Source organism: Oncorhynchus nerka, linkage group LG1, assembly GCF_034236695.1.
Source record: "Oncorhynchus nerka isolate Pitt River linkage group LG1, Oner_Uvic_2.0, whole genome shotgun sequence".
Lineage (NCBI taxonomy): Eukaryota > Metazoa > Chordata > Actinopteri > Salmoniformes > Salmonidae > Oncorhynchus > Oncorhynchus nerka.
In genome coordinates, this window is record NC_088396.1 from 17,559,173 (window position 1) to 17,703,351 (window position 144,179).

Genomic DNA, 144,179 nt, shown 5'->3' on the forward strand with positions numbered 1-144,179 from the left:
CAGAGTACCTTCTTCCATATGTTTGGGGATTCTCCCACATGCCTTTTTTTTCTGGCCACTCTTCCGTAAAGCCCAGCTCTGTGGAGTGTATGGCTTAAAGTGGTCCTATGGACAGATACTCCAATCTCAGCTGTGGCGCTTTGCAGCTCCTTCAGGGTCATCTTTGGTCTCTTTGTTGCCTCTCTGATTAATGCACTCCTTGCCTGGTCTATGAGTTTTGGTGGGCGGCACTCTCTTGGCAGGTTTGTTGTGGTGCCATATTCTTTCCATTTTTTTTTATAATGGATTTAATGGTGCTCCGTGGGATGTTCAAAGTCTCTGATATTTTTTTAGAACCCAACCCTGATCTGTACTTCTCCACAACTTTGTCCCTGACCTGTTTGGAGTGCTCCTTTGTTCTTCATGGTGCCACTTGCTTGGTGGTGCCCCTTGCTTAGTGGTGTTGCAGACTCTGGGGCCTTTCAGAACAGGTGTATATATACTGAGATCATGTGACACTTAGATTTGACCTGTGTGCACTTTATTTAACTAATTATGTGACTTCTGAAGGTAATTGGTTGCACCAGATCTTATTTAGGGGCTTCATAGCAAAGGGGGTGAATACATATACACAAACCACTAGGATTATTTTGTGTATGTCCATTACATGAAATCCAAATAAAAATCCATTTAAATGACAGATTGTAAAGCAACAAAAAAGGAAAAACGCCAAGGGGGATGAATGAATTTTGCAAGGCACTGTACTTTACATTTGTATCTAGGGGTGACTCACTGAAAACAGCCACATCAGACAGACCCACCTCCATCATCTCCAGTTTCTCAGGATAGGCCAGGTCCCCAGGGGCTGGGTTGTATCCGATGATGTCAGTCTGGATGTAGATGTGTGTCCTGTAGACCAGCCTCTCCTGGACATCCTCCAGCATCTGTTTCACCACCGCATCAAAGGCCCCCAACTGACCAGCTACAAACATAGTCAGTGTATCATTTCAAATCCAAAGTGCTGGAGTAGAGAGTCAAAACAACTACATTTGTCACTGTTCCAATACTTTGGAGCTCACTGTATATTGCTATCTTGTATGGTAAGATGTTCTGGTAAATGTAACATACAAGTGCATATTTCCTACAAAGAGTTAACTGTACCGGATGGTTAGAGTAACCAGAGTAGGTCCTTTGTATTGTGAATAACAGTACCGTTGTTGTGGACGTGGTCCTCCAGCATCTCATTCTTGAGGATGCCACAGAGCTCCGACAGGGTCTCCAGGTGGATAACGTGGATGATGAGTGGCCGCAGGACGTCGTAAAGCGACAGACACAGCTTCTCCAGCAGCTCACTAGAGGGGGTAAAACCCGACGGCAAGCTCCATTATTCCCATTCACATGTCAGACTAGAGAGCACAAGGCTCTAGTGAGTTAACTCACTGCAACGTAAAGGTCATATTTGAGTCGTCCTCTTGAAATAATATTTTGAAAGCGTATTTGTTGCTCCAAGCGAGAAACACTAAGCTAGTATATGAGAAAGCTAGATAATGATTTGCGTCTCACTGTGTTGAATTGTAAAGCTGCCGTTTTTGTTAATGAATGGCTAAGTCAGCAATTACTACAGTAGAGCCATCACATGCTGTAGCAAATACTATTGAGAATAATGACCAGGAAATAGCCATTCATGTGAGCCTTGCCTTCAAGACAAACACCCTGCACATATACTGAAGTAGAACAGGCAGGGCTCTTTGCTTCTCAGTTACAGACACAGCTTCTTCTACAGCCCACTGGAAGGTTAGATACATTGACATGACACTGTGTTGAATTGTATGGCTGCCCTCAGCAAATTCAGTTAATGAAAACCTGAAGTCAGCAATACAACAATAGAGGTGTCATGAGCTTCAGCAGATACTATGGTGAATAGTAACCAACCAGGAAATAGCCCCACCTCCTTGACAAACATATGCAGAATGTGTTGTAGGACAAACTGTACATGCTTCTTACTCACTCCTATACTAGCACTAGGGGATGGTGCTACTTACTCTAGTCTGGGCGTGGGTTTGGAGAAGAACTCATTGTAGAGCTGGTGCTCATCCTGACAGACATGAACCATGAAGGCACAGCCACTACGCACCTGGGAGGAGAACACAGGACAGACAGAATCAGCACTGGCAAACCATGTTGAAAGCTTCTCAGATAATCTCAATAATCAAAAGTGAATGGATTCTAGTAAAATAACAAACATGTGGTCTTACTAATGCACAGTGGTCCTTATTGTTTTGACTGGTCAGGTCTGTGATGGTCGATGTGATGCTGGGACTGAGGAGCTGCTCTCTCTGGTCCAGGTAGCACTGGTGTATCTCCTCTAACAGCTGGTGGTACCTGGGGATGCCAGAACGTGGGAAATAATTATACGTAGATGACAGAAAACATTACATAGGTGAGGTGCTCCTGATAATGGCGTTTTAGCATACAAGAGCCCCATACTTACTCAGGAATTCTCTCTGACCTCTGCTCTATTTGTTCAATCAGTGTCTGAAAGAACAATCACACAATTATTCATCTCTAGAAAGACAACACATATTTGCACACCAAAAGAAGGGTGTCTCAGAATGTTGATGGTATTTCCAAAAGAAAAATGAAGTAGTTCTACTAACTCTGACTTTGGGTGCAGCTGCTCTGAACTTGACATAGTACAGTGTGAAGGCATTGTCTGCGTTAGCCAAACCCAATGGATCCTGGAAGAAAAGTACATTCTAATCAGACATACAACTCAAGAGCGAAGACAGTTGATTGTGTACCAGTACCAAGTCACTGTCGATAAAAAGGGAGTTCTTCCTACCCTTTTTGTTAACTGGTTGGTGAGATTCTGCATAGTGTTCACAGTGTAAGTCTTCATGAAGTGCATAGCTTTAGACAGACATTGTTTGAACTTGGCCAGATACACTGGGTAGTCCTTAAAGTTTGGCTGTAGGTGAAAAATAACAGAAATAAGTAAGTCATAACACAATATAGTGACACTGGTCTACAGTAGAATACGGACACTTTCCATTGTGAGCTGAAAATATACTTACATGGGACGAAACATACTCTATACAGTCATCCAATTTTGAAAGCATTGGTATAAATCCTTCACTGTTTACAGACAGTGTGGGTGAGTTTAGTTTCTGCAAAGACAGAGCGAGAGAGATTATGACCTTTTGCAATGCTCGGGTTAGGAACAAGACTCACCTTCGGAGACATTTGCTCGAGGACTTCAAGTGTCACAGCAAAGAAGGGTGGATAAAAGGTTTAATCAGAAAACCAGCATACCGTGTTGAGGTTCTCCAACTCATTGAAATAGGAAAGCTTCTGCTGTATGCTCTCAGCCAGATCCACTAGTTCGGACTGTTAAAGAGAAAAGTATATGTTGGCAGGGAACTATGATTTTGATAACAGGCTGACATTTCATGTCCGATGTTGTATTCCATTTCAAATGGAAACAGGTCCATACTACTATGATCTGTTGGTACCTTTTGTGCCGCTGACAGTCTCACAGCCTAAATGCAAAATGGTTCTCTACCTGTTCTTTAAGGAGCTGTTCACAGGCCTCGTGGAGGGTGCCTGTCTTGTTGGACACAAACAGGTACTGCTTCTGCAGAGAGTCCAGGTGCTCGAGGGCAGCATTCACGTCACTCAGAATAGCATCGCATTGTTCCTGATAACAATTGAGATGGTCTCTCGTTTTCCTGCAGGGGTAACACACAGGGAACATTCCAGTAAATTCCTCAGAGATAGAGATCTAATGCAGTTTAGGGTGCACTGTACATAAATCTACTTTCAATGTGAGAGATCAGCAAGTGGAAAGACATGAACATCGAGTTCACCTGTGCTTAGCTCCTTCATCTTGATCCATTTGCGTCTGTAGCTTTGAAAACCAGGAGAAAAACTGCAACGCAAAAAAACACTGAAATAGCTAACTACTACACAACAAACTAACACATGCAACAATCATAATATGAAAAATAGTAGACAGTAGAGGCATGTAATGACAGTGTGTGTATGTGCCTCAGAGGCTGCGTTTAGACAGGATGCCCAATTCGTATCTTTTCTCACTAATCGGATCAGCTCTAAAAAAGAGCTGAAGTGATCGGTCAAAAGACAATTTGTGGAGAAAATATCAGAATTATTAGGCTGCGTTTGTAGCCAGAGTAGTAGCATTGAAGTGTAATGAAAAGCAACACACCTGTTGTGCTGTCTCTATCCTCTCATTCTCCAGATCAAGCATCTGAAAGCCCTTGAGTAGGACATCTTCTGTGGAAGCTGGTACAGTTGTCGTAAATGGGGACCGTAAAGAGCGGGATGTCAGGCTGCACAAGTCTTCAATGGGCAACTGGATACAGAACGCAAATGGGGTTTAGACCAACACATGACACAATCAATACTGTCATAGATCTCAAAATGTTAGAGCTAGCTTTACCAGGTTTGATTGACAGGTTACTATGATATGGGGTTATGATTCGATGACTAATACTTGGCCTGGTGTGTTAGTGAGAGTTAGCTAAGCCTACTCACAGAAGTCATCAAACAAGTATATCAACTCTGGCAAGTTGTTAGCAAAGTAGCTCGTTAGCCTAGCTGGCTGGTGGCTACTAACTAAGACTCAACAAACGACGTGGCAGACGGTAGCTAGCTAGCTATATATTTGAGCTGGCAGCTAGCTAGGTTGAGTTGTGACACTAACTAATGTTATACTCCTTAGCAAGTCCCTCCTGACAATCCTGCAATGCAATCAACCAATTTTCCTTCTGGAATGCATCTTTGCACCTGTCAACTAGCTGCTAAATCGGTGGTAGCCTAGCTAGCGAGGTTATTAGCATTAGCAGCTAGCTTGTCAACTCACCTCTGCGGGAATAGGGAGGGTTTCAGCGGCAGCTCGGATATCCAGAATAGAGTCCGTTTGTTTTTCTGTCAGGGGAGCCATGGCATCTGCACGCCGGTCCCACTGTGACAGTTTTTCACGCGTTTCTTTATCTGTCAGGTCCAGAAAAGAATGGTCTGTAGACGCCATCATCATTCTCAGCAACATTAAACGTCAGCAACAGACTACTTCCTCTTCCGGAAAAATAGGGGGAGGACTCTGACTACAGCGTCCAATGGTATGACTATTATTTTTCAGAACAATTTCTTACTCATTGGTGGTTGAAACGATTAAAACGTTGCACACATCAATACAGGTGATAATGGAGTGGTGTTCTCAGGACACATTTAGTGAACAGTGTATTTCCAGTGCATTTGGCAAATCTGTCATCTGTCAAATTGAGTACACTGACATTGTTTCACTAAACAGAGAAATTACACAACCCAACGTGACAGCATGGAAGCACTCACTGCTGTTGCCCTTCAATCCTACCAGTTTTATTATGGTCTTGGTAGACTATCTCAAATCAAATGTTATTTGTCACATGCACAGGATACAGCAGGTGTTAACAATACTACCGCTGCACCATCAAGAGTGTCTTGACCGACTGCATCGCGGCCTGGGACGGGAATTTCTCCATCCACGACCGCAAGACCCTCCAGAGGGTGTTGAAGAAGGCCAAGTACAACACTGGGACCATGCTCTGATCCATTCAGGACACCCACTCGAAACTGTGCCTGTGGAAGGACCGCAGCATCATCAAGGACCCCATACACCCCAACCACGAGCTGTTTACTCCCTTACCGCCGGACAGATGGTATCGGAGCATGAGGTCTGATACCAACAGGCTCAGAGACTGTTTCTACACAGCAAATGTTCTAGTGTTAAATCAACACAGACTATAGTCTGTATTGGTCCACACTTTTGAGTGTTAAATTAACACTGTGCTTAGTGCTGACCCTGTTACCCTTTGTCAGTGTTAGAGAATTAACACTTTCATTGTCATGCAATAACACCTTGTGTAGTATTTTTAACACTATGAAGTGTATATAATTTACACCATTGGTGTTATGCAATAAAACCTCATATAGTTATTTTAACCATTACACAAGCATTTCGCTACACCCGCAATAACATTCACTTGCTAAACAAGTGAATGTGACCCCAAAAATATATTTTGATTTGAAGAGGTTGAAAAGGTGTTGGGTTAATGACATGACAATAATAGTCTTTATTGCCACATGCAAGTGCTTATAAAGACTTTACAACTGGCAGGAGACGTACTCACACTTTAAATAAACATAACAATAGCCTACTAAAACTGGTACAACACTTCCACTCATGGGTCGCCACTAAGCCATTCCTCAATATAATTACCCAGTGTGCCTTGACTTTTGGACACAATCACACTGATTATTAACACCAACACTGTTTTTTTTTTACACCACTAAGTATTAATTTCATTTTTTGTTGTTGTTAATGGAACTCCTGAATCAACACTAGAAGTGTTACACTGGAAAATCAACACTAGGTAACACTGGCATATTTGCTGTGTACAAATGACTAACAAAACTTGAGACTTCAAACAGTGAAATGCTTACTTGCAAGCTCTACCTCAACAATGCAGTAATACTAAGTCAGATAAAAATACACACGTGAATAAAGAAATATACAGTGTCTTCGGAAAGTATAACACCCCTTAACTGTATTCACATCTTGTTACGTTACAGCCTCATTCTAAAATTCATTAAATTCAATGTTTGTCCTCATCAATCTACACACAATACCCTATAATGACAAAATTAAAACAGATTTTTATAAATGTTAGCAAACAGAAATACCTTATTTATGTAAGTATTCAGACCTTTTGCTATGAGACTTGAAATTGAGCTCAGGCGTATCCTGTTTCCATTGATCATCCTTGAGATGTTTCTACAACTTGATTGGAGTCCACCTGTGGTAAATTAAATTGGTTGGACATGATTTGGAAAGGCACACACTTGTCTATATAAGGTCCCACAGCTGACAGTGCATGTCAGAGCAAAAGCCATGAGGTTGAAAGAATTGTCTGTATAGCGCCGAGACTGGATTGTGTCAAGGCACAGATCAGGGTAAGAGTACCAAAACATTTCTGCAGCACTGAAGGTCCCCAAGAACACAGTTGCCTCCATTATTCTTAAATGGAATAAGTTTGGAATCACCAACACTCTTCCTAGAGCTGGCCGCAGGACCAAACTTAGCAATTGGGGGAGAAGTGCCTTGGTCAGGGAGGTGACCAAGAACCCAATGGTCACCCTGGAAGAGCACAAGAGTTCCTCTGTGGAGATGGGAGAACCTTCCAGAAGGTCAACCATCTCTGCAGCACTCCAACAATCAGGCCTTTATGGTACAGTGGCCAGACAGAAGCCACTCCTCTGTAAAAAGCACATGATAACCCGCTTGGAGTTTGCCAAAAGGCACCTAAAGGACTCTCAGACCATGAGAAACAAGATTTGTTGGTTTGATGAAACCAAGATTGAACTCTTTGGCCTGACTGCAATGTCTGGAGGAAACCTGGCAACATCGAAGGTGAAGCATGGTGGTGACAGCATTATCCTGTGGGGATGTTTTTCAGCGGCAGGGACTGGGAGACTGGTCAGGATCAAGACAAAGATGAACGGAGCAAAGTACAGAGAGATCCTTGATGAAAACCTGCTCCAGAGTGCTCAGGGGCTAAGGTGTCTTGACTGGGGCTAAGGTTCACCTTCCTACGGGGTGACGACCCTAAGCACACAGCCAAGACAATGCAGGAGTGGCTTCGTGACAAGTCTCTGAATGTCTTGAGTGGCCCAGCCAGAGCCTGGCCTTGAACCCGTTTTATCATCTCTGGAGAGACCTGAAAATAGCTGTGCAGCGACTCTCCCCATCCAACCTGACAGAGTTTGAGAGCATCTGCAGAGAAGAATGGGAGAAACTCTCCAAATACAGGTGTGCCAAGCTTTTAGCGTCATACCCAAGAAGACTCAATTCTGTAATCGCTGCCAAAAGTGCTTCAACAAAGTACTGAGTAAAGGGTCTGAATACTTACATAAACGTGATAGTTCCTGTTTTTTTGTTGTGAAAAAAACATATGAAAACCTGCTTTTGTTTTGTCATTATGTGGTATTGTGTATAGATTGATGAGGATTTTTATTTATTCAATCATTTTAGAATGGGGCGGCAGGGTAGCCTAGTGGTTAGAGCGTTGGACTAGTAACTGGAAGGTTGCAAGTTCAAACCCCCGAGCTGACAAGGTCATTCTTCCCCTGAACAGGCAGTTAACCCACTGTTCCTAGGCTGTCATTGAAAATAAGAATTTGTTCTTAACTGACTTGCCTGGTTAAATAAAGGTAAAATAAAAAATTAAAATAGAGCTGTAACGTAACAAAATGTGGAAAAAGGGAAGGGTTTGAATACTTTCTGATTGCACTGTACAATCGTGGTGGCAGAAAACATGACATGCTGAATACACCGGCCACGAGCATGCGCCATCAAATCAAGCGTGTTGATTTTGTCCATCCACACCCAACTCGATCAGTACACGATATATTATAGTTGGAATTTGTTACTTTTTGAGCAACCCAACCAAAATCACATGTGAGTTACAGATATGTAATTTTCATTAAAAGCAAGTCTAAGAAGTGGTTGATCTGTTTTGTTTTGTCACGTAAACTGAAATTCTTATTAGAATTTATAACTATTAGGATTTGGAAATGGCGGAGCGATTTTTGCATTTGCACCTTTAATTTGGGGGCATGTCGAAACACACACGAAACATTCGTGGACATGAAGGAAGCTTGCTACTGCTAGCCCATTTGTCTTGTGTGGGAAATTATTTAATAACACATGAAGTATTTAAGGTCCTTTTTTTTGTTGTAGAATTTTGACCCTGAGAAATACAGAATCGAAACCTAGTAAGTTATAGTTAGATTTAAGTTATCTTTAATTAATCTCTCCTCTTTTTTCTTTCAAGGGTTTGGATCTTCCTGATTTCCAATAAGGAGGGGACTCGTCCATCTCAAATGCAGACGCTCATTCATTTGCGCAAGCGGTGTGGGAAATTATTGAATAACATGTATGTAACATGTATGTGTACATTTATTTTGCAGCGCTTGTGCACTCAAGGTGGCCGGTGAGGTTAGTAGTGCACAGGTCAGTGGTTTCTTCACTTGCACCCATCCATAATTGCCACCCAACTACACTACATGACCAAAAGTATGTGGACACCTGCTCATCGAACATCTCATTCCAAAATAACAGGCATGGAGTTCGTCATTGTCAAGCTAAAACAGTAAATGGCCTTCCCCAAACTGTTGGTCTGGGTAGGCCGTCATTGTAAATAAGAATTTGTTCTTAACTGACTTGCCTAGTTAAATAAAAGTTCAATAAAAATACATTTAAAAAATGCTTTGTTATTCCTCATCCACCAAACTTTACAGGTAGCACTATGCATTTTGGTTGGTAGCGTTCTCATGGCATCTGCCAAACCCAGATTCGTCCATTGGACTGGCAAATGGTGAAGCGTGATTCAACACTCCAGAGAACGCATTTCAACTGCTCCAAAGTCCAATGGTGGTGAGCTTTACACCACTGCTTGGCATTGCATAGGGTGATCTTAGGCTTGTGTGCAGCTGCTCGGCCATGGCATCCCATTTCATGAAGCTCCTGATGAACAGTCATTGTGCTGAAGTTGCTTCCAGAGGCAGTTTGGAACTTGGTAGTGAGTGTTGCAACCGAGGACAGATGATTTTCATGCGCCACGCGCTTCAACACCAGACGGTCCCGTTCTGTGAGTTTGTGTGGCCTACCACTTCTTGCCTGAGCCGTTGTTGCTCCTCGACTTTTCCACTTCACATTAACAGCAATACAGTTGACATACTATATAAGCTTTTATAAAGCTGAAAGATAGCACCTTAACAGACGGTCCCTAACCGCGCATTGATTCTCTCAAGATGCTGAAAGAATAAATCTTATGTCTCTGTCCCTTCCATTTCTTTATTTTACTGCAAGAAATGCCTTATTATGCCCAAGTTCATTATATTAGACTATGTGAAATGTTATAGATCACATAGTCAGGGTCCAGATTTTTGTTAGGCTGCTATTCCATTTAAATAATCTGAACAGTATAGTTCCCTTGACGTGCAATTTCCCGCCTTTTAGCCTCATGGAGAACCAAGCTGTGTAAATCAATGACACAAAATGTCAAACCCATCAAATGCCTTGCTTGTTAGTGCTCACTAGATTAGTGTCATAGCTGCAACAGTGCGTGAGGATTGCCAGGAAATCACATATTAAAACCCCATCAAAATATGTTGATGTATGTCGATTTTGTGTATAAAAGCACACTTCTGGCAAAAAATAATTGTGTTTTTCCTCCAGGTTTTCTTCCATTTTCTGCAGTTACAAACTAGGATGTGGAACAATGCCACATTCAAAACTACTGGGAACTGGGAACCTAGAAATCTCTGACTTCAGTGCGTATAAGACAACTAGGAACTCGGAAAAAAACAAGCTCCGGACTGGTAAAAAATCGTATTGAGCAGTCATTCAGCTCAAAATTCTGATTCAGGAACTTGGGCCTCTTTCTAGATCTCCGACTATCCGCACTGAAGATTACTGACATCATGATTTTACCTCGTTTTTTCCCGAGTTCCCAGTTGTCTTGATCCCACGACAACTCTCTGCAAAATGCGTCCTTCACGGTTTGAAAACAGTGACGAACATCACACGTAGCACCAACAGCTATGTGGGGGGAGGGTTCTTGAAATGTAACATCTCATCAAAAACTTGGAGCTGGGAGCTAGCGGACCGTTCAAACCGTTTTTGCAAAATTCTCCATATCTCCAAGGGAGGCGTGACAGCGACATGATTTCAGAGGAATGGTGACGCGAGACAACCCGTCTTGTGACTGTTGAATATGTACACCACCTCACAGTCATCTCACATACAGTATGTAACATAGCAGGCACTTCAATCATCCTCTTTTACTACTTCACCAAATCTTTCCCAAACATTAAAATACTGTTCTGGCCTTCCCTTCTATTTCTGTTCAACTCTCCATTTCGCGTATTTTCTCTTAATGAAACTCTGACATTGTCCTTTTTGCCTCAGTGGATTAAGTTAACTTTTTCTTCCTAAGTTCCCAAAATAATTTGGCAATTGGTGTGTAGGCCTATTTGGCGTGCTAGTTAGGCTATAAAATTTAGGCTTAGGCTACGCACTAACATGCTGACCACACCCTGAGCATTGAAAAAATAAATGTACAATCATTGCAAACACACTGCTCGAGAGCGTGTGCGTTGCCAGGCGCTAAAAGGGAAGTTGGTTATATTTGTGACGCTCAACGTGCTGCAAGTCCTGTCTCTAAAATCTCCTCATTGGATTTTAGGAGCATATACCCATGTGGGTGATTAAAAGATTACATGACGTCCACACTCCAGTTGGTTGTAGTAATTCACCGTAAAGTTGGTTGCCAACCGCCAAATAAAGTCCAAAGAAGAAAAAGAAGTCTGTAGGAAGGAGGAGAGAAGATGAGAAACTAATTTGGTTTACAGTTTTATCTGTGGATTAAATGTCAGAGTAGAGGACCTTGTGCATTTCAGATAAAATAACAACCTAACATTTATATCCCAGGACAAATTAGCTAGCAACAGCAAGCTAGCTAGCTAAATTGCCATAAAAGTTTAGTGCTTTTTGACCTGTCCCCAAATTGTTTTGATATTTCAACCTGCGTGTCCTGATTGCTTCTGGTGTGGGTGAACAAACCCTGTTCCTGCAGCTACCCAGTACTTATTAATTTGGAAACCAAATTAAATCTGTTCGATAGTAACATGTTTTCACAACGAAACATATTTCATTAAACTGTTGACAGCATCTCTATCTGGGCGCTGGAGAAAGAAATTAAGGAGAGAGGGGACGAGATGGAAACTCATGGTGGTGAGATAGTCTGTAGCTAAACGTAAAGTGTCAGTCTATTAATTACATTTAAAAAATTCCCTATTACTAGGCCATTCAAAATCTAAAACAAATTGACTGTAATTGTAGGCTAGATCTGAATGTGTTAAATGTAGACAAATTATGTACCAATGAAATATTAAATCACTATTTAAAATAAAAAATATTATGCCATGTGTAATATGCGGTAGGCTGTGTTTTTTATAATGGCACAATCATTACTGTAATTCAGGTTTTTTGGGGGGCTTGGGCTCATATATCGGCCTATGCTTATGCATAAGCTCTAATATGCATGTGAGTGTTTTGAAATAATCATCACCTTAGAAAGCGCTGTCCATTTTGTTGTTAGGCTTCGAAACAACATCACCAATGACCATATTTCCCACCCAGTTTCAACCTACTGTTGAACTTCTTTCTTCAAGTTGATCATTCACAGTGAGGTGAGTTTTAAAAGCACATACTGCTTTGATGATAAGTGTTTGTTGTGATTTTCGAATCGCATTTGCATTGATGTCAGAGTGGTTAAAGAGACAATTGAGCCATGAATACAAGGCCATTATTAGCCTGACGATCGTTGGCGAGTTGGGTAGGCTACTACTAATGCATGGATTCTTTGCTTGCTTAGAGGACAATACAGTGCCACTGACACGGCCCGCTACCAAAATCTGTGGGTTCTCCTTCACGTGGCCAACGTAAGTAAAACATTTAAACGTGTTAACCATCGCAAGGCTGCCGGCCCAGACGGCATCCCTAGCCGTGTCCTCAGAGCATGCGCAGACCAGCTGGCTGGTGTGTTTACGGACATATTCAATCAATTCCTATCCCAGTCTGCTGTTCCCACATGCTTCAAGAGGGCCACCATTGTTCCTTTTCCCAGGAAAGCTAACTGAGCTAAACAACTATCGCCCAGTAGCACTCACTTCCGTCATCATGCCATTAAGTGCTTTGAGAGACTAGTCAAGAATCATATCACCTCCACCCTACCTGACACCCTAGACCCACTCCAATTTGCTTACCGCCCCAATAGGTCCACAGACGACGCAATCACAATCACACTGCACACTGCCCTAACCCATCTGGAAAAGAGGAATAGCTACAGTATGTAAGAATGCTGTGTATTGCCGCTTTTCATGTTGTCTGTAGCTTGTGAGGTGTGGAAACCCTGTTGCTTTTATGAATTTTGTCTTGCTGCTTTTTGTTCTATGTTGCTCTGTCTGTATGCTATGTCTTGCTTGTCCTGTGTTGCTCTGCGTGTGCTCACTGCTCAATGATTGTCTATATTGTAATTGTTTTTAATAACCTGCCCAGGGTCTGCGGTTGAAAATTAGCCGGCTGGCTAAAACCGGCACTTTCACTGAAACGTTGATTAATGTGCACTGTCCCTGTAAAAAGTAAGATAAACTCAAGCTCAAACAAACTCAATAATATTTCACTCGTGTTTTTTTGTACACAAATATTTACAGAGGCCTCCAATCAAACTGCGAAGGTCTCTGTGACATCATTCTAGCCAGGCGATGTCCGTGCACTCGAGCTACGTCATGATCCATGTCTCAAGGGTGTCCGATAGTGAGGTCACGGTACATTTCTGATATGTTCTAGTCTACTTTAGTTGAAAGGATTGGGGTCCAGTGGTCTTAAAGCCATGTTAGTTGAGCATGAAAAGAGATGTCAGAAGGAATCTCATCGCAGCTTAATCATTGTTGTACAGTGCTGGGGAGTTCTTTAGAATAATAGTGACACACTTTTAAAAAGTGGGTTAATGAAGGATACAGTGCGACATTAATGAGACATTATAGTCAGTGAATTTAATCAAAGGTAAAACACATGAGGTGGCTCTCTTTGTTTCGCCTACAGGGGTATCTGAATTCAATTAAAATGACTGTTAAGATTAGGTATCAGACAATGAAAAAGCGTCATCATTACAATTGATGATGTTTTATTACAAATTCACGACTTGAAAAGTGTGTTGATGTCACTTTATTACATTTTTAACAAGGAATGTATACTAGTGTGAAAATAATGATGCAGGCATCAGAAAAAGTCAAATTGCTCAAATACCAAATGTATGTGAACATACAGAGCCAATATGTGAGAAGAAAACAGCAAGGTATTTACAGAGATTGCACATGGTGCATTTAATTACAAGTAACTCCCTGTAGGTCTAAGCCCTTTAGATCGCCATATCTACTCAGCTAACATGTGGAATTGGTCATAAAATGTATAATTTAGCCATTTGATTTAGAATTTTAGGACGCGTGTGAACAGGCACAATGATTTCAACTAGCTACCACATACACAAAGTCGAAATTACAGTATATATCATCAAATAAATCATTAAAAAACTTTGTGGCTGCGGTAACTAGTGACGACCAGGTACAACTCCAATATAAAATGTTTTTTCTCGAAGTGGCCTTCATGCACTTGTATCAGTACACACCTAACAACATAATCATTCTGAAAGTTATATTCAATCAAATAAGCCACAAGTAGCAAATAAGCGCATTTTTCAAAACCAAATTCGACACACTTTCTTTGACCAGACAAAAAACTCCTGTGCTTGATGAGCAAAAAAAAAAAAAAAACGCCCAGTTATCCCTCTCGCTTCACCTCTCTGGTCTTTAGCAGAAACACACAAGGAGCTATTCAATATTCAAAATTCCATCACCATGTGACGCGGTGGTGTTTCAATCGACTCTATAAGTTATTTCTGTGTCGAAATTTAACTTAAAATGGCTTCTATTTCAAATGTACATTTTCAGCAATAGTAAGCTTTTTAACATCATAGTGATTTTCAACAAAGAGAAGATGAAGAATTGTCTCGGTTAATTTGTCAATCATAGTCGAGTTGTCAGTGCACTAAATCACCCTAAGAAGAACTCTTAAAATAACTCTTAACATGCTTATTATAACTCTAATTGTAGAGAGGATCTTGGTACACCTGCATGAAACAGAACAGGTGTAGATGACTAATCCTGTTACGACTGCTTTATGAAGTAATCCGTGGCACTGCTGCTGTGATGCCGTGTCAAAATCAACAGGTTGCACACGGACCGTTCATCAACACGCTGCCGACGATGGACACACGGAAAGACGGAAACAACCTTCTACATTTGTAAGAAGGAAATCAACTATTCTCAGAGCTGCATGAAAATACGTTTGACTGAATTTCAAAACGTTATATCCATCTTCCTCTCTCAGCGCACCCCAAAACCCAACACGAATACATATAGTAGTGTACATTAATGTGCAAAGCAAGAAATAAAATCCAATAAATGGTTTCCATAAATAATTCAAGAAATGAATTGACTTCTAGTAAGAGCATGATTAGAGACATCTGTGACCATGGCTTTATTCTGTTTTATACAGCATTGGTGATGTGACAAAAAGGCAGCCAGGTGAGGCTGTAATCAGTTTGTTCTGCTCCCTCTGTGTCTCTGTGTTCTATTAGCTGGACTGTTAATCCCGGCAGTCTGTTCCCTCTAGGTGGTCTGGGATGGGCAGCCCTGTGAGGACGGTCAGACACTTGTTCCACACGTTGAACACGGGACAGACTGGCTGAGCGAAGGCGATGTCGAACGTGTACAGGTGCTGTGAGCCGGCGCCGTCGTAGAAGGCCAGGGAGCCAGCATCGTAGTCCAGCAACACCCCCACACGACGCAGGTGGGGGGACGGTTCGATGGGCATCTCCTTGCTGTTGTGACGTACTACCCAGGAGTTGTTGCAGCGAGACAGTACCCACGAGGCAGAGTTCTTGCCGATCCACTCATGTTTCGGTGCTGACTTGTAAGCAACGCCCACAGCAAACCTGATAAAGATAGAAAAATAGAATATTGAATGTTGATGGCTCATTTCCTGGTAGTGGTCAAATTGCACCGATGGGAAATGATAGGCCTAAAGTCCTAGAGATTTTTGATTTTAAGATTGCGTTTACTATAGTGTAACAGAGACCATGATTGGATTGCCCAATCTGATTCTCACACACATTTGTCTCTCCAAATGTTCTAGTCTGATGTACTTTAAACCCCACAGGTTCATATCCTTACCATGTGCTCCCTCCTATCAAGGCTTCCCAGTAGTGGCGCCCGCTGTCGATGTACACATTCCCTGTGATGCCGTAGCTGCCCTGGCTGGTGAAGCGGTCCTGAGTGTGGCTCTTCTTGGACAACGTCTCATCTCGTTCCACTGTCAGGTTGTCATGGGAGACCTTCAGCTTCTTGTGAGCAGACTTTGGGTCCAACTTGAATGGTTGACCTGTGAATTGACCAATAATAGATTAACAGTAAACAATGGTAAATATGCTATCTCCATATATCAAATCTCCAAAGATGCTTAATGATATCAGCATGGTGCAGCTATTCGAAACGCAAACATACTGTTGGTCTTGAGTTTCCAAGGCTCACTGCTGCGACTCCCTGCCTGATTGATGGCCTTGACGATGAACATGTACTTGGTGCCACACTGGAGTCCATGCACCGTGTAGTGGTTCTGCTTGATGTTGGGCACAATCATCCAGCTATCAGCCGAGTTACACAAACCTAGAGCACAGACAAAGACAATCAGTTAATGGCAGATGAGAGAGAAAAAACAACCACCGGATTGTAACTAACACACAATGTAAAATACATTTGTTGCGATAAGAACACCTCCAATGAATCCTTCTCCAATTGTTGTCATTAAATCAAACAATAACATGACCTATTCACTGTGGTATGAACAGGCACTGGGGCAGAAGAGGGCCAATTGCTTGATTCAGCATGCTGTAACCCTGTTAGGGTGATCTATTCCAACAGTCTGTCACTTACATGAGCCACAGGGAAAAATTCAGCCCATAATCTGCCTGTGTACTCTTGCCTAGAGTCTGGTGCCAGAGAGATACAGAGCAGAGATCACTGATATCTTATTATCCACACAATGAAATGGTTGTTGCCCCCTTGCTGAAATGACACATTATTTATTTGATCAGGATGGTGCAATGAAGGCCCTGAAGCCAAATACAATGAGAGGCTTTCTATGTATGATTGCTCTCAGATAGCCTACCTTTCATGATTTAAATGTTGTACCACAACAGACGTACTTTACAGACACACCCAACATACTGTGCTGAGGGCATCTAGACAAGAATTGTATACTTACTGACAACATTGGCTTGTCCGGTGAAGATGGCATACTGAAGCTCATAGGAGACGACACAGAACTCGTCATCAGACGTCCAGTGAACAGTGATGGTGTCGTTCGATGCCGTACACAATTCCGCCCGGATTATTGGGGGATTTGGTGCTGCAAATAGAAAAATATAGTTACTTTTATTCACGTCAGTTCCTGGTATGTGTCATTTAATGACAACAGTGATGGACAGTTGTCATAACACACAGAAGAATACAGTACTGCGGATTAACACAATCAGTGTATTTTCTTATGTCCAACGTGTTATGTGCAGGGGATTGGAGATTTTAGGTAAATACAACTCTTGCAAGTGACTTTTACTCCGCGTTTTTTTCCCTTCTTTTTCATTTAACTAGGCAAGTCAGTGAAGAATGAATTCTTATTTACAATGACGGCCTAGGAACAGTGGATTAACTGCCTTGTTCAGGGCAGAACGACAGACTTTGCCAGCTCGGGGATTCAATCCACCAACTTTTCGGTTACTGGCCCAATGCTCTAACCACTAGGCTACCTGCCGATTCAGGTGGTAAAGTTGCTGCTCCTTGAGCTACAACCCACTGCCTCAATACAGAACAGAGGACATGACACCCTGCTGAGAATGTCCTAAAAGCCAGAACAGTCAAAAGCTATTTCATTCAACTGTAAACAAACCTCAAACTGTATCTTCTAAACTTGTGAGCATTTCGTTGCCCTCAGGAAGCACTCAACAAAGCACCAGGAGGATTACAAAGTCAAAACCACTGTACACGCCACATAGCTTCTGACATGGAATGCTACACACACACACACACACACACACACACACACACACACACACACACACACACACACACACACACACACACACACACACACACACACACACACACACACACACACACACGGGTTGCTACACACACACATGAGATGAGAAATCTGTTCTGAAATGTATTGTAATGTTTTAAAAATGGTATAACTGCCTTAATTTTGCTGGACCCCAGGAAGAGTAGCTACTGCCTTGGAGTAGCTAATGGGGATCGATAATAATTACAAATACAAATACAGTGTAGCTGTTTTCACTTTGACTGTTAAAGAAATAGATAAACAGGGATTGCACTATACCATCATCTCCTATTTCAGATCTGAGTTATAGATATGTTCTTAATATCCTTAACATCAAGGATCATGTTCGGAATTGCGTTCACCTGTGAGGTAATCCAAGCTTTCCAGCATTTTCTTTTCCCTTGTGAAGTCCAACGCAAACGTATCAAAGGTGTCATTTAGGTTGATCTCTGGTATCAGGATCTGAGAGGATGCTGTTGCCATGGACACTCTGAAAGCCAAAGATACAGGATTCACGTGACATTTCTCTTATTACAACCTGTGTCTCTCAGTCAGTTGGGGTTTGGAACGTTATCACCACAATCGGTTGACTTGATAGCTCACCTTTCACAGATGCTTTTGGCTGTTTGCAGGAAGCGGGCATGGTCTGTCTCCTTGAGGGTGTGATCAGCCTGAGTGATGAGGGATGACGATCTCTCAATGATCTGCTTGCAGCTGGCGATCTGCTGGGCTAGCTTTCGCAGCCGTATAGCCTGAAAAGAAAAATGGATGATTGAATTCACTGGTGCAGAGGCAGGTACAGTAGACCTGCAGTATCAAGTCTACAAACCTACTTCTCAGGCTACTGCGGCTTCAGAAACTGAAGGACTAACCAACGCCTCAGGTTCAATTGAGTTGACAGTTCCTTCTTTAACGGTCACGGTCACGGTCACGGTCAAGAGGTCATTCATTTGTACATAAACAGATCACCATTTTCTCCAATTCAAAACATGCTTTTATTTCATCACATCTGCTTAAATCATTTATAAGAGACACACTTTGAGGATGGCATGAGGAGAATCTACATCCTCCATAACATCACCAAGGTAACAGAGCCATTACATCCTCCCCTCTGGGAGTATGGCTGCTTGCCCCCTCCGTCCATCGGCAGGGAGCAGAAAGCAGCCTCTGACTCCTGACTGTGACATGAGGCACAGGGCGAGGAAGGAAGCAGTGCTCCTCAGAGGAATCACAGGAAACAGGTGTGATGTGGCTCTGAACATGGCACAGCATGCCAGAGCCCCTCAATCCCTCTCTAATGACACTTATTTTTATTTTTTTATCTAACCTTTATTTAACTAGGCAAGTCAGTTAAGAACAAATCCATATTTACAATGACGGCCTACCCCGGCCAAACCCTAACGACGCTGGGCCAATTGTGCGCCACCCTATGGGACTCCCAATCACAGCCGGTTGTGATACATCCTGGAATCGAACCAGGGTCTGTAGTGACGCCACTGGCACTGAGATGCAGTTCCCCCAATATTGGGGGAAAGGGATGGAAACCACTAAAGGAGCAGAGTGGATTGGTTTAAGTTTCCTAAATGCTGTGCCAACAATACTCCCTTACTGTTAGTAAGCATACTACAGGATACATACTGTATTGCACGTACACAACCAAGCTATTACAGCTGGATCAGTCACACAGCACTGAACTGACAACACTTTTTCATCAAATCTGAATTCCAGCGGAAATTAAATCATGCATTCTAACAAAGAAGCCGACTCTGGTTGATGTTTGTCTCTTGAGGTAAGCTATATAGTCAGTGAAAGTTGTGCATCTCGAGCAGAGACTTATGGTATGGTAACAACGTACACTCTCAGAAATAAAGGGTTAGATTTGTACAAGGGGTAGAAATACTTGTCACTGTAGTGGTATCCTGTAAGTGTAAGGTATAGTATATCCTATGTACCTTTAGAATGGGGGCATAATTGGACCATTGTTATTTGTACCTTAATCGGCTGTCCCCCCCCCCCCCCCCCCCCCATAAGACACGTGTCAAACTCATTCCATGGAGGGCCGAGTGTCTGCGGCTTTTCACTCCCCCCTTGTACTTGATTGATAAATGAAGGTCATTAATTGGTAAGGATCTCCCTCACCTGGTTGTCTAGGTCTTACTTGAAAGGAAAAAAACAAAAACCAACAGACACTAGGCCCTCCATGGAATGAACTTGACACGACCTGCCATAGGAGAATCATATGAAAACCCCTTTTGGGTTCCAGGTAGAACCCTTTTCACAGAGGGTTTGACCTGGAACCCAAAAGGGTTATCCTATGGGGACAATTGAAGAACCCTTTTGAGGCAGGCGTATGTTGAATGTGTAGTTTTACCCAAACACAGTGGTCTGAATTTCCTGGTTTGCAGTTCCATTATGGTGGCTTGCAAAGTGATATGTAATTTCTATTGGAATCCAGCCAGAGTAAGGATATCCAAAAATGTGAACTTTTAATCATCTGCTACCTGCATTTAGAATGACTGCCAAGGTAGGAAACATTTAATAAATGTTACTACCTAAACTATCCCAACGGGAACAACAAGTAACCGGTGCAATAAATCAAACTACTAACAGATTGTATTCTTTCGTTATGTATGTTATGTATCTTTGTGTAGCATGAGATCAATCAATCAATTTGCATGCAAAGACACACATATTGAAACAAACAGTTCTAAAAACAACCTGCAATTAGCATGCTGGGAAATATGATAATGATGGCCGTTGTTTTTGAGATTGTGTGAGAGTGTACATCCTCAGCCTTAACAGAAAGTTCAACCTTGGGGGCACGAGGAGGATGAAGAGCAAGACTGAGCATCTCCCAAGGGATAGGCAGCCTGACCCATCTGCCCTCCTCAGTAACCATCAAAACATACTAACGCCTAAGAAATTACCTTGCCCTCCTTTATCTTGGTGGCTATCATCTGCCTTCTCTGCTGTATGATGTCGATCAGGAGGTCACATTCTTCAAGGAGCTTGTTCTCTTGTCTTGATGCGTTGCACTTTGGAAGAGATTAGAACAGGGATGGTCAAATATATTCATGTGGTAGTTGATGGTTTTTCATTGCGGTGGCTTTGGCCTGATACAGGATAAAATATAGTACAATCAAACATTTACAAATATTCATTGTTAAAATAAAATAATGCTCATATACAGTAACAAAGCCACTCTGGCTCGTATGAGATAACAGTCCACTTAGGCAGAAGATCTACCTAGGGTTTCCCAGATTAGATCTACACAATACAGTCATCACACACAGGATAGCACAGTGCCGCAGGTGAGAATCAGCGGAGCATAGTCATTGCAGCAGTAGTTCTGTGTCCTAAATACAGCCAGAGCTGCTACATGGCCCAGTCTCTCTTTCATCTCTCTGTGGGCACGTTGTGTCATCAGTGTCATTTTAGTCCCTCAATTGGTTCATGCACAAACGTTTTTTTGCTGTGTTCTATCATTCTATTCCACCAAATAACCCTTTACCATGCACATACACACAGACATTCACACACGCTACAGTAAGATTAGCCTATATCCTACTTTATACAGTTAGATTTACTGGCATATCCACTTTATTGTATACCCAGTGAACATATTCATCTCAGTAACTGTGTCCGTGAGATAACATTATATTACACCGAGAGCTTGGGACTATAAGGTTCTATCTGCATTTTTGTCAAACTTGAGTAATTGACATACCTTATTCTTTTCAATGTACTCTACCTATATAGTGCTCTAGATACCCCAATTCATGTTGTTAATTTGAAAAGAATACTAGATAAAAAAAGTGCTGACACCATTTAAACCAGTGAGGGTTCGGAACTTTAGAGCTTTTTGCAGATACAACCTTATAGTCCCAAGCTCTCAATATGTCACAGTTCTCTAACATGTTCGCCGAATTGCAAAGTTTTGCATTTCACAGAATCTGGTGAGCTTGAATGCTAAACGACAATATTGAGGTTTGAGGCAAGTTCTTTTCTTAAACCAATCAGAGATATTCCTTTTCCTTTTCTATGCACTTTATGTCAGCAACCACTGTATCTATTCTGGCACGTAATGGGTTAAATCTGGCAATACTCACAAGGAAGAAATCAACAAATCATATCATCAAATAATCAAACATTAGAAATGACACAGAAACTGGGAGATGTGCCACATAGCCTAATAGGGAAATAGATAAACATCCTTACCTCCACATGTTGGCAAGTCTGAATCAACTTGCCCATCAGAGTTTCCAACTCATTGTTCCTCTTGATTAGATTGCTGAGGTTAGAGTCCAAGGCTTGCTGTGGAAAAAAAGAACAGAACAAAACTATGAACAACAGAGTATGTAACTGAAAATAATGTTCCTCTAGCAAACTGTACACAGTTCACAACATTTAGAAAGAACGGGGGAAGTTAAAATCACAACCATGCCTGTTCACTGGTGGAAGATGATAAACTAACAGAGAATCCCTTCATAGGGTCTGGTTGTGTACCATTTGGTGTGTGATCAGTCAGTCAGTAACCTCTGAGTTAGCCCCAATGCCAGAGCTCCCATCTTTCTGCCTGCTCGATAAGCTCCCAAAGTCGAGAGGGACAAGAAGAGCATCTGCCAGAGATTTAGTCAACTAAACCACGCATGCATTAATCACCCACCGATGGCTCAGATCAAACTCTCTCACAGCTTGACGATCTACGGCAGAGCTGTACATCTACAGCTCTGCTCTATGGCTCAGGTGAATATTTGGGAAGTTCTCTTTGGCCGTTATGCATCCAGAAGGTTCTTTACATTGTATTATTGTCTGGCACAAGGATTTAGATTGCAATGTATTACTCTTCTCCATGAAGGATTACATTGTCTTGCCACAGGGTTTATGCAGTGAGGCGTAAGGAGGACACAAGAGCATTGGTTAGATGTCTGAGAGGGTTATTTGTTAACGGTATATGATCCTGGATGAGTTTAATACTGTGATTATGCTCCAGGAGAATTTTTACGTTTGTATGGGTCTATAGATAACATCATGAGCCTACTTCACTGAATAAACACAGTAAGCGAATACAAAAATGGAGTGCTGTACCATTATGTTGCCCTCTAGATAACAGTCAATTGAAATGAACAACTTGTTGAAATACTATTTTTTTTATCATATTAAGTACAAGCCCAGATGTATGATCTTAATTTGATCAGCCTGTTGCAGGAGAATTTTCCTGCAATGCAGGACATTTTTAACTTGTAGTATATTTGAGGTTTGTCATTTCCACTTTGAAATTTTTGATTTGATTTTCCCTTAGGAAATAATGTATCATCTCCTACAAAAATGTACATTAATTATAATCCACATAATAATTCACATTTCCTGTTGTAGTAAACTGGCTCAAATTAAGATCCTACATCTGTACTGTATGATGAAAAGTTTAAAGAATTGAGTGAACAGAGAGCATAGAACTTTGGAGAGCTGAAGGTGTCTGTGAAGTCACTGTTTAGCTAATGGTGGGGAAAGCTCTCTCAGGTCGGCCTTTTCGCATTGCGATTTTATGCGTCAGCCGTCAGTGTGTACAGAAATAGCATATTCTTTTTTTTTTACTGCTCTCACCAAGATTATTTATTTATATTCAAGCAGAGGTGATGAAACCATAAGAATAGCTCTGTGCTGTTATGGATGGAAGGTGAAGGGGACCGACCCGGAGAGCCCTGGCTAGATAACAGCTGAGCAAGCTGAAGTAGCCTCACCAGAACAACAACCCACACACTACAACGCAATGAAAAATGCTACAATGCAGTTCCTAAAGTATGAATGGATGTGTTATAATAATTGAATCTAAAGAAAAAGGCAATTACATACAGCAGTGTGTTAATTTGTATGTTTGCCTGTATAGTTGTATAATGCACTTGAAATAATTGCCTTGGTGAAGAAAGTTTACATAATGCGAAAACAAAAGACGTCATAGAGGGTATAGTAATGAATGATATGCCTCTTGGTGGGTTAACACTCTGTTGCCAGGCCAAAACAACATTGCTTTATGTAAATAGGGTATTTCCCTCGCTCTCCTGTCTCTCTTCCATAAACGTTTGACAGTTAGGGTGACATGCCAGTTGGCATTTCAACTCCCAACAGGAGATAAAGCATCCACTTCCTCTCAGAGATGATTTATCCTGTGCCATTAATCTGAGAGGATTTGGATCCCTGCAGAAGCTCCCAGAACAACTCTGAGAGGAGAGACAGCAGGCCCATGCTGGAGACTAGATAACCCACTCTGCCAACTCCATCTCTCTCTGTTACTCATTTTAGGTGGACGTGGCCTCCTTTAGCCTTTTGAGGGTTGATGCACAGTTTTTGATCGTGGCCACTGGCAAGTCATCTACATGGTGAATTTCATTGTTTTGCATGTGAACACACTCTTCCCAAGAAATGCACTATTTTATAATATATTAACAGAGTTTTAAATAATAAACCAGGCTGCTGCCTGCCTTTTTACAATCGACACAATCAAAGCATTCACCATCCTTAGATCAGGCGGTAAAATTATGGAAAAGTTGGCAGGACAGTTTCCAAACATCGACAGTGGTCTGACCTGTCCGGTTTTTGTCAGAAAGGAAGAGAGACTGAGCAAGCCAAAGAAAGGTGTGGGACCAAAAGCATTCCTCGTCCGGAGGAAGCAGCTATTCTTCTCTCATCACGTCTGGATTACTTTAGGAAAACAGAACTCCATTGCAGGGAACTGTATAAACATGTTCTATGGTTGAGGCAAAAAGTTGTACAATGAATCATTATAGTAGCGGAAATGAAGTTGAGAATCTTTCAATGAAAATATGAAAAATATGTCAGATGAAAGTGAGGGCAAAATGTAAAACTACTGGAAAATGTACAGTACCATAACCAATAACGATCAGTCTCATTATATAAAAAGGAAAATGTATTTTAAGCTCCTTACCCTCTCTTCCTCACCTCTCTGTCTGCAATCATTTTTTTTACATTTTATCTTTATTTAACCAGGCAAGTCAGTTAAGAACAAATTCTTATTTTCAATGACGGCCTAGGAACAGTGGGTTAACTGCCTGTTCAGGAGCAGAACGACAGATTTGTACCTTGTCAGCTCGGGGGTTTGAACTTGCAACCTTCCGGCTACTAGTCCAACGCTCTAACCACTAGGCTACCCTGCCGCCCCATTCATCCTAAGGTAACATAAGAGATTTCAGACATGTACAGGTATCTAAATACTACTGCTACGTCTTTGATTCGTGTTCTTCCTACGTTAGTCAGAGAGTGCTACAGTGCATGTGCCCTCTGGGATGTAACCAAATAGGGCAATGATGGGGGTTGGCAGAGGACCATCAGCATACTGTAGTCTAGCTCGTCAAGACTTGTGAAAATAAGAAATAGGGCCTGCTAAGTGTCATTAATTTTGCACATGTAGGTTTCTTTTTGCATTGAGGCCTATGGCTGCATCTCCATGTTCAAAAATATCTTATCCTTTAAAAAAAATACTCTCTGTTTAACATTATTTATTTAGATAGGATTATTTTTTACTTTGGCTGTTGTATATTTTATAGGTTTAACTTCAAAAGGTGAAGCGGGGTGACCACTTTTATGTTAAAGATGAAACTTTTCAAAATCAAGACAATAGCCCCATGTGACAGACACGGAGAACATAGGACGGTGCTGCAACAACATCAAATGAAGCCAAGACCAGGTCATCCTAGCCCCACTGTGTACGCTGACATGGGGAGATAGTATGACAATACCTTGGTACTCAGGTCAGGGGGAATAGAAACAGACAAAAAGTAATCATGCACAAGGGTATTAAGGTCTATGACGATAAGTAAGGACCAGTGTGGTTGTGACATTGCAATTGCCATGCTCAGGATAACTTCATCCATTTGTTTCTGCCTCAGACATTCTAATCAGATATATTGTAGGATTTGTGGTGAAAAATGAGACCACGCACACTGCTAGCCGTTTTTGTAATTTGATCAGCAACTTACTGTATTAATCAACAGTATAATACTGTATAAATTAAACAAAGTAGATTACTGTAGAATGCACAGTAAAGTACTGTATTTGTTTTACAGCACACTCAAAGACCTTTCTGTAATTTCAACAGTAAAACACTGTGGAACGCACAGTAAAATACCTTATTTTTTAAAAAGTATTAATTATGTTGCATTGTGGGAAAATGTGGGCGGGGAAAGAGTCTCTGGTTCATTACATATTTTAAAGCATACCTTGTAAGAGGCTATATTAGTTGGACCTGTGAGTGAGAATGCTGTACCCCCACAGAATACAGTAATATACTGTATTTTTGGATTTCTACAAATCTTGTCCTGAAACTCTACAGTAGCTTACTGAACAATTGCTGCCAGTAATTACTGTAATTCAGAATATAGTACCATATTGCATTTTTGGAGCACCAAAAGCCTTTTAAACATTAGTGAATGCATGGTATTGTTGTTTCTCACTCATTAACATATTTTGAGGCGTGTCTTGTAAGAGGCTATGTTTGTTGCACCCGCTAGTGAAAGTGCTGTACCAATTTATTTCATATGTGGTAGTAGTTACCTAATACTTAATTTGATATAGGAGACAGATCAGAGTGGCAGAAAGTCTAAAATTGTTGAAGGTTGAGTGCAGGGCAAAACAGATCAAAAGGACATGAAACACCTAGTATTCATTAATATGCTTTAATGTGCAAATACATACAACCAACTGCTTGCTCTAATTCCTTGTAATTACAGTAAAATACTGTAGAAATAATTGTCTTAGTTTATAGTCACTTTTACTTTATTGTACTGTGTTTCATTGCTCTGGCATGAATTTACTGTGAATATTTCAGTATTGTATTGGCACTATTCAGAGATGACCTAGATAATAAGATGTCTTGTTGTAATTACAATTATTCTGAAGAACAATGTATCCTTAACTACAACATTTTTAGTAACAGTTAGATACACATTTACTTGCTATGACTGTGATGTGTTTTTTTTAAATCAACCTTGGTTTAATGCCCTAGATGTAAGTTGCTATGGACAAGAGCACCCACTAAATGACCAAAATATATAAATGCTAAAAATTCAAACTTGCAAAGAACACTGGGTAATATGTCGCTGCATGGGCAATTTCAGTAATGTACTGTAAATTAGATTACAGTAACATTTTTGGTGAACATGTTTGGATTACCGTAAAATGGATTACAGTAGCGTACTGTAAAATAAATTACAGTAACTTACTCGCAAGTTGCGGCCAGTAAGTAACTGTACATTTTACAGTTTTACAGTGAGGTAGATAGAGAATCTTACATCTGGCAAGTAATATTGGACATACATGGGTTATAGTTGACCACAAGTCTGCCACTGCCCACTCTTAGTAATACCAGTAAAATACAGTACAACAGTGAAGTAGGGGATAGTTATTTTCCTAGTAATGTAAATCTTGTAAAACGTTTTTTTTTATAGTGTTCTCTCTTGTGTTTATGTAACAGTATGATGGCACAAAAAGTTAAACTATGTTCCATGGTGCATATCTATATACTGTATGTATAGATATGTCACTACTCATTACATAAACTATGCAGATCTCGCATAGAGGCCATGAAGCCATCCACAATCAAATGTGGACTATATTCTAAAGGTCAGGTTTACCGAGCATTTGCACATGTGCAAAATATGCTCCTGATATTTTCAGAGGGGAATAAGAGACCCCCGGAAATGATCTAGATTTGACCTTAATATAATTTCTACTGTATATTGCATCATATTTGATACTCTAGTCTGTAGGTTTTATTCCCCATTGAAAATAGCAGCTATAAAGTCTTAGTAGACCTGTCCCTGAATGTAGAGTCGAAGTAATACTTTAGATACCGTATATATCACCTGGTCTGTTTCCTCCTGTTCGCTCCTCTCACTGAGATAGCAGTCTGGAGTTCTCTGCACAATGACAGCATGATCAAACAAAGGAGAAACTGGTTAAGGCTGATGCTCTGACCTCAATCGCTATACTGCAATCTAAGATTACCGCATCTCAGTTTCACTGGGAGTCTGGGACCAAGCTTGACATTCGCCATTGGCATTCTCTTTGTTGTTGATGAAAGGACAAGCAAAAATAGTTTGTGTGTATCATGTAATGCAAAACCCCCTTTTTATGATTCATGCTCAAGTAGTGTTATATATTTATATGTGTGTGAAAAGCCCTGTGGTCTTTCAGAGCCGTGCAGTGGAAGCCATGTGATCCCTAGAATCCTTTTCGCTAGACTTGACACCTCAGTTGCTACACTGTTACACTGACTTCTTATTTACTAAAGGCAATAACTAAACACTGCTTTATGCAAATATATATTTTTTAAATGTATACGCCATCAATAGCCTGTGATAAAATGACAATAGATAGGCTATGTCTACTGTACTGTACAAACAAAAGACGGTAAAAAATGTTAACTACAAAAAAAGTTTTATCGTCCACTTGATGAATTGCAAATACTAAAATAACAACTTTACCGAGAAGACATTTCAACAGTTTACATGTTGATCAATATAGAATGTAAAAGGTGTAGGTCTGATAACATCACAGCCCTGCTTGCTGCATCACTTGATAGAACTTGTCAAATGTGAGGGTCAATTCACATATGAAAGGCTAACTATAACACACAGCTGCATGATTCTGCCTGGTAATAAAGCATTCATTGCTCCCATGAGGTTTCTGGAGCCATGATCGTGTCCCACGGCGTGTGTTGGCAAAATACTAACCCACAAAGCCCAAATCTCAGTGCTCTGACAGGGGCTCATTCAAGTCTAAAGTGGAAGGAATGCGTGGCCACCTTTTTTTTGTGTGTTCCAGCTAACAAAGTCTCTCTCATGACACCTTATTAATATGGCACCATGGAGGGAAAGTGGTTAGCTCCACTTAACCTGAAACCCTGGAAGCAATATTTTTTATTGGTTGGAATTACGTGGCAAATGTTACATTTAAGCCCGTCGAAGAAAGAGTGTCATGGTGTGTGATCACTCCTTGTTCCCAAAGCTCTTTGAAATATGAACAGAAATCACATTAGTTGAATGCTGTTGTACTATTGGGGAATCTGACTGAATGGGGATTTCCATTAGCCATTTCTGTAATACTTTCTTTTAAGGTTTCGTACATCAAGAGCCCAGACATCTGTAGATATATAATACATATCATATAATAGTGAGGTTGCCTGATTGTGTATTGTGCTCTTGTACTGCACTGTTACCACCAGCAATGACTCCTTATTCACCCATTAGACTTAGTCTGGGGAAACATATCTAGTATGATAAAAAAAAGAGGATATCATTGGGGGAAGGACTATTTATTGAAATATTGGATAATATGTATAATGTTAATGACTCAAGTTTAATGTGAATCTCCAATATAATTTTACAATTCCATCATCACGATGTCTCTATGACATGTTGAACAATGTGTTTTTTTTCTCAAACTGCAGTAGGTCACAGATTTGTATGATACGGCCACAAATAAAATATTACATTCTGGAAACAACACACTGTATAACAATCACATCGTTTTAGTGTTTTTGAAAAGCTGCTGATAGTAAGGTAGTAAGTCATGAAAAAATGAACTGATCTCTGAAAAATGTGTGGTGAATCTCCACAAAACAAAAAGTGAATGGTCAAATATTGAATTTGATCAATATTTGTGTCACTCAATTCAGGCACAATCTTGTTGATCTAGTATACTTACAAATTCAAACTTGATTTTCATCAAATATGATTGTTAATCTCACCATGTGTACACAATGAGCTCTTCACACTCAGTCATTAACTCCCCAGATGCTCCCCAGACATTCCTGAAGCTGTGCACAGTATTGTACAGTAGCATCTCTTACCTTCAGTTTCTCGTAGCGGTCGCTGAGTGCTGCTACTTGGTGGTCCCGATGCCGACCGACCAGTTTGCACAAGGCACAGATCAACTGTTCATCTGTGACACAGTACATGTTCACCTTCTCGTCCTCGTGCTCCAGACACATGAGTCCCCTGAGGTGGCAGTCCGGCATGGGCTCGATCAGACGGTGGCCAGTGAATGGCTTCTTATTGGGGTGGGTGGCCTTCAGGCATTCATCGCAGTAGGACACCTCACAGGTGACACAGGTCTTGACGGCGTCTTGGGGAGGGTCCTGCTCACAGAACTGACACTGCACCCTCTCGCTGGGGGAGGTCATGGCCGTGCTGTCTAGGGCGGCCCGCTCGCGGCGAGTCTCACTGGGGGAGTTGGGCCCGCTCACGGAAGCCTTCTGAAAGCGGTCAATGATGTTCTGCAGAGTGACGTTACGCTTCAGTCCTTCTAGGCCCCTCTGGCTGAGGGTGATGACATAGCGACAGGTTGGGCACTGGAAGGCGCTGATGGACTGCACAGGCTCGTTGGGGGTGCAGTGGGAGACTAGGATGCGGTGGGCACAGTTGAAACACAGGCTGTGAGCGCAGGGCAAGAGCAGTGGGTCCTCAAAGAGCTCCAGACAGATTGGGCAGGTCAGCTCCGACTCCAGTGTTTCCATCTTCACGCACAACAAAGCGGTGTCGTCAGCAAAATCCAAGGAAGCTGATCAGCTATCTGTAGGGATGACATGTAGTACATAATTAGAGAATGGGAGGGAGAGAGAGAGAGAGAGAGAGAGAGAGAGAGAGAGAGAGGAGAGAGGAAGAGGAGAAAGAGAGAGAAAGGAGAGAGGAAGAGGAGAAAGAGAGAGAGACAGAGAAGTGAAGGGTTCGAAAAGGGTTGAGCTATAGAGGGTTGTCAACCTTCCCAGAATATAAATTAATGAGTGGTCTTTCCACATTCCTAATTTAAGAAAACTGGAGATTACTTGATGTACTAGAGGAATAAATAGCAGGTACTGGATAACACATCTGTGGTATCTTTATCAGGGGTATTGAATGAAATGAGGAAATGAGAAATGAAGACTCTTCTAACTGAGTTTTGGCATGTTCTAAACCCTTCAGACAAATATAAATGATTCAAGCGCCATAGAAATGAAAGTGATGTTCGTAAAAAAGTTAAGCAATCCATGTTGATCTTAATTTCCCCTGAACTAATACATACATATTTTATAGGGAGGCACATATGTCCTTATTCCCTGTGATGCAACAACCAAACAACTGAAGACTGTAGTTGGGAAAAACAAACAAAACAAACAAACAAACAAACAGTGAATATTTTATGTAAGCGTTTTGAGCTGTTTTGATGATATAACTTCAGAAACACGAAAATGACTCAAGTAGACATACAGTGCATACAAGAATAGCCATGTATACTGAAAGGCTTGGTCTGGCTAGCTAGCCCAGGGCAGTGCAGGACAGTGAGGCCAGACAGCTCAGTGAAGCAGAAGTCCCTGGCCCTGCCTGTTCACAGCTGGAGCTCCACACTGTGACTGGACTGATGGACACAGAGCCTTTGTTACAGGCCAGTCAGACACCCCAGCTGCGAGTAGACACTCTGACCACCACGTCTCCCTGTGTAAACTCTCTACCTCCACTAATTACGTGTGAAAGAACGCAAAAGCTCATTATCAGGCCAGCCGGGCACAAGTTGTCTTTGAAGCTGTGAGGATGCAGCAATTACCCCAGGCCCCAGAGCTACAGGCCCGGGTTTGTTCCCCCTCCTATTCTAGTCAAATCCGCAGAGGCACTCAGCTAAGCTACTGTATGACACAAGAGACAATTGTCTGTTGCACTTGTCTCCCATGTCTGTGATGCAGACAATATGAATGCATCTGTGGGGCTTTGTTGTGCTACTATTGTTGGTTTGCGCAGACATGGAGTTTAATGCAGATTTCTGAATGTGATTTCTTTGGAGTAACAAAGTTCTCTCTGTTATCCAAGTTGACGAGACAAGCTTGCTGGCTAAATGAGTAGGGGGGGGGGGGGGGGGTGGAGTTTGTGTATCCAATGTTCAAAGTGATGCTCAGAGAGTAGAAATATAACAATAGTTTGTTAGCGGTAAGGAAACATACAGTATAGGCTACTGAATAGCATTCTTCAGAAACAGTTAGAAATATTATGATAGTTTATGGTTTCCTCCATTAAAAATGTAGTCTAATCTTAGCATCTTGACCTTGAACACCCAAGACACTTCAAATCATCTATTTTAAATGTAATTTTAAATAATCTATTTTTCATGCACAGTGCACATGACACCAAGTTTAGATATTTTGCACACTGGAGTAAATTCATCTGGTGAAAAGTGAATGACAAAATCTCAACAATACTTGCTGATAGAAAGTATATTGGTGCTCATGTCTACTGTAGTGTAAGAATAGTTGTTGTTGAAGTAGAGTGGCTACTAAATCCACAGATGATCATCGTCTTGACATGTTTGTCTCCTGTAATGTGTTTGACAAGTATACCACAAGTCAAACACAACTCATATGACACATCGGTCAGAATATATATATTTTTGTACAGTAACAGTACAAAAAAATCCTGAAATGTGTGACCGAACATGCCCTGTAAATGATTTAGTCTCCATGCAATGAAGCCAAATAATAGTTCATAAATATGCAAAAAGATCTAAGAGCTTTGCATGAACAATACATGAACAATACAAATACTGTACACAAATGAAAACGTCTCAGCCTTGATGTCATCATACAAACAGCCACTAAAAGCCCTAGAGTTACACAAAAACCCTGTAGAAGTATACTGTGGCAGAGAGCCAGAACAAAGTGCTTCACAGCAACTGCACCTTACGCACTCCCCTGAAAGCTTTCCCATTCATAAGCAGTTTACTTTACCCACCGATGGATTTTGCCCCGCTTTGCACTGCAGAGACATTTCAGTTGAGGGGGAACTTCTGACCCAAATCATGAAAGTATATTAAACAACAACAAAATAACCCCCCCGAAAGAGGCGGTGGCAGTGTGCAGTAACAGAAGAGAGGCCAGCATCCAGATGGAACAAGTCTTCATAAGGCAGTAATCCTGCGGTAGCGGAGCAGGGCTGTCATTAACCAGGAACCAGGAGACGGAGAGCAAGAGGTAGCAAGTAGCAAGCACAACAGGAAGAGCTGCCCCACAATTCCAGGAAAGCCAGCTCCACCTACAGTAGGAGAGCCGGCCAGCACTCAATTACTCACTGGAAGTATTGGCAGAGAGAGAACAAGAGAGAGAGAGAGAGAGAGAGAGAGAGAGAGAGAGAGAGAGACAGAGAGACAGAGAGAGAGAGAGAGAGAGAGAGAGAGAGAGAGAGAGAGAGAGAGAAAAAAGAGAAAGAGCGAGAGGCTGGATAGAAGCAGGGACAGAGCTCCATAGGACCCTGGTTGGTCTTGTCAGTATAGCTTTGGCCCTCACACAGGACAGACAGGTCAGTGTCCTCTGTGCTCTGAGCCCTGCCCACTGAGCTCTGATCCAGAGAGGAGAGAGAGGACAGCGTCAGGATCCGTTTTCCTCTGTGACCGTCACCTCTGCCTCTCCAGCGGCACAATGCTGCCCTGTGTGGCGGAACTTTTCTTGGCTCTGTCACCAGGGATTAAAAAAAGAGAAAGCCTGACAACACACAAGCACACATATACAGATGTAGGATTTTAATATGAGCCAGTTTGCTACAGAAGAAAAAAAATTCTGCAGCAACAGGAAATGTGAAGTATTATGTGAATTATAATGAATCTACATTTTTGTAGGCGTTGATATACTTTCGTTTGGGCAAATCAAGTCTAAGTGGAAATGACAAACTTTAGAAGCCATTTTAAAACTCAACATACATTACAAGTTAGCATTTCCTGCTGAGCAGGAACATTTTCAGCAATGAAAGACTGGTCAAATTAAGATCCTACATCTGTACACAGGCACGCAGGAATGTGCACACACACAGGGGATGGGTTGGGATGGGAGCCTTGCTGGCAGCAGGATTCATTCGAAACACAGGGAGGGCAGGCAGGGATCTCTGATTCCCTGTGCTCCCAAACAGCAAGTTGACCTAGACGGCACAGATTACATCTGTCTGCCTCTATACAGACCATCCCTGTCTCTCACTGAGTTGAGGCAGTAAGCCTACAAAGCTTCACAAAATCATTATTAGACCACAAAAGCTCCACATTCAGTTTCAAAATGAAACCATTCCATTTCTAGCCCTCTCCTCAAGAGCAGTGCAATCTGTAGACATGTGTCTCTTCATGATACGACCTGTGTTCACTTGTAGGTAACGGTTTGTAACCTTTAACCTTCTACCATTTGCTCTTCATGTCCCTCCCTCCCTCCGGTCCATTTTGAATTCTCCTATCATTCAAAATGACATTGAGATAGAATCCCCTCTCTGACAGACAGATCCATACTGTAGACATCATAGACATGCCTTGGTGAACACAAAGGGGTGGGTATGAAAGTGAGAGACACATGGTGTTGGAGATGGCATGGGAACGTGAATGGCATTCCCCTGACTGACTTCATGTGAAGCCTCCAGCTGGGCAGGAATGCCTGCTGTACTGCTGCAGTCTTCTGTACTGTAAAGTCAGTGACTCAGTGTGAGTGATTCTCAGTGGGGGGAGAGTGGGGTTCATCAAAACACACTCAGGACCCAGAGGTTCCTAATGAAAAACCCATGCCCACAGTTCATTTCCACACCCATAGTAGCCTTACACACGCCTGCTATTTGTATTTAAAACAATTCTACACAAAGTACTCAAAGAACATTGCCACTCATATGCAACACATTCATGCAGAATACAAGATTAATTAATGGCATTGTTAAAACACTGTCTATAGGAAATAAAACTTTACTATGCGTCAGTATTCTAGTCATACACAAAGATCATGTTGCATTAACCTTTTTCCCATTGACAAAACATTGATTGATAATGCGTGGGTGGAGATGAATGATCAATTGCCTTGAAGCCAGTCGCCTGTCTGTCCACTGCCAGCTTTGGAAAAAGGCCCATATGAAATGTGACCTTTACGATGGGGCTGGGACGGTCTCTACAGCCAACCGGGGTTGGCACCTACAGTCATTGGTTGGCACTGAACCCACCATCGATAGCCAGTAGGACTGTGCATCAGCGTGGCCTGAGAGAGGGAGAAACACCACACAAAAAGCCAACTAACACCGCCTAATGTGTAGCCACATCTAGACACCACCAGCCTAAAGAGCCCCACAAAGCTCTCGTCGTAAAGGTTGTAAATCCCCAACATGTAGAGCCAGCAGGGTCAGATTAAGTGCAGGAAAACTTGATAAATCGCTTACTCACAGAGTTAACTGTAAATAGTTTATTCCCAGGGCCCAGACATGCAGGGTGGTATCTCTGCAGAACTGAAAGAGCAGTGGAACAATAAACAGGGATAGGCGTCACTGCACGTGGTCACTGACAGTTTCCCAGTGTGGGATAGGTGCTTGCCTCTTGTATCAAGCATTAGTACTAAGCAATATGGCACTTCAGGGAAACTCTGAATTTGGATATTAGGCCTAATAACTCAATTGAAATGTTATTTAAACTAGAGTCATCCTTGGACAATTATTACCTTTTGGGCTCCCGCGTAGCGCCACTGTCTAAGGCATTGCATCTCAGTGCTTGAGGCATCAATACAGACACCCTAGTTCGATTCCAGGCTGTATCACATCCGGCCGTGATTGGGAGTCCCATAGGCCGGCGCACAATTGGCCCAGCGTCATCCGGGTTTGGCCGGGGTAGGCCGTCATTGTAAATAAGAATTTGTTCTTAACTGACTTGCCTAGTTAAATAAAGGTTACATTTAAAAAGAAACAAGATATGTGCTCTCATTTTTGTGCCGATTTTTTTTTCTCCGATTCAAGCCCCTTTTTAATTGGCTATGCCAGACTCTTTTATCATCTCTAATGATGGCCGCAATCCATATATTTATTATTAGAGAGAGAGAGAGAGAGAGAGAAACTTGCTCTTTTCCCTTTTTTTCCTGGGGCAGATACCTAACATCATTATCTGTAATCCTGTCTTCACAGCATATCTGTGACCAATGTGTGGCCTGGTGTTGCACTCAAAAGCAGCCGGCTCAATGGAGCGGCCCAACGGTCCACTCTGTCTGCCTAAAGTGATTTGCAGCTGTGGCGAGAGGCAGATGATTAGACAAAACCTCTAATCTCCCAAATCTGCACCCGTACACATCACTCTGATTATCAGCAGGGGCCTCATCCTGACCCACATTCACCAAAAACATGGGCATTTACTGCTTTCATATATTAGAAAACAAACCAGGAAGCACAGTGGTGTGCTGTGTTATCTAAGTGGACGATAGAAATCAACATTTGTTTTACTTCAAGGGCCCCTCCACCTGTCAAATATGATTATGTTGAAAAGGCAAACCAGCTTTATTCAGGGATTTGCATTATACTGCGTTTCTACTATTGAGGCGAAGCTAATGCACAACCAATTGACTATGGATTTGTACTGCATGTATGGAATTATAATGAGAGCATGTGACCTGTTGTACATTTCAACAATCATTTCAGTATATTTCATATTTTGATTTATTAGGATTCCCATTAGCCGACGCCAATGGCGACAGCTAGTCTTACTGGGATCCGACACATAACGGAAAATACATTATAGACAAAAGACTCGAATTGACATACATTTAAAAACATGAACATGTAGTGTGTGTGCATCTATCAGTTACATATACAGTACATGTCATTACATACACACAACAAGTAGGTCACATGGGGGAGAGGCGTTGTGCCGTGAGGTGTTGCTTTATTTGCTTTTTTTTAAACCAGGTTTGCTGTTCACTTGCACTATATAAGATGGGAGTTCCATGCATAATATTATCCCTTTGATTATAATAAAGTGCAAGATATGCCGCTCTGTTCTGGGCCAGCTGCAGCTTAACTAGGTCTTCCTTTGCAGCACTTGACCATATGACTGGACAATAATCAAGATTAGATACAACTAGAGCCTGCAGGACTTGCTATATTGATTTTGACAGTACAGTAGGTGTTTCATTTGTTAAGTTGATGTCCTGTTGAGGGATATTGATCACAGATGTGTGCCAACAAACAATAGCCTAGAGTAAGGGGTGTACATGTGAACAGACAATAATACAGTCATGAAATGCAACCATCTAAAAAAAATACACTACAAAGTAGTTTTTTTGCAGCTGAGAGTCCAATGCTGATTTGATCAACGATAAGAAACTGGAAACGGAGGCCACTAGTTGGATTGATACATTGCCAGTTAGCCTTTAGCCAGCGAAGCAGTCAAAGAGCTTTAGAACAGAGGGTCTTGATAACTAGGCCAGCTGTTGGCAGGGCCGGTCTTTCTGTAGGTCATCCTGGTCAGTAATCAGAACAGCCAAACTCTCCCATTTCCTCCCTGCTGCTTGGCAGGTGGCATCAGCAGGAAAATTTTGTTTTCTTTCCATAACCACATGAACTTTCACTGAATCCCCCTAAGACTGTTGCTTTCCCAGCAAAGCCCTAGACCAGCATAGATGTCATGATAACAGAATTGGTCGCAGTTGGATTACACTAATCTCAAATTCCAGTCGTTTTAATTAAAACATGATCAATCTAAACATCTTTCGTCCCTTGGTCCCCAAATACTGTACAAATAACTCAGTGGATTAAATTGAGGGTTTATGAATATCTTAAGAAGATTATGCGCCATTGAAATTACTCGAAAATGTATGGGTTAACTTCAAGAGATATATTTTCATTCTTATGAAATATACTGTTTTACATTGCTGCATTGTGATTTCAGATCACCACATGGAAATTGATGGACAACTCAACCCACTGAAAAACAGGTGAAAGGGGGACAACTTGTGGCTGACATAAAAACTGACGATCCCTGACATAATTGAATATTTGGTCATGCTGATGATAGGTTACGAACTTTGCATACACAGACTTCTGAAATACTTTCTGTAGTAGCGGCAAACAAAAAGTTACTGTTGTAGACTCCCAAACAAACACACTATCCCGACTGTACCGTTGCTTCTTTACCTATTTCAACACCTACATTCCAAAGACTGAATCTCAACAAATGATTCACTGACTGACACATTCCATGATACCTCTAGTGGCCAGCCCACAAGGTTTCCATGGTGATACATTATTCACCACACAAGTGATCAAAGAGCGACTACAGAGAAAGTCAGGCATTCTTCAGCTCTAGTGGGAAACAATGACTTACTAATTAATAAGGAAAACCCCAGGCTCCAACAGCAAAGTCTAAATTTTACACTTAGAAAATAAGACGTTCGTAAGGATGACTTGCCCAGAGATAAGCTCTGTTGTAAAACTACAGGCAAGCTCCTGACACAATATTACACATAATGCTTGAGAGTTAAAGAGGTAACCCAGATCGCGGAACACTGCTATCTTTCACTTGTGTTTATCTTATCTTATCTGAGGTGTATTACATTTGCTGGGGCATCAGGAGATGTGTTTTGTATTCATAAGGACGTATTTTCAATCCCCTGGTAGCACTAATATAACCCTCAGACTGTGTAACAAACGCAAGGTCTTTATTGGCAATACACTGTTGAAAATAGCAGCTTCACTCAACAAAAACAGCTTTAATTGACATTTGTGAGAAACCAACATTCTGAACTCGTCACATTCTACAAGCTGAATCAACAACAAAGGCTGGTATCTCAACTGCATTCTGCAAACAGCCTGCTCCATTCAAATAAAGATGGATTACTTCTTGCACCTGTCTCATAAATGACGTTTTCATGACGATCAATGTGTAAGCCTTGGCATGATGTCAGCACTGAAATTGGCATACCGGCTTTTCTAATCACAAAAATGAGGTGACATCCAAAGAAAGCTGATTACAGACGACCCATCGCACATAATCACACCATTGATGTGTTGTTGTATTGTTTCCTTTCACATGGCCTCTCCACCGCTGTGTTATCCTACACTCTGTAACGTCACTTTGATAACTCATCTGTCGTCAAACATAATGGCATTTCTGAGTGCAATGCAGCAGTGACATCAGCTTTTGAGCTGTACCCTGCCTCGAGACTCAGAAACTTGTTCTGTCGACACACTGATATCAAGCACTTACTGCAGAGGCACACGCACACGCACACGCACACACACACACACACACACACACACACACACACACACACACACACACACACAGAGAGAGAGAAACCACTCGCTTAAAGGAAAATAAGCAACCCCAAAGTAAGCAGTAACCTCTTTTTTACCTGCCACATGGCTAAAGTTCCATCATCCACAAACAGGGGGAAAAGAAAAGAGGTCTCACAGTTGACAAGTCTGGTAATACTGTACTAAGCCAATCCACTGTAGCAATCTGGACAAACTAGCTCACCCCTACGCTTAAGCGTTTACCTCCAGTACCAGTATATTGGCTCTGATTTAAGTTTCTGGTCCTATAACCCTGTCCTCTCAGCCTATTGAGAAGAGGCAGGAGGGTTGAAGCTGTCCTCCTTTTCTCTCTGTTCTACTGAGTACTGTATCTGGCCCCTGTGGGCTACAAACTGTTGCCCTAACCAATCACACAGAGGGGGAGGGACCTCTGAGAGGGGGGGTGTCTGTTCAGGGATTGTGAGCTGAGAAGCGTTGCCATCTAACGCTCTGTTAAGACAATCACAACAGGTATAACAATCCAGTTATTAATCCAGTATATCACAATGATTTTTTTAATGCGCCACAACATACCAATGTTGATCTAATTGATGAAAAACACATCTGTAACAATATGAGGTGGTGGTTCTCACACCAGTCCCCAGGAAACTCAACACAGACCAGAGTCATATAGCCAAGTAAAACAGTCAATGACGTCACCATGCATGCACTGTAAAATGATGCATTTCATACTACTGTACACCTACTGTAATGTAAATATGGTATCAAAGCAAGTACTGAGTAATGACACACAGTACAATACGTTAATATTGACTGTATTATACTGTAAAAAAAAAAAAAAAAAGTAAATTATACTGTAATCGGAATGAATGAATGAATGGATGAATGAACTACATTTATTGAGGGGAGAGGGGTTGTATTTCACAGTATTTTACTGTAATTACAGGGGATTGGTGCAAGCAGGTTGGCTGCTAGGTAAAGTGTTTACACATTACAGTATACTGTATTGATTAATATTTGTTGTTTTATATCACCTGCACTTCTAGAAGCTTTAAAATAGGCTTCCGAACTGGTAGCGACGATAGGGCAAAATGCTCAACAATTTAAGGTTTGAAGGTCATGAACAGTCAAAATCATGTTTTTTTATGACATTGGATCAAAGTAAGATGACCAAAGTATGGAAAATGACTGTTGCTTTTATATTGATATAGTTTGATCATAAAGTTACTGGCTCCCTCCCACATGTCAAACACTTGGATTCAGGAGGCGGGGTTTATTAAACCAATAGGGTGACCTCACCCTATCTCTCATTTTAGTACACCAATGGTAACATGGTATTCTCCTACCTAATTTCAATAAGTACCGCCTTGTCAGCAAATATATTTAAAAGTGTACATTATTCATATAATGACAAAGATACTTATATGTTTCCCCTTTCATCTGTGTCTGGTGTTAGCTAGTTACCTGCTAGCTAGGTCATCATACGCTCCAAAGAGTTTTTTACTGTTTATAATACCCCAAATTACCATATAAATTATATTGTTACGTTACAGATTGTATTATACTTCCACAAATTAGACCACTGACCTAACAGGTCAGCAACACTCACAGTGGAAAAAAATATTTCCATAGTCATATTGGCTATATTGTTACCCATTCGCTTCTTTATGAAAACTGTGTTCATTGTCACAACAGCATCTTTTCAGCATTCTCATTGGAAACATGATCATAATGCTGACCTGACAAAAAAGCAGAACACCGGGATGTATATCTTGACTTCTATCAAACTTGACAAGCGCCGTGTAAGTTTCTCGCACCGAGCACACGCTCCATCTTGCCCGGTAAACACTTTTCACTGGACATTAAAACATGGAAATAGAGGAATGTGTTTGTGGTTGAAACAGTCGACTGAGACAGTGTTGATAGTCTCAGTTTGTTGGCACCAGTTGCACCGCTCTGTGGTCATGTGGGGAGGAAAAAAAACTTCCTCTCCTAACGTCTGCAGCTACCAGGCAAGTTTGGCAGCCGCCTGTTGATGCCATCACATCGTATAACATCTGAGCAATGCAAAACCTTGGCTTCCATCACACCTCCATAGCTAAAGGTTATAGCTCAGCTCACATGTTCCACTACCTGGAATGACCTTTAATCAATGACCTCATGGGATCACTATGACTATTGATATCTCATAATAAACCCTGTGTTAGTTTACCGTGCTAAGGGTCCAGCACAGCATGCTGGCTAGAGAACTCAGGCAGTAATCGATTTAGATTGGTAATTACCCAGAGCCGGACGCCTGCCATGAGAACGCTCATGTTTCCTTTTTCACTTCATACCACCGAAAGAGACATCCAGTTCTTCTTTGGTTGAGCAAAGATTGAGCAATGAATAACAATAGCTCAGTAACCAATTACACTAGAGCAACTGGGCTTACCGCGATGAAATACTGTGGTTTAAAATGTGGTACAAAACCACAGTAGTGTGCACAGTTTATTTTGACAACTAATCAAAACAGAATCCTCTGAGATGAGAAGTGTGTATGAGTGGCCAGTGCACACTGCATAACGTCTGTCATGGAAATCTGCTCCAGTATGACGTTGATGGCCTACAGTAAATACAATTGCTGCCATTGTTCCTTCTTCATCCTAATCAACATTGGCATATCAGTCCCTCAGAGGGCTGCCACAAAACAATATTGTAGAGTTGCCTTAATTTGAGCCAGTTTGCTACAGCAGGAAAGTATTACTGCAGCAACAGAAAATGTGAATTGTTATGTGGATTTCTAATTATTGTTCTTGTTTTTTGTAGGGGTTGAGACATTTTTTGTTAGGTCAAATCAAGTCTGACATTTTTTTTTTGGGGGAAATGACAATGACTTTAGAAGCCTTTTTAAATCATGCATCTGGTAGGACACAATTCCAGCCCTGTCTATTCACTGTATTGTATTGGACACTGGCCAATAGCTGTGTATAAATACTGCCACTATCAATCAATAGTGACCTCTACTTTCCAGATGGATTTAAGGCCAGGCACCACACCCTAATCGGGTACCCCTCCCCCCCCCTTAGCTGGCAAAAGTGTATTGTGATGTGAGTAAGAGGTCACTAAATATAATCCATTTTTGTATTAAAATGTTTCTTAAATATTTGTTTCTAATATGCAAATGAAGAGCTATCAATTAACTATACAAATGTAAATATGTATGTTTAATGCATTTTTGGCACATTATTCAGAAGAAAATGTTATCTAGAATAAAAATTGTACAACACATCAACAATTCATTTTGTAACAGTCTGGAGAACATACTATATCTAAGAATAACCACACACACATTATTCCACACAGATGCTTCTGGAGCTGAGAAAAATGTGTTGGTGTGTCGGAAGAGTCTAACTTTTGGGACATGGCAGTTAAAGACAAGTACACTACATTTAGACTACTAAACGCCAAACGCCTATTTAGACCCAATCACCATCTCTTCAAAGAAAGTTACTACATATATTCCAGTTTGTAATGTTCCCTATGAAATTGGCTTTTAAATTGTGTTGGATTCAATGTTTAAATTGTGTGGGATTTAATGCAGTGAGCTTTGATATTATGGATATTTAAATATATATAAAGTGCATTCGGAATGTATTCAGACCCCTTGACTTTTTCCACATTTTGTTACACTACAGCCTTATTCTAAAATGGATTAAATGTGACCTGTTTCAGGAAACTAGGCTTATGTCGGGACTCATTACTTCACAAGAGACCTGTTAGAACGTAAACTTATTTTCTTTATCAAAATGTGTTTTTTGGCAGAAATGCCTTCTCGAACATGTGAATTTGCCATCTGTAAACATGAATCAAATTGTTAAATTACGAGCCTAATTGGTTTAGCCAAAGAAAAGGCAGCAACCTTCCCTCTAGCCATGATTGGCTGAGATAATGAGTGGGCTGGACATGCTGAGAGATGAGTTTGGATTGGTCTGCCATGTGGCACACTTCTGTCTATTTGAGCTGGTCAGTATGTCTAGGTAATCCTGTCTAATGCATCTTTAAAAAATATAAAAAATGATGTATCGCTTATTAAAACTGCTTATGTGTTGCTCCCCACTTTCTGGAGGACCGAGTTTTGAAACCAGTGGATGATAGCTAAGGAGATGGGAGAAAATACATTTCTTAGCTAGCTAACATTGAACCTGGTTGGTTAGCTACCTTTAGATTTATGCAGGGTAGTAATGTCATGAGTTGGGATTATGGTTAATTGTTTGCCTAGCTAGTTAATGTATGTTGGCTGGCTCACTAGCTAACGTTACATGTATGACCTTATTATTCGTATATCAGAGCCATTTGCTTAGCTAGCTATAGCCTAATGTTAGATAGCTAACATTGAACCTGGTTGGTTTATTTACCTGTAGATTCATGCAGGGTAGTAACGTCATGAGTTGGGATTATGGTACATTGTTTACCTAGCTAGCTACATGTTTTACCAAAAGACTCCATTATCCAAGTAACCATTTTGGTGCGTTCGTCAATTCTGGCCACATACTCCGATATCATAGTACTCTCATCTGTTTGTGACAGAGCGCAGAATAACTGCTGAATTTACGAACACTCAACACCCATTGAACATGGTCGGTGTCAGTAAACGTCGGCAAGACAGAGTAAATCAATTGTTGCCAGCAGCACAGTTAGTCACCAACGCTCTGGATAACATGAACACAGCCTAACTAGCTCTGCTAGGGTGAGAAAGATGGTCAGAGTGGGATGTTCTCTCATTATGTGTATGGAAGTAGCTAGCAAGCTAGCCAATGTCAGCCAGTTAGCTTGGGTGCTTGACTGCCGTTGTGAGGTTCAGAGCAATGGGTGTGCGCTCTGAACTCTCAATCTGACAGCACAGTTGCAGTCACTAACGCTCTGGATTACATAACAGCCTAACCAGCTCTGCTAGGGCGAGTAATGTTCAGTGAAGTAGCTATAAAGTTAGTTTGGGTGTTTGATTTTTGTTGTTAGTACAGAACGCTTGGATCAACCCTTAAAGAAATGGGTGGGGCTAAAGCTTAAGAGAGTGTGAAAGATGCTGAATGGGTGTAGACAAAGAGGGGCTCTCCATTAGTAGCACCAAAATATTTAAAGGCCATTTTCTCAAAAGTTTATCAACTTTCAAAGCAAAATTACTTTCCCATTGTTTCTCAACTATATTGTATGATATACCATTTGTAGCTCTGAGTCTCTACTTTTATCCAATGTAAAAAACACAATTTCAAATTTTGCTACATAAGAACGATTTGAGCCGGTCAGTCACAAATTGTTTTTTCCCCCTCATCAATCTGCACACAATACCCTGTAAAAACAAAGGTTTTGCTAATTTCTTAAAAATAAAAACTGAAATATCACATTTACAAAAGTATTCAGACCCTTTACTGAGTACTTGTTGAGTGTTGAAGCACCTTTGGCAGCGATTACAGCCTTGAGTCTTCTTGGGTATGATGCTACAAACTTTGCACATCTGTATTTGGGGAGTTTCTCTCATTCTTCTCTGCAGATGCTCTCAAGCTCTGTCAGGTTGGATGGGGAGTGTCGTTGCACAGGTAGTTTCAGGTGTCTCCAGAGATGTTTGATTAGGTTCAAGTGCGGGCTCTGGCTGGGCCACTCAAGGACATTCAGAGACTTGTCCCGAAGCCACTCCTACGTTGTCTTGGCTGTGTGCTTATGGTCATTGTCCAGTTGGAAGGTGAACCGTCGCCCAAATCTGCGGTCCTGAGTGCTCTGGAGCAGGTTTTCATCAATGATCTCTCTGTACTTTTTTACATTAATCTTTCCCTCGATCCTGACTGGTCTCCCATTCCCTGAAGCTGAAAAACATCCCCACAGCATAATGCTGCCACCACCATGCACCAGTTTCCTCCAGATGTGAAGCTTGGCATTCAGGCCAAAGAATTCAATCTTGGTTTCATCAGACCAGAGAATCTTGTTTCTCATGGTCTGAGAGTCCTTTAGGTGCCTTTTGGCAAACTCCAAGTGGGCTGTCAAGTGCCTTTTACTGAGTAGTGGCTTCCGTCTGGCAACTCTAATACATTTCCCAAAATAAAAAATGTTTTCGCTATGTCATTGTGGGGTATTAAGTGTAGATTGAGGACATTTTTGTATTTAATACATTTTTGAATAAGGCTGTAACATAACAAAATGTGGAACAAGTCAAGGGGTCTGAATACTTTTCAAAAATATATACACAACATACAACAATTTCAAAGCTATTACTGAGTTGCAGATCATATAAGGAAATCTACATAAATTCATTCTGCCCCATTTCTATGGATTGCACAGCCACTGGGGAGCCAGGCCCAGCCAATCAGAATATATTTTTTTTCAGGCTCCAGTGATGGGATCAGCCAATGTGGACATACATATTGCAGACCGAACGTTCCACCACCCCGTCTGGGTTGCAGAGGTCAGAGAAAAGTGGCTGTTGATTTTGGACTTCCTACACAGGGCATGCTGACAGCTGGATCTTCGTGCTGAGATGATAATCTTTTATGGCAGTCCTGCCATACATCTTCGGTGTTCCCGAAGACTGAGACCCTCCAGACCCCAGTACTATCGAAGCCTTGCCCTTTGGAAGAAGACATCTCAACCCCACTAGCAGGCACGTGACCTCTGCAACCTCCCAGTGTACCGCACCCTGTGGACGTGATTACACCAACCATGCCCAGCCTGACTCAACCTCTATTCCCCACACTCATCCAAGCAGTGACCCCCAGGTGTGGACTACAACCAGGTAAGTGACATAACTGTCAAGGACTACTTTCAGCTGTCTCGGGTGGATGAGTCCCTTGACTTGGTGATGGTGTTCACATGGTTCTCTTCTTTGGATTTTCGAAGCGGCTACTGGCAGGTGGCCATGGCTCCAGAGGACAAAGCAAAGACTGCTTTCACCACAGGAAAGGGGCTGTGGCTGTTCAAGACCATGCTGTTCGGACTATGTAACTCCCCAGCAATGTTTGAACGACTGATGGAGAAAGTACAGGCTGGCATGCCTCCTGAATGTTGTCTAGTGTACTTAGAGGATGTGCTGGCACTTTGATGCTGCCTTAGAGGTGCTGAGAGAGGTCTTAGAGAGGATCCAGGCCGCAGCCTCAAGCTGCACCCTGAAAAGTGTTGCTAAGGGAGGTCACGTTCCTCGGCCACAAATTGAGCAGTGAGGGCCTCAAAACAATGGAGTACAAAATGCTGCAGTTCAGGACTGGCCTACCCCCAGAGACATTCACTAAGTACCGGCATTCTTGGGCCTAGCCCAATACTACAGGGGATGTGTTGAAGTCTTTTCAATAGTGGCTGCTTCTCTGAACTGGCTCCTGAAGAAAGGGAATGACTTCCAGTGGAACCAAGAGCAGCAGGTTGCCTTTTAAGCCCTGAAAAAGGCCCTTTGTGAAGCCCCCATCTTCGTTGCCCCAGACTGACAGAGACACTTCACCCTGGCCACCGATACCAGGGCAGTGGCCTGCCCTTCATAATATGAACAGACCATGCAGCTTTGAAGTGGCTTCTCTCCTTTGAAGAACCTGAGAGCCAAGTCGCCCGCTGGATAGAGCAGCTGCAGGCTTTCCAGTACACCATTGTTCACTGTGCTGGGGAGAACCACTAAAATGCTGATGCACTGTCCAGGCGGCCATGTGGTCCTGAGTGCAAGCATTGTGAGCGCACAGATGCTTGTGAAGTGCTGGCACTGTTGCCAGCAGACACTGGTATCTGGATAGAACCACAGCAGGCTGATCCCGACCAACAGATGGTGTTTGGCTGGGTGGAGGAAAGATCTTGCCCCCCTGCGATGAGGTGGTGGAGCAGTCACCCATAGTGAGGGAACTGTGGTCATAGTGGCCTAGGTTAGAAATAAGACATGGATCACTAAAAAGAAGCAGGTTGGAACCAGCCACAGGTGAGGCTCATTTGCAGTTGGTATTCCCCGAGGTCCTGAGAGAAGAAGTGCTCGAGCTACACCATGGATGCCCTGGTATAGGACATGTTGGTGTTACCAAGAGACTGAAGCGAACCCACCAATCCTTCTACTGGGGACAATGTAGACAGGATGTGGAGGATAGTGCCCTCACCATAGTGCCCTCAAAGCTCATCACTAAGCTAAGGACCCTGGCACTAAACATCTCCCTCTGCAATTGGATCTTGGACTTCCCGACGGGCCGTCCCCAGGTGGAAAGGGTAGGAAACAACATATCCGACATGCTGATCCTCAACACGGGACCTATCGGGGGTGCGTGCTCAGTCCCCTCCTATACTCCCTGTTCACTCATGACTGCATGGCCAGGCACAACTCCAACACCATCATAAGTTTTCCGATGACACAACCGTGGTAGGCCTGATCACTGACAACGATGAGACAGCCTGGGAGGAAGTCAGAGACCTAGTCGTGTGGTGCCAGGACAACAACCTCTCCTTCAATGTGATCAAGACAAAGGAGATGATTGTGGACTACAGGAAAAGGAGGACCGAGCCCGCCCCCATTCTCATCGACGTGGCTGTAGTGGAACAGGTTGAGTGCCTCAGGTTCCTTGGTGTCCACATCACTAACAAATCATTGTCCAAACACACTAGACAGTCGTAAAGAGAGCACGACAAAGCCTATTCCCCCTCAGGAGACTGAAAAGATTTGGTATGGGTCCTCAGATCCTCAAAAGGTTCTACAGCTGCACCATCGAGAGCATCCTGGCTGGTTGCATCACTGCCTGGTATGGCAACTGCTCGGCCTCTGACCGCAAGGCACTACAGAGTGTGGTGCGTACGGCCCAGTACATCACTAGGGCCAAGTTTCCTGCCATCCAGCGCCTCTATATCAGGAAGGCCCTAAAAATGGTCAAAGACTCCAGCCACCCTAGTCATAGACTGTTCTCTCTGTTTACCGCACAGGAAAGCGATACCAGAGGGCCATGTCGATGTCCAAAAGGTTTCTTTGCAGCTTCTACCCCAAGCCATAAGACTCCTGAACAGCTATTCAAAGGGCTACTCAGACCGCTCTTTTACACTGCTGCTACTCTCTGTTTATAATCTATGCATAGCCACTTTAACTCTGCCTACATGTACATATTAGCTCAATTACCTCAACTAACCGGTGCCCCCGCACATAGACTCTGTACCGGTACCCCCTGTATATAGCCTCGCTATTGTTATTTTACTGCTGCTGTTCAATTATTATTTATTTTTTTAAACATTTTTCAAATTTCAATTTTTTACTTAACACTTTTTTTTCTTATAGCATTGTTGGTTAAGGGATTGCAAGTAAGCATTTCACTGTAAGGTCTACAGCTGTTGTACTCGGCGCATGTGACAAATACAATTTGATTTGATTTTGATTACACAAGACCGCATGGATGTTGCCCACAGATTTGCCCGAGAGCAAAGCCAAGGCAGCTGGTGTGCTGCAAAAGAGAGGGTACGATGTGCATGTGTTGGGGCAACATTTTACATCAGGAGACCTGGTGTGGGTGTATGGCCCTAAGAGCGTGAAAGGCAGGAGCCCCAAGCTGGACAGCAACTGGGTGGGTCCTTGCTACATGGTTGGCCGGGTTGGAGAGGTCATATGCCGAATGAGGCTAGCATGGCCACGCAGTTGTCACCCACCGAGACAGAATAACGGCTTATCAGAGCGAGAACCAGCCCTACTTCGCCTGTAGCTCACCACATCCCAGAGACCGCAACTCACCATCCCACAGAGACTGCGGCTCACGCTCCAGAGTCACCCATTCAACCCCCCGGTCACCAGAGGGCCGGACGGCCTCACCTGTGGTTACCCGGCAACATCAGAGCCACTTCCGAGGTGAAGTGGTGACCCCGATGGGGGCACTGGTGCCTCCATCAAGGCCAAACACTACATTCCCTGCTTCCATTCTCACACCCAGAGCTGGACACCCTTCTCCGCCTACCCCCATTGCTCCAACCCGGAGGCTACAGCGTTCAGATACTTTATCTTTGGGGACGAGGACTTGAGGGCAGGAGCAATGTAGCGACCCTCAAGGGGTAGGGTGGGCAGACCCTGCCCCAACCTGTCAGCACCAGTCACATTCAATGTTTATGGGTTTGTCATGGTAATAGAAAAGGGCTGCTCATAGGTTTTGTGGGGAGATAACTAGTGTCTCTCTTGTGTTTATCTCTCTGGGGAGATACCTCCTGCTGGACTGTGATGTATCTAGTTCAGGCTAGGTTGGTTGTTTTGTGCAACTCCCCGTTACCCTTTGCATTGAAACATTAAAATGCCTTTTGGCGTTAACTGTATTTCCCTATCAGTCCATTTGTTATTTAAGCTATCGAAATTATAAGATCGGGAAATTCGCAAACGCCACAGTATTTTGATATTTTCACTACATAAAAAAACAAAATGCTAGTGTTGCCTTTTTCACTGGTGTTGCCTATATTTTAATGACAATTCAACCTTTCCAGAATGTAATTTGATTATTTAATTTGCATATATATTCAAAGACCAGAAAAGGTTCATGATGAAATTAAGAAATGTTTTTGATTAGTAATAATTTACTTTAAACAAAACACATTTTTCTATAATAACACAAATGACTGTAACACCAGTGACCAGAAACACCAGTAACGAATCTTCAGACTATTCTATTAAAACCATCAGGAACAGTAACACCAGTGATGGTAACACCAGTGACAAATCTGCAGAAAATATAGAATATCTAAGATAGTGGCCACAGTATCCAAAACACATTTCTTAAATTCTAAATAAATCACTTAATCATTTGATTTCATCAACTATTTTAATTAAATGTCCCTTTACCCTTACTTTAAACTGTGTAACACCAGTGACACATCTTAAGGCTTCACCTGAAATTGCTAACATATGAAGAGAGAGTGCAGACTCACCATGTGCTTTTGAAAACAGCCCTACATCCAATGAACCTTTGACCAGGTAAGAAGTTTTTTATTTTTTTATTGTGGTTTTTATAATGGGGTGACACCAGTGACATTAAATTGAGGGACAGCTATTCTCTGTAAATTATTTATAAAATGTAGTTGATATTTAAGTATTTTAAGTAATACACAAAACAAATATAATACTTCCCTTGGTATTCTTAGATTTAAAGTGGGAGAAAAAAAATCATTGTACTAACTATGTTTTATGATATATACAGTACCAGTCAAAAGTTTGGCAAGCGTGTACAAAGCTGTCATAAAGGCAAAGGGCGACTACTTTGAAAAATCTCAAATATAAAATGTATTTTGATTTGTTTAACACTTTTTTTTGGTTACTACATGATTCCATATGTGTTATTTCATAGTTTTGATGTCTTCACTATTATTCTACAATCTAGAAAATATTAAAATAAAGAAAAACCCTTGAATAAGTAGGTGTGTCCAAATTTTGACTGGTACTGTACGTATATAAAAGTTTGCAATATAACTGTCTTACATATGTTTTATTAACAATGACCCATGTATGTTCATTTAAAAGTGGTTCAAATGTATAACATTTTGATAATTCGTAATAGTATGATAAACTAAATAAATTATACTTTCAATTTTATTTAGCATAATAAAGGAACCAAACACACAAACGAACCTATTCTCTTCATATTAACACAGAGAGAGATGTCACCCTACAAAGGATAAACCGTCCTCATCACCACACCTACTGTGATGCTTAAATTTGATGTCTTTGTTAATAAAAACACAAAACCGGCTCTCTTGTATGTACACACTATCGATAAGATCAGCTGAGGCTTGCCGCCAGCTGACCACGAATCAGAGGGCAGGTCAGAAGCTCCCATCATGGAAACAAACAGATAATCTTGTGATTATCTCTTACCAGTCACTTCTCCACACACAGCCTGGGTGACAGATGAACATAGCACTGGCTTAGACGCCTTGAAGAGCGGGAAAGAGCTGAGAACACCACTTTCCTTCCTTCAGGAGCCTCTCTCTCTGACATGGTTGGTCTCTCCTGGTCTCGCCTTTGCCACTATCTGTGAAATTCTCATCTCTCTCTCACACAAACACACACACACACACTGTCACGCCTTGGTCTTAGTATTTTGTGTTTTCTTTAGTTATTTGGTCAGGCCAGGGTGTGACAAGGGTTTATTGTGTTGTCGTATTGGGGTTTTAGTAGGCATTGGGATTGTGGCTGAGTAGGGGTGTCTAGCATAGGCTATGGCTGCCTGAGGCGGTTCTCAATCAGAGTCAGGTGATTCTCGTTGTCTCTGATTGGGAACCATATTTAGGTAGCCTGGGTTTCACTGTGTGTTTGTGGGTGATTGTTCCTGTCTCAGTGTGTTTGTATTTCACCAGATAGGCTGTATAGGTTTTCACGATCCGTTTCTTGTTTTTGTATTGTTCGTGTTTTTTCTATATTAAAGATGTATCGAACTAACCACGCTGCATTTTGGTCCGACTCTCCTTCGACGGAAGAAAGCCGTTACACACACACACACAGCCCCTCTCTCTTCTCTAATCCTCCTCATAAAGAGTACGATCCAAATACCTCCAGCAGACTGCAGAGACTTCTCAGGCTTTTCCTCTTTGTGTTGTGTTGTTGGCCGGGATCATTAACTTGTCCCTGGAGACTTTGGGATGTAAATAATCCCCCTCCTCCATAGGGAGGATGTCAATCAAACCTGGTGGTGGAGACTGAGGGGGCTGGCTGCCAAGGAGACATCCCTGATTTAAGCAATAAGGCCCGACGAGGTGTGGTATATGGCCAATGTACCACGACCAAGGGCTGTTCTTATGCACAACGCAACATGGAATGCCTGGATACAGCCCTTAGTTGTGGTATATTGGCCATATACCACAAACCAGAAAGTGCCTTATTGCTATTATAAACTAGTTACCAACCTATTTAGAACAGTAAACAAGTCATTTTATGCCATACCCATGGTATATTTTCTGATATACCACGGCTTTCAGCCAATCAGTATCCAGAAGCCAAACTACCTGTTTTATAATGGTAATTAGGAAATTGCAATGTATGGGATAAGAGGAATATTGGGGAGTGGGGATATGGGGACACGGGGATGGGGGTATGGAAATGGGGGTGTGGGGATTTGGGGATTTGGGGATGGGGGAGGTGGAGGTGGAGGTGGCACAGCTGGGCTGGCCTGTACATTGATATTGGAGCGGTCTAATGCACTGCATCTCAGTGCGCCACCCTGGTTTGAATCCAGGCTGTATCACATCCGGCCGTGATTAGGAGTCCCATAGGGCGGCGCACAATTGGCCCAGTGTCAGCCGGGGTAGGTCGTCATTGTAAATCGTAATTTGTTGGCGAGCCTAGTTCAATAAAGGTGGCGAGCCTAGTTCAATAAAGGTGGCGAGCCTAGTTCAATAAAGTTCAATAAAATAAAAAATAAATATTGATTTGCAATAAGATTCTTGATACATATAATATATGTGTACTTAGCTATTTAGATGCATTATTGTTCACCGTACAATTTCATTGTTCATATGCTACAGTTACATATCTACAGGCATTTAGCTTGCGAGTATAGTGTGAGCATTTTCTTCAAGACATAAGACCATTTTTAAATGCATGAGTAGGGATGGCATTGAGGAGAGTTGGAGGGGAGGTGTAAGGCTTTGGTTGCCATGGTGGTGTGCAACAGCTCGACAGCGCATCTTGGCTCTTGTGCCAAACAGCACTCTAATCCTTTCATGGCAAGTCCTCCAGCTCAGCTCTCTCTCTCTCTCCCAGATCAAAGCCTGCTTGTCTCCTACTGAGGCCCATGGCTGCCTGTCACTCTCCTCCTGCTCTCCTCTCCTCACCCGCAAGCTTTCCTCTTCTTACTGTGATGACTGGTCAAATGTTTTGAAAAGGCAAAGCAATTTGTTTACAAAGACTCTCTTCGCACAAGGCAACTGGACTTGTGAAGGGTCTTTCTGTTCTTAAGCTGACGACTTGACATGGAGGGGCTTGAGGAGTGTTACTGATGGAAGGTTTGCACAAAGGATTCATAACAGAGGTGTTCAAGTTGGCGTTTAGAAAAACCTGGGTTGCCTGCCCCTCTCTTCACATTTGAGCTTGACAGGAACTTCCAATTAAAGTGTGTGAATTGTAGTGTGTTAAATATTAAATCAAAACAGCATTATAACACGTATACATTGCCCTCGTTTAAAAAGATCGGACAAAGGATATGCAAACAACTCATGACTGTAACACATATGCTGTACACATGCAAAGCCGTGTTTGATTATTCTCACTTCGCTTGACAGAAGTATGTCCCACCCACTCATTACAGTACCACATGTGCCAACTCTAAAAGACACCAACCCTGTACCCATCTGACACACAATTGACAATATATTTCTACACTGTAGAAATACTGCATTGAAATAACTTTTATGCTATAGCTTCTGTATAGTTGCTTCTGTATAGCTTCCAGGTAAAGCACCAGAGTATACAGGATTGGTCCATAATAGCATTTTCCACTCAACTTTTTGAGAAATTCCATTCTGATTGATGCAGCAGTGTTGTTTCCTCAGCAGTTAGGTTATTTGGGGACAAAACATTTCTACTGGTAACAACTGGTTTAGCAGCAGAAGATCAAGTCCAATATCACACCCATTTGGAGCTGAAATAAGGATTGAGTGGAAACGGTTTTATTTGGTTACATTTTGAACCACTCCAGGAGGGACATGTCTGGACTGTGGTTAAGCAACTGTCTCCACCTCACCCACATGAAATCCAAACTGATCCTAAATCCAGGCTGACGCACAAAGCTACATTTATGATTTGTCTGAGAGAAAAACAAAAGAAACAAAAGCATGATCGTTTTTTAACTATTAAAACGTTTTAATAAACTTCCCTCAACAACATAATAATACCATAAACAATCAACTTTTGTTACGTCAATTTGTAGTCTACATCTGACAGTGTTGTACTTGACTGAAGTATATAGTATCCAAACTGAGACCGGGATGAATTAGGTTAAACATTAGGGTACACTCTTAGAAATAAAGCTGCAAGTTGGAACCAAATAAGATTATTATTTTTTATTAATTGTACCCCTTTTTCTCCCCAATTTCGTGGTATCCAATTGTTTTAGTAGCTACTATCTTGTCTCATCGCTACAACTCCCGTACGGGCTCGGGAGAGAAGAAGGTTGAAAGTCTTGCGTCCTCCGATACACAACCCAACCAAGCCGCACTGCCAACCCGGAAGCCAGCCGCACCAATGTGTCGGGGGAAACACCGTGCACCTGGCAACCTTGGTTAGCACGCACTGCGCCCGGCCCACCACAGGAGTCGCTGGTGCGCGATGAGACAAGGACATCCCTACCGGCCAAGCCCTCCCTAACCCGGACGACGCTAGGCCAATTGTGCGTCGCCCCACGGACCTCCCGGTCGCGGCCGGTTACGACAGAGCCTGGGCGCGAACCCAGAGTCTCTGATGGCACAGCTGGCGCTGCAGTACAGCACCCTTAACCACTGCGCCACCCGGGAAGCCCAAATAAGGTTCTTGAGATCAATACCACAGGGAAATTTTGGAGTCTCGGAAGAATCATAAATGGGATGGTTCTTAAAAGAACCATACAAAGATTCCAAAACCAGAAATGTTTCAGCCCTCCAGGACAGGAATTGAATAGCCCTGCTTTAGGGTTTTAAGCCTTATTTACATATTTCCCAGGGTGCCTTTAGAGTGAATTGTAGAGTTACCAGTGCCACCCATGGCTGTGTTTGCTAGTGACAGAGAGATGATTGATGCATTTATTAATTAACATAACTATGGCCTTCATGTATAACTTTGTCATAAAAATGTATTTATTTAAGACAAGGCTTTCAGTTGAGGGCCTTCTTTTACTCTATACAGTGGCCTGTAACTCATATATTACTGCCCACATCAGGCCTGCAAATCACATTATGCTGGTTTGCAAAGTGAAGTGTAATTCCTTTTGGAATCCAGCCTGATTGGGGATATTAAATATTTTCAGAAGAAAAATCACTCCCAACCTGCATTCAGAATGACTGCCAGGGTTGGGAAGATTAAGATATTAGACTACTGTGCCTTAATACCAACACTGGGGTTATTCTACACCACTGAGTGTTAATTTAACTCATTACAGTGCTAATTGAACTCTTGAATCAACACTAGAAATGTTACACTGACAAACAAACACTAGTTAACACCGGCCAATTTGCTGTGTGCTATGAAAGGGACACATCTGCATGCTTCCATTCATTTGAAGAACCTTTTTAGAATTCTGAAGAACCAGATGCCATGTCAAGAACCCCACACTCAAAGGTGGTTATTCGGGCAAGAGTTCTTGAAGGAACCTTAAGAACTGAGGAAGAACCATTTTAAGAACCTTAATTTTTTCAATGTAGCAACAAATACAGCTTCATCAAATCCTGAATTCTTTGAATATTCATCAGTGAATTAAAAGTTTATAAACCTCTTCCGTAATTTACGTATGTATGAGCATTTACCATTTGCTCTGATGACTACCATAATATAGAACAATTATTCCAAACAGATTAATATTCATCCATGCTAAATAAGTCCATTAGTAGCCCACGGCTATTTCCTTGGTGGTGCTTTGCACGTCAAACATAAGAAATTGTGGCTTAGAAAAACCTTCTTGAAGTAGAAGATAAGGGATGGAACAGAGAAAGCACTGAGGCCTGATGGATCCAAGAGTCTAAAGCACATGGGTGTGTCAGAAATGTGTCATATGGACTGGATTAACACAGATTCATCCAACAGTTCATAATTGACTTGCTGGGATCTGGTTGTTGAACAATTTAACTAGTCCACATGATTCCAACTAAACAGATAGATTCATATTGAAGATTTCAGGTACAGGCCATATTCTCAAAACGAGCCATATTATTTCCTATTTTCAAAATATGGCTTAACAAGGTCCGCAAAAATACTTCATTAATCAATATGCTGTTGTGTCCTTCAAATCTTATCTCCTTCAAAAACCTCAAACTAGAAATACAAATCTTAAGGATTCATACAACACAATTACAAATGAACTTCTACTGCACATGTCCAGATCATGGATCACCATGTCAAGAAGCTCAAGAAGCTATGACACGTTCAAGCTCAGGATAAATAGCTAGAATCATTAATTACAACAACTTTCCACAACATTCAGCCCTTGCAGTACAAGCACTACTCACATGCTATGGTCCAGGGTGGTCCTGTCCAACGGAGAGGAGAGATGCAACACCCACTGAACGGTTAAACACTATACTGCATGTCACTGAAACATGGATGAAACTCTGCCTCCAAACAAAACACAGCCACCTAGTTAGTGTGGTGCCTCTCCCTCCCTCTGCCCCTGACCCAGCCGCAGCCGTATGCTCACGGAAGCGTGTAACGGGCTGGAGTAGCGTCACTTGTACTGGGTTATTTCATGGACGCGGCATCCATTAAGGGCTGGGACTGTGCTCTTGGCCCTGACACTCCCCTGTCGCTCCCCTCTCTCCCCTCCGTAAGACAAAAGAGCAAGCAAACAAAGACGGGGGAGTAGGGGGGAACCTTGAGGATCAGGCTGCACACAGATGGGGTCAGTCTCCAAGGCTCTGCTGCATCGCTGCATCACAACCATACATCATTACAAAAGATACATGAAGAATACACGGCTCAATAAAAGCTCCTCATGAAATCATGGTGAAATAAATGTGCAATTGCAAGGCCATACAATGGGAGAAGATCTAGGGGAAAGGAGGACTTCTTCATTGATGTGTCCATGTGTTGATGTGTCCATGTGTTAGCAAATCAGATGTGAGAAAACGCAGATGTAATCGAAGTGAAAGCATGCTTTAGGCAACATTTTTCAGACTTATTATAAGGTCGTATAGAATATTTATCTACACACTAAAACATCGAATAATAATAGAATCAGATAGGGGTTGTGTGGCTTGTTTTAAATTTTATAGATTTAGCGGGACCCTTATTTGAAGGTTCTATAATGAACCATGCTCATAAAGTTCTAAATGGAACTTGCACTGTTCTGTAAAGAACCCTTTCCCAAGGTTCTATAAAGACCTATTAAAAAAAGGTTTTATATAGCACCAAAAAACTTTCCGCCATGGTTTCAACCATTTTTGTGGCTTTTACAAGCCTTTTTTATGGTTCTTTATAGAACCTTTCTCAACCTTTCTCAAAGGTTCTTTGTAGATCCTTTTGAAGAACCATAGATACTTTTTTTATTCTGGTCTGTCATTATATTCCAGAGGTGTTATTACTGTGTTCATTGAAATCAGGTGAGCTACCTTTGAAACAGCTGGGTGTCCTTATGGAGAGAATTGAGAACCACTGACCAAATTGGTCATCTTTCACAAGACACTGGCCAACGTCATCTATAATATGTGGTGGCATAACACAACACATTAGATAAACTGGAATGACACTCTCACTCATGGTTGCACAAAACGCCGCCGCTACTTACAATTGAATTATCACCAAAAGAGCAAATAATCATTTTGTGAACTATAAATAAGAGCTTAAATGGTCCTTTGTGTCATTATGGTTGCACATAGAACCATCACCCTTTCCAAAGTCCTAGATTTTTGTTGTTGTGTATATTCATTTAAGTAATTTAGAAGATACTCATATACAGAGCAACTTACAGTAAGTAGTGAGTGCATACATTTTTCATACTGGTCCCCCATGGGAATCGATCCCACAACCCTAGTGGTGTAAGCTCTACCAACTGAGCCACATGGGACTGTGTACTCAACCACCCAAGATACACAATGTTGACTTGAGGGATGAATCCAGCATGAACTGCACTGCACTGAACACAATCTGCACCATTCTGAGAGAACCTTATCACTCCTGTTTAATTCTACCTTACTCTACTGTCCCCAGGGACAGTTCTATGTGCACACGGTAACCATGGCAAAGGTTCAAGATTTTAATTACTCTGCTGGCCTATCAGTAAGATGATCTCCCCCAAGGGCTCACTACTGAAACACACATGGTTGATGGATCAAAGAAATAAACATAGAAATGCATTTACCTCTGCAGCAGTGTCCTACTACAATAAATGATGAACCCTCCTCTAATCTATCAACAATACAAACAAAAGAATAGCAACGAAGATAACATCTAGCATCCTCTTTACCTTTGCTTCGGGTTTTTCATTTGAGTAGCTGTGGTTGAGTTTCAAGCGAGTGGAACTGGAAAGCCATGTGTGTGCCACAGCACAAGATGCCCTTAATGTAAACAACCTTTGGACTGCATTCTGATTAGCTTGGATAACATATAGTTGGCTGTGAGGGGCTATAAGAGGCATTGACCTGGAAGTTATGCTTTTCCTTTGAGTACAGGGCGGCTATACTACAGCTTGATTTGTCTCCATGGCTACGGCCCTGCCTGCCAGCACTGTGGCATCAGATTCCATGCAGCTTTTCCTCTGCTCTCTCTCTCTCACACAAGCTCTAGCCATTCAACGGCAGCCATGATCTGAATTGACACAGTGAGGTATGTTTTTAAGAACTTAGATGGGGAAAATACTTGGAGGTGTGCTGTTTATTAACAGTGAAAAGCAAATTCTCCAGTGTAAAAAAAACAACAAGCATGTGTCTGAGTCTGAGTGTGCACAGGAAATTCTCCAAATTCTCCAAATGACTGCATTTGTTAGTTACAGAGACATGGTTGTTGTATTCATCCATTTAAAATGAAAGTACATTTGTTTAAAGGTCATGAACAGTCAAAATCATGTTTTTCATGGAGTAGGGTGATATTTGGATGAAACCAGATCAACGTAAGATCATAAAGTTGGGGTGTCAGCAAATATGTTTAAAAGTTTACATTATTCATCTATGGCAAAGATACGTATATGTTTCCCCTTTCATCTGTGTCTGGTGTTAGCTAGTTACTTGCTAGCTAGGTCTTCATTTGTGTCTGGTGTCAGCTAGTTACTTGCTAGCTAGGTCTTCATCTGTGTCTGGTGTCAGCTAGTTACTTGCTAGCTAGGTCTTCATTTGTGTCTGGTGTCAGCTAGTTACTTGCTAGCTCGGTCTTCATCTGTGTCTGGTGTTAGCTAGTTACTTGCTAGCTCGGTCTTCAGCCAACACGGAACAAAAGGGGTGAAGGGTCATTCAAAACACTATCAGTGCTGCTGTGAACTGCATCACATAAGACATGACAAATGGGAGATGTATACAGTATATAAAATGAAAATACAAAATTCATGCAATTTAAATGTTTGAGTAGCTTTGTGTATTACCAAATTAGCTTTAGGTGACTTTACTGCAATACTGCTGTCTGAGACCACGCTGCTTGACCTTTATTTAACAAGGCAAGTCAGTTGAGAACAAGTTCTTATTTACAATGACGACCTACCAAAAGGCAAAATGCCTCCTGCGGGGATGGGATTAATGATACAAAATGTTATAAAAATATAGAACAAAAACACACATCATGACAAGAGAGACACAACCACACTACATAAAGAGAGACCTAAGACAACAAAATAGCTTGGCAGCAACACATGAAAACACAGAATGGTAGCAACACAACATGACAACAACATGGTAGCAACACAACATGGCAGCCGCACAAAATGGTAGCAGCACAAAACATGGTACAAACATTATTGGACACAGACAACAGCACAAAGGGCAAGAAGGTAGAGACAACAATACATCATGCGAATCAGCCACAACTGTCAGGAAGTGTCCATGATTGAGTCTTTGAATGAAGAGATGGAGATGAAACGGTCCAGTTTGAGTGTTTTTTGCAGCTCGTTCCAGTTGCAAGCTGCAGCGAACTGAAAAGAGGAGCGACCCAGGGATGGGTGTGCTTTGGGGACCTTTAAAATAATGTGACTGGCAGCGCAGGTGTTGTATGTGGAGGATGAGGGCTGCAGTAGATATCTCAGATAGGGGGGAGTGAGGCCTAGGAGGGTTTTACAAATAAGCATAAACCAGTGGGTCTAGCGATGGGTATACAGAGATGACCAGTTTACAGAGGAGTATAGAATGCCGTGATGTGTCCTATAAGGAGCATTGGTGGCAAATCTGATGGCCGAATGGTAAAGAACATCTAGCCGCTCGATAGCACCCTCACCTGCCGATCTATAAATTACGTCTCCGTAGTCTAGCATGGGTAGGATGGTCATCTGAATCAGGGTTCGTTTGGCAGCTGCGGTGTAAGAGGAATGATTATGATAAAGGGAACCAAGTGTAGATTTAACCTTAGCCTGCAGCTTTGATATGTGCTGAGAGAAGGACAGTGTACCATCTTGCCATACTCCCAAGTACTTGTATGAGGTGACTACCTCAAGCTCTAAGCTCTCAGAGGTAGTAATCACACCTGTGGGGAGAGGGGCATTCCTCTTACCAAACCACATGCCCTTTGTTTTGAAGGTGTTCAGAACAAGGTTAAGGTAAGAGAAGGCTTGTGTGTAGAACGTTTAACACAACATCTGGGGAGGGGCCAGCTGAGTATAAGATGGTATCATCAGCATATAAATGGATGAGAGAGCTTCCTACTGCTTGAGCTATGTTGTTCTCAATTTAAATTGAGAAGAGCATGGGACCTAGGATCAAGCCTTGGGATATTCCCTTGTTGATTAGCAGTGTCTGAGACAGCAGATGTTCTGACTTTATACACTGCACTCTTTGAGAGAGGTAGTTAGCAAACCAGGCCAAATACCCCCCAGAGACACCAATACTCCTTAGCAGGCCCACAAGAATGGAATGGTCTACCGTTTCAAAAGCTTTGGCAAAGTCAATAAAAGCATCAGGACAACATTGCTTAGAATCAAGGGCAATGGTGACATCATTGAGGACCATTAAGGTTGCAGTGACACATCCATAACCTGAGCGGAACCCCGATTGCGTACCCGAGATAATACTATAGACATCAAGAAGACCAGTCAGTTGATTATTGACACGTTTTTTTAACACTTTTGATAAACAGGTCATTCAGAAATTGGCCTACAACAGTTAGGATCAGCTTGATCTCTCCCTTTTAACAAAGGATGCACCGTGGCTGCCTTCCAAGCAATGGAAACCTCCCCAGAGAGGAGAGACAGGTTAAAAAGGTCAGAGATAGGCTTGGCGATCATAGAGGCAGCAACCTTAAAGAAGAAAGGATCTAAACCATCTGACCCAGATGTTTTTGGGGGGTCAAGTTTAAGGAGCTACTTTAGCACCTCGGACTCAGTGACCACCTGCAGGGAGAAACTTTGTAGCAGGCAGGGGAAAAAGAGGGAGGAGCATTGAGGATAGTCGCACAAGAAGGGGTGGGAGATGAGGAAATGTTGGACGGGCATGGAGGCATGGCAGTGTCAAATAGTAATCCTGACTTAATGGACTGGTGATTAAAGATCTCAGCCATGTTCTCCTTGTCAGTAACAGTAACAACCACATCGTCAACATTAAGGGACATGAGGAGGAGGGTTTATGCTCCAGGTTTTTAACCGTTCTTCAGAACTTCTTGGGGTTAGACCCACAGAGAGAAAACTGCTCCTACTTCTTATGGCTGGGGGGCAGTATTGAGTAGCTTGGATGAATAAGGTGCCCAGAGTAAATTGCCTGCTACTCAGGCCCAGAAGCTATGATATGCATAGTATTAGTATATTTGGATATAAAACACTCTGAAGTTTCTAAAACTGTCTGAATGATGTCTGTGAGTATAAGATCACTCATATGGCAGGCAAAAACCTGAGATAAAAATCTAACCAGGAATTGGGAAATCTGAGGTTTGTAGGTTTTCAAGTCTTTGCGTATCCAATATACAGTGTAAAATTTGGTCCGATTGCACTTCCTAAGGCTTCCACTAGATGTCAACAGTCTTTAGAACCTGGTTTTAGACTTCTACTGTGAATGGGGAGCGAATAAGAGCTGTTTCAACCAGGTGTCTGTCAGAATGCCATGAGCTGTCTCGCTGCGGCCGTGAGCACGAGTTCTGTTCCTTTTCATTTCTAAAGACAAAGGAATTGTCCGTTTGGAATATTATTAAAGATTTATGATAAAAACATCCTAAAGATTGATTCTAAACATTGTTTGACATGTTTCAACGAACTGTAATGGAACTGTCGTCTGAACTAAGTGCCTGCGCCTTGTGAATTTGGATTTGTGAACTAATAAATGATGGACTGTATCGAACAAAACAAACATTTATTGTGGAACTGGGATTCCTGGAAGTGCATTCCGATGAAGATCATCAAAGGTAAGTGAATATTTACAATGCTATTTCTGACTTCTGCTGACTCCCCAACATGGCCCGGTATCTGTATGGCTTGTTTTGGTCTCTGAGCGCTGTACTCAGATTATTCCATGTTGTGCTTTCGCTGTAAACCTTTTTTGAAATCTGACACAGCGGTTGCATTAAGGAGAAGCATATCTTTAATTCCATGCATAACACTTGTATTGTCATCAACATTTATGATGAGTATTTCTGTAAATTGATGTGGCTCTCTGAAAAATCACTGGATGTTTTGGAAGCAAAACATGACTGAACATAACGCGCCAATGTGAACTGAGATTTTTAAAACTTTTTAAAAACTTTATCGAACAAAACATACATGTATTGTCTAACATGAAGTCCTATGAGTGCCATCTGATGAAGATCATCAAAGGTTAGTGATTCATTTTATCTCTATTTCTGCTTTTTGTGACTCCTCTCTTTGGCTGGAAAAATGGCTGTGTTTTTTATGTGACTAAGCACTGACCTAACATAATCACATGGTATGCTTTTATCGTAAAGCCTTTTTGAAATTGGACACTGTGGTGGGATTAACAACACGTGTATCTTTAAAATGGTGTATAATGGCGCCCTGCACTTTCACTGGCTGTTGTCAAATCGATCCCGTTAACGGGATTTCAGCCGTAAAAAGTTTTAAAGTAACTAACTTTGGCCTTCCGGATAGCCTGAGTGCACTTATTTCTAATTTGTCTGAACAAGAGCCAGTCAGCCTGAATATGCGTGTGCCGAGCAATTTTCCAAATGTAATTCTTGAGGTGGAGTAATTCTGCCAGATCACGGTCGAACCAGGAGCTGAACCTGTTTTTAATTCTAATTTTCTTTATGGGCGCATATTTGTTAACGATACCACTGAAAATATCAAAAAAGAAGCGTCTTTGAGGGGGTCAAGCTGATTATACACCAATTTACAGAGGCCAGGTCAAATCAGGCCATGACAAATCAGGACAGGTTGTTTCACTGAGCAGCCATTACAAACACAGGCTGTAAAACAGTGATCACTAAGGTCATTACAGAAAACACCAGAATGATATCTAGCAGGATTATTTGTAAAGATAACATCAAGGAGAGTAGCCTTTTCTGAGAAAGATTTAGGGAGTCCCGTTGCTTTAGGACTTGGTCAGGTGGTTTAAGCATGTCACTGTTTAGGTCGCCTAGCAGGACATATTCAGACTTAGTGTAAAGGGCCAGGAGAGAGCTTAGGGTGTTTAGTGTACAGGCCAGTGCTGATGGTGGCCTATAACATCCAGCAACAGTCAACAAAGAGTTATTTGAAAGTTGAATGCGTAAAACCAGAAAATCGAATTGTTTGGCGAAAGACTTGGTGGAGACAACCGAGCACTGAAGGTAAAGATTGCCACTCTACCACCTTTGGAAGCTCTGTCTTGACGAAAAAGGTTGTAACCAGAAAGGTTAACATGAGTATTCAAAACACTCTTTCTTAACCACGTCTCAGTAACGACCAACACATCTGGATTGGAGCTGTGAACCTACACTTTCAATTTATCAAATTTAGGTAATAAGTTTCTAGTGTTAATATGCAGAAAACCAAGGCTTTGAAGGGATCATACATCAGTGAAGCAGATAACAGAGCACAAATAAGAATTGGGGCTTGTAGATGGGCCAGGGTGTACATTCACAATCCCAGATATAAGCAGCAGTAATACAATCAGGGCAAGGCAGAGGACAGGGAGAGCACTGCAGTGTTGATTTAGAACATTTGATGGCAACACGATCATAATGTACAGCAATTCATCAGGTAACATGATTAAAAAGCTGGTGAAATGTGGTTAGAATAGGATGGGAGGCCAAGAGTCTGTATAACCAATAGAGAGTCAGAGTCCCGAGTGTGAGAGTCCCTCTCACCCCCCCCCCCTTAAAAGATTTAGATGCACTACTGTTCCACTGGATGTCATAAGGTGAATGCACCAATTTGTAAGTCGCTCTGGATAAGAGCGTCTGCTAAATGACTTAAATGTAAATGTAAATGAGAACAAACATAGTCAGTACCACGGTTGAGATAACAAGCAAGTTCATAGTCAACAAAGCACGCAAGAGTCATGAGGTAAATAGCATAAAGCACAAGAGAAAAATATAACGACTTGGGGCTACTCATTGTAAGTTCAGAGTCACTTACCCCAACAGTGTGTGTGTGCTGGAGGAGAGCGAAAGCTCGGGAGAGAGGAGGGAGTGTGGTGGGGTTACCTGTACCAGACAGGGGGAGACAGGCCAGGGCAGACGGTGAACAGATCACCAGGTGGAATCCAAGCAGCAGTGCAGCAGGCAACGGGAGTAGGTGTTACACCCACTTGGGAGCAACTTTTTTCGGGAGGCAGATTACTTGTAGAAAATCCCAGCTAGCTAGCTAACGTAGCTAACAAATCTCTGTCCACCGTCTTTTCCATGTGGAAAAGGAGGTTGTTAGCTAGCTATATCTTTTCAGTTTTGGCAAATGGTCCTTTACGACATCCAAACAAGATTGAGATTCTGAGGAGGATATCTCTGCACAGATGGAGGGGGCTGTGAAAACATCTTGCCATTGTCATGCTCAAGAGTTTTCACGCCTCTCACTTCACACTTCAGTGCTAATTTCAGTGTGTTCCAATGTGTTTCTTCTGCAGGTTTTGGTTTGTTCTAAGTTTTATTTCTTGATGATCCTTGGTGGTAATAGTCCAGTCAGATAATGTTGCCCAAAATCAAGGTTTTAGGTATGGAATTGTGATTCAGAATTAAGGTTTTGATGTTGATGGTAGTATCCTGTATAAGTCCTTGCGAAAGATTCAAGTTTATCTACATTTATCCAACTCTAAATTCTATCAAAGTAAGGCGAGCTCATTAAGATATTTCCCCACCCACTCAGTCTGTCTTTTCAAACTTCCTGGTAGTTAGCCATGAGAGACAAAGTACTCAAATGTTTAGCAATTCTATCCGAAACAAATATTATGTGTGATATTTTAGTCACTCAAAAGCTATTTTACATGGGAATCAGAATGACTGTTCGGGAAATACGTATTTCATAAGGCCTGAGTTTGAGGTCCTACACTCTAAACATAAGAACTCTGTAAGTGCTGAATTAACACTCATTGGTGTAAAATAACCCCAGTGTTGATAAAATAACCAGATTTGAACCAAAACCACTCCCATCATTATCATATTTCCCAGCATGCTCTATTGCATGATGAATTTTAGAATTGTTGTTTCAATATCTATATTCTTGCATGTACATTGATTGATTAACTAATCTTGTGTTTCTCAAATATAAATGACATACATTTTCTAAACTAATCCAATATGTTACTGGTTACTGAAATGGTTGTTCCAATTTAGACGCTTTAGGTAGTCTAATATTGCAGTCTTCCCAACCCTGGCAGTCATTCTGAATGCAGTTCGTGGGTGTTTAAAAATGCTCAAGGTTGGATATTGGCACTCTGGCTGAATTTTAATAGGAATTACACATCACTTTGCAAGCCAGCATAATGTGGCAGGTTGTGTTAAAAACCGAACAAGCATAGGTTAATTTAGTTTTCAATCTGGGTTGCCCAAGCAGATGGAATAATGCAATCTATAGGTTATATTCAAGGGCATGGCTTATTAGGGGTGGGGCTTTAACATAGTTAATGTCATTCCTGGTGATCATGTTAACTTTGTTCACAACAAAGTCATATTTTAATTGAACACAATTGCACATTACATTTTTATACACAAATATGAATGCCTTTATTTTCATATTAGTGCTACATAGTGGTTACTCTCACATTGGGCTTTGCATATGCTTTCAAATGTCATTCAGTGTCAAAATCATTTTTTTTGTGAAATTGGATGATATTTGAAGGAAAGCAGATTAAAGTATGATGACCAAAATATGAAAAGTTATTGTTGCTTCTACATAGATACAGTCTGATCATATGGTTCCCTCCCCCACGTCAAAAACGTGGATTAATTATTAAGGGGACAACGTGACGTCACTGTTACTCTAATTTTAATATGCCAAAGGTAACATGATATTCTCTAACCTAATTTCTATAAGTACCACCTTGTAGCCAACATCAGAGAAGGCATGTTTGCCGAGGGGTGTGGTTTATATAGCTAGATAGCTACTCTACTGGTGCCAAAATGTAACTGTAGGCTGGCAGCAAATACAGTGCATTCGGAAAATATTCAGACCCCTTGACTTTTTCCACATTTAGTTTTTTCCCCCACATTGATCTACACACAAAAGCCCATAATGACGAAGCAAAAACAGGTTTTTAGAAATGTTTGCACATTTGTAAAAAAACAACTGAGTTTACATAAGTATTCAGACCGTTTAACTTCTTGCGTCGAGCCATCCCGGATCCGGTATCGTGACTACAGCCTCAAGCTCATTACCATAACGCAACGTTACCTATTCATGAAAATCGCAAATGAAATGAAATTAATCTATTTGCTCTCAAGCTTAGCCTTTTGTTAACAACACTGTCATCTCAGATTTTCAAAATATGCTTCTCAACCATTGCAAAACAAGCATTTATGTAACAGTATTGATAGCTAACGTAGCATTTAGCATAGCATTTAGCGTTAGCATTCAGCAGGCAACATTTTCACAAAAAACAGAAAAGCATTCAAATAAAATCATTTACCTTTGAAGAACTTCGGATGTTTTCAATGAGGAGACTCTCAGATAGCAAATGTTCAGTTTTTCCTGAAAGATTATTTGTTTAGGACAAATCGCTCCGTTTTCTGCGTCACGTTTATCTACGAAAAAAAACCTGTATCCAGGATTGTGTAAATCTATCCGCAAGCTCATTAGCATAACACAACATTAACTATTCATGAAAATCGCAAATTAAATTTAATTAATCTATTTGCAATCAAGCTTAGCCTTTTGTTAACAACACTGTCATCTCAGATTTTCAAAATATGCTTTTGAACCATAGCTAAACAAGCATTTGTGTAACAGTATTGATAGCCTAGCATAGGATTATGCCTCTCTTTCAGCATGCAACATTTTCACAAAAAACAGAAAAGAATTCAAATAAAATCATTTACCTTTGAAGAACTTCAGATGTTTTCAATGAGGAGACTCTCAGTTAGATAGCAAATGTTCCGTTTTTACAAAAAATATTATTTGTGTCGACTAATCGCTCCGTTTTGTTCATCACATTTGGGTAAGGAAAAAAAAAATATATATATATATTAAGTCATTAAAACGCGAACTTTTTTCCAAATTAACTCCATAATATCGACAGAAACATGGCAAACCGATGTTTAGAATCAATCCTCAAGGTGTTTTGGATACTTATTATTTCTTTCCTTGGGTCCAGCTCTGCCCCCCCCCTTCCCCCCCATTACCGTGTGTTTAACCAATAAACCCTGAGTGTTTGACGGTAGATTTACGCTGTCTGTGGTTTTTGTTCTCACTGTTCCTTTTCACTGTTATAATTTGCATGAGATATGTCACGGGTCTCGTTTCCATCCCCCTAGACTGCAGGGCCAAAGGGATTTGTAAAACTTAGTCATTATGGGGTATTGTGTGGAAAAATTCAAAGGGTCTGGCTACAATCCGAATGCACTCTATAATTAAAGGTTTACCCTCTTCATCCATATGGCAAAGGTACTTACATGTTTCCCCTTTCGTCTGTCACTGGATCTGGTCTTCAGCCAGCATGGAACTAAAGTGGGGCAAGGGTCATTAACAACTTCGACACAGTTGTCAAGTCAACACATCCTTCAGTGCTGTGATTTTCTTGGTAAGTTTTGATTAGGATCCAAGATGGCGTAGCAGTAGGACGTGTGTGTTTGTCTTTGTCTTATCCTGTGTAAATAGCCTGTCTTTTTCGTATACATCTTAATCTTATCTATCTACTAACTAAGTATACTTTCCTGCAACTCGCCTCACCCAATGCGGTACGGATCTGCTATTTGTATTCCTTATAACTGGAACTTCCATCAGGAGCTAGCCAGCTAACTAGCTACTAGTCTTTGTTAGCCACGGCTAGAGGTCTTCACCTTTTTCTTGGTCACCAGCCAGCCTTAGCTCGGACAACACCTGCCAGTCTGCACGGCGCGATATCAACCCAGAGCATATCGGACTGCTTCTCTTTACCACATCACTGGATTCCTGCCGCTCTGGCATCGTAGCTAGCTGCAAACGAGTGGCTACTGTTAGCTAACGCCTCTGTCCTGAAGCAAGCACCAGCTAGCCTTGAGCTAGGCCCATATACCTGCTAATTCTAGTGCCACAATACCTCCTTTGCCAATTGGCCTGGACCCTTTATTATCGACACGGAGCCCCGCCCGATCCATCACGACTGGACTGCCGACGTGATCGCCCGATGTGGTCTCAACAGGCTATTCTGTTATGATGTCGCTGAAGAACCATCTACAAGTCCCGGCCCGCTAGCTTTTCTGAATGCTGTGTCCCCTAATCGCCTAACGTAGTCGTGACTACCAAACGGCACCCTGACTCGCCTATTGCTGCTCTTTTCACCCTATTATCACTCGGCTACACAGCTGATTCCTCCTGGACTGTTTTAATAACACTGTACCTCATTTTGTTTACCTGTCGGCCCCAGCCTCAAACTCAGGTCCTGTATGTACCTAACTGACCCGCTCTGCACATTCATCGCCATTTACCCGTTGTTGTCTTAGCTTTCCTGATCAACAACTGTGATTGCTTTATGCCTCTCTCTAATGTCAATATTCCTTGTCTACTGCTGTCTTGGCTAGTTCTTATTGTTTTATTTCACTGTAGAGCCCTCAGTCCCACTCAAAATGCCTTAGATAGCTTTTTTTTGTCCCACCACACACACATGCGGAGACCTCATCTGGCTTAACGGTGCCCTAGAGACGAAACCTCTCATCATTACTCAACGCCTAGGTTTACCTCCACTGTACTCACATCCTACCATGCCATTGTCAGTACATTATGCCCTGAATCTATTCCCCATGCCAAGAAACATGCTCCTTTTATTCTCTGTCCCCAACGCACTAGACTACCAGTTCTTATAGCCTTTAGTCGTACACTTATCCTAGTCCTCCTCTGATGTAAAGGTTAACCCAGGCCCTGTAGCCTTCAGTTCCACTCCTATTTCCCAGGTGCTATCATTTGTTGACCTCTGTAACCGTAAAAGCCTTGGTTTCCATGCATGTTGACATCAGAAGCCTCCTCCCGAAGTGTGTTTTATTCACCCATTTGTACTTTTAAGTGACCTAAACTGGCATATGCTTACACCCCGTCCTACACTCTAAACTAGATGCCCTCAATCTCACACAAAATATCAAGGAACCTACTAGGCAAAACCCTAATCTGTAAACACAGGCACCCTCATAGATATCATCCTGACCAACCTGCCCTCTAAATACACCTCTGCTGTCTTCAGCCGACCACCCTTCATCACTGGTCAAACGACCACCCCTCATCACTGTCAAACGCTCCCTAAAACACTTAAGCGAGCAGGCCTTTCTAATCGACTTGGCCCGGGTATCCTGGTAGGATATTGACCTCATTCAGTCAGTAGAGGATGCCTGGTTATTCTTTAAAAGTGCTTTCCTCACCATCTTAAATAAGCATGCCCCATTCAAAAAATGTAAAACTAAGAACAGATATAACCCTTGGTTCACTGCAGACTTGACTACCCCTTAGACAGCGCAAAAACATCCTGTGGCGTACTGCATTAGCATCGAATAGCCCCCGCATGACGCAACTTTTCAGGGAAGTCAGGAACCAATATACACAGGCAGTTAGGAAAGCAAAGGCTTGCTTTTTCAAACATAAATTTGCATCCTGTAGCACAAAGTCCAAAAAGTTCTAAAACACTTTAACCTGTTGAGTGTAGGGGGCAGTATTTTGATGTTTGGATGGAAAACGTACCCAAATTAAACTGCCTATTTCTCAGGCCCAGAATCTAGAATATGCATATAATTGTCAGATTAGGATAGAAAACACTCTAAAGTTTCCAAAACTGTCAAAATATTTCTCTGTATACATCAATGTCGCTCTTGTTGCTGGTGATTCTCTGATTCACCTCAAAGCAGACAACACCATTCTGTATACTTCTGGCCCTTCTTTTGACACTGTTAACAAACCTCCAGACAAGCTTCAATGCCATACAACACTCCATATGTGGCCTCCAACTGCTCTTAAATGTAAGTGAAACTAAATGCATGCTCTTCCACCGATCGCTGCCTGCACCCACCCGCCCGTCTAGCATCACTACTGGACGGTTCTGACTTAGAATATGTGGATCACTACAAATACCTAGGTATCTGGTTAGACTGTAAACTCTCCTTCCAGACTCACATTAAGCATCTCCAATCCAAAATTAAATCTAGAATCGGCTTCCTATTTTGCAACAAAGCTTCCTTCACTCATGCTGCCACACACACCCTTGTAAAACTGACTATCCTACCGATCCTTGACTTTGGCGCTGTCATTTACTAAATATCTTCAACACTCTACTCAGACTACATCCAATTTGCTATCACAGTGCCATCCGTTTTGTCACCAAAGCCCCATATACGTACTACCCACCACTGCGACATGTATGCTCTCGTTGGTTGGCCCTCACTTCATATTAGTCGCCAAATCCACTGGCTCCAGGTCATCTATAAGTCTATGCTAGGTAAAGCCCCGCCTTATCTCAGCTCACTGGTCACCATAGCAGCACCCACTGCTATGAGGTAACACGCTCTCCAGAAGGGAAATTTCACTGGTCACCCCCAAAGCCAACTTCTCTTTTGGCCGCCTTTCCTTCCAGTTCTCTGCTGCCAATGACTGGAACGAATTGCAAAAATCACTGAAGCTGGAGTCTTATATCTCTCCCACTAACTTTAAGCATCAGCTGTCAGAGCAGCTTACTGATCATTGTACCTGTACACAGCCCATCTGTAAATAGCCCACCCAACTACCTCATCCCCATATTGTTATATATTTTTTGCTCCTTTGCACACCAGTATCTCTACTTGCACATTCATCTTCTGCACATCTCTCACTCCAGTGTTTGATTGCTAAATTGTAATTATTTCGCCACTATGGCCTATTTATTGCCTTACCTCCCTAATCTTACTACATTTGCACACACTGTATATAGATTTTTCTATTGTGTTATTGACTGTACGTTTGTTTATCCCATGTGTAACTCGTTTGTCTCACTGCTTTGCTTTATCTTGGCCAGGTTGCAGTTGTAAATGAGAACTTATTCTCAACTGGCCTACCTGGTTAAATAGAGGTGAAATTATATATTTATTTACTTTAATTGCAAAACTGCTCACTGCATCCAAGTTGCTTGACATAGGCGTTTCAATGAGCTGTCAGTCAAGGTGAGGTCATCAATATAAGCTCCCCGCCCACTCAGCCTGTATTTTCCTACTTACTGGTAGCTAACCATGAGACAAAGTACTTTTCAGTATGACTGTCCAGGACCTTTAACACTTTCAAAAGTGTTATTTTAACACCAGTTGAGTGGTGTTAGTGTACATTTCACACTTTCTGAGTTAAATGTACAACATAGATTTTACTTTGCACGCTATGACTAGCTACCATGGCTCACTCTAAAACTTGGACATCCTAAGCACAAAGAAGTCTGCAGATAAAGTGACTCAAATGTTCAGCACAAAAATCATTTGCAGAGAAACTCCGGGAAGAGTTGCAATATTTTTTTTTTGCCGGAGAAACACTACAATACTGAATGTCTGTTGGTTTCCCAGTTAAATAGGGAGAGGCAGTAACTTACGGGAAAATAAGGTTATGTTTAGTTCCACAGCACAGTCTAATAGCCAAAGCCTGTTGGCTTTTCTTGTTTCCTGAAAAATGTATCATTCTTTTGTAAGTCTGTGGTGAAAGCCTGACACATTCTTTTCTGCTTGGAGAGCCCTGTAATTGCTTCCAGCAGCTTCTGATGGATTTTCTTACACTGTTAGACTATTAGATGTATGTCTTTATTAAGCAAAATATTAACTTAAAGCTGTTTTATCGCAACTCAGATGAAAAGGTGGGAAATGTCTAGGTAATTCTCAGATGTCTCAGACAGTTACACAGCTAAAAACTGGCTGACTAAACTTAGTCATTAGCACATTCATGATGCCTGCTTAAATCATCAGTTACCTTTAATACAGACTCTATTGTACTGTGCCTTGTATCTCTCCCAGAAACATAGAGTTTTACTAAGACACCGAACAAAGTGGAGACTGGCTAGGAGCGGGGGGTGAACATCTGCTGTTCTATGCTCCAGTGTCCTATCCTGGGAGAGCCTTGGATAGGATGAGTGCTGTAGGAGCCCTCAGAAGGAGAACCAGCTCTTAGAATCTGGGTCTGAGTTTTGGGTCTTTGTCTGGCTGGGTGCATTCCATCCTCACTACACTACAGGCTCTATCAAAACACCATCAGCTCTGGTTTGGTCTGGTCCCTCAGTGGGAATAATTACATGATGCATTGTTAGAGGAGGAAACGGGTTATCATAGACAAGCAATAAAGTGGATAGATGTTATCTATCACTTCTTGGGATATCATTTTTTACACTATAGGTTACAGTTTATGTAGGGCCCTGGCTAGATGGGGCTGAGTAGTCCTCAACAAGAGTTAACTGAGAACTTGAAAGCTTCATATCTTTGGCTGGCTAGAAGCATGCAGAATATCCTCCTTTCATTCCTTCTCCATATATATCTCACTTGCTCTAAAGTCTTTGCAGGACACATTCCCCAAACTTGGCTCCAACAATAGATTTTTCTCCCATTTCAAAATGGTTTAAACAGTCGCCTTTTCCACTGAGCTCAGATTGTCTTCTCTGGGAACTGGAGCTTGTGCTCCAGACTCCAACAAGCAGAGGAGTATCCAACCACACATTGTGGTGACTGACTCACAGACTCAGCATCACTCTTTCCACAGTCAATGCTACAGTATAGTACAACCCTTGGGCTCACATCAACACAGATGTGTGCTCTGTCACAACCATTGGCTGGGAATAATATAGGAATGGACAAAGCCGTTGATCACATGAAACCATTGATTCCTATGTGAAGACTCGATAGCGCATTTGAAGCCAGGGAAGTCGGGTTAAGATGCGCATGCACTTTGAGTTACTACTCCAGGTAGGGATGTTGCAGGCTAGCTCAGTGTTGCCCCCCCCTCCCCCATTGAGTATCTCAAGTTGAAGGCCGCCTGGGTACTACAGGCTGCCACTAGCTACTAAATTATCCTCATAACTTCTTCTGTTTGCAATTTTAAAATAATCGGTTAAATGAGGACACACATCTGGTGTAATAGAATACATTATTGGTACCATGATTCTCTTACAAAAAAATGCTTTATTTACACAAAGATTGACCATGAAGTTTGACATTTTCTCATTCCCTAATGGGGATACTGTTTTTTTGCAAATGCCTGCAGTACCGCGCTCTGCCTTGAACTTTGTGGCTCCAATTAGAGTGGGCAGTCATTCTCCCTGGTCACAACACCCAGGCCTAGCGAATTCACACTCACTAATGGCCCTGGCTCTCTTGACCTGGGATGGATACATTGGGTTCATTTATCATTAAGAAGGATAGTAGTGAGGCAAAAGTGGGGTTTAAGAGGTGATAAACCAACAAACTACAATTCACATTGCTAAACGTGAATAAAAAAATCACAAGAAATCCATTGCACTCAGGATTATTCTCTTTTTTTTTTTTTTAAAGAGCTGGTTACAGAATTCAGTCCTCAAGGCAAAGAAAGCACAAAATATTAATGTTGAGAGAAAGTACAACTGTTTCAATCTATTTAAGACAAAGTTTACAAAGAAAGTGTTTGAAGTGTTAGATCACTACCAGATGCATCTAGGCTGCACATGAGGGAAACTAGAGAAAACCAAAATGAATATACCAGATTCCCACTTTTACCATTTTTTGGCTCAATTAAATGTACTGTATCCTTTCCTAAAATAACATGGCACTGCTGTCGTTTCCACCAAAAAGCTTTAGGTTAAGCTATATGACATAACGTTTATTTGAAATTATTATACGATTCATGGTGTAAAATTACAAGGAACGGAACCCTCTGACCTCCTAATGTACAGTAGCCACATGACAGTTGACTGGATCCCTGAAATGAAGTATACGTACATTTTTCTGTTTAATAAGCCAAAGTCAGAACAGTTTCCTCTTTGTGGTACCTGGTAACTCACTGGACCTGTCAGCAGGTATGATTCATGTCCACACCAGTCTCAACCTGTTCTTTTACAGCAATTCCTGCTCCTCCTTACTTGGAACACACACTCTCTCTCACACACACACACACAAACACACACCCTGGGACTTCAACACCTGACCAGTAGCTCAGTAACAGGAATTCACTAACAGCACATTCCTATTCTGTTCTCTCAGACTGGCAGAAAGTGTCAAGCAATATTAGGCTCATCAATATCCATTTAAGAGAGATTGATCAAATCTTTATATAGGCCTTTTTTATAGTCCTTCTGATGCAATACTGAGGATGTATTATCCTAATGACTTCGTAATCCCTAATCACATTCTCTGCCTTTGCGCAAGAAATTGTACACCGTGTGCAGGGGAGACAACAATGAGGAGTCAGCAATGGTTAGCTTAACAATTTGGTTGTTGAGGGACGCAAGTGAAAGTCATGGAGAAAGTTACACTGTACAAAAACTCAATCCTGAATACAATTCATAGTCTCATCACTATTCCAATGTTTCCATTTGTCCTTAGATCTCTACAGTATGTATCTTACCTGGCTCCCCATGGCTGCCATGTGAGTCTCTCCCAGGTGAATAATGTCAGAACAGCAGAACGTGGCCAGGCAGAATGTCTCCGTCAGGCAGCAGTCAGCCAGGATTCCTCTGGTAAAAACATACAGGAGGTTGGAAGGTGTTCTGTCTCGCTGCTGTACACTCCCCTTCATCAGGGTGTGTACACACGCATACCATGTTGGCACACACTCTGCTTCTCATCTGCCTCACAGGTTTACACAGGAGCAGAAAGCTGGGCTGGGGTGAGTCCTTCCACCCCAGGGGAGCTGACATTACAGTAATGCCTTTACAGTTCTATCCACACACAATGTACAAATATTTCCACTTGAATTCACCCTAATTATACTCACTGTAAGTCATCATCCGACCTACCCATATGGTGGGGGAACTTATCTGTTCTGCACCAAATATGCACAAACTTAGTAACTTATTGATTATCTTTTGGTAGTTGGCTGCAAAATACAACAACAAATGAATTAGACTTAGGAGGAAAGTCAGGGAGACTTGTGTTTACTAGGGCTAGGTCTGTTAGCCGTGGGTGGAAAATCAGTTCCTGATAATGGGGATTAATGCTCTTTCATCTTAACAGTGTATCCCACATGGCCCTGGGCATTCTCCACTGAGATACCACAGCAGAGAGGACACACAGAGATAAAGAAGTCTGGAACAGAATGAACCTCCCTAGGCATCATCCTACGCTAACAGGCAACACACCCGTTGTAATTAGAAAAAGGCCGAATTGAATTTCTCAGCTAAAGACCCTAAAACCTGCGGGATTGATTGCAAATGTTTGAAATAAATGACCCATTTCATCATCACAGTGGTGTGATCTTATGGGTCTGAAGTAAACATACCTCCCTGAGGACAAGTCATATTTGATGCTAACTGGACTTTTTTGGTAACATGGCAGAAGGCTCAATGAGGACCTTAGAAAACCTTGAGGAAATTCCCTCCGTTTCAGTGACTCCAATAAAATGAAATGACTACTTATTATCAAGGCCTATCTTCTGCTTAATTGCTGCTTGCTTTCACTTGACATTTCTTTGATACATAAAACGCATAATTATATGGTTGGAAACTAGATTTATCGCTCAGGGTCTCCTGCTTTGTGTGAGCACCAATGTTTTACCCCAATCAATTTAGCAAGCATTAATATTGAAATTAAGACATGCCTTGGAATGTTAACTAACAGCCTTCAGCATTTTCTCCAGTGAGTTGTACTCTCTTCAGACAAAAGGGTTTCAAAAGGGTTCTTCGGCTGTCCCCATAAGATAACCTTTTTTAGTTCCAGGCACACTCTACTGAATGTTGGGTTAAAAACAACCAACCAACTGGTTACCAAGCGTTGATTGGTATCAGCTGTGTAGTGCTAGGGCAAAACAACTAAATGTGAAACCAGGTGGGGCCCAAGAACCGAGTTTAGGAAACCCTGATTTTCTGTAGCTATGATGCACCGGGTCAGATCAGAAGACTGTAGTTGGGGCTTAGTAGGAGCTTGGCTTTCAGATAGTTATTTTTGCTCACTCGTGAGAGTAAATAGAATTCCAATGAATCTGTTCTGTTGTAAAGTCAACACATATTACGTTTAAGCACGGACACTTTTGGGGTTTTATTGAGGTTTATACAAGTATGAGTCCTTTAAGTGCCTCTGCATATCTGAATGTTGGGTTAGTTACTGCTTAGTTATGATATCTAAAAATAATGCCATTTAATTTTATATTACAATGTGTAAGGTGCAAAATAATTGGAATGTGCAGTGTACAAATTAAACATGATGAACAGGAATGATATTTCCTCTCACAGGAGGCCAAAATAATGATATTGAAAGCCATGCCCGTAAAAGGCCATGCATTATTAATTTATCCATCAGTTGTTGTTTTTTTTTTCACTTTCATGCTGGGTTGACCCAACATGTATGTATTTATATATATGTTTTATTTTCCAGTCCATAGGTTATTTTTAGGAGGCATTGCCTATGTGTGGGGTGGCATTTAGATTGTTATTGTTGGCCACCCACGAGAGTAAATGTCATTCCTCTTCATCATGTTGCTTACATTTCCTGAAATATTATTGCCTGTTACATATTTTAATATAAAATAAATAACATTTAAATATCATAAAGTGTTAACTAAGAAATATACTTTTGTTGGTAAACAAAAGGTGTGGACTAACAGTGCAATGGTTACAGGCCCTTCCCAACAATGCAGAGAGAAAGAAAATAGAGAAATAATGGAAAAGTGAAGAGCCAGTGTAGTAGGATTCAATCTTAGTCCCGTAATGATGCTTTGCTTGTTTGTTGCTTCATCGGCAGGGCGTAGCAGGAGTTCTTATAAACGTCTGAGTTAGTGTCCCACTCCTTGAAAGCAGCAGCTTAGTACTGACGTTGCCGGTAATCCATGGCTAATGGTGGGGACAACATCATCGATGCACTTGGCATACACATAGGCACTTGTGTTAAGACTCACTACACAACAAAAGTGTCAGTGCTCATCCTTAACATATTCTGAAAAACACAACAGAACAGATTAACCGGAATTACATTTACTCTCACAGGTGGTAGAAAATAGCTATCTGAAAGCCAAGCACCTACTGAGCCACACCTCCAGTCTTCTGATCTCACCGGTGGATCATAGCTCAATAACCCAGCTAAGTGACAAAACTGGCTGAGTTAAAAATAACCCAAAATGTGTTCTGTCCACTCTTTACCCAGCGTTGGGTTGTTTTTAACACATCATTTTTTAGAGTGTAGAACCCTTTATCATTCCAGGTAGAACCCCTTCCAGAGAAGGTTCTACATGGAACCCAAAAGGGTTCTACCTAGTACCAAAATGGTACTACAAATGGTTCTCCTAAGGGGAAAGCCAGAGAACCCTTTTAGGTTTAGATAGAATAAAAGGCGCAAGAGTGTAGCAATTACCTTTGGTGAATGTGTACTGAACAAAAATATGAACTGAACATGTAAAGTGTTGGTCCCATGTTTCATGAGCTGAAATTAAAGGTCCCAGAAATGTTCTACACGCACAAAAATATTATTTCTTCCAGAGTTTGTGCAGAAATTAGTTTGCATCCCTGTTTGCATTTCTCCTTTGCCAAGATAATCTATCCACCTGACAGGTGTGGCATATCAAGAAGCTGATTAAACAGCATGCTTATTACACAGGTGCACCTTGTACTGGGGACAATGTAAGGCCACTCTAAAATGTGCAGTTTTGTCACATAACACAATGTCACAGATGTCTCAAGATTTGAGGGAACATGCAATTGGCATGCTGACTGCAGGAATGTCAACCAGAGCTGTTGTCAAAGAATTGAATGTTCATTTTTCTACCATAAGCCGCCTCCAATGTTGTTTTAGAGAGTTTGGCACTGCGTCCAACCAGCCTCACAACTGCAGACCAGGTGTAACCACGCCAGCCCAGGACCTCCACATCCCGCTTCTTCACCTGCAGGATCATCTGAGACCAGCCACCCAGACAGCTGATGAAACTGAGGACTATTTCTGTCTGTAATAAAGCCCTTTTGTGGGGAAAAACTCATTCTGATTGGCTGGGCCTGGCTCCCCAGTGGGTGGGCTCCCCAGCTCTAGAAAGAGTCTTGGTGGTTGCAAACTTCTTCAATTTAAGAATGATGGGGCCACTGTGTTCTTGGGGACCTTCAATGCTGCAGAAATGTTTTGGTACTCTTCCCCATATCTGTGCCTCGACACAATCCTGTCTCGGAGCTCTACGAACAATTCCTTTGACTTCATGGCTTTGTTTTTGCTCTAACATGCACAGTCAACTGCGGGACCTTATATAGACAGGTGTGTGTCTTTCCAAATGATGTAAAATCAATTGAATTTACCACAGGTGGACTTCAGTCAAGTTATAGAAACATCTCAAGGCTGATCAATAGGAACAGGATGCGCCTGAGCTAAACTTCGAGTCTCATAGCAAAGGGTCTGAATGCTTAGGTAAATAAGGTGTTTCTGTTGTACATTGTTGATACATTTGCAAACATTTTGAAAAACCTGTTTTTGCTTTTATTCAGCTTTGATGAAATATATTCTTCATACTATAAAATAACATAAAATAACGCCACGGAATTCTAAGCAAAAGCATGTCGAAAATAAATAATGGATTTACGTATGTAGGCTATATTACGTGGATTTATTAGACTTTATAAAATGTAGATGTTCCAAAGGTCTGCATCAGTGGCTTGTGTGGAAGCCAGTAGATGCAATATGTGTTTATGTTAATTAACGGTCAATTACTGTGAGACCGACAATCTCCGGCTGGCGTAATTCCGTGTCCGCCAAAGCCCTAACCGTAACTCAGTAAAATAATTGAAATTGTTGCATGTTGCATTGTGATATTTTTGTTTGGTGTACATCTCAGAAACAATGCAATGTTTCTAGTTATTTACTTTGAGATATTTGTTTTATTTTCCCCTGGAATTAGTTTGTCTTAAAATCCCAAGAAAGTTACCGAAGGGGGAACAAGCTAACTGTATTCACTCGACTACTGTGATGATGCTTTCACTATGTGGTCTCACCTGTAACAACACAGATGTGTGGTCTGTAATATAAGTTGCACAACATTCAATACAATAACTATTTCCCAACCCGACATTCATATTTTGTTGATGTCTCAAGAAACATTGCAAAGCAAGTGTAGTTATGAAGAACAAACAAGCACTGCTAAGCAATATTTCAGCTTCATTCTATTTTACAGTCACTTTTGAGAAGCCACATATTAATAAAAAATCTGTTTACAAGATCCGTCTTTTCAAATAGTTTGTCAACGAGACTGCTCTGGACTGCTCTAAAATGGATTATATATTTTTTTCTCCCTCATCAATCTATAGACAATACCCCATAATGACAAAGCAAAAACAGTTTTTTAGAAGGGTCTGAATACTTATGTTAACGCCATATTTCCGGGTATTTTTTGTAATACAAATCGCAAATGTGTTACAAAAACATAGCCTGAAATATCACATTTACATAAGTATTCAGATCCTTTACTCAGTACTTTGTTGACGTGCCTTTGGCAGTGATCACAGCCTCAAGTCTTTTGGGTATGGCTCTACAAGCTTGGCACACCTGTATTTGGGGAGTTTCTCCCAAACTTCTCTGCCGATCCTCACAAGCTCTGTCAGGTTGGAAGGGGAGCGTAGCTGCAAAGCTATTTTCAGCTCTCTCCAGAGATGTTTGATCGGGTTCAAGTCCGGGCTCTGGCTGGGCCACTCAAGGACATTCAGAGACTTGTCCCGAAGCCACTGCAGTGTTGTCTTGGCTTTGTGCTTAAGGACATTGTCCTGTTGGAAGGTAAACCTTTGCCCCAGTCTGAGGACCTGAGAGCTCAGGAGCAGGTTTTCATCACGGATCTCTGTACTTTTCTCCATTCATCTTTCCCTTGATCCCGACTAGTCTACCAGTCCCTGCAGTTGAAAAACATCCCCACAGCATGATGCTGCCACCACCATGCTTCACCGTAGGGATGGTGCCATGTTTCCTCCAGATGTGACTCTTGGCATTCAGGCAACAGAGTGCAATTGGTTTCATCAGACCAGAGAATCTTGTTGCACATGGTCTGAGAGTCCTTTTGGTGCCTTTTGGCAAACTTCAACCGAGCTGTCATGTGCCTTTTACTGAGAAGTGGCTTCCATCTGGCCACTCTACCATAAAGGCGTGATCGGTTTCCGAATGCACTGTGTCTGTAGCTCTGAGAATTACTGCTCCTTGTTGAAGTTGCACAATTCTCTGGTAGGAGTTGGATACTCTGTGTCTTTATTGGAAGTGGCTTTTGGTTACTATGATGAAGTAGAGTGCTAACACATTTAAAAAAAATGTTTTGTTAAGAATCAGTTGGCCAGAATAAGGACATATTGAGGTTAACCCAAACTGATCTCCTGTCCCACCATGTCCAAAGCATCTGTATCCCCATTGTGCTAAAGTACACTATGTCGACCCAAGGACAGATCATCTAAATAGGAGAATCGAAAAATGACCTCTCTCCTAGAGGATACCAATATTTAAAATGTTTTTCAAAGTTCACACACATACGCTACATGCAGTGGTGTAAAGTACTTAAGTAAAACATACTTGAAAGTACTACTTAAGTCATTTTTGGGGGTATCTGTACTTTACTTCGCTATTTATATTTTTGGCAACTTTTACTTCTACTTCACTACATTCCTAAAGAAAATATTGTACTTTTTACTCCATTCACTCCTGACAACCCAAAGTACTGGATGCTTAGCAGGACAGGAAAAGGGTCCAAATCACATACTTATCAAGAGAACATCCCTGGTCATCTCTACTGCTTCTGATCTGGTGGACTCACCAAACACATGCATCTTTTGTAAATAATGTCTGAGTGTTGGAGTGTGCCCCTGGCTATCCATACATTTTAAAAACAAGAAAATGGTGCTGTCTGCTTTGCTAAATATAAGGAATTTGAAATGATTTATTATTTTACATCTACTTTTGATGCTTAACCCTATTTTATCAATCACAGTTACTTTTGATACTTAAGTATATTTAAAACCAAATACTTTTAGACTTTTACTCAAGTTCTATTTTGTGACTTTCACTTTTACTTGAGTAACTTTATATTAAGGTATCTATATTTTTACTCAAGTATGACAATCAGTACTTTTTCACCACAAAAATATGTGAACATTTCATATGAGTGGATTCGGCTATTTCAGCCACACCCTTTGCTGACAGGTGTGTACAATCGAGCACACAGCCGTGCAATCTCCATTGACAAACATTGGCAGTAGAATGACTCAGTGACATTCAACGTTTCACAGTTATAGGATGCCACCTTTCCAAGGTGGATGCCACCTTTTCACAGTTCATCAATTTGCTGCCCTGCTAGAGCTGCCCCCGTCAACTGTAAGGGCTGTTATTGTGAAGTGGAATCGTTAAGGAGCAACAACGTCTCTGCCGTGAAGTGGCAGGCCACACAAGCTCACAGAATGGGAGCGCTGAAACGTGTAACGTGTAAAAATCATCTGTCCTCGGTTGCAACACTCACTACCGAGTTCCAAACTGCCTCTGGAAGCAACATCAGCACAATTACTGTTCGTCGTGAGCTTCATGAAATGGATTTACAAGCAGCCGCAAGCAGCCGGGGCGGCAGGGTAGCCTAGTGGTTAGAGCGTGTGACTAGTAACCGGAAGGTTGCGAGTTCAAACCCCCGAGCTGAGAAGGTACAAATCTGTCGTTCTGCCCCTGAACAGGCAGTTAACCCACTGTTCCTAGGCCGTCATTGAAAATAAGAATCTGTTCTTAACTGACTTGCCTGGTTAAATAAAGGTAAAATAAAAAATATATAAAAAAATAAACACAAGCCTAAGATCACCATGCGCAATGCCAAGCATCGGCTGGACAAACCAATGGACAGTGGAAGCTGGCAGTCCGATGGCAAATCTTGTTTTGGCGGATGGCATGAGAACGCTACCTGCTACCTGGTGGAGGAGGAATAATGGTCTGGGGCTGTTTTTCATGGTTCGGTCTAGCCCGTTAGTTCCAGTGAAGGCATTGTCTTATCGCTAAAGCATACAATTACATTCTAGATGATTCTGTGCTTCCAACTTTATGGCAATAGTTCAGGGAAGGCCCTTTGCTGTTTCAGCATGGCAATTCCCACTTGCACAAAGCAAGGTGTATACATATTTTTTATTTTACCTTTATTTTACTAGGCAAGTCAGTTACGAACAAAATCTTATTTTCAATGACGGCCTAGGAACAGTGGGTTAACTGCCTGTTCAGGGGCAGAACGACAGATTTGTACCTTGTCAGCTCGGGGATTCGAACTTGCAACCTTTCGGTTACTAGTCCAACGCTCTAACCACTAGGCTACCCTGCCGCCCCTGGTTTGTCAAGATCCGCGTGGAAGAACTTGACTGGCTTGCACAGAGCACTGAGCTCAACCTCACCAAACACCATTGGGATGAATTAGAACACCGACTGCGAGCTAGGCATAATCGCCCAACACCATTGCCCGACCTCACTAATGGTCTTGTGGCTGAATGAAAGCAAGTCCCCGCAGCAATGTTCCAACATCTAGTGGAAAGTCTTCCCAGAAGAGTGGAGGCTGATATAACAGCAAAGGTGGGACCTACTCATGATTTTGGAATGAGATGTTCGACGAGCACGTGTTCACATACTGTTGGCCATGTAGTGTATCTACAGTGCCTTCAGAAGGTATTCATACCTTATTATTCCACATTTTGTTGTGTTACAGCCTGCATTTAAAATGGAAAAAAATTATCTCACCCATCTACACACAATACCCCATAATTACAAAGTGAAATCATATTTTTAGACATTTTTGTGAAATGTATTGGAAAAGAAACTCAGAAATATCTCAATTACATAAGTATTCCCACCCCTGAATCAATTACTTCGTAAGATGCACCTTAGGCGGCGATTACAACTGTGAGTATTTTTGGGTAAGTCTCTAAGAGATTTCCACATCTGGATTGTACAATATTATTCGTATTCTTTTTTCAATTATTCGAACAACAAGCTGATTGTTGATGGTTTCTAGACAGCCATTTTCAAGTTTTGGCATAAACTCTCGAGATGATGACTAAGTAAAAACTGTAACTAGGCCACTCAGGCGCATTCAATGTCATCTTGGTAAGCAACTCCAGTGTAGATTTGGCCTTGTGTTTTAGGCTATTGTCTTGCTGAAAGGTGAATTTGTCTCCCAGTGAAACAGACTGAACCAGGTTTCCCTCTAGGATTTTGTGTGTGCTTATGGATTTATTGTGATAATTTTTTCCTTCAAATCTCCCTAGTCCTTGCCTATGACAAGCATAGCCATAACATAAATACACAAAGCATGGTACTCAGTGATGTGTTGTGTTGGACTTGCCCCAAATATAACGTTTTGTATTCAGAACATGAATTTCTTTGCTACATTTTTGGCAGTATTACTTAAGTGCCTTGTTATAAACAGGATGCATGTTTTGGAATATTTTAATTCGGTACAGGCTTCTTTCTTGACACTGTCATTTAGGTTAGTAATGTGGAGTAACTACAATGTTGTTGATCCATCCTCAGATTTCACATATCACAACCATTAAACTCTAACTGTTTTAAAATCACCATTGCTCTCATGGTAAAATCCTTAAACAGTTTCCTTCCTCTTCGGCAACTGAGTTAAGAAAGACACCTGTATCTTTGTACTGACTGGGTGTATTGATACACCATCTAAAGTGAAATTAATAACTTCACCATGTTCAAATGGACATTCAGCGTCTGATTATTTGTTTAATTTAAATTCTTCATATCTACCAATCGGTGCCCTTCTTGGGAAGGCATTGACAAACCTCCTTGGTCTTTGAATCTGTGCTCACTACTCGGTTGAGGGACCTTACAGATAATTGTATGTGTGGGCTACAGAGATTGGGTAGTCCAATTAAATCAAATCAATTTTATTGGTCACACACAATGTTAGCAGATGTTATTGCGAGTGTAGCGAAATCATGTTAACCACTGTTATTGAACACTGAATGAGTCCACGCAAATTATTATATGACTTGTTCGGCACATTTTTACTCCTGAACTTATTAAGGCTTGCCATAACAAAGGAGTTTAATACTTACTGATTTAAGATATTTCAGCATAACATTTTTTGTTACTTTCTCAAATGTTCTAAAAAACTAAATTCCACTTTGACATTATGAGTCATTGGGTGTAAATCACTGACACAAAATCTCAATTGAATCCATTTTAAATGCAGGTGATTACACTACAAAACATTGAAAAGGTAAAGGTATGTGAATACTTTTTTAAAGCACTGTCTTTTCATTTCTTATTACACTGAAACAATATAATGGGAATGAAATAAAGCGTGTTAGCTCAAATACCTCAGCCACGCTCAAGGTCCTAAACGATATCTTAACCGCCATCGATAAGAAACATTACTGTGCAGCCGTATTCATTGATCTGGCCAAGGCTTTCGACTCTGTCAACCACCACATCCTCATCGGCAGACTCGACAGCCTTGGTTTCTCAAATGATTGCCTCGCCTGGTTCACCAACTACTTCTCTGATAGAGTTCAGTGTGTCAAATCGGAGGGTCTGCTGTCCGGACCTCTGGCAGTCTCTATGGGGGTGCCACAGGGTTCAATTCTTGGACCGACTCTCTTATCTGTATACATCAATGAGGTCGCTCTTGCTGCTGGTGAGTCTCTGATCCACCTCTACGCAGACGACACCATTCTGTATACTTCCGGCCCTTCTTTGGACACTGTGTTAACAACCCTCCAGGCAAGCTTCAATGCCATACAACTCTCCTTCCGTGGCCTCCAATTGCTCTTAAATACAAGTAAAACTAAATGCATGCTCTTCAACCGATCACTACCTGCACCTACCCGCCTGTCCAACATCACTACTCTGGACGGCTCTGACTTAGAATACGTGGACAACTACAAATACTTAGGTGTCTGGTTAGACTGTAAACTCTCCTTCCAGACCCATATCAAACATCTCCAATCCAAAGTTAAATCTAGAATTGGCTTCCTATTTCGCAACAAAGCATCCTTCACTCATGCTGCCAAACATACCCTTGTAAAATTGACCATCCTACCAATCCTCGACTTTGGCGATGTCATTTACAAAATAGCCTCCAATACCCTACTCAACAAATTGGATGCAGTCTATCACAGTGCAATCCGTTTTGTCACCAAAGCCCCATATACTACCCACCATTGCGACCTGTACGCTCTCGTTGGCTGGCCCTCGCTTCATACTCGTCGCCAAACCCACTGGCTCCATGTCATCTACAAGACCCTGCTAGGTAAAGTCCCCCTTATCTCAGCTCGCTGGTCACCATAGCATCTCCCACCTGTAGCACACGCTCCAGCAGGTATATCTCTCTAGTCACCCCCAAAACCAATTCTTTCTTTGGCCGCCTCTCCTTCCAGTTCTCTGCTGCCAATGACTGGAACGAACTACAAAAATCTCTTAAATTGGAAACACTTATCTCCCTCACTAGCTTTAAGCACCAACTGTCAGAGCATCTTACAGATTACTGCACCTGTACATAGCCCACCTATAATTTAGCCCAAACAACTACCTCTTTCCCAACTGTATTTAATTTATTTATTTATTTTGCTCCTTTGCACCCCATTATTTTTATTTCTACTTTGCACATTCTTCCATTGCAAAACTACCATTCCAGTGTTTTACTTGCTATATTGTATTTACTTTGCCACCATGGCCTTTTTTTGCCTTTACCTCCCTTCTCACCTAATTTGCTCACATTGTATATAGACTTGTTTTTTTACTGTATTATTGACTGTATGTTTGTTTTACTCCATGTGTAACTCTGTGTCGTTGTATGTGTCGAACTGCTTTGCTTTATCTTGGCCAGGTCGCAATTGTAAATGAGAACTTGTTCTCAACTTGCTTACCTGGTTAAATAAAGGTGAAATAAAAAAATAAAATAAATAAAAAATACAAAAATACGCTCAATATACTTCCTTTTGGATCATCTCCTCACAGGTGTGATTACTACCTCTGAGGGTTTAGAGCTTGAGGTAGTCACCTCATTCAAGTACTTGGGAGTATGGCTAGACGGTACACTGTCTTTCTCTCAGCACATATCAAAGCTGCAGGCTAAAACTAAGTCTAGACTTGGTTTCCTCTATTGTAATTGCTCCTCTTTCACCTCAGCTGCCAAACTAACCCCGATTCAGATGACCATCCTACCCCTGCTAGATTACGGAGACATAATTTATAGATGGGCAGGTAAGGGTGCTCTCAAGCGGCTAGACATTCTTTACCATTCGGCCATCAGATTTGCCACCAATGCTCCTTATAGGACACATCACTGCACTCTATACTCCTCTGTAAACTGGTCATCTCTGTATACCCGTCGCAAGACCCACTGGTTGATGCTTATTTATAAAACACTCCTAGGCCTCACTCCCCCCTTTCTGAGATACCTACTGCAGCCCTCATCCTCCACATACAACACCCGTTCTGCCAGTCACATTCTGTTGAAGGTCCCCAAAGCACACACATCCCAGGGTCGCTCCTCTTTTCAGTTCGCTGCAGCTAGCGACTGGAACGAGCTGCAACAAACACTCAAAGTGGACAGTTTTATCTCAATCTCTTCATTCAAAGACTCAATCATGGACACTCTTACTGACAGTTGTGGCTGCTTCGTGTGATGTATTGTTGTCTCTACCTTCTTGCCCTTTGTGCTATTGTCTGTGCCCAATAATTTTGTACCCATGTTTTGTGCTGCTACCATGTTGTGTTGCTACCATGTTGTTGTCATGTTGTGTTGCTACCATGCTGTGTTGATGTCTTAGGTCTCTCTATATGCAGTGTTGTGTTGTCTCTCTTGATGTGTTTTGTCCTATATTATTATTATTATTTTTATTTTTTATCCCCTGTCCCTGCAGGAGGTATTTTGCCTTTTGGTAGGCCATCACTGCAAATAAGAATTCGTTCTTAAATGATTTGCCTAGTTAAATAAAGGTTAAATAAAATAAACAATGAATATGTTCTTTTGAATAGCAGACATTCCTTCTGTTTTACATGGAGAGGTAGCTGAACAGAGGTCTAGAAGACTGAACATGTTATTTTGAATAGCAGACATTCCTTCTGTTTTACATGGAGAGGTAGCTGAACAGAGGTCTAGAAGACTGAATATGTTCTTTTGAATAGCAGACATTCCTTCTGTTTTACATGGAGAGGTAGCTGAACAGAGGTCTAGAAGACTGAATATGTTCTTTTGAATAGCAGACATTCCTTCTGTTTTTACATGGAGAGGTAGCTGAACAGAGGTCTAGAAGACTTGAATTCCTTCTGTTTTAGAACAGAGGTCTAGAAGACTGAATATGTTATTTTCTGTTTTAATGGAGTTCCTTCTGTTTTACATGGAGAGGTAGCTGAATAGAGGTCTAGAAGACTGAATATGTTATTTTGAATAGCAGACATTCCTTCTGTTTTACATGGAGAGGTAGCTGAACAGAGGTCTAGAAGACTGAACATGTTCTTTTGAATAGCAGACATTCCTTCTGTTTTACATGGACATCTAGAAGACTGAATATGTTCTTTTGAATAGCAGACATTCCTTCTGTTTTACATGGAGAGGTAGCTGAACAGAGGTCTAGACTGAACATGTTCTTTGAATAGCAGACATTCCTTCTGTTTTTTTCTTTTGAATAGCAGACATTCCTTCTGTTTTACATGGAGAGGTAGCTGAACAGAGGTCTAGAAGACTGAATATGTTCTTTTGAATAGCAGACATTCCTTCTGTTTTACATGGAGAGGAACAGAGGTAGCTGAACAGAGACATTCCTTCTGTTTTACTGGAGAAGACAGAGGTCTAGAAGACTGAACATGTTCTTTTGAATAGCAGACATTCCTTCTGTTTTACATGGAGAAGTAGCTGAACAGAGGTCTAGAAGACTGAATATGTTATTTTGAATAGCAGACATTCCTTCTGTTTTACATGGAGAGGTAGCTGAACAGAGGTCTAGAAGACTGAACATGTTCTTTTGAATAGCAGACATTCATTCTGTTTTACATGGAGAGGTAGCTGAACAGAGGTCTAGAAGACTGAACATGTTCTTTTGAATAGCAGACATTCCTTCTGTTTTACATGGAGAGGTAGCTGAACAGAGGTCTAGAAGACTGAATATGTTCTTTTGAATAGCAGACATTCCTTCTGTTTTACATGGAGAGGTAGCTGAACAGAGGTCTAGAAGACTGTATGTTCTTTTGAATAGCAGACATTCCTTCTGTTTTACATGGAGAGTCTGAACTAGAGACTGTCTAGAAGACTGAATATGTTCTTTTGAATAGCAGACATTCCTTCTGTTTTACATGGAGAGGTAGCTGAACAGAGGTCTAGAAGACTGAATATGTTCTTTTGAATAGCAGACATTCCTTCTGTTTTACATGGAGAGGTAGCTGAACAGAGGTCTAGAAGACTGAATATGTTCTTTTGAATAGCAGACATTCCTTCTGTTTTACATGGAGAGGTAGCTGAACAGAGGTCTAGAAGACTGAACATGTTCTTTTGATGTTCCTTCTGTTTTATTTTGAATAGCTGAGAATAGCATTCCTTCTGTTTTACATGGAGAGGTAGCTGAACAGAGGTCTAGAAGACTGAACATGTTCTTTTGAATAGCAGACATTCCTTCTGTTTTACATGGAGAGGTAGCTGAACAGAGGTCTAGAAGACTGAATATGTTATTTTGAATAGCAGACATTCCTTCTGTTTTACATGGAGAGGTAGCTGAACAGAGGTCTAGAAGACTGAATATGTTCTTTTGAATAGCAGACATTCCTTCTGTTTTACATGGAGAGGTAGCTGAACAGAGGTCTAGAAGACTGAATATGTTCTTTTGAATAGCAGACATTCCTTCTGTTTTACATGGAGAGGTAGCTGAACAGAGGTCTAGAAGACTGAATATGTTCTTTTGAATAGCAGACATTCCTTCTGTTTTACATGGAGAGGTAGCTGAACAGAGGTCTAGAAGACTGAATATGTTATTTTGAATAGCAGACATTCCTTCTGTTTTACATGGAGAGGTAGCTGAACAGAGGTCTAGAAGACTGAACAGAGGTCTAGAAGACTGAACATGTTCTTTTGAATAGCAGACATTCCTTCTGTTTTACATGGAGAGGTAGCTGAACAGAGGTCTAGAAGACTGAATATGAGGTTAAAACAAGCACCTCAAATGAAATGAAACATTTATTTTTGTCACATGAGCCGAATACAACAGGTGTAGTAGACCTTACCGTGAAAGCTTACTTACAAGCCCTTAACCAACAAATAAGAAATAAAACTAAAGTAAAAAATTAAACAAAAATTAACACAGTAAAATAACAATAATGAGGCTATATACAGGGGGTGCCGGTAACAAGTCAATGTGCGGGGGTACAGGTTAGTCGAGGTCATTTGTACATGTAGGTAGGGGTGAAGTGACTATGCGTAGATAATAAACAGTGAGTAGCAGCAGTGTACAAACAAAGGGGGATGGGGTGTCAATGTAAATAGTCCGGGTGGCCATTTGATGAATTGTTCAGCAGTCTTATGGCTTGGTGGTAGAAGCTGTTAAGGAGCCTTTTGGATCTAGAGTTGGCGCTCAAGGTACCGCCAATTGAGAATGAAACAAAGCAGATCTGTCCAGTGGTCTGTCAGTCTTAGTGAGAGCAAGAATGTTTCACATTAAATGACTAACCAAAGGAAGGCTGAGAAGGAAGGCTGTAATTATATGTCCTGGCTGAATACAGGATCAAGGAATACACTGAGCTTAATGTGGCAATGTATAAGTAGAAACTTTACTAGACCAATGTCACTGTAGCATTTTCATTTTATTTGTATGGGGACAAACACCTTGGCCAGGAAGAGCATGAGGAGGAGCAGATGGGTTGGTGCACCCACAGTGCTGGTGTCTCCGTTCTCACCAGGACCCTGGCAAAAGAAAAGGAGAAAACGTCTGTCAGGTTTGGCCAAGGTACTTTATGCAGATGACTTGATATGTGTCCTACTAATCTGAAGGATGACTTCAAATTAGTAATGTATGTTTTTTTTTTTTTGGGGGGGGGGGTGCATTTGATTTAGGGCATTGCCTGTATATGCTATTTAAATAAGTTAACTTATCTCAGTGCTTATACCTGAATAGAATATCAAGGAAACCAGTTTCCTAGAATATATATGTTGTCCTGCGCCTTTCAAATATAAAGGTATTGCTCAGAATCAAAAGACTGACAACAAAGTGCACCCAATTCCTTAAGCATGTCTTATCTTTAAAAGTCATGGTGATAATCTGAAGTCAAGTGAAAAAATGTGCGTCCTCTAAGAATTTGAATTGGTGTAGGCTAAGAGGCTTAATGCAATCAGTGTTAATCCTTTAATCGGAAATAACATTTTCTCGAACATAAAGTGGTGTTCACTTCCTCAAATGGGTGTTTCTAATGACTCTTTAATTGGTAATGAGTGTTTTAGTAGAATACTAGTAGAAATAGCGAGTGATCGGCTCGATGCGTCAGAAGTTCTTCTAGTAGGGATAGCAGCTAATAATAGCAGTACTAAAGTAAAGCAGCATAAGACATTATGTTCGGGCTGTTCAATGTTTCCATTGATCACATTGTTAACAAAGCATGTGACAGATCTACTGAGACTGGTTGTGGAGTGGAGACATATTCTCCTGCTCTTGAATAAGTTGTAATGGATGTTCTGTTGTTCCTGCATCTCCACCCACAGTCTCAGCTACAACCTTCCTTTGTCCTCTCTGCAGCTGCTGCTGCCAGTAAAAAGGTAGGATGGACCCCCTGTGAATGACTCCGACTCCTCTCCTCCCAGCCAGCGGATCAGCATGCATTTGTCAGTACAACCCTGATAAGAGGTGAAATCAAATATTTCAGATTTGTCAATTGGCTCTACAGTACATTGCACCAATCTCTTCAGAGCAATGTTGTTTTCCTATGACGCTTTTCTATCCCAGACCTGGTCTATTTCTTCTTAGAGAGGATGGATTTGCATGTGTGGTGGTGGTGGAGGAAGGCCTGTTTCACTCTGTAGTGCAGATGGAAAGTGGAAGTGGAAGTAAACAGCAGTGTGGTTGGTTGGATTGGTTGGATTCCCTATAAAAATGCATCCTGCTCTGTCTCTCTGGCCTGGTCAGAGAGTGTGACGAGCTCTTTGGTGGCCAGAGTGGAATAGCAAAGCCTTTACACAGCTGTGGAGGCAGATAGGGCCCACGTAGTTTAACCTCGATGCATTTCTCAGTGCTGAGTAAATCCCCTGGCTTTGCCTAACAAGGAGTAGACTGCTTTTATTATGACAACAGAAGCCAGATGTCCTATTTTGGCAATTGTTCCAACGAAGAGCAGGGTGACGACTGGACATTATATTCAGCAGCACATCTTTAACACACCCACTTGGAGATCTTGTTGAATAATGCACAAAGGCCTAGTGATCTTTTACTTAAACCAAGCTTCAGAAATGTATTACTCGCAACACTGTCTGCATTGAGAGACTGAGCAGAGACTAGGGTTGCAAAGGTAGGTTATATTACTGGAAACTAAGTTTACCAGTAAACTACCAGAATTTTGTTATCTTTCAAGGACTTTATGTAATCTGGCTCCTTTGGGTACTTTAGATTATCACAGGTGTCTGTGATAGTCTCTGGACCTCTGTGACACTTTATAAGATTATTTTAAAAGAATAGAATAACAAAGCTGTAAACTAAATATACACCATCAATTTAGTGAATACCATTGGTGTTTAAACCACCTAAGGTCGATGTCCGCGTCCCAGTGGGAATCTAATTAGCATAATAAACCCCCCCCCAAAAAAATCTGTCAGTTAAATCTAGAGATATCTGGGGTTTTTTTATATTGGATGCCGCATCCGCCTATGTCGCACTTCCGAATCTGCTGTGAAAGGTTGACAGAGCTAAAGCGGTGTTTGTCAGACAATGAGACAAACCCTGAAAATCGGTCTTCTCACAAAATCATCTGTAGCGTTCCGAACGGCTTCCAAAATATTATGTTCCATGTAGTGAATCTGTTATTCTATGTGTTTGTATGGGCTAATAGCAGTAAGATCACTTTATTTTTTTATTTATTTTTTACATCAAATCATTTTTGAGGATTTTTTGGGGGATACTTCAACGGGTCTTAAAATTAAAAATCAAATAGCTAAATGATCCTTGTTATGCCCTTCTTAAAACAATTCCAAATAGCTTAGCAGAACACTCACTTCCCCAGCTTAGACAGGGCTTAGACTGTTTAGTGCCAAAAATAAGTGGATGAATACATGTAAAAGAAAAAATAACAAATGTTTCCTGATCTTTCTTATATCGCTCAGATATATGAGAGATATTTCAGAACAAACTTACTTTTGATAATGTTTGGGGACTATATGCTGTTCCATGTAGTGAATATGGTAATCAATGCATTTGTAAGGGCTAATTGCAGTAAGATCAAAATGTCATGCCCTGACCTTAGAGACTTTTGTGTGATTTGGGTGGGCATTCTATGTTCTTTTTTCTATGTTTTTGTATTTCTTTTTCTTTTTTGGCTCTCAATCAGGGACTGCTGTCTATCGTTGTCTCTGATTGGGAACCATACATAGGTAGCTTTTCCCCACATGGTTTTTGTGGGTAGTCAATTTCTGTTTAGTGTTTTGCACCTTTACAGGACTGTTTCGGTTTCAGTTATCCTCTGTTATTTTTGTTATAGTGTTCAGTGTCAATAAAAAGCATGAACACTTACCACGCTGCGCTTTGGTCCGATGATTCCTCTTCCTCTTCTTCAGACGACGAATACCGTTACACAAAAAAAAACATTTTGATCAAATAATTTTTGTATATACAGTACCTGTCAAAAGTTTGGACACACCTACTTATTCCAGGGTTTTACTTTATTTTTTTTTAAACAATTTTTGACATTGTAGAATAATAGTTAAGACATCAAAACAAAATAACACATATGGAATCATGTAGTAACCAAAGACGTGCTAACCAAATAAAAATAGATTTTATATTGGAGATTCTTCAAAGTAGCCATCCTTTGCCTTGATGACAGCTTTGCACACTCTTGGCATTCTCTCAACCAGCTTCATGAGTTAGTCACCTGGAATGCATTTCAATTAACAGGCGTGCCTTGTTAAAAGTTCATATGTGGAATTTATTTCCTTCTTAATGCATTTGAGCCAATCAGTTGTGTTGTGACAAGGTAGGGGTGGTATACAGAAGATAGCCCTATTTGGTAAAAGACCAAGTCCATATTATGGCAAGAACAGCTCAAATAAGCAAACAAAATGACAGTCCATCATTACTTTTAAGACTTGAAATTCAGTCAATCCGGAAAATTTCAAGAACTTTGAAAGTTTCTTCAAGTGCAGTCGCAAAGACCATCAAGCGCATGATGAAACTGTCTCTCATGAGGACTGCCTGTAAGGGGGTGTGTGCTGGTTGCAGGGAAGTCAGGCGCAGGAGATCGAACTTGGTATAAATGGAGCAGTTTAAATTTGTGCTCAAAAACTCAGAAAACCAAAATATACAAAATAATACAAGGGGGTACAAAACCCGTCGCACACCAGAACATAACTTGCACATAGCTTACAAACAAACAATCACCGACAAGACACGAGGGGGAACAGAGGGTTAAATACACAACATGTAATTGATGGGATTGGAACCAAGTGTGATACAAGACAAAACCAAAAGGAAAATGAAAAGAGGATCAGCGATGGCTAGAAAATCGGTGACTTCGACCGCCGAACGCCGCCCGATCAAGGAGAGGGACCAACTTTGGCGGAAGTCGTGACACTGCCACAGGAAAGGAAGACCCAGAGTTACCTCTGCTGCAGAGGATAAGTTCATTAGAGCTACCAGCCTCAGAATGTGCAGCCCAAATAAATGCTTCAATGAGTTCAAGTAACAGACACATCTCAACATCAACTGTTCAGATAAGACTGCATGAATCAGGCCTTCATGGTTGAATTGCTGCAAAGAAGCCACTACTAAAGGACACCAATAAGACTTGCTTGAGCCAAGAAACACGAGTAATGGACATTAGAATTGTGGAAATCTGTCCATTGGTCTGATGAGACCAAATGTGCGATTTTTGGTTCCAACCGCCGTGTCTTTGTGAGATGCAGAGACGGTGAACAGATGATCTCTGCATGTGTGGTTCCCACTGTGAAGCATGGAAGGGGAGGTGTGATGGTGTTGGAGTGATTTTCCCGTGAAACTGTCTGTGATTTATTTAGAATTCAAGGCACACTTAACCAGCATGGCTACCACAACATTCTGCAGCAATATGCCATCCCATCTGGTTTGCCCTTAGTGGGACTAAAATGTGTTTTTCAACAGAACAATGAACAAACACAACACCAGGCTGTGTAAGGGCTATTTGACCAAGAATGAGTGTGGTGAAGTGCTGCATCAGATGACCTGGCCCCCACAATCACCCGACCTCAACCAGATTGAGACGGTTTGGGATGAGTTTGACCGCAGAGTGAAGGAAAAGCAGCCAACAAGTGCCCAGCATATGTGGGAACTCCTTAAAAACAGTTGGAAAAGCATTCCAGGTGAAGCTAGTTGAGAGAATGCCAAGTGTGTGCAAAGCTGTCAGCAAGGTAAAGGGTGACTACTTTGAAGATTCTAAAATTACTCCATGATTCCATGTGTTATTTCATAGTTTTGATGTCCTCACTATTATTCTACAGTTTTGAAAATAGTACAAATAAAGAAAAACCCTTCAATGAATTGGTGTTTCTAAACTTTTGACTAGCACTGTATATTTTGTTGATACCTCAAGTGCTCTTAAAATTCTAAATCAAATAGCTGAAGGGTCCTTGGTATGAACTTCTTAAAACAATTCCATTTAGCCTAGTAGAACCCCCTCCCCCGGCTTAGACTCTGCCCAGGCTCTGATGGGTTAATATGAGAGTGTCAGCATAAAATATGTTTTACAAACTTTTATTTATTTACTATGTCAATATGTATTTGTTGTCAATGTTTTGGTGGCAGTTGTGGAAAAAATGTCAATAGTTGGAAGATTTGCGGCGTGAAATGAAAATAATGTTAAATAATGAAAATGGATGCCTTTTCATTAATTAGGCTATTTTCTCTTGCTCCATATGGTTTAACTACTAGAAAGTCAATGACATTATAGACACAGATATAATAAATTAATCATATATATTAATATGTGTACATTGTAGTCATTTTACAGTATAAATTACCAAAGTTACAATTGATTGCCATATTTACTGTTCATGACTAAAATTACTGGAAGCTTTGGTAAATTATAGATAATTTTGCAATCCAACAGTAGCTGAGAAACACGCTGTAAATAACCAAAACCTACAAAAAGGAAGATACACAACCATTTATGGATATTCAGCAGAATAACATAGGTATTGCAACCATGGTGAAGATAGAATGTTATAATTTAGAAAAAAGTTGAAATACAGAAAATATTCCTAAATGTCACTATTGTAATAACAAATTCAAAGATATGCAATGCAGGAAAACACGATCATCGAGAACAGGACATTCCGTTTGGTCATGGTTCCCTCTTGTGGCCGTTCAATTAAATTATTTGAATCTAGGTCACAATAACATCAACACTGTATTTTAATTTACAACATCTATATGCTCAAATATTTAGTATAATCTCACAAAAATCATACTCCACCCTTAAGCAAACAGAGTTAAGTGGCGAAAGGACCATATAGGATTGGGCATGATAACTCACCCCACCCATAAAAAGATAAGCCAGTAATCAGGAAGCGAGTTTGCCTGTGTTCCAGTCTGGGGAGAGGAGAGGTGAACTCCCTGTGGTTATGTCTGGTCCACTTCCTGGTTTGTGAGAGGGGTCTCTCAGAGACCAGACAGCTCCGGCTCCGGCACTTCATTACAGTGTTGAAATGTGCCAGAATTAAATCTTTATGGAGTCTGCGGAGAAGCTGCAAAAAGAGACACCTTCCGCTCCAGTTCATTAGAGTGTGAACCACTCACATTGTTCCTGACTTCCCTTTACACAGAATGGGCACATAAGAAGTAAGAGCGAGAATAAATCATTGTAGTACTTGTAGTAGTTGGAGCATACTGACAGAACTCTGTGAAGTAGAAATTAAAAGGCATTTTAAAGACAGTAAGAGGTTATTGCCACATAACCTTCTGCGCCATTTTTTGTTTCTATGTATAGTTTTACAGAGGATGATAACAAGATGATAAAATTACTAATATCACATCATGGAAGTCATAGGAAAATGAACATACAGTGAAACAATCAGGCGGAAGAAGGGTTCGAGTTAAAGCAGCTTGATTAGATTAAAAACATGTCAATACTGATGTTGCTAAAGCACGACTATTAGCATTAGCAACGTAATGTTAAGTCAAGGTGAACATGAACAAGTCTTACTAGCATGACTAGCCATCTCAGAGACAATACTGTGGTTGTTACTAAGGCATAATGTTTGGTCAGGACAAACAAACAATATTTCCCAGCAAATATTCAAACAACTAACGGAAAAAAACTCAGTGAAAGTCATGACCATATTTATATCTTAGTACAGTGCCTTCATTCCCCCTCAAAAGCTATAAAACAATTATAGGGGAGAGAAAAAAAACTAGCTTGGTACATTTCATGACAGTGGCATTCGAGCACAAACTGAGTGATGCTTTTCTCTTTTTCTATACTCCGTATTGTGGAATTACATTCATAATGTTCTGTATCTTCCAGTTTAATTTTTCCCTTTAAATAATCTAAACAGTTACATAGATGACAGTTACTGTTTTATTTGGATGCGTGAACGAATCAATGACTATTACAATCACTTACAGAAGGCCACAAACATTAAAATTAGTTATAAAAAGCAAGTGACCAAAACAGTTAAGTTCAATACCACTATCAAAAAAACACAAACACTCCATTTTCATTTGTTTGGCAATAGCTCCACCAAGATACAAATAACACAGACACTTGCAGCATCAAACATAATTGGATTTCATGTTTCACTAAGAAAGTTGTATTTTATTTTGGTTATAGCATATCTGCATTATATCTCACAGGGTGATATTACAATATAAATATAAGCATTACATGTAGGCTATTAGTACCAATACGTTTAGGATACATTCAGATTCATTCTCACACCATTGTTCTGAGTTGAAATAAAAAATTAAAAAACATAAAGGAAAGAAAATGAAGTATACTATGGGTAAACAATATTCAGATAGTCACGTCAGTGATGCTAATTTGCGTCTCTGTTGGGGTACTGTCTTAGTGGCAAAGTGTTGGAGTCTGAAATATAAAAACTGTAAGACACACATCAAGAGCGAAATGACAACATTCACTCACAGACAATTGGCACAACTCAGTAAGTTTAACCTACAATTTAGAGAAGGACGAAGTAGTTAGAGCGAGTGCGTATAAACATCACATCTACTCTCTGGTAGAGTGCATTGTCTGCTGATAGGAGCTTCCCTATCTGCCACCTTTCCTTCCAGAGGACCAGAGGAGGGGGTCGTAGGGGCCACAGTCTGGGGCCCAGGGCTGCTGCTGCCCTGGGGGGGCAGTTATGGATTCTGTTTGGGTCACACACCCAGGTTGGTGCGTGGAAAGTTAGAGGGAAGGTGTGGAGAAGTTCCTCTGAGCAGTCCAGAGTAGGAAGGGGGATGCCTTCTATTCACCTTGCCGCCAGGCCTGCCTCTGAGGGAGGGACTGGCAGGCTGTCCCATTCCAATGGGTGCATTAGCGCAATGTCCTCTGGGCTGCAGCCCCCTGGTTGGCCCGGTGGTCAGTGAAGTAATAACATGTCTGTATCCTCCAATCTCTGCCCTCTCTTCGTCAGAGGGCTACTGCTGCAGCAAGTCACTGGGGGATGTGGCCTGCACTCAGGCATACCAATTGAGGTGTAAGTTCATCTGACACGCTGTTTGCTGTTGTTACCTTGGTGACCGTCGAGTCCCTCCAATGAGCCACAAGAGCTGCATTCTGAAACGTCGCCATGGGAAACTGGGGGAAACCATTTACACATAATCAAAGTCTTATCTCCACCTAGTGAACATGTCATTTATTCTAGGTTGCAGAGTTTCAAAGAACAAAGAATGAGACATGCTATTCAAAGACAATGAACGTACCAGTGATATGATGATCCATAAATAAACCTTTTCCTTAGAGAGGAATGCCAGAAACCCCAGAAATGTTCATCAGGTGTGTCTAATAGAAAAATCCGAAATATTCTTCATATTAAGCAGCAATATACAATACAGTGTATTAGTGCTATTTTCAGAGATGAAATGGCCAACTTGATCATTGGGCAGCTCCGCACCTCTCTGATTCAGAGGGGTTGGGTTAAATGTCGGAAGACACATTTCAGCTGAATGCATTCAGTTGTACAACTGACTAGGTATATTCCCCTTTCTCTTTCCCCTTTGCCTGTGGATGGTGAGTGGTAATGTAGCTGTCGCTGGGACAACCTTTGACGTGGCCCACCAGTGTCTACTGCTCAGGGACCTTGAAGAGCTTGTCAGAGAGGGGGCTGCTGTCCCCCTGGTCTTGGGAGAGCAAGAGCTCCGACAGCACTGGAGAGTTCATTTCATAGGGGGACACATCCGCACTGGAGGCCTTGTTGGAGTCACTGGAGCAGCGCCTCTCACTCAGAGAGAAGGGATCCTCAATCATTAGCAGGCCTGGACCACTATTGGAAAGAGGAGAGAGACATCATGAAGAACAATCTGCGCCCTAGTTACAAAGTATGCCATAATGCACAGATAAGGGAGGGGGGATTTGTAGTTCCACATAAAGCAATTATAATTGATTAGCAAATAATGTATTAATCATTACTCACACATTTGTACATGTTAACCTATTTAGTCAGACATTTATTAACAACTTTCAAAGTATTTAATAATGATTTATAAGATCATTCATAACATGTTTGAAAAAGGCCTTTATAAACCAAATATCTTTGCCCACGGTCTCATCTAAAGTGGGCTATTTATACTTTAAAAATACTTCATAAATCTTTGGAGTGACCAGTGTAATTTCTCCCAAAAAGGAGCACATGCCATTGGTAGACATTCCAGCAGTACCTGATGCTCCTTAAGGTCTCAACATGGCACCTAGAACATACAGTATCAATGGTTAAACAATAAGCACACAATACAGAGGATGTTTAAAACCATTTTATTCCAAAACAGTTACACTGTTGTAATAGTTTGATGTATAACTTCACATACACTCTATGCTGAATAAAAATGTTTGTTTTTTTGTCTGAAATGTTAACATAAGCTTTCTCTGCAGTGACTTTTCTACCAAAATCAAAGTGTGGATTCCATTCACTCCTTAGAGCAGTATAATCTCAGTTAACCCAAAACTAAAATCTTAATTTGGCATCATCTGGTCAGCTGCGTGATTAGGTTCTGGGTCCATACGTGTTAGAAATTGGGAGCTCCGAATTGCAAAGTCTCCAGCCTTGCAAAAGGAACAATACACACAAATCCCAAAAAATGAAAATTAAGAAATTAAGAAATATCAGAACAAGCAATGTCAGAATCTGGAATATAAATACACACTATCGTTCAAAAGTTTGGGGTCACTTAGAAATGTCCTTGTTTTTGAAAGAAAAGCACATTTTTGATACATTAAAATAACATCAAATTATAGTGTACACATTGTTAATGTTGTAAATGACTATTGTAGCTGGAAACGGCAGATTTTTCAAAGGAATATCTACATAGGCGTACAGAGGCCCATTATCAGCAATCATCACTCCTGTGTTCCAATGGCATATTGTGTTAGCTAATCCAAGTTTAGCATTTTGAAAGGCTAATTGATCATTAGAAAACCCAGCATCCCGGAGTTGCCTTTTCACTGTTGACGTTGAGTACCCGCAAAACACAAGTCTCAACGTCAACAGTGAAAAGGCAACTCCGGGATGCTGGGTTTTCTAATGATCAATTAGCCTTTCAAAATGGTAAACTTTGATTAGCTAACACAACGTGCCATTGGAACACAGGAGTGATGGTTGATGATAATGGGGGACACATCCTCCAGTGCGGATGTGTCCCCAACTAGACTGCGAGGGTGAGGGTAGGATTGTCCCTCAACCTTGTCTTCAGCCTCAGCAGCATGATGTCCAGTCTCTCTCCAGCCACTGTTTGCCATTGATACCATGGGGACAGCCTCCATAGACTGCCTGGTGCACAGGTGACATGTCTACAGTGTCTGAGAATCGACAGTCCACCAGTGTCCTACAGACAGAGAGAGAGAGCGAGAGAGAGAGAGAGAGAGATTATTATAAAACAAATCAAATTCAATTTGATTTGTCACATGCCTCATAAACAACAGCTGTAAACTGCTAAATGCTTACTTATGGGTCCTTTTCCAACAATGCAGAGTTAAAGATAAAAGGTCCTGAGCTTGGTGATGAGCTTGGAGGGGACTATGGTGTTGAATGTTGAGCTGTAGTCAATGAACAGCATTCTTACATAGGTATTCCTTTTGTCCAGGTAGGTGAGGGCAGTGTGGAGTGCAATAGAGATTGTGTCATCTGTGGATCTGTTGAGGCGGTATGCATATTGGAGTGGGTCCAATTGATCTGTGTTTCTAATTATTTTGGGGCAAAAGTCACCTATTACTGGTTCCCGGAAACCCTGGTACGTTTGTATGGTCACTGTGGGGATGACATTGTCGACGCACTTATTAATGAAGCTGGTGACTAATGTGGTAAACTCCTTAATGTTATCTGACGAATCCCAGAACATATTCCAGTCTGTGCTAGCAAAACAGTCCTATAGTTTAGCATCTGCTTCATGGGACCACTTCCGTACTGAGCGCGTCACTGGTAATTCCTCATCCTGAGGATGAGTACAGTCTTAGTGTCAGCATCGGTTTGTGGTGGTAAATAGACAGCTGCAAACACTATAGATAAAAACTTGACCGGTAAATAGTATGTTCTGCATCTTATCATCCAGTAGTCGAACACAGGTGAGCAAAAACTAGAGATTTCCTTAATATTAGAGATCGGTTTTGACGATGAATAGAAGCACCAGCAGTATTTATATCTGCAGTTGAAGTCGGAAGTTTACATACACCTTAGCCAACTACATTTAAGCTCAGTTTTTCACAATTCCTGACATTTAATCTCAGTAAAAATTCCCTGTCTTAGGTCAGTTAGGATCACCACTATTTTAAGAATGTGAAATGTCAGAATAATAGTAGAGAGAATTATACTTCAGCTTTATTTTTTTTCATCACATTCCCTGTGGGTCAGAAGTTTACATACACTCAATTATTATTTGATAGCATTGCCTTTAAATTGTTTAACTTGGGTCAAACATTTCGGGTAGCCTTCCACAAGATTCCAACAATAATTTGGGTGAATTTTGGCCCATTCCTCTTAATAAGAGCTGGTGTAACTGAGTCAGGTTTGTAGGCCTCGCTTTTTCAGTTCTGACCACAAATATTCTATAGGATTGAGGTCAGGGCTTTGTGATGGCCACTCCAATACCTTGACATTGTTGTCCTTAAGCCATTTTGCCACAACTTTGGAAGTATGCTTGGGGTCATCAGACCAGAGGACATTTATCCAAAAATATGATCTTTGTCCCCATGTGCAGTCTGGCTTTTTTATGGCGGTTTTGGAACAGTGGCTTCTTCCTTGCTAAGCGGCCTTTCAGGTTATGTCGATATAGGACTCATTTTACTGTGGATATAGATCCTTTTGTACCCGTTTCCTCCAGCATCTTCACAAGGTCCTTTGCTGTTATTCTGGGATTGATTTGCACTTTTCGCACCAAAGTACATTCATCTCTAGGAGACAGAACTCGTCTCCTTCCTGAGCGGTATGACGGCTGAGTGGTCCCATGGTGTTTATATTTGCGTACTATCGTTTGTACAGATGAACGTGGTACCTTCAGGCATTTGGAAATTGCTCCCAAGGATGAACCAGACTTGTGAAGATCTACAATTGTTTTCTGAGGTCTTGGCTGATTTCCCCATGATGTCAAGAAAAGAGGCACTGAGTTCAAAGGTAGGCCTTGAAATACATCCACAAGAAATTTGTGGAGTGGTGGAGTTTTAATGACTCCAACCTAAGTGTATGTAAACTTCCGACTTCAACTGTATGTCCGCATTCAATCACGACTCTGAGAAACAATGAATATTATAGTTTTTAGGTCCCGTTAATTCTTTTGAGTCCAGGAGATTATAGGGCCTGGTCCCGAGTAAGCAGAATGTCCAGAGCTTGTTAAAGTAGACATTTTCGTCCAAATCAATGTTAGTTCTGATGTCCTGAAGATGTTTTCGGTCATAGGAAATTATGGCACTACGTAAATCATTAAAAAAGTTACCAGCTAGACCAGAATGAATACCAGTCATAGATATTAGCTAACTGTCATCATAAGGCTTAGGTTCCATTAATTCTTGCTTACTATTTTTAGGAATCATATCACATATAAAACAGACACCTACTGAGATAACTGATTACATAGCTAGCTATCTAGCTAATAATTATATGGGTATCATACATTTTACTAGTAAAATAACAATCCTGCAGCAGCCCTCTCTTAGTTGTGGTTGACACAAATTGAATCAGACACTAGGTTGTTCACTTGAGCTCTTAGCTAATACCAATGACAAATGCTCTTTAAGCATTTTATTTTGTACAGTTACTGTGTCAAAGCAAATTTAAATAAAAAAGACAAAGGCAAGAGATGAGCTAAATCATGTAGGCTAACTAGCTAGCTACGTCGTCTCGTTTTTGGCTGACTGACTATTCGGCTTGTATCAGAAGTTCATTTCACAGACTAATTTCATCAATCGGAAAAATTACTTGAAAATTGACAGATTATAAGTACCCACATAAAAACGAATTGTATACAGTTTCTTACCTTACTATTATCCTGATCTCAATGTCAAAGTTGTGAGAAAACTTTTAGGTCCAGTAGAGGCGAAGCACCTCCCGGTGTCAGCATTCATTGCCTTTCAGTTCCGCACTAAAACTCACAATTTTCTCAATTCTGACAATGGCGTCAGTCATTAATAGGGGCAATTCAAGAGCTCTACACATACTAATAATAAACGTTTTTTTAAATATAAAAATCCCCAAAATAGAGATGTTTCTATGTTAAATGCACATGTTTAGTATTAGAGGATGAAATACATTTCTTTGCTTAGCTTTACTTCCTGAAGTGTTTCCATTCCTCTGTAAGGGTTGCCCTATTGCCTGGAGCAAGTGAACTGAGGCAGTCGGCCAAGTTGAGCCTGCTCTAAAGTTGCTCCAAGTGTTCGTTTTTTTTTACTGGAAACAACAAAGCTGTAAGGAATTCCAATGCCTAAAATGGATCTTTCTGGTTCATTCCCATTGTTCAAGTGTAATACGGATAATTTATGGCAGTTATGGAGTTGGGCAAGTTGAGCATGCTCTGTGGCTGTCCCATTAGGCAGGGTATTTTTAAACTGAAAATAATTTGAGACAGGGTGTCTCAAAACAAGTTAATATTTTTACCTGCTACACTGGAAGTGTAACTTTTGGTTTGGGCGAGCTGAGCGCGAGCCACTTTATCCACGCTAGCTTTACCCTCACGTGGGTGCTAACAAGCTAGTAGGCATGCTAGGTAGTGCTACATATTAACAGCCAATGTAAACCAATCCAGTAGGGATTGGAAACTACAGTATGTTGAGCTTCGATTAGTTCCTCGCACCACAATATAGCAGAAGATTTGCATTAAATTAAGCTTTGCCCAACTTCAGTGCCGCCCTGTTCAGCGCACGTACGCACGCACGCGCACACACACGAACCGCACTGCACTGCGTTCAGAAGGCCATAGTGCAAGGCCATCTAAGCACACAGAAGGCCACACACTCACGAGTGCTGAGAAGCCTTCCTCCGCAGTAGGTAATCCACCACATCAGGATCCGTCTCCAGCAGACTCATTAGAACCTCATTCTGCAGGTCAGGAGGCACCTGGGAGGGCCAGAAATACAACATCTTTAACTGGACATCTGAATTTAACTGAGTTGGTACATCTATCTCATTCTGTGTTAGCTTAAACTGGATATGTACAGTAACTCCCTCAAGAAACAATCAGCTGCTCAGATGTAGGCCAACTTTTGAGCCAGATATTGACACAATAATGTACAGTGCATTCGGAAAGTACTCAGACCCCTTGACTTTTTCCACAATTGTTACGTTACAGCCTTGTTCTAAAATTGATTTAAAAAATAAATAATCTTCATTAGTCTACAGACAATACCCCATAATGACAAAGTGAAAACAGGTCTGTAGAAATGTTTGCATATGTATAAAGAATCTAAAAAACAGAAATACCTCATTTACATATGTATTCAGACCCTTTGCTATGAGACTCGAAACTGAGCTCAGATGCATCATGTTTCCATTGATCATCCTTGAGATGTTTCTACAACTTGATTGTAGAAAATTTCAATTGGTTGGACATGATTTGGAAAGGCACACACCTGGTCCCACAGTTGACAGTGCATGTCAGAGCAAAACCAAGTCATCAGGTCGAAGGAATTGCCCGTAGAGCTCAGAAACAGGATTGTGTCGAGACACAGATCTAGGGAAAAGTACCAAAACATTTCTGCATCATTGAAGGTCCCCAAAAACACAGTGGCCTCCATCATTCTTAAATGGAAGAAGTTTGGAAGCACCAAGACTCTTCCTAGAGCTGGCCACCCGGCTAAACTGAGCAATCGGGGGAGAAATGCCTTGGTCATGGATGTGACCAAGAACCCGATGGTCACTCTGACAGAGCTCTAGAGTTCCTTTGTGGAGATGGGAGAAACTTCCAGAAGGACAACCATCTCTGCAGCACTCCACCAATCAGGCCGTTATGGTAGACTGGCCAGACGGAAGCCACTCCTCAGTAAAAGGCACATGAAATCCCACTTTGAGTTGGCCAAAAGGCATTTAAAGACTCCTAGACCACGAGAAACATGATTCTCTGGTCTGATGAAACCAAGATTGAACACTTTGGCCTGAATGCCAAGCGTCACATCAATATCAATAGGAAACCTGGCACCATCCCTACGGTGAAGCATGGTGGTGGCAGCATGCTTGATGAAAATCTGCTCCCGGGTGCTCAGGACCTCAGACTGGGGTGAAGATGCACCTTTCAACAGGACAACGTCTTTAAGCATACAGGCAAGACAATGCAGAAGTGGCTTCAGGACAAGTCTCTGAATGTCTTTGAGTGGCCCAATCAGTGGCCGGACTTGAACCCGATCAAACATATCTGGAGACTTGAAAATGGCTACGCAGCGATGCTCCCCATCCAACGTGACAGAGCTTGAGAGGATCTGCAGAGAACATTGGGAGAAACTCCCCAAATACAGGTGTGCCAAGCTTGTAGCATCATACCAAGGCTGTAATCGCTGCCAAAGGTGCTTCAACAAAGTACTGAGTAAAGGGTCTGAATACTTAAGTAAATGTGATATTTCAGTTTTGTATTTTGTATTAATTAGCAAACATTTCTAAAAACCGGTTTTTGTTTTGTCATCATGGGGTATTGTGTGTAGATTGACGAGGGGGAAAAAAAACAATTTCATCCATTTTAGAATAAGGCTGTAACGTAACAAAATGTGGATAAGTCAAGGGGTCTGAAATCTTTCCGAATGCACTGTAAATATGTACTCTGCAACACTAAATTACAAGAACTGACGCAAGGATGTGTCAAGAGATTGATAATATCGCTCAAGATTTACAGCAGTTCATGTACAGTTTGAAACTACAGTACCATATGTTAACGCATGCTCATATTAGATTATTGCTTAGATTAAACAATGGCCAAGAGAATGTTGTGTACAGGCTAATATGTTTTTGTGTTGGAAGGTCCTACAGACTAAGGTTAAGAAAAATAGAGCTAGGTTAAACAGATCATCCACAGTTGCTACACCCATACTCACTGGTTCTTGACGAATATAACTTATAAATGCCTCATGAGCTAAATTCAACTGTTGTACCCTATCAGAAACTAAAATATAAACTTATTTTACTCCAATGTTTTTAAACCTTGTAAATGTAAACAAATACTATTTATTGCCTCAAAATATACAAAAACTATAATTTGTATATCTTGGATGGTCAATCCTTGCTCTGTTTATAAATTTAAGAGTGTTTACATTTCTCCAGGTCCATCCCTCAGAATTTTGCGGATTGCCTCTTTAAGAAAAAAAACGCTTAGTCCGAAAGGAGACTGTAATAATATTCCTTAAGAGTCTACGCCTGTGCGTCTATCTAAGTAACATAATAAAAAAATTCTCCATCAAAATCTGTCAGTTTAAACTAGAGATATCAGTTTTTTGCATGGGACGCGTCTCAATCCACCACATCCACCTATGTCGGCCTTCTGCATCTGCGGTGGAAGCTGGCTGAGCTACAACGGTGTTTGTCAGACCATGAGACAGCCCTGAAATTGGTCTTCTCACGAAAATGTCTATAGCTTCCGAACGGTTTGGCCTACAAAACTAATATGACCACTCTATGGAATGATGAGACTCTCACGAACATGATGGTGTTCTTGCTCTATGACCCCCACAAGTGTCATGGGACCCGTCTGAAGGTAACCTATACAAATGAATGGTAGTATGGAGGTCGTTTTGAGAAACAAACAAAAACATTTCCCTAGCTTTCTTATATCTTCTAGATAGGACAGACACGTCAAAACTTTGATTTATTTTTTGACTGTCTTTTTTTGCCATTTATGTATGTGTTATTCAATGCGTTTCTATAGGTAGGAAAGGCTAAATTCAATGTTGTTTTAATTTAAAAAATAATCCATGTTCCAAAAAGTGTTTGGTTATCCTTTTCTTAGACATTACAAGGACACGCACAGGAGTGAAAAACAACGGCACGAGTTCATTAAGCCTCTCTGTACTGGGGCTTGGTTTAACGAGGCTTAAGCCTTCTCGAAAATGTATAAATGTCATGTTTACATTTCATTAGATGGAGCCACTCTATTAAGCTTGAGAATTCCTCTAAACACAACTCTTCCTGGAATGGGGAGCAGTGACTAAGAGAGTGAAATTCTTTGTCAGCTGTGCCACTTTTTTACCCTGTCGTCTATCTACTGTGATAAAAGCTTATCTATCCGTCCATTGGAGCCATGTTCTAGCGTTTTCCATAAGAGGTAGCTTACCATGAAGAGGGTCTCGTATGTGTTGATCATCCTCTGTACCACGCCTATGATGGCTGTACTCTCCTCGGCACGGGCAAAACTCTGCACAGCAAACTCCTTGTCCAAGCTCTTTTGCTTGTGTAGAAGGTTCGGCCCAAAGACGGTGGCCAGGTTGAGCGATGTCATCTTGTTCCCTGTGATCTAAAGTGGACAATGCTGGATTTGACACTAAAACGATGAGCACGCACACACACACACACACACCTTTCTGGGAAGCTCTCCTAACTGCGCTGGCATACCTGAGCTCCTTCTGCTCTGCAGGATTAAAGCTGTTATGCATCGTCACGAAATACCCAGTGATAACAGGATGAAGAAGTTTGAATTTATTTCATTCTGGCGGTCTGACCAGCAGCCCCTCAGCCTCAAAACTCACAGGCCTTGGTGCGTGATTGCAAGGAATTTTCCTCTGACCGTTTGCGATTACAGGAAACATTTCAGGATTATACCGAAAGCTACAATGACGGACGTTAAATTTGAAAGATTATTCAAGGTGACGATGAATAAAAACTTCAGATGACTTTATAAGTCTTTCTTTAAGTTGAATGAAGAATAACCACAGTCTTATAAGTGATTGTTGTGGTAGCAAAGGAAAATAATTCATGCACACGGCTGACTTGAAGACTTCTCCTGTCTTACCCAAATGTGTAGACATATTCACAAACCGAGAGGAGTGTGGGAATGAATTTGCACTTAACCTGCCCTGTCAACATGAATAAAGCCTTATCTGTCAATCAGAATCAGAATGTCAATGGATCCTCAACATGTACTCCACTCTGCTCTAGTTTCGGTTTGGCAGAAGTACAACTACTGCATGTTATTAACCATGTATTCCGTGCTGGAATGTAAAATGCTGCCAGTATTTCAAAAGATGACTATGACCTTGTCATGGATATCAAACACCCAACATTGGGTGTACTACTACAACATTCATGAAATTTGATTCCAGACGAAGGGAGAAAAGGACAGTAAAACTTCAGCCATTTTATTAGACTACTGATATCCCAACCAGCGTTCCTGTCCTGTCCTGCCCTGTCTTGCCCTGTTCTGTCCTCCTGTCCTGCTCTGTCCTATCCTGCCCATACCTGCCCTTACCTCCAGTCCGTCCCTGTCCTGGCCGTCCTGGGCATGGGCGGCCACCGTGGCCAGGAACTCCAGGAGGCGTTGCAGGGTGTCACTGTTGCAGGGTGGGAGCAGGCACATCAGCAGCTGCATGGTGATCTCCTGGTCTGAATGGTCCAGTACTGCAGAGGAGGACACGATAAACCTCATCACAACTCACTCTCATTTCTTACAGCTACAGAACAAGTTGACCTCGCTTAACGATAGAGATTGTGTAGGAATTAGCTGTATGAATTATGAGCGAATTGTGAGCTGTCTTATTAACAGGCTTAAGCAGTGTAGGAGTGACTCAACATCCTTTACACATGGAGTTGATGAATGCTATATGAAGTGTTGTGCTGAGAGTGTGGCAAAGCATTTGAGTTATACACTGTAGCGGATGTAGTGTACATGAATGTGGGATATAGGGCCAGCGTGGGCTGTTCAAGTTGTAATGTCATGTGCACAAGTACAGTGAAATGCCTTTCTTATTAGCTCCAAACCCAACAATGCAGTAATCAATATCAATGTAACACTAAAAATAACATAAGGTAGAACAAAAACACAATAAATAAAATAAAAAAATAGGATGAACACGAGAAAATAAGAAGCTATATACATGGTCAGTTCCAATACCACATTTAAAATATGCAGGGACACTGGAGTGATAGAGGGAGATATATATATATATAGGGGTAAGGTGATTAGGCATCAGGATATGATAAATAGAGTAGCAGCAGTGTAAATGATGATTGTATGTGATTGTGTGTGCGTGCGTGTAGTCAGTATAAATGTGTGTGCATGTTATGTGCGTGTTAGAGTGTCAGTGTGCTTGAGTGTGTAGGTTCCTGTGAGTGTGCATAGAGACCATGCAAAAATATAAATAAAATACAAGGTTCACACGTGGTGTTGATGAAGGCTATTTGATGTGTGGCGGTGAGATTGTGTGTTATTGCGGTATGAGGTTTGAAGTATGGGCTTAGCAACATGTGAGTATGTGATGTGTAGCCAGGCAAGGGAGTGTGTGGTTCCTCACACATGGTGTTGATGAAGGCGGTGTAGAGCTCCCTGGTCAGTAGGGGATCAGGCATGTCCCTCAGGAACTCCTTGAGCAGCGCAGCCACATCATGGACACAGTGCTCCTCATCCAGTTGGACCTCCACACCCTGGTCATATTCCTCTCTCAGCTGAAGACGACAACACGACACGAGACAACATCCACCACAGTTTAACACTAGAAACATACTACGAAAATCATAGTGTGTTTAATGCGCACTCATCTACTTGTCAACCAGCATTTTCCAGTGAAACCTTACCTGCCGTACCCTCTTCTTTGAGCTCCCTACACGGAAAATGCCAACAGTCTGTAGACCTAAATTAAATGGCGAAATAGAGGACAGGTTTGCTGTAACAACAGGGAAAGGGTGTAGATTAATCCAGTCACGATTAAATCCTCTGCAAATTATATCGCCTTCAGTGAATGATTTACATGAACGTCTGAGTTGCCTGGCTTCTCAACTCTGAATTGGGGCACAATATGCTTAAGAACGACTGCAGTATATGTACCATGTTTCTCCAGGTACAGGCAGCAGCTCTCCACTACCCTGGGCACCTGTCGAAAGATATGGTTGAGGCTGAGATTCTTGTCCCTCTGCTTCTTCTTGTTGCTGGGTGTCTCGGCTGGTAGGGACAGCTGCAGGACCTCCAGCAGACGAGACTGGTTGTCATCCAGGTCAGTGATGTAATCCACAGACACTCCTCCCTTGCCAGATACACACAGACACAGGGTTGAGTGAGTCAGGGGTTGGAACCGGTTCAGGGAACAGAGACAAAAAACAGAAAATAACTAACATTTTCGAGGAACAGAACCAGAACAGAGAACGAAAGGGATCTATACTGTTCCAGAACTGAACCATTATTTTTATAGCATAGGAACCGGTTAATAACGTTCTTTAACGTTCTGGGCATTGTTTTCCAGTCCAACAAAAAACGCTGCAAAGTGCCTATGTAAAGCCCTCACTGTCACTCAGAAACTTATTCTAGTGTCTGGCTGCCTGCCAGCTGAAAATCTTTGCCAGTCAATTTTGGTGTTCCTCAAGGTTCCGTTTTAGGACCACTATTGTTTTCACTATATATTTTACCTCTTGAGGATGTCATTCGAAAACATAATGTTAACTTTCACTGCTATGCGGATGACACACAACTGTACATTTCAATGAAACATGGTGAAGCCCCAAAATTGCCCTCGCTGTAAGCCTGTGTTTCAGACATAAGGAAGTGGATGGCTGCAAACTTTATACTTTTAAACTCGTACAAAACAGAGATGCCTGTTCTAGGTCCCAAGAAACAAAGAGATATTCTGTTGAATCTGAGAATTAATCTTGATGGTTGTACAGTCGTCTCAAATAAAACTGTGAAGGACCTCGGCGTTACTCTGGACCCTGATCTCTCTTTTGATGAGCATATCAAGATTGTTTCAAGGACAGCTTTTTTCCATATGTGTAACACTGTAAAGATCAGACATTTTCTGTCTAAAAATGATACATAAATATTAATCCATGCTTTTGTTACTTCTACGTTAGACTACTGCAATGCTCTACTGTCCGGCTACCCGGATAAAGCACTAAATAAACTTCAGTTAGTGCTAAATATGGCTGCTAGAATCCTGACTAGAACCAAAAAATTTGATCATATTACTCCAGTGCTAGCCTCCCTACACTGGCTTCCTGTTAAGGCAAGGGCTGATTTCAAGGTTTTACTGCTAACCTACAAAGCATCACATGGGCTTGCTCCAACTATCTCCTACCTATCTTACCTACACGTACGCTACGGTCACAATAAGCAGGCCTCCTAATTGTCCCTAGAATTTCTAAGCAAACAGCTGGAGGCAGGGCTTTCTCTATTTCAAGTTGACATTTTAAATGCTTCAGCTACATTTCAGGATGACATTTAGAACTTTTTAAATGTCACCCTGAAAATATAACTGAAGCATGTCAATCAAAGACAAAATGGCAGATGCTGTGTGTAGGCTACCTGCCCCTCCCCCTCCCTCTGAAGCATGCATAGTCTTCTGAAGTTACAGGCCTGATTCAGAAATTGGGAGAGATTTTCTATTAGAGAACAATTCTGAACTTTTTCAAAGCGAGTTAAGGATATTATAGTTATCAGTTTCACATTGGATTTATTAACTCCCAAAAGATAAGATGTGATTTTATTTTAATTTTGGTGCTGCTCTGCACACACAAGCTTGTTAGTTAGGTAGCTTGTCAGCTAGCTTTGGTCTAGCTCTCGAAAACTCTGCATTAGGCGGTATTATGTGTAATGTAATGGAACTGAGAGTCATGATCAAGGGCTAGCTTTGGTCCAACGTTAGTTAACCCATCTCTCTGAAGTTCAACAACATTCAAAGTTACTTCAGAAAAGCTGCTCCTTTGTTGGTATAATTCTGTGGGTCTAAAAGATTTTAACCGGTCCAGAACTTTATTTTGCTGGTCGGAACAGTGGAATGGAACAAAACATTTTTGGGGGTTCTGTTCATAACAAAACGATTGGAAAATAATTTTGGTTACAACCCTTGGTGTAAGAACAGTACCAACATATGGAGAGGTGATGGATAGCATACGGCGGCTAGCATAGCATCAAGTGCATGGCATAGAACGATGGATTATATACAGTGGAAAGCATAGTGAAGTGAAGTGGGAGGATGGCCAACAGTATTTCTACCTTTGCCCCTCAAGTTGTAAGCCTCATAAATTCCAATTAAATTCTTGAATTGAAGTAGTAAACTGGATACAGAATTGCTTTTCAAATTTTATTAAAGTAAATAGAATTGAATTCAAATTTCTCTTCTATTCTGTATTAGGTGTATTATACACTCAGTGTGCAAAACATTAGGACTACCTGCTCTTTCCATGACATAGACTGACCAGGTGAATCCAGGTTAAAGCTATGATCCCTTATCCATGTCACTTGTTAAATCCCACTTCAATCAGTGTAGATGAAGGGGGGAGACAGGATAAAGAAGGATTTTTAAGCCTTGAGACAATTGAGACATGGATTGTGTATGTGTGCCATTCAGAGGGTGAATGCAAGTCGAAATATTTATGTTCCTTTGAACAGGGAATGGTAGTAGGTGCCGGGTGCACCGGTTTGAGTGAGTAAAAAACTATAACGTTGCTGGGTTTTTCACTCTCAACAATTTCCCTTGTGCATAAAGAATGGTCCATCACCCAAATACATCAAGCCAACTTGACACAACTGTGGAAAGGATTGGAGTCATCATGGGCCAGCATCCCTGTGGAACACAATTAATTGAGGTTGTTCTGAGGGCAAAAGGGGTTCAACTCAATATTAGGAAGGTGTTCCTAATGTTTTGTAAATAAAAACATCAAACATTTCGTTAAATACATGCATAAAAAAATATTGTTGATTTTTGTTTTTACATGAAACAAAAAGTTATTATTTTACAAGTTGTGGTTATTATATTTCATTAATCACATACATTTAGTTCAATATGGGGAAAACACTAAAATTCCCAGAATGTATTAGTTTAAATCTGAAGTTGACCCTGAGGCCTTAAAAAAGAAGCCAAACAAATTCAATGGTTGGTGGAAATATAATACGCCATTCTAAGCACTAAGATTAAAAGAGTATATGAACATTGTTTTCAGAGAAAAGTGATACATTCTTTGGTATCTGGGAGTGTGACCTGTCAAGTTCAAGGAAACTCCCATGTTCTATGACTGAGTGGAATTTCTTTGAATTGCACTGCATTAAATTGTACTTCCTGTCAATCAAACAAAAATTCAGATTGTACATCATGTCGGGTGTGGGCGAATCAATTCAAATTTAATCTCATGGGTTGAATGAGACTGAATTCCAAAATTCTGAATTGAGCCCAACCCTGCTAGCCAGCTATCTAAACTTGTACTAATCCTGGTCAAATTACTAACCAGGGACGCAGGGACCCTGACCTCCAGGGGTTTACATAAATGTTGTTTGTCACTCTCATAGATCTTACTATGGCATAAGTCATGGAAAATGTGTAGAATTTCAGGAAATTAGCTGTAAAACTGCACATTTTATTATCAGCCCTATGGCAAAATGAGTAGAATTGCAGAAAATGTGCTTTGAAACTGCAACATTTTCTCTATGCCCCATGTAGAATCGCAGAAAATGTACTTTACAAATATACACATTTTTCTGTCCGCCATCAACAGTGGGCATCTAAAATGTTTTGCCAGAGAGGTAGGTGGGCCCCTCAACCAGAATACTTTCAGGCTCCTGATGTGGGTTTGTGAGAACAGCCCACACATGTAAAAACCTACCCTCCTGCATGTGCGTGGTGGTGCCTCGGGTGTGTTGGGCAAAGGGGACTCATTGGGCGTTTCGGAGTTGGAACTGAGGGAGGAGTTGCTGCTGGACAGCTCCTTGTCCTTAGTGCTCCTCCAGGAGGTGAGGCGCAAGAGGGAGCACACCAGGTCACTGGCGTCCCGGTGCTCCTCTCGCTGGGTCTGGAGCTCCTGACGCTGCTTCTGGGCACGGTCGTTAGAGATCACCTGCGACAGCGTTATACCGAATGCCTGGGGCATAGACTCTGTGGTGGGCGGGAGGGACAGAAAAAGGAAAGTTAATCTTCATCATTAGCTTCAATTCAATCATAAATCCATACACTTGCTTCAAAGTATTTCATTTGATTTAACCCTTACTTTACCAGGTAAGTTGACTGAGAACACATTGTCATTTACAGCAACGACCTGGGGAATAGTTACAGGGGAGAAGAGGGGGTTGAATGAGCCATTTGGAAGGGGAAATCAAAGCAACATCTACCTTATGGGAGTATGAAGTAAAAATCTATTGTAACTGTACTTGCCAAAAAGCCTGCATGGCTATTAACCATACCTCCTTTTTTGCCTTCTTTAAATTTCCCGTAGGAACTCTAATTGAAAAAACAACAACCAGACACTATAGATTCTTGGGGAAATGTAGTGTTTAACCTAAACAATATCCCCACTATGTATCCACTATCCTGTCAGGGGACCCATAGTTGGGGATTTTTCTCTTTATACACAGGGAGAGAAAAGAGAGGGAGAGTGGGATATGGCTGTCCATGCCCGAGGATAGGCTGTGATGACTGAGCCACCTCTCAAGATTGTTTTTTGTTGTTTCCTTGACCGCCCAGCCGACAGAGAGAACTCACATTCCTGTGAACGAACATTGTTGCAGGGGGCAGGGCAGCAGTCGGCAGTGCAATTATTGAAGCAGCCCCTTCTACTGTATGTTTTCTCTGAGAGCTCGGCAGGTAGAAACAGCTGAGAATGCCTGCTCCAGTGAACTCCAGTGAAATGGATCAAATAGTCAGTTCTCCACTGTCAACGGCTGGCCGGGCCAGTGTGTGAGAAAACAGAGCCCAGCTGGACAACAACAACCCACTGGGAACAGAAGTCAGTTGAATATCTAGTTTAGATTTACATTTGTGAATTCACATAATGTGCACATTGCATTTACATAAAGTGAATTTCATGTGAAATCAACAAACAAATGTCACTCTGTCATTGGATTTAGGTTAAGAGTTGGGTGGAAAAGAGATACAATTATTTTACGTTGATGACGTGGAAACAACGTTGATTCAACCATTTCTTCTTTTTTTTTTACCAGTGGGAAAGGTATAAAGGACTCAGTGACTATCCCACAGCCTTGAACTGAAAGGAGCCGTGTTAATCTTCACTGGGTTGGAAAGTACCTTTTTCTTTACTCTTCTCTTTGGCCAATGAATCCAACTTCCTCCTGAGTGACTTCTTATGCTTTTGACCATCTAAGAAAAGAAAGAACACAGATGTTATGCAAGACTTCCTAACTTTCTACCAGATATTACCATACTTGTTACATGTCACTTCGGGACTCAATATTACATTTCCACATACCAATGTTCTCGTCACAATCTGAAAGAGGCTTCAAAATCTCCTTAAACAGACAACCCAAGCTTAAATCATGTCATATTTAAAACGTGGTATGTGAATCCTAGTTAATAGTCTTCTTTCAATAGCACTATGGAGGTCATATGTGACTTTCCACACAAACATGTCTGCCTTTACTGTCCTGTCTTACCTAACTCAATACATATGTAGACAGGGTGAATTTAAAGTCTGCTACTTTTCAAATGACATTTAATGTGTTTTTCCAACAGTTAATTTTTCTTGCTAGGGTTGCAAAGCTACTGGTAATTTGCCAAAGTTACCAGCATCTTCATCTTCAGTAATTCTGGTAATTAACAGAAAATCTATTGTAACTTTGGTCATTTATACTTGAATGACTGTAAAAATGTAAAAAATATAGTGTTCATTTATTATATCTGTGTCCATATTGTTCATGCGTTTCTAGTAGATAGATCACAGGTTCAAGAGAAAATAGCCAAATGAATGAAAAAATAATCTTATCAACTATAGTGTTATTTTCAATGAACTCTTCAAACTATTGTATTCTTTCACAACTGCCATCAGTTTGACACCAAAACATTGACAACAAATACATACTGACATAGTAAAATAGATTTAAGCTTGTAAAAACATAGAAGGAAATCAAGTTTATTTCATGCTGAAACTTTTATTAAACGCCAATGGTTTACATTTTTCATTCTATTTTTTATTTATTTCATAATCATGTGATATGACCACATGCGATAAGGCCACACAGAGGACTATTACAGACCCCTGGGATCTTCTCAAGTACTCAATTGAGCCACTAGATGTATTGTGATATTACATACAGTGTTAGGATCTTAATTTGAGCCAGTTTGCTACAGAAGGAAAATAATCCTGCAGCAACACCTCACGGCACAACGCCGCTCCCCCACGTGACCTACTTGTTGTGTGTATGTACTGACTGATAGATGCACACACACTACATGTTCTTTTTTTTTTTTTTTATGTAAATTGTAAATGATTTTGTCTGTTACGTTATGTGTCGGACCCCAGTAAGACTAGCCGTCACCATTGGCGTCAGCTAATGGGGAGCCTAATAAATCAAATCAAATTATAAGTAATGGACATTTTTTTGTAGGGTTGATATATTTTTCTTTAGGGCAAATCAAGTCTGGCATTTTATAGTGGAAAGGACAAACTATAGAAGCCTTTTTAACCCTTGGCCTACAATTTCCATAATACAAACATCCCCATAAAAATCTGTCTGTTTAAACTAGAGATATCTGGTTCTTTGCATGGGCTATGTCTCAATCCACCACATCCTCTGACATCGCCCTGCCAGGTGGCAGAGCCAGAGCGGTGTTTGTCAGACCATGAGACATCCTGAAAATCGGTCTTCTCACGAAAACATCTGTAGCGTCCAAATGGTTTGGCCTACACACTAATATGACCCCTCTGTGGAAAGCTGAGACTCTCACGAACACCAGTTTAAACGTTGAATACACTACAGGTTTGCATTTCCTGCTCAGCGACAAAAGAGAGATCAAATTGAGATTGTATATCTTAAAAAATCCTTGAAAGATACCAAAATTGGGGTAGATTACTGGTAAACTTTGAACGTTTCCAGTAATCTACCCTCCCTTTGCAACCCTATCTGTGAGAGGGCCCGGCTGACAAGAAACAGACCAAAGGTTGAACACATACAACCTCACACCACGGCAAAAATATATACTTCTAGCTACATACAGTACTTTCAAATGACTTTCTTCTATACAAAACGTAATTGAATACACTTGAATGAATAAATTAGGTAAAAAATGGTTTTACAAATTGCTGTCTTATACCAACACTAAACATGCAGGATTAACTAGAAATGATACATTACATTCTGTTTTGGAGTTAGTGTCTGTTGAGTAATATTTAGACATGTTGTAACAAGAACTTCTCGCCAAGGGCCTGGGAACAAATAGCTTTGCTCACTGTATGGGAATCTGAAGGGAGGAATCAGGAGATAGTGGCTGACTGTTAGATGGCTTCCAGGCCTGAGTAGTAGATTACCTTTGGGGATGGTGATCTGGCAACCCAGGTCGTAGTCCTGGAGCAGCCTGCTGAAGGCCACTTCCTGCAGGCGGACTCTCTCCAACTCTGAGAGGCTCTGGAGGAGCACCGGCTTCAGAGGCACGCTCAGCCCTGACATGCTGTTCCATGTGAAGTCATCCTGTTGTGAGGAGACAAGACACATGTCAGAGAGGGAACGAGAGAGAGAGACACGCACACGCACACCCCAGAGATATCTGTCACTGTGGAGGTTATTTTTTTAGTCATGCTCTTTGAAAAAAGTAAAGCACTCGTACACCAACAGACACTTCTGCCTCACCTGACAGCTGAATGCCTCCGGCACAACAATCATCTGACACTTCCCATTACTAAAGATGAGATCCTCCAAAGTGTCAACAAGACAGTTGGATTTAGGCTAGTATATGTCAAGTGAATGGAAGGGGGTAGTGTCCAGACCTAGCTCTGTTTCTGTTGTACTACATTCTGTATACGTAACATACGAACTCTTCTTTCATTCTACTCTGGAAGCGTAAGTATAAACAAGAGCTTGTGTTCATATGAATAATCTACTCTCCCGGATGATGGCATCGTCGGCTAGATAAGCCACTGACCTATAATTAAGCAATAAGGCCCAAGGAGGTGTGGTATATGGCTAATATACCACGGCTAAGGGCTGTTCTTAAGCGCAATGCGGAGTGCCTGGACACAGCCCTCAGCCGTGGGAAAATTGGCCATAAATCACAAAACCCTGAGGTGCCTTATTGCAATTATTATAAACTAGTTACCAATGTAATTAGAGCAGTACAAATAAAATGTTTTGTCATACCCATGGTATACGGTCTGATACCATGGCTGTCAGCCAATCAGCATTCAGGGCTCGAACCACCCAGTTCATAATAAAGGTAAGCCTCGTGTAGAAACACGTCATCGGGTCTAATGGTTGTCGAGCGCCAACTGCGCATTTGCAGGCTGTCAAATCAGAGGCCCTCCTTTGATATAAAGTTGTTGTTGACAAAAAAGGAAAACGTGTCAGTTTATCACTTTCACGAGGTTGGAGTAATAACATGTTCAACAATACTGAACAAAAATATAAAACGCAACATGTAAACTGTTGGTCCCATGTTTCATGAGTTTAAATAAAATGTCCCAGAAATGTTCCATATGCACAAAAAAACGTATTTCTCTCCAATGTTAAGCACAAATTAGCTTATATCACTGTTAGTGAGCATTTATCCTTTGCCATGTTAATCCTTCCACCTGAAAGGTGTGGCATATCAAGAAGCTGATTAAACAGCATGATCATTACACAGGTGCACCTTGTGCTGGGAACAATAAAAGGCCACTCTAAAATGTGCAGTTTTGTCACACAACACAATGCCACAGATGTCTCAAGTTTTGAGGGAGCGTGCAATTGGCATGCTGACTGCAGGAATGTCCACCAGAGCTGTTTCCAGAGATTTGAATGTTCATTTCTCTACCATAAGCCGCTTCCAACGTTATTTTAGAGAATTTGGCAGTATGTCCAACCGGCCTCACAACTGCAGACCACGTGTAACCAAGCAAGCCCAGGACCTCCACATTCGACTTCTTCACCTCGTCTGAGACCAGCCCCCCGGACAGTTGAAGAAACTGTGGGTTTGCACAACCAAAGAATTTCTGCACAAACTGTCAGAAACCGTCTCAGGGAAGCTCATCTGCGTGCACATCGTCCTCACCATGGTCTTGATCTGACTGCAGTTTGGCATCATAGCCAACTTCAGTGGGCAAATGCTTACCTTCGATGGCCACTGGCAAGCTGGAGAAGTGTTCTCTTCACAGATTAATCCCAGTTTCAACTATACAGGGCAGATGGTAGACCGCGTGTTTGGCGTTGTGTGGGTGAGCGGTTTGCTGATGTTAATGTCCTGCTCCACATGGTGGCTGTGAACAAAATTGCATTTTATCGATGGCAATTTGAATGCACAGTCATACTGTAACGACATACTAAGGTCCATTGTCGTGCCATTCATCCACTGCCATCACCTCATGTTACAGCATGATAATGCAAGGCCCCGTGTCGCAAGGATCTGTACGCAATTCTTTGAATCTGAAAATGTCCCAGTTCTTCCATGGCCTGCATACTCACCAGACATGTCACCCATTGAGCATGTTTGGATGCTCTGGGTCCACGTGTATGACAGCCTGTTCCAGTTCCTGCCAATATCCAGCAACTTAGCAAAGCCATTTAAGAGGAGTGGGACAACATTCCACAGGCCACAATCAACAGCCTGATCAACTCAGTAAAATCATGGACATTGTTCCATGTTTCATTTATATTTTTGTTCAGTGTACTTAAGACATTGGCTCGAATCTATGTTCTGCTTTCAGATTTCGATGAAATTAACAACTAAGTAAGAATTTGTCACTTATCTCATTGACTTCTCAAACCCCAAACCCTGGCCTAGTCTGTTTCACAAGTGTTCCCAGAAGTCTTGCGATGTTGCTCCTCTGGGTTCAGAAACTCTGTGCCCACACAGTCAGTTGAGTTCGGTGAGGAAGAGATGTGACAGATGAAGAGTGAAAACATCTTTGGATGTGATGTAGAGAGAATTATGTGATGGAGAGAAATGTCTTCACAAAGCTATAAAATCGAAATCAAATCATATTATATTTGTCACATGCGCCAAATACAACTGGTGTATACTTTACCATGAAATGCTTGCTTACGAGCTCTTCCCAACGATGCAGAGTTTAAAAATAATGATAAAAATGCAATAGTAACACAAGAGAAATAAAGTAAAATACACAAGAATGGAGCGACAGTATACTGTATACAAGGAGTACTAGAACCTAATGCTCACATGTGGAATTGCATTTTCACATGTGAAAAACTTTCAGATGAAAAAAAATCGAATTTGCACTTTCACATGAAAATCTACCTTGCACTATCATGTGAAAAACTATCAAGTTAAAATCTAACTCTCACATGTGGAATTGCATTTTCAGATGTGAAAAACATTCACATGTGAAAATCAAATTTACAGTTTTACATATGAAGATCCTTGTTACATGTAGTTTCATGGTATCACAAGTAGGAATTTTGCATCGCCATGTTGTTACATTTATTTTTTTATGTACTCAAATGTCTTCACGTGTAGTTTCATGTTCTCACATGTTGCTTCTACATGTTGAAATGTTATCACATTAACTCCACATGTGAAATTCATGTGGATTTTCCATAAGGGCTACCTCAGCGAGCTCATTGCAAAGGTTCCTCCCTTCGTAATGTGTTGGATCATTGAATAATTTTCCCCAGTCCTAACCTATAACAGTCAGACAGGGGACTGATACTGTGTACTTCCTTCCCTCATCAACAAACAAAAACTGTCTCTGTTGCGATTCTCTCCATGTTCTGTCTCTGTTGCGATTCTCTCCATGTTCTGTCCACTGGAGCCAAGATCTCTGCTGTAGCCAGATAATGTGTTTAATCTCCCTGCCCTGCATGCCAACCAATAAAGGCCAAACACACACACACGGCTGATGCCCTCCACAGCTGGGAGGCATTAACACCCAGTAATACATCACAGCACTTTATCACACACTTGCACAATGTGGGATTGATCACAGTGTAAATGGGACGGTAAATCTGACCAAACAATCCGATTAACCAACATTAGTTTCCTGTGTGGATAGACATGAAAAATACTGTGCAGATTGTCAACAGTTTTGCTGAAACTGGACGAGAGGTAGGAAAAGAAAGGCACATTTTTAACTATTCTATTATTTGTCCAAATCAAAGTCAAAAATAGGTCTACAAAGCTGCCTAATACTGCTTATAAGTTCCTACTAATTGGTGTCCCTATTGAATTGATTGTGATAATGGTTGAGGTATGAGCAGGTGTCATTCCAGGGTAGGATACAGTGAGATTCTAAAGTAGAGCAGTGTAATCATTTCCAAGATATATTTTTAAATGGCTGGTTGGTAACTTGGCAACCACATTGTTTGCTTTCACTCCTGCAGTTTTATGTTTCTTTACAGTACTTGTCAAACTCATTCCACTGATGGCCGAGTATATGCAGGTTTTCGTTCCCCCTTGTTGATGAATTAAGATCACTAATTAGTAAGGAACTCCCCTCACCTGGTTGCATAGATCTTTGTTGAAAGGAAAAAAATAAAAGACACTCTGCTCTCCGTGGAAGGAGTTTGACATGGTGCAGCATCTCTCCACAAAATAAAATTACAGGGTATTTGTTTACAACCGACAAAGATGAAAAGGTAATTGGACTAGGTTTTAATGAGAAGTTATCACCATTACCTGATACCGTACAATAGGTTTAAAAAAGTTACATACACTGAGAAACAACACACCAAATTCCCCAGTGTTAAATCAACACTGACAGGTTTAAATTAACACTGAAAGTGTGGACCTGTATAGACACTGGAACAGTGTTAAATTAACACACTGCTTGGTGTAAAGCCTTATTTTCCAGGGCGCCTTGCCTTTCGAGTGAATTGTAGAGTTACCACCCATGACTGTATGTTAGTGACAGAGACATGTTTATTTTTATTGATTATTTTCTATTATTGAATATTTAAAACATACAATCTACTTGCAGTGAAGCCACTCAACATTTACATCACATTAGTATTCTAACAGACTCCCATCCAGAGGGACCCACAGAAGCAACCAGGGTCAACGCCCTGCTCAAGGGCACGTTGACAGATCTCCCACAAGGTCAGAAACAGGGACCTGAAGCGGCGACACATCAGCCACCGGCCCAAGCTCCCTACCGCCAGGCTACTAGCCCTCCAAGATCCCCTCCACAGTTCCCCAAGAGCTGCACTTCAACTACCCAAGACTCCCCCACAATACCCCCATCCCCCCCCAAGAAAAATATTATAATTCCATTCCCCAACCCCAAGACCTCCGTCCTCCCTAATGCACCAACAACCATCAAAATGAACAAAAGAGGAAGAAGAGAAAACAAAAATGCAAAAAACAAGACCTGAAGGACAACAGAAATCATAACAGAAAGGCCAACTGAATATGCTCGAGCGCATGTATGGCACTATTTACATGTGTGTATGTGTGTGTCCGTGTATGTGCATTTGAATGAGAGTGTGTGTATATGCATGTGTACAAAGCCTATGCTGCATCAGCCTCAGGCAAACAAGAATTAGCTGTAACAACACTGGTGTCATTCAAATGTACTTTTTGTTATGCTTTATTTTTACTTGATTTGTTTTTCTTTTATCTTTGACCATCATTCTATCCTCCACCCAGCAACTCCACTCCCACTTGTCTCCAATTCCACATCCCAACCCATCTATCTCTGCTGGCCACCCTCTTCGGATTTCTACGCACCATATATCTTTCAACTATGCTGTGATGTTTAACATAGATTCAAAATGTATCTAATCGAATAGAATACACAGATTGCGAGTTGAAGATAAATACTTTTACTAAGAATATTAGTATATTAGTAATTGACTGACCCGGTCTCTCCAGATCTCCTAACAATACTATTTCTAGGGTAAAATTCAGATCAATGTTATGCATTTTCAGTCATTCCTGAACCCGAGACCAGAAATTGGCTACCTGAGGGCAACACCAAAAGAAATGGTCTGTTGATTCTGTATCCTCACAACAAAACCTGCAGAGCTGCGATGATCGTATGCCCCAAATATTCAACATTTTGTTGGTGGCAAGAATAACTTTAGCGGAAAAGCAGAAAGTCTTGAATCTTGTGTCATTTTATATATCAATTCATACACCCTGTGCCATGGAATCGGAACAAAAATCTCTTCCCAACTATTTTGCAATCTGTATGGCACAGCTGCCAACATCCTGGTCCTCAAATGAAACTGGTAAACTTTCCTATTTATGGTATTTTTTATTTCTCTGACAGTTTTTATCCTTTATATTGGGCAGACAGACCAGTTCCCCACCTCCTCCTGCTGCCACCCGCCTCGTCCATTTTTGGGGAAATGCCGTAGTCAATTGGTTGCAGTCTTGGATTGAGCAGTCTTTCCTTTACAATTCTGATAACTCCATGAAAGACATACGTCTACCATTTCAATTTACAAAATCATTTCAAAACAAAATACCCTTTTCAAACATATTTTTCATAAATACAGGCCATACTATTTGTTTAATAGTAATCTACTTGAGAACCATTTAGGGTTCAAGTAAACCTTTTGGATAAATGAAGCTTTTAGAGAGAGGTTTAATGCTTTTATATTTTTGAATCATCTCAACTCACCCATTATATAGATAGGCACGCTTTATCTTGTCTGGTTTAGCATCCCAGATAAATCTAAATAAGTGTGTAAACTGAGATATGGCTAAGGTGTTAATCAGGGCAATTTTTCCATAAATAGACAGGTATTTACCTCTCCATGGTCTCCAGCATCTTGTCTATTTTCTATTGAAATTCATTGTGGAGAGCTCATTGATATCTTATGTGATATGAATACCAATTATGTCTACTTCGCAGTCAGCCCATGTTATAGGTAAACTGCAGGGTAAATGTAAAAGTTGTATTTTTTAAAGATCCAATACGTAATGTTATACACTTATCATAATTAGGTTTTAGTCCAGAGTCCAGAAAAGCTATCTAGATCTTCAATGAGACATTGCAGGGATATAGCTTGCGGATTTAATATAAAACTTGAGTCATCGGCATACATGGACACAGAAAATGCAGAAGGTTGGTTATCCCCTCTCTGCTGGATTCCAATAGAAATTACACATCACTTTGCAAACCAGTATATTTTGACAGGTTCGGTGAATAACCCAACATGTTGGGTGGTTCAGATTACCCAAGCGTGCGTTCATTTAACCATCAGATGGGTTTCCATTCACTTTTATGATGGGTTGACCAAGCAGCTGGGTCTTCGTTAATGTAATCCATAGGATATTTTCAAGAGGCATGGCTCATTATCATGTTAATTATGTACACTGCAATGTTACATTTGGCTTGAATATTGCACACAACATACAAAAATATGAATAGTATTATTTACATAATGCAACAAAGGATTACTATCCTACTGGGGATATCACACTGGGATTTGCAGAGGTGTTTGCATAGGACTCATACACTTCTGTAAGCATAATTAAAGCTACAAAAGTGTCATTTGTCAAGCTTAATATGTGACAACAATTAAGCAGAACAGAATAACTGGAATTACATTTACTCTCAAAAATGACCAAAAATGACTTCCTGAAAGCCACGCCCCTACCAAGACAATCCTCCAGTCTGATGGGTCATAACTCAATGACTGTAATTACACAGGCAGCCAATTCTGATCTTTTATTTTGGTCTTTTGACCATTCACCTGACCATTCACCTCAGATCTTTTCATCAAATCTTCTTCTTCTTCCTCATGTTTTGCAGCAGACTAGACGCTTCGTTGTGTATTGGTCCCTTTCACAGTTTGGAAAGTGCGTTGCACATTTGTTCACAAAAGAAAAAGGAAATTGCACCGCCATCTAACCCTATATCCCCAGCACTCCCCACCACCCTTTCCCACTACTTTGGCCCCAACAGGTTCTACACCAGGCCGTCGACCTGGGAGGGTGGAACCCCTTCTATCAAAGCCCCCTGTAGTTTTTCTGCACTAAAATCTCTGATACCCCAAAACATATCTGCTGCTGCAACCAATTCAATCTTCTGGGATTTCCTTTCCATCTGTGCTGTACAATTAATGATCATAGTAATAAAACGCCAAGAAGCCAACCTTACTAAAGCACAAAACATTTGGGTCACTCTGCACTGGCCTACTACTCACAGGGATCCTCCTCATCCTTTACTTTCTTCACTGCCTCAGCATGACACTTTCTGCACTTCCCCCAACCTAGACACTTCAATCTGTCTCACTCGGATAGGACATTTCTGATCCCCAGCAACATGGCTACTCCCACAATTGAAACACACCACTTTTTCCCCCTCGAAACTACACACCCTCCGGCACACCTCTCCCTCCTACATACTGCTGCAACTTGACCATAAACTTGGCACTTAGTGGGGTTGGAAAACCAACCCTCTCACGGTAGGAGTGAAACTGGATGAATGCAACAAGCATGTCTCTGTCACTAACAAATTCAGTCTTTGGTGATAACTCTACAATTCACTTGAAAGTCAAGGCACTCTAGGAAATATGAAAATAAACCTTTACACTAAGCATTGTTAAATTCAACACTGTTCAGTGTCTATACGGGTCCACACTTTGTGTTAATTTAAAACTGGGGAATTTGCTGTGTATAAAACTGAGGGAACATGCAGATATGTGTATACATTTATCATACACTGTAGTTGTGTATAATACAAAGTCGTATCTTATTCAGAATAGTTTAAATGACAGCTTGCATCTGCTCAATCTGTTCAGACATTCCTACAGAGTGAGCACTGTACATGGGAGGGGAGGCTTTCAAACTAATTTCTCCCCTATCAAATATCTGTACATGCTAGGTTCCCACAGTCCTTCTCAAACACAGAGGAGCACGGTCCTCATATTGAAAACTATACAGACATGGTGGACTGGACTTTGACATAATCCCAGCACTCATAAACCATCTATTGTAGAAATGTTAAGTGTAAAAAAAGTATTTTAAATTAAAATGTTTACTATGACCATGTGTGTGTGTTGACTTGCTGCAGAGAGTGCAGAGATATGAGGACATGCGGTGGAGGAGATCTTCATGGGCTATACTCAGCCTTGTCTCATGTTAGTAAGTTGGTGGTCTATTGAAAGCCCTCTAGTGGTGTGGGGGCTGTGCTTGGCAAAGTGGGTGGGGTTATATCCTGCCCGGTTGGCCCTGTCCAGGGGTATTTTCGGACGGGGCCACAGTGTCCCCTGGCCCACGCTTGTCTCAGCCTCCAGTATCTATGCTGCAATAGTCTATGTGCCGGGGGGCTGGTTTAATTCTCCTTTCTTATCTGGTGTCCTGTGTGAATTTAAGTATGCTGCCTCTAATTCTCTATCTCCCTCTCTCCCTTCCCGGAGGACCTGAGCCCTAGGATCATGCCTCAGGACTACTTGGCCTGATGACTTCTGGCTATCCCCAGTCCACCTGGTCGTTTCAACGGTTCTGCCTGCGGCTAGGGAATCCTGATTGTGTTCACCGGACGTGCTACCTGGTCCCGGACCTGCTGTTTCCGACTCTCTCTCTCTACCGCACCTGCTGTCTCAACCAAGCCAACTGTCATTTACTCCTGACATACTGACCTGTTGCACCCTCTACAACCAGTGTAATTATTATTTGACTCTGCTGGTCATCTATGAACATTTGAACATTTTTAAAAACAATCTGGCCTTAAATGACCATGTACTCTTATAATCTCTACCCGGCACAGCCCGAAGAGGACTGGCCTGGTTCCTCTCTAGGTTTCTTCCTAGGTTCATACCTTTCTATGAGAGTTTTTTGTGACATCTACTGATGTAGAAAATGGCTTTATAAATACATTTGATTAAATTGATTGATGCAGAATGATGATCAGTATATTCAGTAAACAGATATCATTTTCAGCAATGTATTATAACAAGTTACATGTCTAATATCATTTCAAGCATTATGATGTCAGGAAAACACACCACAGTGGGAAAAAAGAGCATTCTATGAAATGGATCATCCTGAAAAGTTTGGCTTGAAAAACATCATATGAAAATGTCACTCTTAGTGTGCATTCATTCTTGCACACTAAAAGGAGCACCTGGTCTTTGAAAATATTGAACATGTCATTAAATGTGGATGTTGCTGTCACACTAACCTGAGCTCAAAATCTCATCTTAAACATGGTATGTGAAAATATTAGGCAACTCTGTGTGGTGTTTAAAAAAAATCTAATTACATGTGAGTGGTGCTACCCTGCTGCCAAAGCACTAATCAGAGGATGGCAGAACATTACCCAAGGTGACACATAGACATATGAGACACATAGCCATACACCTCCACATGTGGGAGCAGGGAAACTTAGTCTTGTTACTAACCGCTTTGATAGTTAATCATTTCAATTCAATTAGAGGAAATAGTACTTTATTGTAAACTCTAATACTGTAGCCTATATGAGAGTTCACAAAATGTGCATGTCTTTCAGTGGTTACCTCCCAATGCAATTTAAAAAATTGTTAACGAGATGCTTACTCTTTTCACTTACAGTTTTGATCGTTCAATTCTAAAAGTCTAAAAGATCCCAGAAATGTTCCATATGCACAAAAACCTTATTTCTCACAAATTTTGTCCACAATTTTGTTTATACCCACGTTAGTGAGCATTTCTCTTTTGCCAAGATAATTCATCCACTTGACAGGTCTGGTTTATCAAGACGCCAAGAACCTTGTGCTGGGACAATAAAAGGACACTCGAAAATGTGCAGTTTTGTCACACAACACAATGCCACAGATGTCTCAAGTTTTGAGGGAGTGTGCAATTGGCATGCTGACAGCAGGAATGTTCACCAGAGCTGTTGCCAGAGAAGTTCATGTGAATTTATCTACCATAAGCCGCTTCCAACATCATTTTAGAGATTTTGGCAGTACGTACAACCGTCCTGCAGACCACGTGTAACCACGTCAGCCTAGGACCTTCACATCAGGTTTCTTCACTTGCAGGAACGTCTGAGACCAGCCACCTGATGAAACTGTGGGTTTCCACACCCAAATCATTTCTGCACAAACTTTCAGAAACCATCTCAGGAAAGCTAATTTGTCCGATCGTAGTCCTCACCAGGGTCTTGACCTGACTGCAGTTCGGTGTCGTAATTAAATTCACTGGGCAAATGCTCAACTTTGATGACCACTGGTATTGCTGGAGGAGTGTGCCCTTCACGGATAGATGGCAGACAGCGTGTATGGCATCGTGTGGCAAGTCGTTTCCTGATGTCAACATTGTGAACAGAGTACCCCATGGTGGTGGTGGGGCTATGGTATGGGCAGGCATATGAACATATATGGACAATGAACACAACTGCATTTTATCAATGGCAATTTGAATACGCAGAGATACCGTGACGTAATCCTGAGGCCCATTGTCGTGCCATTCATCCACCGCCATCACCTCATGTTTCAGAATGATGATGCACGTATCTGCACGTATCATGTCGCAAGTATCTGTACACAATTCCTGGAAGCTGAAAATGTCCCTGTTCTTCCATGGCCTGTATAGTCACCAGACATTTCATCCATTTACCATGTTTGGGATGCTCTGGATCGACCTGTACGATAACATGTTTCGGTTCCCGCCAATATCCAGCAACTTCGCACACCCATTGAAGAGTAGTGGGACCACATTCCACAGCCTACAATCAACAGCCTGATGAACTCTATGCTAAGGAGATGTGTCGCGCTGCATGAGGCAAATGGTGGTCACACCAGATACTGACAGTTTTTTTTTATCTAGGCCCCTACTTTTTTTTTACGGTATCTGTGACTAACAGATGCATATCTGTATTCCCAGTCATGTGAAATCCATAGATTAACTCAGTAGTCTTGTTATATGTTGCGTTTACATTTTTGTTCGAGTGTAGATTGGGGCACATGTGCGTCAATAGACTTTATAACCTAAAATAGTATGAATTTGCATTCAATAAATATAACTTTATTGTATACTGTAATACTGTAGCCTAAATGAGAGCGTTTACACAAGGCACATGTCATTCAGTGGTTCCTTACCAATGTGCTGATTTTTGTTTTTTAAAGAGAAAACATAAGATATCATTCAGTGGAATACAATGAGCAAGGTAAACACAAAATAGTGAGATTGAGCACCCAGAATACATCCATCAACCATATTTGAACTAGATCCGATAGGTGATGAATATTCCTTTCTGTTCAGGAAGTCTTCAAAGGAGCATTTTACGAGTTGTGTTCTCCACCAAAACTTCAAACTGGGACTAGACTAATTTTAGGAACAAATACCTAAAACAAACGCTGGTGCACATTTTCCAAAACCTCTACAAGCACAGCATTACCTAAAAAAGTGGAAGAGAGCCAGTCATCTCTCCGATCTGAACCATTCAGGATTCTGCATGCTGATCAATATTCATGACTGCATGCCGAGGTGAGTTTGGGGTTGTTGATTATTCATTGACTTTCTGATGTCTGGGAAGCTCACAACCTGCACACACAGCAACCATTTATTGTATCTAGAATGAGGGGAAAGACACCCATAATTGGTTATTCCTAGTTTGGAAATAGATTACAAATGACCAATAGTAATGGCAGTTTCAGTTGCACCTATCTTAACCACATTGACATTTATTTTGGGGAGAAAAAAAAAAACCTTAGGATGTTCTGTAGACATTGTCAACAAAAACAATGACTACTATTATTGCACTTCACAACAAATGTTTTTTGAATAATGATGTGAAACACAAGGTCGCGTACATGTCTTGTTTTCAGAAGTTGATTCTAGGACATTTTATCATACTTCATACGGTACTTCCTGCTTTTAAGCACAATATCATATATTATATAGAGTACATATTACCTCAATTACCTCAACTAACCTGTACCCCTGCACATTGACTCAGTACCGGCCTGTACCCCTGCACATTGACTCAGTACCGGCCTGTACCCCTGCACATTGACTCAGTACCGGCATGTACATTGACTCAGTACCAGCCTGTACCCCTGCACATTCACTCAGTACCTGTCTGTACCCCTGCACATTGACTCAGTACCGGCCTGTACCCCTGCACATTGACTCAGTACCGGCCTGTACCCCTGCACATTGACTCAGTACCGGCATGTACATTGACTCAGTACCAGCCTGTACCCCTGCACATTGACTCAGTACCTGTCTGTACCCCTGAACATTGACTCAGTATCGGCCTGTACCCCTGCACATTGACTCAGTACCGGCCTGTACCCCTGCACATTGACTCAGTACCAGCCTGTACCCCTGCACATTGACTCAGTACCGGCCTGTACCCCTGCACATTGACTCAGTACCAGTCTGTACCCCTGCACATTGACTCAGTACCGGCCTGTACCACTGCACATTGACTCAGTACCTGCCTGTACCCCTGCACATTGACTCAGTACCGGCCTGTACCCCTGCACAAATGATTTCTGAACTCTTATTTTTCTTAAAACTGCATTGTTGGTCAAGGGCTTGTAAGTAAAGCATTTCAAAGTAGTATTTGGCGCATGTGACAAATACAATTTGATTTCATTTAAATTGTACAGTATTATACTGTGTGTCATACACAGTACTTGCTTTGAAATCGTATTTATATTGCAGTAAGTGTACTGTAATATGAAATACATTTTGCTTGTCGCCGAGCTGCCTGTAAGCCACTGTCAAATTCATACGAACCCCTTCACAGTGTGGCTATAGCCTACCTGTTCATTCCTGAGCAGTAATGGATTTGATGAGAGTTCACTTGAAAGCTACACTGTAAAACGGGCATGTAGCCAACCATTACAGGGTGGACCCCAGTAAAACAAACTATGGATCGATGGGATCCCATGCCATTTTATTTGGGATGATTTCAAGGACATAACACTGAAGTAATGACATTCCATGTGAGCAGCATTACTTTTTAACATGATTTGCACATTTCAGTTATTCTCAACAACTTATTAAATCACCATTGTATACACAAAATCAGAAAGCTATCAATGTCTTGGCTGAACATAGCCAACATTAAGTGTGACGAATTCAACAAATAGGCTACTACAACGCGGATGCTGCTTAGAAGATAAGGGCCGCGCAATACTCACAAGGTAGGAGATGTGCCTGTCGAAGGGTAGGAGGTCCGCCATGATCAGAATACGTAGAGCAGCCCGCAACACAGAGCAAAGTTTGTGGAGTTACATTTCAGAAGAGTTTGCTTCGTTTGCCCTTAGTTGTACTTTTAGAACCATTTTTGTTTAACTCTCAATTGCGTGTCTCCTGTGGTGAAGCTGAGGTCCTTGAATAATGATGATTATGGGGGCAGCTAGAGGTGCTCTGTCTCTCTCTCTCTCTCTCTCTCTCTCTCTCTCGCTTTATTTCGCGCTCTCTCTCGCTCTGAAAGTTGAACAACTCAGTGGTTAATGAGGCAGTAATAAACACTGTCAAAATTCCCAGTAAAGAGTCATACATTTATGTTTAAACGCATCTGAAGCATGCCATGCTTCACCATACATATTTTCTGATCGAAATGTATCAACCTGTCCCACTGTGATAAAAATATATTTATACTAGAGACCATACCTCAACATCATTCAATCAATTATGTCAATTCCACTATCAACGTGTTGTCAGTGAAATCTACTCACGTAAATAATTGTCAATGGAGATATTTTGGTAAGAGGAGGTTTTGATGGCAGGAATGTGGCTGTCCTGCAATAAAACATGCTGTTGCAGTGTGAGCACAACTGTGTCCCAGACCAGATGTGAGGCACATGCAGATAAATGTACACACCAGATGTGATGTAGTACCCTACAGTAGCCTCTATGGTTAGCCTAATTCAATGATGTGCTATGCAAAAGAACCCGCTGTGACCCTGCTAAACATGTATTACACATTGCAATATGCTGTAGTCGTATTATCCTGGTTCTCATGCTTAAAAATGTTTTCAATCTAAATGAGATCCAGTCAACATCTTACAAAATTGTTCCATTAGCCTATGAGGCATATTCCCAAAGGGTAAACAAAGGTCTCTATTGCCTGAGAATGTGGCAGTAACTATCTCTTATGGAGAAGATGAATGGACATGTTTGTTATTACTTTGCCATGCTGACATCTTCAGCAGCTTTTACTAAAACAAAAATGGCCAAAATGTATCATCGTTGTATTTTTCACATTTTTGACGGTATGACGGTATTTGACGGTGTTGATGTTTTTTAATATTAAAAGTTAAACATTTGCTTTATGAGTAGTGCGTGACACATACACACTAAGTCATATCAAATGGGTCTCTCTCTATTCTGATTGTTTTATACTGTTCAATTAAACTTCAACCAAAAATAATTTTCCGCATTTCATTCCGCAACTTCATGCACTTCCTGCAGTCATTTGAGATCATTTCCACACTGCCACGTAGGGCTGCATGATATGGGCAACAAAATCTAGGCCTTATTTTTTTACCAAATTTTTGCTTTTGCGATTTGACTCGAGATTTAGATCAAAACACTTGGATGAACTGTTGGAATCAAAAAGGATGATTATTCTAATTCTATAGTTAGAAGATAATAGTGGGCACTTTGAATAAAGTGCTGTTTGACATGGCAACAAATTAAAATTCCAGGGAGGAGTTATTATGATGGGTTGGAACCAAAGTGTTTATCAGTGTTTTCTAGGGGACCCTATAATCTTTGGCTACATTAAATGTTCTCTTAGCTACTTCATGTAGATAACATATTCATATTTGCATATTCCTCTTTGATTTAGAAGATACTGTTGCACAAACAACATAGTGATTTAGGCCTAGACCATCACTGCTATCAGGCTGTATAGCTAGCAAAATTTGCTTTGACTCAGTACATTTATTAGATAGCTAGTTAACCAGCGATTAACATTAATAAGGAAATTATCTCAAAAGAGAAAGATGTCCTCATGTGTACTACCTATAACCCCCCCAATAGAATCCCCAAGTCAGTCGCTTGAACCATCCCTTTTTATAACATCTTTGGTCTGACAAACGCTTACATGACAACCAGAATGCATTGTATGATGTCAACAAACATGGCGCCACACTTAGCTGGCAAATAGCTGAGCATTAGTTAATCATAATCAGTACAACCTTCAAAAAAAGTATTTTACACACATCATGTGTCCATTACAATCTATGCAAGAATCCGAATGCATGATTTGTCACCACATACTTGAAAACATGTGAATAAACAGTAAATACATTATTCTCCATACATACATACATACATACATACATACACAGTATGCTACAGTAGAAATGACAACAGGATATACAGAAAAAAAGGCACTTACTTTGAAGGGAACGCACATGTCCAAAGTTATTATTTGTAAAGAAAACAACAATGTAGGCAATGTGAGCGTAAGCCAGAAAATGTGCCAGGGGGAAAAGTTTGTGCAAGGCCTGTTTTGACTTGAGATGCGCAATGTCATCATACCTGATCTGGCGACACACTGGGGAAGTGCTTGGGCTCTCCTTGAAGAGACAAGTTTGTCCGGCTCAGTAAAGCTTCAAACATAAATGTCTGCAACAGTGAAATGTGCTACTTCTTATGTGGATTAATGAGGAGGCAGAACACACCTCAATTCAAACTGTTGTTAGAAAATAAAACTAGTTAGAAAATCACAAGTTGAAACATAGCCTATAGATAATTAGCAGACAGTGTGCCTTGGTTTGAGGGCAGCCCAGGTTACCTGTCCTGTTGCGTAACTATCACAGTTTTGAACAGTGAGTGCATTCTGACATCACGCACATAAAAAAACTCATGCTTGGGCGACCATTAGAGATATTTGGAACTCAAGTGGGAAAAGGCTAAGATCACTACTAATGGAATGGCAGCACAAGAGGTGATTTCATTTATTTTAGAATATTTCCTGATAATGTTAGATAGAAAATGTGGGTTACTGAGCCAACGATGATAGGCGCTGCACACACGCTGCACAAAACAGGATCCAATTGGTCTGCCCCTGTGGATTTCATGTCTATTGCAAGCAAAGCATCCAGGACTTATTTTTCTGTAAATAGTCGAAAAGAAAAGCTTTGATTATAATTTCTCTGATCATTCAGCAAGTTTCCCCTATCAGCATCTAGACCAGTATCATTGTGAAGTTCATTCAAAGAGAATACCCGCTGAAACAAAATGGTGATTAAATGCATCATCAATTTTTTTCCAAAATGAGGCCAGTGTCTGAATTAATTTGTTGTGTCAGAGGAGGAAGTAGAACCCTTCAGGGATTTGACAGTTTTCCATTTTCCAGTTTTCCATCATTACAATCCCAAAGAGTGGTTACATAAGAATCAGATGTAACTTTTCTGATTTGTCGTACACAATGATTCCTCAGTTGCTTAAAAGCTTGCTGAGCCCAAGCCTGTGTTCCTGCCCTTGACCCAAGCATCATCTCTTTAATGAATGACTTCTGATAATTCCAGAGTGTACCAGACATTCAATTTACATTTAACCGCTCATTTTTTGAAGGGAGCATGATTATCCACAATAGTATTGAAGACAACTAAAACAAAAAGGCTCAAAGCTATATCTGTCACGCCTGCTCCCGCTCTCCCTCTCTGACACTCAAGAAGGCAAAGCTTCCCTTCACTACGCACACCTGTCACCATCATTACGCGCAGCTGCACAATATTGGACTCACCTGGACTCCATTAACTTATCGATGACCCCTTCTATAAGTGTCTACTCCCCTGTTTGTTCCCTGTGTCAGCATCAATGTCATTATGTGTTCATGGCCAGACGCTGCCAGTTGCTATTAAATGTATACTTCCTGTACCTTCTCGTCTCTACCAGTGTCAAACCTTACAAAATCAGGTTCAGAAATAGCTGAAATACAATCAAGGTCACTAAAATAAAGATCATGTAAAAAAAGCCTGTTCACTGAAGTTTTTAAAGTTCTCTTAGTGATGACACAAGGTTTAGATTGTTGTATTCTCACATCTCTAACACAAACAACTGGGCAATGGTCACTAATGTCTTGGGCGAAGACACCAGTAGAAATATATTGTTGTGGTGTATTCGTTAAAATAAGATCAATTAGAATTGACTTTGAAAGACTTTTAGGGTTGAGCTGTGTAGTCTTAGTCACCAGCTGGGTTAGGTTTAGATCATTAGATGTATTTTAGATTGTCTGAAGCCTGTATTTCCAAATCATAATTTAGGTCACCCAGGATAATAACTTCTGATTAAGAAAAAATAAGACAACAAACGAGTTAACCCCTCAAGTGCACAAAGGTTAGCTGAGGGAGGATGGTAGACCCCTATAGCAGTTATGGATACATTTATGCCCAGACAAAGGCTTAAATATAGTAGCTTATAAAAATTGTCAGGGGAAATTAATTTCAGTTAAGAGACAAAGAAAACGTTTTTTTAAATAAAAATGGCCGCTCTATATTATGACAAGCAATATTCATTGGAAAACTCTTCTCCCGATGACACGTCATTTAATTGAAGATGTCATTCATTCTTAATGAAATGAGACAAATGCTCTAAGAATGAAAACACTAAATGTATAGATTTGTTTTGGCAGATCATCTGCGTTACTGTAACGTGTGGTCAATGTCTCCCTCTAGTGGACTCTCTAATACTGACTGTGCAGACGGCAATACAGGGAAAGGAATCTATGCAATGAATATAAATGTCTTCTAAGCATTTGATTAACGAAATGAAATACAACTTTCAGACGTGTTTTGATGTGACTAATTAATCTAACACAAAGGCTAGATTCATATATTTCTTTATAAGAGATGAAAACAACTCCTATAACTTATTTCAGAATTTTGTATTGCAAAGGGTCAGGTGAGTTCAGGACATGAGACGACGAAAGAAAGCTAGTGACCACCAGATATCAGCACTGAGCTACACCTTGATATTCAACTGCGCTTTGCCATCATTGATGGGGGAAGAGAGCGTCTCCTGAAGTAATCCATAACAGCCGTCTTCACAGAAAACAGCAATATACACGGACGGAGACACACAGTCTGATGTACAGTCATTCATGTGGGGTCCACAATAATCTGGATTTTTTTTAAATGGCATTGATTACATCTACATACAACCTTTTCACAGTTTCTCATAGGGTGCTACAAGTTTCATACTGTACCTGCCTCGGGCAATTCAATTACAAAGCAACATGATATCCTAAAATCAACCTAAATGAACCCAAAAGCATCCGTAACTAATGCTGGGGATGTGGGTAAACAGAGAATGTCCACAGCCACATGAAACAGTCATTCATTTAAGGCTCCGACGCCCAAAGCCATCAAATCAAATTGTATTTGTAAACAGAGTTAAATCAACTCTAGTTTACAAAGGGTAGTCCCTCAGAAACAAAGGGTCACAACTTCCTCTCTATATCTTATTATCTATGTTCATTTGAGCTTCGCTGCCTCATGTGTCTCTAATCGTATCTCACTCTCTATTGAGAGATCATCTAGTTTATCTTTAGACCTGGGGGTGAATAAGAGTGAGGTGATTGTTACATTTAATGAGACCTCAGACCAGACACAGCCAGCCCAAGCTAATACATTGTGATGAGCTACTGAGCGCAACACACTCATCTGAAGCAACAACAGCAGGATCCCCATTGAGGATTCACTCCCTGATTGTGACTGATGAGTGTTCCTTCTCCTCCGTCACGTTTGCATCTCCTCAAGAAGCTGCCGCCGTGCGGTCTATATTTAGAAAAGGTTTTCTCGCCAAAATAACAACATCAATGTTCTGTAGCGAACTGTCTCACTCAGCCCATTTACACTGAACTGTAGGACCTTAATTTGATCACCTTGTTGCAGGGGAACTGCGGGACATTTAAAACTTGTAGTGTATTTGAGGTTTAGAAAGGCTTCTGAAGTTTGTCATTTCCACTTACTAATGTAAGATTAGATTTTCCATTATGGAAAATGAATAAACCCCTACAAAAAAAAAGTCAATTCATTTTATTACACATAATACTTCACATTTCCTGTTGCTGCAGGGAATATTTTTCCTGCTGTAGCAACCCGGCTCAAATTAAGGTCCTACATCTGCTGGTATAAATCCTTTCCATACTGTATTCTCTCTCTAAGAAAGGCAGTAATGAGGCCAGTAATAATGTGAGGAGAAGTGAGAATGTCTTGTTGAGTAAGTTAGCATCCAAATAATTAAATAGTAATCATGTGCCAAATCACTGTGCTTGGATAGTATTGGCAATTCTGTGCTTTTTGAAGAGATTGTAATGCCATAGCAACCTCGTCCACACAGTAATTGCTACCACATAGAGCTAACTGGGGGATGAGACTATTGCAATAGTGATCCTAAAATGTATACATTTGTGGATAGTTTAACGATCATGGGCTTAATCATCAAAGCATGTGAGATTTTTGTAGTGTATTGGGACATTAAATGCATTTTAATTCAATTGTTACTTCATTTGAGTGTACCACCATGCAAAATTACATAGGTATCTCCCTCTTTGGATTCCATGGGGTTCATCGGTGATTGAACCAGCTTGTTGATTATTTGCATTCTACACTCTGGGCTCTATTTTCGGGTTGCGTTAAGCAAGCGCAATTGTCAAATGCATTCTCGTTGGCAATTTTGACCTGTTAAAGCCAGAGCTCTTCTATTTTCTAGCCCTAACGCCAGGATTGGTAATTTACCTGCCTTACATAAGCTTGCTTGCGCTGAGGTGAGAAGGGTGGTAATATCTGAGGTGTGTTCTAAAAGAACGTGAGCCGAAGTGCCAATTTCAGTCAGCCCTGGAGGGGATATTTAAGACCAGCCAAAAGCCGGTCTTGGTGTTAGTTTTTTTTTATCGCTTTGGTACCATTTTCACAAGTATGTGGTGGATTTTCAAAACTCTTAGTAAAAAACTCTAAACTGGTAACACAGCCAGTCTTACATTCTAAACCTTTCATTGTGCATTCATTTTGTTTGTAGACATATATCTTACTGCAATTTTGATGAGAACCTATGGCCAAATACTCAAGACAGGCATGATGCAAACTAGTGCCTGCTAAACATTGTTTCTTTCAAACCCTGATTTGTCCATCGGACTGTCAGATGGTGAAGCATGACTCATCATTCCAGACTACGTGTTTCCACTGCTCCAGAGTCCAACAGCGGCAAGTTTTACACCACTCCAGCTGACACTTGGCATTGCGCCTGATGATATTAGGCTTGTGTACAGCTGATCGGTTATGGAAACCTGCTTCATGAAGCTCCTGATAACAGCACTTACAGTTGACCGGGGCAGCTCTAGCAGGGCAGAGGTGGGATCCTATGGCGGTGCCACGTTAAAAGTCACTGAGCTCTTCAGTAAGGCCATTCTACAGCAAATGTTTGTCTATGGAGATTTTCCACATTTTGTTACGGTACAGCCTCATTCTAAAACGGATTAAATAAATATAAATCCGCAGCAATCTACACACAATACTACAAAATGACGAAGCAAAAAAAGGTTTTTAGAAATTTTTGCAAATTTATAAACATAAAAAACAGAAATACCTTAAATACCCTTTGCTATGAGACTCGGAATCGAGCTCAAGTGCATCCTGTTTCCATTGATCATCCTTGAAGGCACCGAAGGACCCCAAGAACACAGTGGCCTCCATTGTTAAATGGAAGAAGTTTGGAACCACCAAGACTCTTCCCAGAGTTGGCCATCCAGCCAAACTGAGCAATGGGCGCAGAGAGTTCCTCTGTAGAGATGGTAGAACGTTCCAGAAGGACAACCATCTCTGCAGCACTCCATCAATCAGGCATTTATGGTAGAGTGGCCAGACATAAGTCACTCCTCAGTAAAAGGCACGTGACATCCTGCTTAGAGTTTGCCAAAAGGCACCTAAAGACTCTCAGACCATGCGAAACTAGATTCGCTGGTCTGGCTTCACCTTAAAATCAGATTAATAGGTTGTAATTGTATAGATAATCCGATTGCTTCCTAATGTTTCAGTAAACCATTATCCAACACTTCAATTATTAAAGTGTCATCATGAAAACTTACTATCTCTTCACTTTTTCAGTGGTTACATCTATTTTTCCTGTTATTGTGAACTGTAGGCTATAACAAATTAAACTTTTCAACGGAAGGCCTATCACAAACCTCTTTTTGTAGTTGATTCTGGTAAGCTAATAAAAGGATATTGTTCACAGCATTGACCAGCCTATTATCTCTGAAGTTCATTCATTTATCGTGGTGGATACTTAAACTGTACATTAAGGCTACTGTTAAAGCACTCACATAGGCTACTTATCTGCCAGAGTGCTGAGATAACTAGTCCTACCGGTAAGTGCGGTCTAAGCAATTCCCATATGATATCATGTTACCTCCCTACATTGATTCTATTGATGGAGAACCATTTGTTTGCCTCTTGTGTGGAACACATTTAATTTAACGTTTAATTCTAGCTCACAATCAAGGATGGCTGTGTGTTCCCTCCAGCAGTAGTGAAGTGCCTATTACTATATAGCCTTGTGACAGTGTCCTACTGGACTCTGTGCCGGTCCCTACTTCAATGTAATACATTTTTGAGAAATAGCATCCCCACGAGGGTAGCTTCATCTCAATGTATTTGTACATTTTAGGCATTTCAAATATTTTCCATTGTCCTTTCTTTTGTTTATGGTATGGGTATATTCACACGAATATTCCCTTATGTAATTAAGCTTTTACATGTTTTGTTCTGTCTTTATAATATTGATAAAAATGTCATTTGTAGAGTGCATTTCCCACACTGCCATGTGACCTCCCTCTCCGCACACCTGTCACCATTGTTACGCGCACCTGCACGTTATCAGACTCACCTGGAATCCATCACTTCCCTGATTACCTTCCCTATAAGTCACTCCTTTTGGCTCCTCCCCCATGTGTTATTATTTCCATTCCAGTGTTAAGTCTGTGTGTTGTTCGTGTTTCTTGTTTTGTTTTATTTTATGTTGTGTTTACTTATTAAAACACTCACTCCCTGAACTTGCTTCCCGACTCTCAGTGCACATCGTTACAAACACTCAATGCACATGTGAAACTTGTTGGTGCTTGCTTCTGTGTGCAAATCACTTGCAGTTTCAGATGATTTATTCCATTTTATTTATGAAAGAAAGCTCATACTGGCCTTTATTATTTACAATTTATTCATTATATTTTATCTTAATTAAATGGATTTATAATAATAAAAACTAAAATACTTTTGACAGTAGCCTATGTATTGTCTACCTAAAAGACACGTTAATACATTTGAAGTCCTTCAAAATAGAAACCACATATCCTAATGTTAGAAAGTAGAATACAAACTGGATATAGGCTACTGTGGGTGGGGTAGGCTAAATAATAACAACTGAATAGGCCTAATTAAAAGAATGGTAATAAAGGAAATGAAAAATGGTTAAGCAGTAGACCTTTGGAACATATACACTATCGTTCAAAAGTTTGGGGTCACTTAGAAATGTCCTTGTTTTTGAAAGAAAAGCACATTTTTGGTCCATTAAAAAGAACATCAACTTGATCCGAAATACAGTGTAGACATTGTTAATGTTGTAAATGACTATTGTAGCTGGAAACGGCTGATTTTTAATGGAATATCTACATAGGCGCACAGAGGCCCATTATCAGCAACCATCACTCCTGTGTTCCAACGGCACGTTGTGTTAGCTAATCCAAGTTTATCATTTTAAAAGGCTAATTGATCATTAGAAAACCATTTTGCAATTATGTTAGCACAGCTGAAAAATGTTGTGCTGATTAAAGAAGCAATACAACTGTCCTTTGTAGACTAGTTGAGTATCTGGAGCATCAGCATTTGTGGGTTCAATTACAGGTTCAAAATGGCTAGAAACAAAGACTTTCTTCTGAAACTCATCAGTTTATTCTTGTTCTGAGAAATGAAGGCTATTCCATGCAAGAAATTGACAAGAAACTGAAGATCTCGTACAATGTTGTGTACTACTTCCTTAACCAGAATAGAAAGATGAGTGGGAGGCCCCGGTGCACAGTTTGAGAAACAGATGCCTCACAAGTCCTCAACTGGAAGCTTCATTAAATAGTAACCGCAAAACACCAGTCTCAACGTCAACAGTGAAGAGGCGACTCCGGGATGCTGGCGTTCTAGGCAGAGTTGCAAAGAAAAATCCATATCTCAGACTGGCCAATAAAAATAAAATATTAAGATGGGCAAAATAACATTGGACAGAGGAAGATTGGAAAAAAATGTAATGGAAAGTTTGAGGTGTTCGGATCACAAATAAGAACATTCGTGAGATGCAGAAAAAAATGAAAAAATGCTGTAGGAGTGCTTGACGCCATCTGTCAAGCATGATGGAGGCAATGTGATGGTTTGGGGGTACTTTGGTGGTGGTAAAGTGGGAGATTTGTACAGGGTAAAGGGGATTTTGAAGAAGGAAGGCTATCACTCCATTTGCAACGCCATGCGCCAACGCCCTGTGGACGGCGCTTAATTGGAGCCAATTTCCTCCCACAACAGGACAATGACACAAAGCACAGCTCCAAACGATGCAATATTTATTTAGGGAAGAAGCAGTCAGCTGGTATTCAGTCTGTAATGGAGTGGCCACCCCAGCCACCGGATCTCAACCCTATTGAGCTGTTGTGGGAGCAGCTTGACCGTATGGTACGTAAGAAGTGCCAATCCAACTTGTGGGAGGTGCTTCAGGAAGCATGGGGTGAAATCTCTTCAGATTACCTCAACAAATTGACAACTAGAATGCCAAAGGTCTGCAAGGCTGTAATTGGTGTAAATGAAGGATTCTTTGATGAAAAAAAAGTTTGAAGGATACAATTATTATTTCAATGAAAAATCATAATTTATAACCTTGTCAAGGTCTTGACTATATTACCTAATCATTTTGCAACTCATTTCATGTATATTTTCATGGAAAACAAGGACATTTCTAAGTGACCCCAAACTTTTGAATGGTAGTGTACATTTTTAAAAGTCTAATAAGTCCATGTAATATATCCTAGACCATGACAATAAATCAATTATTTATTTTAGACAGGTCTAAAGAAACATGATATGAAGAAAATCTATTTCAGAAGAACAGAATAGCATACACAGAGTCGTCCTTGTGTTAGGCCCTGATCTGGCTATGCCATATGGCTGTGGGCTACACTAGTTCATTTAGCACACAAGACTTGCTTAGAATTGTGTTGCATTATTTTATAGTTTGAAATATATAACTGAACATAGCTGAATAAAATGTAAATAATATGTTCTCCAAACGATTTGAGGGAGTGAGCACATGCGGCTATTCTGTGTTGAGCGGTTAACAAAGAAACTGGTACATCTATATGCTTAATTTAAATATTTTATATATTCTAAGGCTGCATGATGTGATTCTAATAATGATTTGAAAAAAACTAATGAAAGGCATGAGCTCTGCTTTGTTTTTTTTGCGCAGGCTGTACACACTTGATCAGTCTCTCATTCACAATTTTACAAGCATTTGATAATGCCTCAAATGTCCCAGCTGAATCCCCTTTGTGTGGCCATAATGCCCCCTAAAAAAATCCATGCATTTTGCAGCCACTTGCAGCCAATGCCCTTGGGCTAAATATAATAATTATAATTAAATATGTTTGATTAGATTTTCGATCACATTTGCATTGATGTTAGGGTGATTAGAGTGACAATAGAGTCCTGAATACAAGGCAGTTAGCAACTTTGGTAGGCTACTGTTAGGTTTTAAATTAACCTATTAAAAGTCACGGACGATCAGAAAAGCATAAACCAAGTTTATTCACACATGGTCAATATAGCTGCAACAGACAAAAGACATTCACACAAGTGGTAATATATATACCCCAATGTGGGTGGAGTCTCCTTCTCTCTAAACATTGAATCTTTATTACTAGGCAACAAACTGTTCCTTCTCCCTTAATGTGACCTGAACTCGACCCCGCTTCTCACTAATCCACAGCTCTCCACCCTTATCAGTGCCTGCCAACATATCGTATTCCCTGCACTCAGTACATTCCAAGCTTCATTGCCTCTACCATATACATTCCTCCTACAGATAATTATTAACTTCTGGTGTAGACCCTCTAGACCATAGCACTCAATATTTCAATAGGATACCTGATAATTAACACTATTCCAAGTTCAGGAGTCAGAACCCATAATCCATCACTACTGATGACCATCAGCAGCATCAGAGCTTGGAGAAAGAAGCCTTTGAATTTGACTGCCGTCATGACTCGTGATCGCTGTAAAAATGTAAAAAATGCTTTCGTTGAAACGAGATACTAAGTCATTCAAGCGAGATAAGAGTCTATGTTTTTGTTTTTTTGCCTTGGGCTTCAGGGCCTCCTTATGTAAAATCTATAGGTGTACCAAATGGTTAGGTGATCATGAATTAAGAGCAGTCGGATTACGTAATAGTCAAATGTATTTTAACAACAGAGAAGATAATCATATCAAAAGTAATGTGATCATTGCATTGTGAATGGACATTATATGAACATGTATTGCAATGAAACACTGATTAAGTTTGGTGTAAAAGTGACTGTATGATTTTGTGTGTTGTATTTAGTATTCAAATGAAAATGTACTTAGAGGTTTGAAATAACTGCCTTTTAGAAGATCTGTTTTGAGTTTTGTACTAAGAGTTGTGAAAATGTACCACACTCTTGTGAAAATTTACCGCACTCTTGTGCAAATGTACCACACTCTTGTGCAAATGTACCACACTCTTGTGCAAATGTACAACACTCTTGTGCAAATTGCACCAAAGCGATAAATACAACAGAAACATTTCCCCCCAATTTTGTTTAATGTGCATTAAAAACCAAGCGTTCTCTCCTCTCAATTAAGGCATTTATTTTGTCCTGCCCAATGCATTCGCTGCGTAGTCAAGACAATTAAGGGTTAGGCTCGTGAGATCACTTTGAAATAAATCTTAATCCCCATAAGCTTTATTAAAATATCAAGTTTGGGAGCAGCAAAACAGCGATTGGACATCCCCTTTTCATCTCTGTAGGCTATTTGACATTATT

At 41.1% G+C, this 144,179-nt stretch overlaps 3 protein-coding genes, 1 long non-coding RNA gene and 1 pseudogene across 7 annotated transcripts in view; all 5 read right to left on the reverse strand.

Moving 5' to 3' along the window:
* Positions 1-5,070, reverse strand: part of cog3 (component of oligomeric golgi complex 3) — a 12,765-nt gene extending 7,695 nt beyond the window's left edge. Inside the window, exons 1-13 of the mRNA XM_029631167.2 lie at positions 4,862-5,070; positions 4,205-4,351; positions 3,846-3,907; positions 3,542-3,707; positions 3,292-3,366; positions 3,054-3,146; positions 2,822-2,947; positions 2,637-2,717; positions 2,471-2,514; positions 2,235-2,361; positions 2,022-2,113; positions 1,192-1,331; positions 801-961 (exon numbers count right to left, since the gene is read on the reverse strand). Of these exons, the coding sequence (XP_029487027.1) occupies positions 801-961; positions 1,192-1,331; positions 2,022-2,113; positions 2,235-2,361; positions 2,471-2,514; positions 2,637-2,717; positions 2,822-2,947; positions 3,054-3,146; positions 3,292-3,366; positions 3,542-3,707; positions 3,846-3,907; positions 4,205-4,351; positions 4,862-5,047 (1,500 nt within the window). The 5' untranslated portion in view covers positions 5,048-5,070. The remainder of the gene's footprint in view (positions 1-800; positions 962-1,191; positions 1,332-2,021; positions 2,114-2,234; positions 2,362-2,470; positions 2,515-2,636; positions 2,718-2,821; positions 2,948-3,053; positions 3,147-3,291; positions 3,367-3,541; positions 3,708-3,845; positions 3,908-4,204; positions 4,352-4,861) is intronic.
* Positions 5,071-13,813: 8,743 nt separating this feature from the next.
* On the reverse strand, positions 13,814-74,878 carry mid1 (midline 1). 4 transcript variants are annotated; one of them, XM_065010849.1, is made up of 11 exons: positions 74,772-74,878; positions 29,703-30,424; positions 27,715-27,768; positions 22,055-22,150; positions 20,764-20,871; positions 18,440-18,588; positions 18,199-18,326; positions 16,985-17,128; positions 16,225-16,386; positions 15,895-16,102; positions 13,814-15,656 (listed from the first exon to the last, which is right to left on the reverse strand). In XM_065010849.1, the coding sequence occupies exons 2-11, from the start codon at positions 30,366-30,368 to the stop codon at positions 15,308-15,310; spliced, it is 2,064 nt and encodes a 687-aa protein (XP_064866921.1). In that variant the 5' UTR covers positions 30,369-30,424; positions 74,772-74,878; the 3' UTR covers positions 13,814-15,307. The 4 variants fall into 4 exon arrangements, with proteins under 4 accessions (XP_064866921.1, XP_029487497.1, XP_064866859.1 ...); XM_029631637.2 differs by lacking the exon at positions 74,772-74,878 and adding an exon at positions 38,997-39,244; XM_065010787.1 differs by lacking the exon at positions 74,772-74,878 and adding an exon at positions 32,608-32,705.
* Positions 74,879-96,823: 21,945 nt separating this feature from the next.
* LOC135559640 (uncharacterized) lies at positions 96,824-98,658 on the reverse strand (annotated as a pseudogene).
* The window catches only part of LOC115107979 (rho GTPase-activating protein 6-like), a 61,491-nt gene continuing 15,600 nt past the window's right edge, over positions 98,289-144,179 (reverse strand). Inside the window, exons 2-11 of the mRNA XM_029631854.2 lie at positions 117,564-117,723; positions 115,328-115,399; positions 113,913-114,181; positions 110,152-110,347; positions 109,902-109,957; positions 109,622-109,772; positions 108,580-108,728; positions 107,449-107,628; positions 104,158-104,255; positions 98,289-98,984 (exon numbers count right to left, since the gene is read on the reverse strand). Of these exons, the coding sequence (XP_029487714.2) occupies positions 98,786-98,984; positions 104,158-104,255; positions 107,449-107,628; positions 108,580-108,728; positions 109,622-109,772; positions 109,902-109,957; positions 110,152-110,347; positions 113,913-114,181; positions 115,328-115,399; positions 117,564-117,723 (1,530 nt within the window). The 3' untranslated portion in view covers positions 98,289-98,785. The remainder of the gene's footprint in view (positions 98,985-104,157; positions 104,256-107,448; positions 107,629-108,579; positions 108,729-109,621; positions 109,773-109,901; positions 109,958-110,151; positions 110,348-113,912; positions 114,182-115,327; positions 115,400-117,563; positions 117,724-144,179) is intronic.
* Positions 99,457-104,141, reverse strand: LOC135564933 (uncharacterized). Its single transcript, XR_010461293.1, has 2 exons — positions 103,180-104,141; positions 99,457-100,539 (listed from the first exon to the last, which is right to left on the reverse strand). It is a non-coding gene; the product is annotated as an uncharacterized LOC135564933 (long non-coding RNA).

Coding starts and splice junctions, on each gene's coding strand:
- mid1 (XM_065010849.1), bottom strand. CDS start 30,368: ATGGAAACACTGGAGTCGGAGCTGACCTGCCCAATCTGTCTGGAGCTC. Junction 22,151..27,714: donor AACAGGAGGAAACAGACCAG/GTGATATATACG, acceptor TTTTTTCCACAG/CAAGCCTTGGACTCTAACCT. Junction 18,589..20,763: donor CCAAGATAAAGGAGGGCAAG/GTAATTTCTTAG, acceptor TTTTCTTTTCAG/GCTATACGGCTGCGAAAGCT.